The sequence below is a fragment of the Siphateles boraxobius genome, unplaced genomic scaffold (assembly GCF_051911475.1).
Source record: "Siphateles boraxobius isolate OS27281-9 unplaced genomic scaffold, OSU_SipBor_1 13, whole genome shotgun sequence".
Taxonomy (NCBI): domain Eukaryota; kingdom Metazoa; phylum Chordata; class Actinopteri; order Cypriniformes; family Leuciscidae; genus Siphateles; species Siphateles boraxobius.
Genome location: NW_027508733.1, coordinates 13211161 through 13355339, shown reverse-complemented (window position 1 = coordinate 13355339; position 144179 = coordinate 13211161). Strand labels below are relative to the sequence as shown.

At 39.7% G+C, this 144179-nt stretch overlaps 4 protein-coding genes and 1 long non-coding RNA gene across 9 annotated transcripts in view; 1 reads left to right on the top strand and 4 right to left on the bottom strand.

Moving 5' to 3' along the window:
* Positions 1–6632, bottom strand: part of LOC143735445 (uncharacterized) — a 6769-nt gene extending 137 nt beyond the window's left edge. The window contains exons 1-2 of one of the 2 annotated variants that reach the window (XM_077225606.1): positions 5389–6632; positions 1–1762 (exon numbers count right to left, since the gene is read on the bottom strand). The exon at positions 1–1762 is cut by the window's left edge and continues 137 nt beyond it. In XM_077225606.1, coding sequence (XP_077081721.1) covers positions 897–1762; positions 5389–5515 — 993 coding nt within the window. In that variant the 5' untranslated portion in view covers positions 5516–6632 and the 3' untranslated portion in view covers positions 1–896. The remainder of the gene's footprint in view (positions 1763–5388) is intronic. The other variant, XM_077225607.1, reaches the window with a different exon arrangement.
* Positions 6633–10182: 3550 nt separating this feature from the next.
* Positions 10183–14673, top strand: LOC143735501 (uncharacterized). Of its 2 annotated transcripts, none has more exons than XR_013203189.1 (6): positions 10183–10297; positions 10399–10454; positions 10938–11054; positions 11262–11317; positions 11561–11642; positions 12796–14673. It is a non-coding gene; the product is annotated as an uncharacterized LOC143735501 (long non-coding RNA). The 2 variants fall into 2 exon arrangements; XR_013203190.1 differs by lacking the exon at positions 12796–14673 and adding an exon at positions 12172–12242.
* A 2002-nt stretch (positions 14674–16675) lies between these two features.
* On the bottom strand, positions 16676–51476 carry LOC143736335 (uncharacterized). The gene is made up of 6 exons (XM_077227075.1): positions 51136–51476; positions 31776–32102; positions 29389–29442; positions 28332–28595; positions 23943–24062; positions 16676–16788 (listed from the first exon to the last, which is right to left on the bottom strand). The coding sequence occupies exons 2-6, from the start codon at positions 32059–32061 to the stop codon at positions 16676–16678; spliced, it is 837 nt and encodes a 278-aa protein (XP_077083190.1). The 5' UTR covers positions 32062–32102; positions 51136–51476.
* Positions 51477–69911: 18435 nt separating this feature from the next.
* On the bottom strand, positions 69912–141433 carry LOC143735493 (antileukoproteinase-like). 2 transcript variants are annotated; one of them, XM_077225697.1, is made up of 4 exons: positions 141215–141433; positions 140062–140138; positions 139804–139956; positions 69912–70030 (listed from the first exon to the last, which is right to left on the bottom strand). In XM_077225697.1, exons 1-4 carry the CDS (start codon positions 141292–141294, stop codon positions 69927–69929), a joined length of 414 nt encoding a protein of 137 aa, XP_077081812.1. In that variant the 5' UTR covers positions 141295–141433; the 3' UTR covers positions 69912–69926. The 2 variants fall into 2 exon arrangements, with proteins under 2 accessions (XP_077081812.1, XP_077081813.1); XM_077225698.1 differs by lacking the exon at positions 69912–70030 and adding an exon at positions 129089–129255.
* LOC143735489 (uncharacterized) lies at positions 77099–138277 on the bottom strand. 2 transcript variants are annotated; one of them, XM_077225693.1, is made up of 4 exons: positions 138156–138277; positions 108046–108360; positions 84577–84728; positions 77099–81467 (listed from the first exon to the last, which is right to left on the bottom strand). In XM_077225693.1, the coding sequence occupies exons 2-3, from the start codon at positions 108326–108328 to the stop codon at positions 84580–84582; spliced, it is 432 nt and encodes a 143-aa protein (XP_077081808.1). In that variant the 5' UTR covers positions 108329–108360; positions 138156–138277; the 3' UTR covers positions 77099–81467; positions 84577–84579. The 2 variants fall into 2 exon arrangements, with proteins under 2 accessions (XP_077081808.1, XP_077081807.1); XM_077225692.1 differs by lacking the exon at positions 138156–138277 and adding an exon at positions 119373–119429.
* Positions 141434–144179: the final 2746 nt, after the last annotated feature.

Below are 144179 nucleotides of genomic sequence, written 5' to 3'. Positions count from 1 at the left end.
AGTAACTAGATACAATGATGAATACTTTAATAAAAACTTGGAGACATGTCCCTCTTAAAAGTGTCCTCTTCTCCAGCTTCCCGGAGTACACTTGAGCACACAAACATTTTGTACATGTAAAAGAAAGTAGTTTTTTTTTTCATAAAAGAGAGTAAAAAGAAAAAGTCACACATATGCATTATAAGAAATTTGGGAAAAAAGGACAATACAAAAATCATAATGTACTGTGATAATGTTTTCAATATCAATATCATAGTTGATGATATAAAGGGAACAAAATCTTAGATATTGTTCTTCTAGGAGAAATTTAGTAAATCTTAATCTCAAACTTGAAACTGTTGGTCTTGAAAATTAAATTAGTTTACTATGAACATTTTGTGATTTTGTGGAAGATACAACTCTTACTGCTCGACATTTTGTGTTACGTTTGAACTTAAAAAATCTGGATCTGAACCGGAATTATGATTTCAGACATTATGAGAGAGTAGAGAAGCTAATTTATTTTTTCACATGAAGGGAGAATGGTTTCTCTTCAGCGTGGATGCTCTGATTTTAGGTTATCCTGAAGGACTGAATCTCTTTGTCACAGTGTGAACACTTGAAAGGTTTTTCTCCAATGTGAATTCTCTGGTAACGTTTTGTCAGTTGTAGCAAATGTCTTTCACGCTGCTTTCGCACTGGTGTGCGTTTTCTGGTGAACTTTAAAAACTTTTTTCACACGCCGGACACGTCTAAGGCTTCTCCTTTGTATCAACTTTCTTGTGCTTCTTTCTTTCTCCAGAAGGAGAACACAAACGTAATTTCAAAGCGCGAACACTTCTGGAACTCTTCCCGCACTGATCGCGTGTGTGCGGATTCTCTCCGGTGTGGGTTTTCATGTGATCCTTAAGGAGTCTTTATTGTGTGCAGCTTCTTTTCTGATGCTGCTTCAGTACAGCCTCTGTAAAATAGTTTTTTCCACAAACATAGCACACATGATTCTTCACACCGCTGTGTCTTTTCTGGTGTATTTTTAAACTCTTCACCAATGTAAATCCCTTTCCACACAAAGAACACACGTGAGGCTTCTCCTTTGAATGAACGTTCATGTGCAGCTTCAGGGAACCTGCCAAAAGAAATTTTTTACCACACTGATTACAGTTAAATGGTTTTTCTCCAGAATGAGAACGCAGATGTACTCTAAAAGAACTTGCCGATCGGAAACTCTTCCCACACTGATCACATGTGTGCGGCTTCTCTCCCGTGTGGATTGTCATGTGATATTTAAGGTTTGCTTTTAGTGTGAAACTCTTCCCACAGTGATTGCATGTGTATGTGTTCTCTCCAGTGTGGATTTTCATGTGATGCTTAAGGTATCCTTGTGAAAAACTCTTCCCACATTGATCACATGTCTTCATGTTCTCTACAGTGTGGGTTTTCAGGTGTTCATTTAAGACTCCCTTTTGTCTAAAACTCTTTCCACACTGATCACATGTGTGTGGCTTCTCTCCAGTGTGGACTGTCATGTGTCTGTTAAGGTTAGTTTTTATGGTGAAACTCTTCTCGCACTGATCACATGAGTATGGCTTCTCACCAGTATGAATTCTCATGTGAAGCTCAAGACCTTGTTTGTACTTGAAGCTTTTTCCACACTGAGGACAAGTGAAATTGTTGCTGCCATTTCTCAGTACAAATTTACTTTCAGTCTGTGAGCAACCGTTTTGATGTGGTTTCTCCTCCACTTCACTCAGTTCTTCACTCTCCTTAGTTTCTTCCATCAGGTCTAAAATGAAATTTAAAAAAAGTTTTATTCATCAAAGAAATGTGAAAGGATAAGACAACTGCTATGCAAAATTATGATTGCCTTGATGTTTTTTTTTAAAGGGGTAATAATGCTACTTTAAAAGTTCATTATTTTGTTCATTGGGTGTAATAGAACAGGTTAACATGCTTTAATGTTAAAAAATGTTCAACTTATTTTTCACATACTCAGTGTTGGACAATAATAAAGTTTTTTTTCCCTCAAATATCAGGGCCCGTATTCATAAAGATTCTAAGAATCCTCTCAGAAAACTCTTAATTTAGCTTAAAATCTTTTACGTAGGAGTCTTAGCTTAAGAGCGATTCGGGACTGATCTGAGAGCAACTCTGAGTAAGGAAAAGACAAAAACTTTTATCTTAGTGAGGAGGCGGGGCTGACCCCGTTGCTATGTATGACACAATCTTTTGAAGACTGTGATTGGTTGGTTGTCCAAGAAGGAAAAAAAGAGTGATTTTAAGTATAGGGTCTATTCTAAGCCTTCACTTTGAAATTACATGCGTAATTTTTCCTATTTGACCATTCTCATACACACACACACACACATTATATATGTGTATATAAATCCTTTTTTTTATTTACCATACTGTTAATTTCCTATAAGGTATTTGATTGGATTAGAATGATAAAAATTGTTCCACTGTCTATTTAAGTGGTGGTTTGAATGTTGGTTTTAATGTAGCAAACATGGAATAAAAAAACAAGAAGGACAAGAAAGCTCAACTGGACAGAGGAACAGTGTTTACAGTGAGCCCAGTTAGTGGATGAACACAAGGCCTTTCCTTAAAGGAAAATTCAGGCCGGGTGTCACAGTAGAAGCAGACGTGGGAGCTTATAGCGGTTAATAATAAATTATTTACGTTTCATTCCCCCTGCTTGTGCGGAAGCCTGCTATATTCATAAATGCATTTTTTTGAGCCTGCAATGTGGGAATGTCCAGTGGAAACAAAATGAACTGCTACACAATAAGAGGTTCTGAAAGTGCTGTAATTGTTTGTGATCACTCTGCTTACAGAAGGTTGTGACAGACCCAAATCATCACTGCTGCATTGATGCATTTTCCCTGCTGCCAAATATCTTAATGTACAGTAGTGATTTAATATCTGGCACTACGCCAATCTGCGCTGTGTCGGAGATGTTATTGTGTCTCTAATAAAATCGGTCACAAACATGATCCCTGCACGATCTAATCTATAGTGTCTTATTAACTCACTGTCATCCATTGTCTGCAACACATTTCTTCTCCCTCTTCGTCTTTCTGCCATTTTCTCCTCTGCTAAAGAAACTCTTAAGCCTCTTAAAAGTCCTCGTCCGTGCTCCTAACAATTTTGACCTTAAGACCTCTTTTAAGGGTTAAGATGCTTTCTGAATTACTTTTTTCTTTACTAGGATTTTTTCTTTAATTTTAAGAGTAAACGCCCACATTTCTAAGAATTTTCTTAGAATTTTGTAGGAGCTACTCTTTGCATTAAGATTCTTTATGAATACGGGCCCTGTACTTTTCTGGAGTATTTTTATTCTGAGAAACTTTTACTTTTTTTTTTATTTTTTTTTTTTTTTTTTATTTTATTTTTAATGACCACACAGCCAGGCTGGTGGAATTTGTTTTCAGTACAGCTCTTTGGTACAGGTTCCAGCATTACATTAAACAGTAAACATTAAACATATAAAGTAACATACATATACATACAGACAAACACATTAATACATAGTACATAAGGGGTCATGCTTAATCCACAGTCCTCAGCGTTCAGAGTTCAAAAGGTGTATTGCTTTTGGAATAAAACTATTTTTGAAGCGAGTTGTTCTAGAGGCGATTGTCCTATAACGCCTCCCAGAGGGCAGTAACTGGAAGGCGTAGTGAGCAGGGTGCGAGGTATCAGAAATTATCTTGTGGGCTCTGCGTAGTGTCCGTTTGTGGTAGAGTGATTCAAGGGATGGTAGGGGTGAACCAATGACTTTCGATGCTCTGTTGATGATACGCTGTAATTTCTTCCGGGAAAGTGAGTCAAGACTGCCAAACCAGACTGTGATGGAAGTGGTGAGGATGCTTTCAACGATGGCCTTGTAGAAACGGAGCAGAAGATGAGACCTTACTCTGAACTTCTTGAGCTGTCGGAGATGAAAAAGTCTTTGCTGGGCTTTTTTGTATATATGATCTGTGTTGATTTTCCATTTAAGGTTATTGCTGATGTGTGTCCCAAGAAGTTTGAATGTATCAGTAATGGAGATGGGTTCACCTTCAATGAGCACAGGAGTTTTGGGGGATGGCTGACGTCTCAGGTCGACGATGAGTTCTTTTGTTTTTGATGTGTTGAGTAGAAGATCATGGTCTGTACACCAGGTCACTGCTTGGTTGATCTGTGCACGGTATACGGTTTCTTGGTTGTTGGTGATGAGTCCTATAATGGTTGTATCGTCTGCATATTTGTATAGGCTGACAGAACTGTGGTGTGATGTGAACTGGTTTGTGTAGAGAGAAAATAGCCATGGCGAGAGAACACAGCCTTGGGGTGCGCCTGTACTGAGGTACAGAGGGGAGGATGTATTATTGTTAATCTTTACCCTCTGTTGCCTGTTCCAGAGAAAACTGTGAATCCAGTGACAGATGCATGGATCGATATTCATGTCCAGTAATATATTGATCAGTTTGACCGGGTTTATTGTATTGAATGCCGAGCTGAAATCCATGAACAGGATGCGGGCATAGGTGTTTGCAGACTCAAGACTTCACTACATTCCAAAGCACAATATCCTACTACATTTCTTAAAACTGTATAATTATTCGTTATTTTGAACTGAAGAAATTTTCACATACTCCGATACTCGTGAATAAACTGATTCTTTTCAATGATCCTGTTAAGTGTAAATGAAAATCATATTGGTTTGTGAACTAAATCTGCTCTAAAAGGGAGATATGTTTAAGCGCGCTGAAATGCTTGCATGCAGACATGCCCACATCAATATCTCTCTGGTGTGGGTTTTAGGAAACAAAACAAAAATTAATGCACATGCATCTTCCCCACTGCTGTAGCAGTTTCAAACGATATAACACTAGTCTGTTTGCATAGGATTTTTGTAAAATGTAATGCATTTAGCCCTATGTGACATTTTATTTTATATTGTTTGTCAACACACATACCATATTATGTATCTGTATCCACTAATCTTCATTACTGACTAGTGCTGGCTGTTTGATAATTCATAATAATGTTAGACCCAGCAATTCCCTCTCCTCAAGGGATTATGAGCAATGTGATTAAACTGTACATTATTGTAGCTCATGCCAAGGATTTCTACAAAGCCCCTCCTTGTTCTCTGATTGGCCAGGGTTGAAAATGTGTTCAATATTTTAGAAACAACGTTGCAAAAAGTTCTGAACCAGAAATAAAAGAAATGTAAATAAACAGCTCATATATAATTTTCCGCATAAAAGCCCATTTCATTGGTTATCTGTTGTAAACACAAAGGATAGAAAATAGATTTGACTTTGAGCCTCGATTTTGTACCTAGTTATATTATTTGCTACTGTTATTTCATGACTTTTCTTCCCACAACCACTAAACAAAGAATCAAGAATAAAAACCAACCTCTTTGTTCTTCAGTATCTTCAGATTTGATTTCGCAGGATTCTGGATCACTCGTGTTCTCACTTAGCCTGGTAATACCAGACTCTGCTACTTCACTTTGCTTCGTACACAGAGTCTGGGATAGCATAATAGAGAAGTGTTTTCTCTCTCGCTAGGGGGCGCGTATTGAAGTTTAAAATCATTGGTTACCCGTAAGCCAATCAGATAAGTTTGTTTATGACGCATGTTATGCGCCGACACAGCCGCATCGAACCACAGACATCATGCATCGAACTCAAATCTATGATCGAACTTCCACTGTAAACACTTGATGATGCGAGCGAAATACCCGAGTGAACATGGCTGTAAACGACTTTTTTGATCTGTGAGTGATGTAATAGAATGACTGCTGCGCTTGACAGGGCACAAACCAGCAGAGAGAGAGAGAGCCCCGGCCGCGCGCGCGCACTCCCACGTCTACAAACAACACGAGCGCTGTCTTGCTCTCTCTCCCTCGCGCATATTCATAAAAATCAATCGACAAGATAGTAAGAGGTCGGAAGACCGCGGTTTCACGTGGAGCATTTGGAGATTTTTAGAGATTATAGACTCTAGGAACAACATCTCAACTATAAAGGCCTGTCTCATATAAGTTAGACGCCTATCTAAAGTACAAGCCAGTGCAGTTCGACGATTTGGGCAAATAAAAGCCCGGGCTATTATTTGAAGTTTTACGTTATTTAAGACCTGGAAAAGAAAAGAGACACTGACCTGTCAAAAGCTCCCCAGTCTCTCGCTGACGATCGGTAATAGATGATAAATTAAACTTTTCCCAAAGGGAGTAGGGCCACAACATCACCTCCATTCAAAATGTTTAATACACACTCTTCGTGTTCGGGCTTCAGTTTGCTAATGCCGGGAATATTCTCCACAACAGAGCGAATTGCATCCGCGTCTCCATATCAGCGGTCGTTTTCGATTTCCCTGACCTAATCTTAAACACGGCGCTTACCGACTACTTCACGGCTTTCAGCCCGCCCTCTGTTCGTTGATTGGCCAAGCTGTTTTCAGGCCGGTGGAAAACAGAAAGATAGGCTGCTATCTCAGACTGACTACGGGAGCGAAATGAAATTAGCGGAAGTAGGAAGTCTGACGTAGTCAGGCTAGTTCTCACTGTTCTCTCTCACAAACTTTTCTCCGCTTGTAGACTGATGGGCATATTCCAGCATTTATTGGTGAATTGTTGTGGGAGGAGCTTCACTGAAGGTGGAAGGTGGAGCAGATCTGAAACAGGAAATAAATCAGAAATAAAATGGACATTTTCACTCATTCACACACATTATAAGCATTATGTACCATATTTATTTATCCATTCAGAAAAATTGAAAGTTACTGAATTTGTTTAATTAAAAAACACTCAGTGTATTTCTGTTTTAACATTGTTTTATCTTCAACATAGACATATAGACAAAGTGATATAGAAAAATATTATACATAATCACAATTAAAATAATTCACAGAAAAAGTAAGAATTAAAATGTAAGAATAAACCAATTCAGAAATAAATGTACAGATTTGTAAACAACATATACAGTAACACTTCAGTTTAACCTAGTTATTTAGCTGAGTTTTTTGTTGTTTGTTGCTTTTTGTTGCTTTTTTTTAAATAAAACATGATTTATCACAAATTATATGAGGTGATATATACAGCATAATCAATGCGGTGAAAACAGGAACTATTGAAGATTTTTAGCAGCTCTTTTAATAGTGACACTATTACAAACCTTACAGGATCATCAGCTGAGATCTGACTTTATTAAAAACAAATTGTGGTAGAAACAGATTATTTGAGTCAGGATATATGCCCAAAGACTATAAAACTGGTCTATAGCAGTGTCGTTTCTCATAGTCTTGACAAACAAATCAATAATAAATCAACCTACATACAAAGTAGTTTGGCAGTGGCCCTACTCTAGTTAAGACAGATTTATATAAAAAAGAGAGCTTTTATTGCTCAGTATGTTATGTCATATTTTGTGAAGATTTAGCAACACACTTGAAAGTGCTGGATGTAAGGGAACTAGGGTCAATACAACTCAAAGGGTGATTTAATTCGGCTACAGTGAATAAGAACCTAATTAATATGCAAATGATTCAGAATAAATGTGTAACACTTTATCAACTATTCATCCACCAGTAAATTGAGATTAGGGTATTTTATCAATTCTGGACAGAATATTATCCCGTGACCTACGGAAATAATATCACAAATATATGATCACTGATTCTGAGCAAGGTTAACAAGATCAACAGCTTAAGGCAGTAACTTGTAAGCACACAACACAAGACACATGTAAATCAACCAAGACTTTATTGAACTACTCTAATACACACAAACTAATCTAAAGAACACACACACACACACACACACACACACTATTCATTCAAACAGTGACAGAGAAAAGTGAAGCTATTAACGGAGTGTGAATGGAGTCATAATGTCTAGCATTAGGGACCAACGTTGCCTATCCCTGGTATAAAGAGCTGTTATTCCATTATTAATATATCATCAGCTTCCTGTGCTAAATTACTTATTTGTATTCAACCCAGTATTTGTTCTTGTCCTGGTATCTGATGTTAAACATGTTGTTTCCACAGTCCATTTGCTTTTGTTTTTTGTCACTGTTATGAAAGCTGCTCGTCATCTAAAATGTTATAATAAAAGTCCCAAGAACATAAAAGACAGTGACCCTCCATTATACACAAACACAAGACCATCATTCAATGTGAGAAACACTGACTCATAATAACCTGTAATATCTATTGTTGAATTTGCCGCAAATTTATGTCATTTATTAATTTTGAGCTCCTGAAGTTTTTGCATCTGAAACATCAGGGTTTTTTTTCTCCTTTTGTGTTCGTTACAGAAATCTGAAATGACGGAGGTGGTTTATACATGTTTCACCGCAGACCTATGATCAAACTCTCTGTGATTCTGTTTCTTTACAAATGATTTGTTGATCATCGTATTGACATTTGTTGGGTGTACAGTACATAGTAAATCGCTATAAAATGAAAAAAAAAAGGCATTTCAAATAAAGAGTTTTAACTCCCCTGCTGAAAAATCCAGCTAAAACCATAGGCTGGTTGGCTGGTCTTAGCTGGTTTAAGCTGGAAGTAGCTGGTTTTAGTTGGTCTCCCAGCCTGGCTTAGCTGGTCAAACTGGTCTTCCAGCCTGGTCAATTTGGTGGTCAGCTGGTCTCCCAGCCTGGTCAAGTTGGTGGTCAGCTGGTCTCCCAGCCTGACTTAGCTGGTCAAGCTGGTCTCCCAGCCTGGTCAAGTTGGTGGTCAGCTGGTCAAGCTGGTCTCCCAGCCTGATTTAGCTGGTCTCCCAGCCTGGTCAAGTTGGTGGTCAGCTGGTCAAGCTGGTCTCCCAGCCTGATTTAGCTGGTCTCCCAGCCTGGTCAAGTTGGTGGTCAGCTGGTCAAGCTGGTCTCCCAGCCTGATTTAGCTGGTCTCCCAGCCTGGCTTAGCTGGTCTCCCAGCCTGGCTTAGATGGTCAAGCTGGTCTCCCAGCCTGGTCAAGTTGGTGGTCAGGTGGTTTCAGCTGGCCTCCCAGCCTGGCCAAGCTGATGAACATCTTACCTAATTACAAATTAATCAGATTTCATATTCCATATACAGATAAGGTTTTAGCATCATAGTTAGGCTGGCTAGATGGTACATTATTATAGTTGTTAATACAACAGTATATCTGAACAGTATTAAACAAAATTATATTACAATTATTAAATTAAATTATAATAAATTAAGTATTAAAATAAATTATAGCATAAATCTGTAGCATACCCGGACTCGTTTCAGATTCAAATATCGTTTGAACAAACACATTCACCATAGTTGTCTGACCAAGTAACTCAGCTTTTTTATTTTTAATAAGTGTTTCAGTTGTGAATAGACTTGTTCACAAATTAAAAGTGAAACAATGTCTCTATACAATGACCAATTTAATGTCATATGTAATCACAAAATTAGATAAGCTGTACAATATCTTAAGACACCAAACACATGATACACATAATCTGATACAGGTTTATTTTACTTTAAGTTCCATTCACAAATTACACAAACATAAAACTGATTGTGTCATTGAAGACTGCAGTTAGGGGAGAACAACTGACAGTTAGACAGAAACACAGCAGCACTACACCAAAACATCTGCACTGTGGCACACCACCACATTCCCCCCACACCCTAGACACCCCCTCTTCCTCATCGACACCCCCTCACCCAAAACTTGTGTGTCTCCTTAATACTTTCCACCTTTAAAAAAATAGACAAATGACATTTTAAATTGTTACAATGTGATTTTCTTTATGTATGTCTGAAAAGTAGTTTGACACTTAAGTTACACTATGAATGCAATATATATATATATATATATATATATATATATATATATATATATATATATATATATATATATATATATATATATATATATATATATATATATATATATATATATATAAAATCAAAAGCAAAGTGATGGTATAAAAATATTGCAAGCACGTTTACAAATAAAATAAAGAGGTTGTGTTAAATTCTTAAACTAAGTGCCACTTTGTCCCACTTTCACCTGCTGCAGGGGTGGCATTTTGCACGTTAATGGGTCATAGAACTATACACAATGAGTTTTAAATTCAGGATTTAATAGTAATGATATTTTAAATTATGTTATATGTTTTAATTCTAGATGTTTATTTATATGCTGCGTGCCTTTGTGTTTTAATGTGTTTTAATGCGCGTGCGCGTAAACGTTCGAGTTTAAAGACTGCAGCGCGCGCGAGAGCAGATGGAAACGAGGAAACGTCATCAACTGACAAACACCAAAACTCCCGTCTCTCGCTGTTGTTTTCACTGCTTTTAGGTAAGTTTAGTAAAAACAATCACACAAATAATACATGCAAACGTTCCTGACACGTTTATTAAGTGTAACTGATACGCTTCTGTTGAATATTTACTTTATAGAAATGGTTTTGTGTCTTCGAAAAAGTCCGTTAGCATCTCAACCGTTTTCAGAAGAGGTAAGTTAAGGCTAACTCTACAGACTTAACTTAGCTCTTGTTTATATAAGTTTGGGGTTTTAACCACATCTTTGTGTAGATAACAGTTTTTGATAGTTTTGTTTTGCTGGTAATTTGTTAATGGGTGATTGGAAGTAAGCTAATTTATTTAGCTAATAGAATGCACTGTGCTGTTAATCAGTGACGTCACTTACAAATATTGATTAAAAAAATGTGATTTCAGGAGCGACAGAAAAAAAACTACAATAAAGGGTGAATTATTGTTTAATCATCATCCTAATAATTTCATATGCATTTATTTCACAATATCTATTATCTTAAGATTATATATATATATATATATATATATATATATATTCTTTCTCTTTTCTGCATTTCACCTCTGCCTAGCTTGGTTCCTTGTAATAAACCCTATGTTCTATTGTAAATCCTATTTAACATTGTTGGCTCTGTGACAAATTGCATGTTATGTAATGTTCCTAGATCATCATGTTGATGGCCTGCTGCACCCCCTGTCCAAGACAATCTCCACGGCTATGAACCATGTGATTACTAAGCAAAACCTCAAACATACAGTGCTCTACTGTTCAAAAGTTTGGGGTCTGTAAGATTTATGCTTTTGAAAGAAGTCTCACATTTTAGAAATCATTAACCCCAGGTTTTTTCAGTGAAATTGTCCTTGAGAACCCTGTAGGCTAGATAATCAGCTAATAATAAGTGACAAATTTAATGGTCATTGTTATAATAATTAATTTAACTATTATGATAATATCATGGTCATTGGTATGTTTTAGTTAATTTCTCTAGGTCTGTCTTGAATTATGTTGGCCAATGAGACAGACACCATACTGTCCAACTCAAAGGTATTTATTTATTCGTGTGTATGTTTGATTGATAAATACTGAAATTAATTTTACTTATAAATGGTGAATGTGGTTCAGGGTGTCGACAACTTTAGGCATGCAATTTTTCACAGGTATCTGGCCAGATTACTCGTGGCTCATACTCTTAGCCTTTAAAATGTTTGAATTTATATCCCCAATGCAATATCAGGGGTAAAGATATCATTAGAGTTCTTAAAGTTATGGCTATGCTCTTGTTACCAGATGAGATATAATCCCTAGTGTTTGGCCCTGTGATTCTTCAGGACAAGATCTTGATGCCATCCACACTCAGTACATGAAGAAGGTGAGTTTCACAATAGCTGCCATTATCACAAATCAAGAGACCGAACACAACAGGCTTTCATCCGTATTAACTCATCCATATGTAGGGATCGGTACCGAAACCCAGTATTAAACTGGCCCTGTGGCCAAACTAAGGAAGACCGCAGTATCGATAAGCTTGGACGTTATATGTTCTTCATACCACATGTGTTTTTCAGGCTGGTTGTTTGTAATTTTGTAAGAGTAGGGAGAGGCTGTACCTCTCATGTGTGTGTCCTGTGTACTATAACTTTACAACAGGAGCTGGTACTTGATTGAAAAGTTTAGAACTGTTTTTTTTTTCACTCTCTATTCTCATTATGTTCATTTACATGCCAACAGCTCATGAAGAACATTTTCTAGCATTTATATACTACTAATAATATTGTTGATATTAAGCAAAGTTATTTACAAGATCTTTAAAAAAATGTATAATTAAATGTCTTTATTATAATATGACTCAACTATGAAATAGTTTTACTGTTATCTGTGTCTTTCCTTTTACTTTACAGCACATCACTGACAGGCTTTCCTATGTGATTGATTCAAGTTTTCTACCATTGTTTTTATCCAAATGAGGGTTGTAAATGCATGGACATTTTATATTTGCCGTTAACTGTTAATCTTAGTTCTCTGGACTTCTCACAAAATGCCATATATTATAAGCAAATATATTTATTAAGTAGCTATAACAAAGTTATATGTTAAGTATTATATTTCACCAGATTTTATAGTGTAAAACATATTCAAGCGCGAATGAGAACCGTTTCGAGGGGGATGCCAGGTGTGCAAAAAAACCTGAATATTCGAATGTCCCATTTTCAAATCGAATACCAACCCACCGAACGAATATTTGAATATTCGGGTCCAGCCCTAATGCAGATTCACTTCTCTACAAAATCTCCAATTATTCTATAATAATTAATTCTTTTCAAATAGACCTAAATAAATATTCTGATGAAATTGTTTTTATATCGCCATATATAAAGCAGGAGAACAAAATATTTATTTAAGTTTTTCAATATCGTGCAGCCCTAATAGTGAGCATATCTTAAATTGAACCTGGAATGATAATTTGTGATACCAGATGAGATGTATGTATGATAGATTTTTAACTGTACTATTTTTTATTGCAGGTTTTCTGGGATCCCAGCGGAAGGCATCAGATGTTGGCCTGGACAGATGTACCTGTACACCACACGACCTCTGCTTTTGCATGGATGGCTGATTACTATCATGTTCTGTGAGGGTATTATTATAGTAAAACTGAGCACCTGTGGCAGTGGAGTCTGTAGGTGTAAAGTCACACATCAGTAAATTTAAAGTCACCGAGAAAGTTTTTTTTTTTTTTTTTAATAATAGAAGTTTCAAACTTTTTTCTCTCACACAAACACAGAAGTTACAGCTTTTCAAATTCTTCATTGGAGGTGCACAAATACTATTTTACAAATCACAAATTAAGAAATGTATATCCTCACATTTAAGCCACGATCACACAAGGGGTTTGAGCATATGACTTTACAACAAAAATATCATTCTTTTAAGTCAGCCAAGAGGTCACACCTTCATGTATTGATCTTCTACTGGCCACACGTTATCATGTAGAGCAAATTCACAGGTCGGAGTTCACCAGACTTGAACTGGAATGCAGTAAAATATGAAACTTTGCGAGAGCTAGCATTTCCAATCTCCCACATTCACATGTAAATGAATGGAAGTCAATGGAATGAAAAGTGAAGTGTGACCACATGAGAATAGCCAAACAGTATAGGTGATTCACAAAATTATACACAAAGAAAGGTGCATGATTGGGCAAAATTGTACTGTTCTCAACAAAAATATGACCCTGTGAGTTTGGTAATTTGTAGAATAGGATTTGTGCACCTGCAATGAAGAATTTAAAAAGGTGTAACTGATGTGTTGTGTCTGTGAGAGAGAAAGGAAAAAAACGACATGTTTGCAACTCCTAAAACATTTTCTCAAAGACTTGACATCTACTCTGTTTTGCTTCAATAATACTCGATATAATACATAATTTGAGTCGATATTCTGATCATGTTTTTTCAAGCACAATTTATCAATGCCAAACCACATCAATCTCTCTTAACTATAATTTATTTTGTATAAAATTAATATACAGTACCGGTCAAAAGTTTGGAAACATTACTATTTTTAATATTTTTTGAAAGAAGTCTCTTCTGCTCATCAAAGCTAGCATTTATTTGACAAAAAAAACAGTAATATTGTGAAATATTATTATAATGTAAAACAGCTGTTTTCTATGTGAATATATAGTAAAGTGTAATTAATTCCTGTTTATAATATATCATGTGACACTAAAGACTGAATTAATGATGATGAAAATTCAGCTTTGCATCACAGGATTAAATTATATTTTAAAGTATATTAAAGTAGGAAACCATTATTTTAAATTGTAATTATATTGCACAATATTAAAGTTTTTTTCTGTATTTTTGATCAAATAAATACAGCATTGATGAGCAGAAGAGATTTCTTTCAAAAACATTAATGCTGGTAAAGTAATGCCATCAGATCATCTTTTTTCTTTGTTCACCTGGCTGTTATAACTCATGTACAACAGCATAACAAAATCTAAAGTTAGTGATTTAAGGGCCAAGAGACAAACTAAAACAAACACTGATCACCATAATGGTGACTTAAAATTCCAGGGGGGGGGGGGGGGTCTCCTTCAGTGACTCTGCTTGTTACCATCAGGTGTCTTCAATAATACTTAATCATCACTCAAAATGATGAATCATCACAAAATTATCTCATTAACTTAAACACTGCTTTAGTGTTCATTTAACACTCTGCTCAGAGTTTATATAATTCACACTGATTTTGCTGTGCCTTTACAGTTAAGTCAGTTTTTAGGACAGTTTTTAGCATTTTAATCATTTCAATTAATAATTTTGTACATAACTGTTACCATATCACTGGTTTGTTTTAAGGGGTTGAAATATCAAATAAAAAAGCAATTTGTTTGAATGGTTGCCTGTACTCCTGAAGATTATTTAAAGTGTATTTGGAATTGTTTACTTTCTTTGTCACAACAACCAGTGGCAGGAAAAATAGAGAAGACATAGAGTCAGCCAGCCTGACCAGCTAAGACCAACACTGACCAGCAAAGACCAACACTGACCAGCTAAGACCAACACTGACAAGCTAAGACCAACACTGACCAGCTAAGACCAGCCTGACCAGCTAAGACCAACACTGACCAGCTAAGACCAGCCTGACCAGCTAAGACCAGCCAGGCTGACCAGCTAAGACCAGCCTGACCAGCTAAGACCAGCTAAGACCAGCTAAGACCAGCCTGGCCAGCTAAGCCCAGCCAGGCTGACCAGCTAAAACCAGCCAGACTGACCAGCTAAAACCAGCCAGAAAGTCCAGCTAAAAAAGTGTTCAAAACCCCTCTAAAACCAGCCTGATAAACCAACTATGACCAGGCTGGGAGACCAGCCAAAACCAGCCTGACCATCTTAGGCTGGTTTTAGCTGGATTTTTCAGCAGGGTCACTATAAATCAGTATGTGTCTGAGTCATATACTGAATTCTTTAAATCTATTATTGAACACAAACATGCAACACAGTACAAGCATTTATTTACATAAAAAAAAACTAACTGAAAAACTATTCAGACAGTAAGATCATTTCTGATCATTTCTTAGCTCTGAGCTTTTAACACTTCAGTCCTCATGAAGTCACTTTACATTTAAGATATTCACATCTTATTAGGAGACAGAGACGGACTTACTTGAGAAAAAAAAACAAATAGCACGGTGTCTATATTCTTACAAGGTTTTTAAGAAGGCAATCATTTAAAATATTTAAGCATACATTGAATAAAAAATTTACATAAAAGTAACAGTGCAAGAGCATCAATTAAAAAATAAGCCATCAAGAAAAAAGCATATATATACATCAAGTTCAGTTTGAGTATTTCTGATATAATCTGTAAAAATAATCAAGTCTTCTTACAAAGTGTAACAAACTAAATCACCATAAAGCAGTCAAGGTGACTTTTAATACAATAAAAAATATTATCAGTATAAGTGTAGAAGGCAGTGTTACATTAACTTCATAATGAACAAAATAATGTTTCTGTTTATGCCACATCAAACAAAACTCTTCATGTATTAATTTCACATCTCAAAAGCACAAGTGGTTTGACTTGGAACACTGTTAATGTGTCTATTGTTACAGTATCCACCTTATTCCTGACGAGTTTACTGCGTTTTGAATTATGGGTGGCACTTCCGGTTTGGGGAACTCCCATTCAAAAAGACTGAAACGAATCATTTCAAATCATAAGGTTGCCCTACAAATAAAGCTGATCCGTCAGTTTAACTTAATGAGCTATTAGTTTTCTTTCATGTTTTATCTAAGAATAACATCAGAATAACGTAACACTTGGTATTTTAACGTGACAGGTTATAACAAGAATATCTATAGTAAGAGCTCTGCATTCTTTTCCTCATGATTATTTTCTTTTTTTCTTTTGAATTTCGCTGTAATAGTACGATAAAGGTCAACATATACTGCACATTTGTGGTCTGTTCTCCCGATTTAATTTACGATGTAGCCTATACCAATTCACTGGAATACTCCCCAAATCCTGCACGTCTCTTTCCAGGTTTGATTTAGGTAAACCAGGTAAATTTACAATTTATTATCTGTCAAAATGATTGAAATCACTTTAAAATAGAATCACGCAATGCTGAAGTAAAACATTTATTTTTTATTTTTTATTAAGGCAACGTATGTTACATAATACAGATTACCGCCGATTTTGCTGTGGAAAGATACTTTTTCATAGATTATTCATGGTCTTTTGAAAGTACCTTGTTTATGCTTTTACACTTTTAAATGTCCTTTTAATGTTCAATGGTTGAAGGGTAAGTAGAATAATGTAAAGTCATCGTACACGGTTTAAAAATATATATTATTGCGTCCAGAGCTAGTATTTCACTGATTGTTTACAGCTTAACGGAAGTTACACCCATAATTCGCGCAAAGCGTCATGGGGCGCAGGAATACTGTGGATATCATCTCTGTTTGCAGTCTCATCGTTCAAAGGATCGTTTGTTCCGTTATTTTCCGAAACATCTGTGAGAAAACAAAGAAAGAATCACAGAAGTTAAAAAGTGAAATTAACAGTCTTACGTCTGCATATAACACCAATGCAGCATTTCAATTTACTGTATTAACAGTGTTTATTAAATTAACTTGTGAAGCCATATTATCATAAAGATTTAATGCTGAGTGTTATCAACAGAGTCAGGGCTCCTGCTGTATTAATTAAACCTTTTGTTTATACAATGAATCTTTTCATTCATTGTTAAATTTACTCGCTTAGCAGACCAGGAGTGGCACTGAAAAATTATCAATGCATTGATTAATTTTTTTATTTTTTATTTTTGTGTACATTTAATGAATACATCCAATAATAATAGATTCCTTCATTTTATTTTAAAGTGCATGTCACTCCGAGTTTATTGTGTTTCAAACAGTGAAGAATCTACTCAAAAGGGAAAATGAATCTATTAAACAAAATATTTAAATACAATAATTAAATCTGTGAAAATGAAACAAATCTTTGTTTTGAATGGAGAGTTAGTATAGAATATACAGTATGTTATATACAGAATTGAAGTTCTGTATGCATGAAATTCTGTACGCTCACATGTGCATGTTTTTTTTCCCCTTAAAATATATTACAAGCTTAATATCTAAATGAAGGTCAGTGTGTCACACAGGGAAAATTATTTGTAAGAATTCTCTGTAGTGAAGCCAAGAAAATCTGTCAAATTTGTAAAGTTAAATTAAAAAGAGATCAAGGTCATCTTTATCTTTATATTCCTATTAATGGTGTTAATGTTGTAATAATGTCTGAATGAACAAGAGGAATGAATCCAAATCACACATCTTGTGTTTATCCATCCTGAACTGTATTTTGATTCCCTTGCTGGAAACAAACACATATTTTAATATTTTGTAAAACTTTCATTTTCACTTGCATACAAGAATAAAAAGAACAATCTGACCGACATGTAAAGCAGTCGATCACAGTTCTTTTTGTCTATAGTTGTCTATAGTTGATACGTGCTCAGATTCCATATCTCAGATTTGTTGTGAGAAAATGTAGCAAATCATAATTCTATACTCAAAAGCACTTCCTGTATCAATCTGGTATCTTGTAAACAGACTTTTGGAAGGTGAATAAAGCCAGCCAATCAGATCAGATTGTATTTGATGGAGAAAGTGTTCTGCCAGTAATTTTAGTCTGTGCTGAAGTTGCTAAATAATCTTATCAGACCAACCATCTACATTATTTGCTGTGTGCTGTGTGCAGATTTGTGTTTGCAGTGTGATCTTGCAGAAGAACCATGTTGCTTTTAATTAATTATACAGTAAATGTATTATTAATTGTTATTATTCTTAGTTAAATATTTAAGCTTATTTTATGTTAAGTTGTAAGAAATACGTGAATTCTATCTCAGGATCTGTCCAGGATATGATGCACTATTTGCTCTTCAGTCTAAAGTTAAACAGTTTCTTTGTAACATGTTTAGTATATATTTAAAATGTTTAATATATTCATTATAGATTAATGAGGGCACATCATACACAGACACAACAAATGGTGCAATTGTTGCTGAGATCAAACACTATAATATTTGCAGTTACTATGTTCAGTTTGAGTTTTCTACAGACACACAGATACAGATCACAGTAGATCAGTCTCTGCCCTTCATCTGTTATTGTTTAACAGTATTCAGACTTCACTCAGGTTTATTTCGGAATTATGTGAACTGTGGGTGATACTGTCAGGATCAGGGTTACTTCTCTGCTCTTTCTCACTCTCATACCACCACACACACTCATTTACACACCCATTTCTCTCACTCTCCAGCGCACACACACTGTCATGTTTGCGCTCTGCCTTCACCTGTTGATCATCAGTATCAGCGCTCTCGCTGCTGTCCGCTCACACCTGTCTTGTCTTGTCTAATTACTCAGTCTACTTCTAGTGTTTGTTCTCTCTGTTCTGTGTCGGATTACTGTGTGAGTACGTTCTCTCATTTGTCAGTTAAAAGAGTCTTACCTATGTCTTGTCTTGTGTAGCAGTATTCGCCTTGTTGTCTCCTGTCTCCTGTGACCTGCTTCGGTGAGATTCATCCGTTGTTCTCTCTGCTCAGCTGCCGGCTTCAAGGACCATTGTCTCTGAGAGTATTTTCTGTTCTTCGTAATCTCTCCCGACAAAATATCCACTGAGAAGCTGTCTATCTGGAGAGCACCTTTTTCTGTTCTAGTTCTGAGCTGTTATTCTTTAAGCTGATTTTGTTGGACATTAAAGACTTTGCATAGAATTTCCTTTGCTTTTGGATCCTTTTGTATCAACCCTGACAGAATAATCCGACCAGGATCGATCCAGCAAAGGAGGAATCTTTTTTTTCTGCTGTAGAGATCCAAGGAGTTATGCTGTGTCGTCACGAGGAGGAATTATCTGCTGCCAGAAATGCGGTGGAATGTTTGGCCGCACAGGTTAATGATATTTCTGCACGCCTCCTTCATGCTCACCAGGAATCACCGGTTGTTCAGAGTCGTCCTTCTCTTCCCGAACCTCGTGTGAACAATCCTCCATGTTATGCAGGTGAGCCTACGGAATGTAGAGCCTTTTTGACTCAGTGTGAGGTAGCTTTTTCCCTGCAACCACAGACTTATGCGGAGGATCGTGCCCGCATCGCCTATGTGATTTCGTTATAGACTGGACGCGCTCGTGAGTGGGGCACCTCCGTTTGGGAGGCTGGGACTTCCTGCTGTCACTGTTTTGATCTCTTTAAGGAGGAGATGATTAAAGTTTTCGACCAGTCAGTTTTCGGACGCGAGGCTTCGCGTCTTCTCACCACGATTCGCCAGGGGAGGAGAACAGTGGCTGATTTCGCGATTGAATTCCGCACCCTTTCCACCACAGCTGAATGGAATGAACCTGCTCTGGTCGCGTGCTTCCTGGAGGGTTTGAATGTGGATTTAAAGGAGGAGATTTATGCTCGCGGTTCTCCGGCCCAGCTTGACCAACTGATAGAGCTGGCGATTCGCCTCGATAGATGGTTTGAGCAACGGCGACATGCCCGTGCAGCTTCCTCCACTCCTCGCGAACCTCCTTTTCCTGTCTTTGCTAGACCTGATCCTGAGGCCCATGCAGTTGGGTGGCATTCGTCTTCTGCCAGAGGAGAAACAACGTCGCATCTCCAACAGACTGTGTCTTTATTGCGGCTCGGCTGGCCACTTCGCAGCTTCGTGTCCAGTAAAAGCCAGAGCTCGCCAGTAGACAGAGGAGTACTGGCGAGCGCGACTGTTTTGTCCTCTTCATCCAGATCCTGTACCACCCTGCCCGCCGTCCTTCGTTGGGCCGGTTCCTCCGTTTCATGTCCCGCGTTGATCGACTCAGGGGCTGAGGGGAACTTTATTGATGAGAGATGGGCTCGGGAACATAACATCCCCCTGGTGGACTTAAAGGGGAACACCACCGTCTTTGCCCTGGATGGTAGTATTCTCTCTAATGTTCACCGTGTCACCAGTCCGGTGAGTCTCACCGTCTCAGGAAACCATCAAGAGACTATTTCTTTTCTCATTTTTCAGTCCCCCTATACCCCCGTTGTGTTAGGACATCCCTGGCTAGTCCAGCATAGCCCTCATATTGACTGGGTCAAGAATACCATTTTGTCTTGGAGTCTTTCATGTCATGTTAATTGTTTAGTGTCTGCTATTCCTGTGGTTTCTTCTGTGTCTGTTTTTCAGGAGGAACCTGGTGATCTGTCTGGGGTCCCGGAGGAGTACCACGATTTGCGGGCGGTTTTTCAGTCGTTCCCGGGCCGTTTCTCTACCGCCTCACCGCCCCTACGATTGTTGCATCGATCTCCTCCCTGGCACCATGCCGCCTCGCGGTAGATTGTATTCTCTCTCGGCGCCCGAACGAGAGGCTTTAGAGAAGTATCTCTCTGAATCCCTTGACGCTGGAATTATTGTTCCGTCCTCCTCGCCAGCTGGTGCTGGTTTCTTCTTTGTTAAGAAGAGGGATGGATCTTTGCGTCCTTGCATTGATTATCGGGGGTTGAACGACATAACGGTCAAGAACCGGTATCCCTTGCCCCTTATGTCGTCAGCTTTCGAGATCTTGCAGGGCGCAAAGATCTTTACTAAATGGGATTTGCGAAATGCTTACCATCTTGTTCGTATAAAGCAGGGAGATGAATGGAAGACCGCGTTTAACACCCCTATTGGTCACTTTGAGTATCGCGTTCTTCCTTTCGGGCTGGTCAACGCTCCCGCTGTTTTTCAGGCGTTGGTCAACGCGTTTTGCGTGAAATGTTAAATGTCTTTGTTTTCGTTTATCTGGACGACATCCTCATTTTCTCACCCTCACTCGAAGTACACGTTCAACACGTTCGTCGGGTTTTGCAACGTCTACTTGGGAACCGTCTCTTCGCTAAGTCTGAGAAGTGTGTGTTTCATTCTCAATCTGTCACCTTCCTTGGTTCGGTGGTCTCTGCTGAGGGAATCAGCATGGATCCCGAGAAGGTGCGGGCGGTCCTCGATTGGCCCGTTCCTAATTCTCGTGTTGCCCTCCAGCGATTTTTAGGTTTTGCTAATTTTTACAGACGATTTATTCGTAACTTCAGTCAGGTTGCCGCTCCTCTTTCTGCTCTCACCTCGACTAAGTCTCAGTTTGTTTGGTCAGAGATGGCACAGGATGCGTTCGATCGACTCAAGAGGCTGTTCACCTCCGCGCCCATTTTGGTTACCCCTGATCCTGAGAGACAATTTATAGTCGAGGTCGACGCTTCCGATGTAGGGGTTGGGGCTATTTTGTCGCAGCGTTCTTCTCTTGATGACAAGGTTCACCCGTGCGCCTTCTTTTCCCATCGTCTTTCACCGGCAGAGCGCAATTATGATGTTGGTAACCGGGAGCTTTTGGCGGTTCGGTTAGCCTTGGGGGAGTGGCGGCACTGGTTAGAGGGGACCAGTATTCCGTTTATCATTTGGACTGACCACCGTAACCTCGAATACATCCGCTCCGCCAAGAGACTTAACGCTCGTCAGGCCCGCTGGGCATTATTTTTTGGTCGTTTTGATTTTTCAATCTCTTTTAGGCCAGGTTCCAAGAACGTTAAGCCCGATGCCCTCTCGCGGCTGTTCGGCTCCTCAGAGGCAGCTTCGACCAAGGAGGTTATCTTACCCCAGCACTGCGTGGTCGGAGCTGCCGTCTGGGGAGTTGAGCAGACTGTTAAGAGGGCTCTCTCTCTCGCCGTCAGACCTCCTCGTGCCCCGACAGGGACGTTATTTGTTCCTCCCACCGTTCGTTCATCCGTCCTCCAGTGGGGCCACGCCTCAGAGTTAGTCGCCCATCCTGGTGTTAAGGGTACCTTGGCCACTATTCGTCGGAGATTTTGGTGGCCCACTAGAGAACGTGACATACGTCAGTTTGTAGCTTCTTGTCCTGTCTGTGCCCAAACTAAGTCTAGCAATACCCCGCCTGCGGGTCTCCTCAGACCACTCCCTATTCTGTCACGCCCCTGGTCGCACATTGCTTTGGATTTTGTTACCGGTCTTCCTTCGTCCGCCGGTAACACGGTGATTCTTACGGTAGTCGACCGTTTTTCTAAGACTGCTCGTTTTATCCCGCTTCCTAAGCTTCCGTCCGCCCGAGAGACCGCCCAGATCATGGTAGATAACGTTTTTAAGATTCATGGTCTTCCTTCGGACATTGTGTCTGACAGAGGGCCCCAATTCGCCTCTCAGTTCTCGAGGGAGTTCTGCCGACTGATTGGGGCGTCCCCCAGTTTGTCGTCAGGATTTCATCCTCAGACCAATGGACAAGCCGAACGGACCAATCAGATTCTCGGCCGTATGTTGCGCAGCTTGACTTCACAGAGCCCTGCATCCTGGTGCGATCAGCTTGCCTGGGCCGAATATGCCTATAATTCGCTTCCTTCGTCCGCTACTGGGTTATCTCCGTTTGAGAGTTGTCTCGGTTACCAACCCCCACTTTTTGCTTCTCAAGAGTCTGAGACTTCCGTGCCTTCTGTTCAGGCTTCCATTCTTAGGTGCAAGAGTACTTGGAGGAGAGTGAGATCTGCGTTATGTCGTACTAGGGCGCGCACTCGTAGAGCTGCTAATCGTCGTCGGGTTAGGGCCCCTCGTTACGTTTGTGGGCAGAAGGTTTGGCTTTCCACCCAGAATCTTCCTGTTCACGAGGGCTCTAAGAAACTTATGCCCCGTTTTGTTGGTCCTTTTGCTATTTTGAAGGTCCTTAGTCCGGCAGCGGTTAAGCTCAGATTGTCTCGCTAGTTACGTCGGGTGCACCCTGTTTTTCATGTGTCCTGTATCAAGCCTGTCATTCGAGCTCCCGCCCGTCCCGCCCTTCCGCCTCCGCCTCTCGACGAGGTGGATCCCATTTACAGAGTTCGCAAGCTGCTTGACGTTCGTCCTCGGGGGCGTGGCCACCAGTTCCTGGTGGACTGGGAGGGCTATGGGCCTGAGGAGAGGCAGTGGATTCCGGCCCGGGACGTCCTGGACCGCTCGCTCATCGAGGATTTCTATCGGTCTCGCCAGACCTCTTCCTTGGGAGCGCCTGGTGGCGCTCGTTGAGGGAGGGGTACTGTCAGGATCTGGGTTACTTCTCTGCTCTTTCTCACTCTCATACCACCACACACACTCATTTACACACCCATTTCTCTCACTCTCCAGCGCACACACATACTGTCATGTTTGCGCTCTGCCTTCACCTGTTGATCATCAGTATCAGCGCTCTCGCTGCTGTCCGCTCACACCTGTGTCTTGTCTTGTTTAATTACTCAGTCTACTTCTAGTGTTTGTTCTCTCTGTTCTGTGTCGGATTATTGTGTGAGTACGTTCTCTCATTTGTCAGTTAAAAGAGTCTTACCTATGTCTTGTCTTGTGTAGCAGTATTCGCCTTGTTGTCTCCTGTCTCCTGTGACCTGCTTCGGTGAGATTCATCCGTTGTTCTCTCTGCTCCGCTGCCGGCTTCAAGGACCATTGTCTCTGAGAGTATTTTCTGTTCTTCGTAATCTCTCCCGACAAAATATCCACTGAGAAGCTGTCTATCTGGAGAGCACCTTTTTCTGTTCTAGTTCTGAGCTGTTATTCTTTAAACTGATTTTGTTGGACATTAAAGACTTTGCATAGAATTTCCTTTGCTTTTGGATCCTTTTGTATCAACCCTGACAGATACTTACCCTTAGCCCTTTTTATTTTAGAGAACTTCCAGCAAAGGTAAATCACACCAGGAACTGCAGCAGCGGAAAACCCCAGCAGAACACCAACAATAATCCCTATTAGAGTATCTGAAGACAGACCTGAATATGTAATGATAAAGACAGACATTAGTGTGAATGTGTCTGATCTATAACACACACTATAAACATCAGCACTATATAACATGAGTGAAGATCTTATACTGTAATGATAAAGACAGACATTAGTGTGAATGTGTCTGATCTATAACACACTATAAACATCAGCACTATATAACCTGAGTGTAGATCTGATACTGTAATGATAAAGACAGACATTAGTGTGAATGTGTCTGATCTATAACACACACTATAAACATCAGCACTATATAACCTGAGTGTAGATCTGATACTCTAATGATAAAGACAGACATTAGTGTGAATGTGTCTGATCTATAACACACACTATAAACATCAGCGCTATATAACCTGAGTGTAGATCTGATACTGTAATGATAAAGACAGAAATTAGTGTGAATGTGTCTGATCTATAACACACACTATAAACATCAGCACTATATAACCTGAGTGTAGATCTGATACTGTAATGATAAAGACAGACATTAGTGTGAATGTGTCTGATCTATAACACACACTATAAACATCAGCACTATATAACCTGAGTGTAGATCTGATACTGTAATGATAAAGACAGTCATTAGTGTGAATATGTATGATCTATAACACACACTCATCAAACATCAGCACTATATATCCTGCTTTTAGATGATCTGATACTTTAAATCCCACTTGACAATTGTGCTGGCTACTGTATACAGGCAACCCGGGCACAATACAAACCATCAAATAATTTGCTGATTTTCTATTAGAGTTAGTACTGGCTGCAGATAAAGTCCTAATTGTTGGTGATGTAAGAAATTGTAGTCTGCCTCGATCCCCATTCCACTCCAAAGTATATTTTAGAATAAGCTCATTCCCAAAACGGCTTAATTATCATAGAGATGAAGGAAGTGAAGTTATATTGTTTCTTCACCATTTGGGTTGATCACATCATGAGCAAATGGTCATCATCAATTGTAGAATGGGAATGGGTGTGGGACACAGAGAACCTTCTCAGACAATGGGGTGTCTCAACTTCACTAACATACAGACCACAGCTGGTACAACAAGAGCAACTTCATTTACATTAAGAGTGGTAAACTGTAACAGGATAAAAGGTTTGAGATTTGGATGTTCTGGGTTCATTCTGACGCCAGTGAACCCAAGGTGCTTTGTGTACCTTGCCACTGCTATGCTGTAATAAACTTCATTTTTGAGATCTTCAACGTCCACATCATTTTTTCTTGCAGTGATTTTAATATCATTGTAGATAGGAAATGTCTCTAAATGCAAATGCCAATGCGTCTTTTTCATTAACTCTATTGGAGTTAGACAACACGTGTCAGGACCTACTCATTGTCGTAATCATACAATTGAAAATCATCATGAAAATCTAATATTATCACATGGAATCAATGTTGATGCTGTTGAAATTCTGCAGCAGAGTGATGACATAGAGTTGAGAACCCCTGATCTAGACCGTCAAAAATTATTATTAATACTGATAGCATGCCAGTTGAGATGGACTCTGTAACTGCATTGATGTATTCATTATTTAGTGTGTTACTTTCCTGAAAATGTAAATTTATTCTAGTAAAGTAGTTCACTTCACTCTTATTTGTTGTTTAGACTATTAAACAACTTAAAATTTAAAAAGAAAATATTTAAGTAAAGTTGAAGTCCCCCGTCATGTATTGCACCCTGTAGTACATCTGCTCCCTTTAAAAAGTCTACAACCCCTCCAGAAGCCTGTCCTAAGAGAGCGGCGCCTTGTGGTTCCATCACAGAGAGGCACAAAATCATTCTCCAGGACATTTTCGTTCACTGTTCCTTGCTGCTGGAAGGATCTACCCAATCCCATCCAGAAAACCGAATCCCTCAAAGAGCTGAAAACTCATCTCTATCGTGAGCACTTAAATATGCTGTAAGGCCGTCTAACTCGATCCAATGGCGGTATTCGAATTAGCGGTGAAGGACTCTGCGTGTTACTGTCTTTTCTCGCGGCAAAGTATTTTTGGTTAAATGCAATACATTTTCTCATATGTATTTACTCGTTACTTCATCTGACTCCATAAATGAAAGGTTTTAATAAACCTCACTAAAAGTGAGCGAATGTTTGACTATTCCGTTTAACTCTTCAATGAAAACAATGTCAGAGTCAGTTAAAATAATCAAATTGTCATGTTTACGAACGAGAGTGGAGACAAGAGCAGGTAAGTGAGGTTTATTTACAGTGAAGTAAATACAGCGGGGAAACAAAGTCGCAGCTTCAGACACACAGGAACGGGCAAGCGATGCAGGGACCTTGATGAACGCCGGTGAAGTGATGTGATGAAGGTGAAGCGGTGATAGCCAGTCCAGAGAGTGCTGTTGAATAGTGACGAGGAACACGAAGACATCCAGGACAGGAACGCAGGTACAAGTAACAGCCAGACAGGAACAGGAACGAACACCAGGAACACCTCACAACGATCTGACAAGGACGAGACGAAAACAGTGAGTATAAATAGGCATCGCTGATCAGGTTCATCTGGTGCTGGGATCGAATGCAGCTGGCGCCACTGATCAGCGGTACGGACGGGAGACCACGCCCACACTCACACACACAACAACAATGACACGAGACAAGAAGGATACAATGAATTCAAACACCGTGACACAAATGTAACAATTTATTATGTCAGGTAAATGTATCATGCCAATTTCATAATCAATTCAAAGATAATCGATACAAAACATCAAATGCTCTGGAATAGAGAGAAGATGCAAACCCGACTTTAAGAAATACATGAGGCTGAGAGGTCTTCCTCTCAGCCTCACGGACCGATCTGAAGTACAGAAAAGGCCCCGAGCTCTCGCTGCGTTTCATTATATACCCAGACCTCATTTCAAATCTAAATATCATCGACAGTGGAAATTTACCTGCAAGTAACCATTTGCTAGCAGTGGAAAATTAGCATTCAGTCAAATGGTCAGAAGGTGTTAACTCAAAGACACACCCTCAAGTATTGGAGGGTGTGGAAGATATTTCAAAACTTCCTAAGAACTTTATTACCTTTTGGTTTACTTCTTTGGGAATGAGACATTTGTACCAGTCGCACTGAGGCATTTCAAATAATACCAAACATGTATAAAACGATAATAAAATGATAATCATTCACATGAAACCATTTAGATTCTTGTGTGAGTTTGGGAGATCTCACCACGAGTGGGGGTCGAGGGAAGGAGATGTAAATTAGCACAAGAGTGAGTTCCAATGTTAATTTCCTTTGTTTTCTCAGAGAGTGGCCCTCTCTTAAAGTCCTTCCAGTTTTTCCAGTCTTACAATGCAATAGGTGATTCTCTACCGAAACATTTTTTGCTTCTTAAATATGGAGACGTTACAATCAAAACGTAATAACATGGTTACAATAAACATGGTTATCAGGCACATAAACATGCAATTAATCTGCATCGTAGGGATACACAAAATTACTGGAACACCATCGGAATCAGCCGAAAAAGGCTTGAACTGAAATCATTGGCCCGGTATGAAAAATTATGCCGATATGCCTTTCCAAAGAGATAAAATGTTGATTATGTGCCTACAATAACTCCCATGTGTGCTAGCAATAATATCACATGAGCAGTGTGGTCATTCTTGAAGTGAACTTTTGCCTGTATGGTGATTAGAGGGATGAACATAGGAATTCATTACATTGTAAAATGTATTCAAATAGAAAACAGTTGTCTTAGTGCGCATAAAAGACTTGTTTCATAAACATGAAATAAAAGCTTGATTATTCCCAACTTTTGACCAGTAGTGTACATTTGGGATGGTATGATTATTCTGGGTGGATATCCTTTTAATAACACCATTAAAGCAGAGGCGTTGTTATGGGGGAAGCAGAATATGCTCAGCCTGATCTCACGGGGAAATTGAACTATTTTATGAGGTGGTGATTCATATTAATTCATATGATGATTATTAGAAAAAAGTAAGTACCTGAATTTTAAGCTCACCAGTGTCACCACAAACATAGTTATAATGCTAATGTTTCCATTTAGTTAAGAAGCTTTATCTTTAAGATGAAATCTGTAGATCTTCTTTTAAATAAACAAAGATTCTAACAATTGTCCTGTAAAAAAAATGTTAATAGCCTTTACGCTTCTGAAATTTGTCCAAGTTTTTTTCTGCACAGACTTGAGAATTGTTAGCAAATATTAATGACTGATTTAATGCAATCACATTTTATAGCATGGCAAAAAATAAGACAAACAAACTCTACTCACCCCTGGCAACACAAATTAATCCTTTGAATCCACTGCCTTTTCTGATGCTGGGCAGTAGTTTATAGACGCTAGAGTCTGTGTTTGTGATATTTGTGATGTTCAGAGATCCAGTCTGATTATCCAGCTGCAGTCTGTCTCTGAATCTCTCATCAAGAACATCATCTTCATATAATGAGAACGAACTCACCGCTCTGTTGATTTCATCTATACGGGTGCTTTCAGGTCCAAACACCCACATTATCTGATCATCTCTCTGTATTTTAGGCCCCGTCCACACTACTGCGTTTTCGTTTTAAAACGGAGAATTAAAACGAAAACGATCTCCGTCCACACCAGCGTTTTAGCTGCGTATTAGAATTGATCTCCGTCCACATTAAAACGACTGAAAACTCGGATCACGTGACCATTCTCCAACACTGTGCATGCGCGTGCCGGTGTAAACAGGAAACGGATGGACTATTCCTCAGATTTGATGAGGAAGCAAGTAACGTTAGCTACCTCTGCAAAGATTAGAAAATGTCTAAGACCAGAGATTTCTTTTCATGGACCGCCGCTGCACACGGGAATTGTCATAGATCGCTCGAATAATAGTTTGCCTCCGGCGCATGTAGGCAGTTATAGCATTGTAAAATGCAGAATTTGCTTGCACAACAGCTGCTAACAAAGACATCAAAGTCAGTAACGCTTGTAATTCGTTATCCATGTTGCACTCACTAACATCAGCTACGTAGTCCAGGATGTTTTTGTTTGTTTTCTTCCGGTGACGGGACATGTGATGGGTGGCTGACGAATCAGGGAAGGATACGTCATGGGTGATGACACCCAATCATAGAGCCGAGCGTGACCTTCTACGTCATCGTTTCTAAACTCCTCCGTTTTGTACCGTCTACACTAAAACGCCCTCCGGAGATTCAAAACGAAAAACGGAGCTGCAGCGTTTCTAAACTTCTCCGTTTTGGGTCTTCGTTTTTCCCATTTTAGTGTGGACGGGAGGTGCAAACGTAGCAAAAGGTCTCCGTTTTTAAACGAAAACGCAGTAGTGTGGACAGGGCCTTAGTATCAGTCTGAAGAGTGACCGAATCTCCTTCCTTCACTGACATAATCTTCATTTCTAGAGAAAATACAGAAACAGTTTCTATGAGATTAACATTTTATAACACCAAGTAATTTCAGTGAACACATGCAACTGAGTATCCACCTTATTAGTCACTATATATATATATATATATATATATATATATATATATGTAAATAACTACAATAACGACCCAGTGCATTGAATGTTAAAAAAAAAAAAAATTCTACAAACCAGTATGTTTATAATTATGAAAATATTATAAAATAATATTAGAAATCAAGAATTATTCATTGAGCACAAATAACAGTGAATACAAATGAACAATTGTTCAGTGAGTAACATGAATGATACTGTAGCTTTGGCCAACATCTGACCCAGTTTAAAAAGTACTACAATATTTCCTTTGCACCTCAAACACACTAGCCTGGTCCTACCAGACTCTCGTACATTTCATTTGTACATAGATTCTGGCCGCTCTCCATTGACAAGCGTTAACTTCTTTGAAGGCGGGTACTGTGTTGAAGTTTAAAACTATTGGATCTGCCGTTTGGTTGTGACGTATATTTGTTTTTTAATGCTTTATTTGATTATTCAGTTTACAAAGTGAAATAACAGAATTAGAACACAACAATAATTATTAAGAATAACAAAAATATAAAAAAAGTGAAAGAAAACACTTCAACAACATCGCACAAAAAAGAAAAAACAGTTAGTCGTGACGTATGTCTACAACTTAAACTAGGGCACCTCAACGTCATCGTTCTCAGCCACTCCCTCTGTTCGCTGATTGGACCAGTAAAAATTTGTTCGGAGAAATACACAGCAAACCCAGACGTAGTACTGAAGGGAAATGAAAATTGAGCGGAAGTACGTAGGAGGGCGTAGCCAGGCTATAAACACACATGACTGTACACTAAAAACATATAATACATTTCTCACAAATATTTCAGAGTCATAAATATATACGTTTTTAAAGGGTTACTTTATTTGAAGGGGGCAGTTGTGGCCTAATGGTCGGATTTGTAACCCGAAGGTTGCGGGTTTGAGTCTCAGTACCGGCAGGAAATGTAAGTGGGGGAGTGAATGAACAGCGCTCTCTTCAACTCTCATTACCCACAACTGAGCTGCCATTGAGCAAGACACCGAACCCCCAATCACTCCCCGGGCGCCGCAGCAAAAATGGCTGTGTACTGCTCTGGGTGTGTGTTCAAGGTGTGTGTTTGTGTTCAATAGGCTACTCACTGATGTATGTGTGTGTGTGTGTAATTGGATGAGTGAAATTCAAGACCACAAATTCAGAGTATGGGATATCGTACTTGGCTACATGTCATGTCACTTTCACGACAAGATAAATGTATGTATTATTGTTTTTGTAAAAAAATAACCTTGACATTTAAAATTGTCTACAGCTTTTTTCTCTGTAATGCCATTTCCTGCCTTACGGTTTTCTTGTTACTGGTGATGGGAGAAACTCAAATCTTTTAATAAATTGAACCAATTGCTTCACAAAATGATTAACTGTTTCGAATCGGTTATCAGTAATAACCCCTTCTGATCAAAACAGTGGAAATGCAACAAACACTCAGGCCAAACATGCATAAAAAACACATTTTACAAACCCACTGCAAATGTTTTATTGAAAGTATGATCTATCAGATGCAATAAATAAATAATCATCTAATATACCATTAAGAACGGGCGCCGTTCGCACTTATTCACGCAACATTAAAACGGGGAGTTCTGAACAGTTTTTGTCTATTGACGACAACAGATCAATTAAATCATGCAAAAATCGGTTGCAAAAACACAAAAGTCCAAAAAGTGATCCGTTGAATCCGATAGAACAAATAGGCCTATCGATTAATTCTTCTTTGCTTATGTAATGTTTCTTCTGAGAGAGTGGAAATTTGTATCAATTTTCAACTAAATTGTTCACTTTAAGTGCGTTTTAGGAGGAAAACATTACTATTTTGTTAGAGTCTTACTAAAAGAATAACCCCGCCCCCATCGTTCTTTCTGCAGCACTGATTGGACACATTAAACAAAACAGACACTTAACATATACAACACTATATGCATCTTGTTTCTTCTTTTTAAAGTTGTGAAAATAACTTTAGATTCCTCTTTGCTGCAAGCATCAATGTTATAGTTCTGTCAATAGATAATATTTACTTTACACATATTTCAGTTTTTACACATTATTCTCTTAACTTACACTCATAGGTGCATTTTTTAATTTACAAAAGCAACAACAGGTTTTGAAGAATAAACCTCGTATTATTCCACATCATCTAAACTGTTCTCAGAAAATTTATCTTCAGTAGATTTTAATCCAGTTATCAGATTGTAAGACTTGAGTTACTCACCGTTGACAGTAACACTGAATATGTCATGTAGTGTCTGAAATGTGGTCCAGATCTTTAGTTTATAGAGTCCAGTATGGTCAGTTCTGGTGTTTGTGATGGTCAGAGATCCAGTCTGATGATCCAGCTTTAGGCTGCCATTGAATCCCACGTCATCACCCTCAGATGTAGAGAAGCGTCCAGCTGCTTTATTAATCTTAGCTATGATTTTATCACCAAACCAACACTCAGCTGAATCATCTTCTGGTATTTCAGTAAGAGGTTTTAGAGTGACAGAATCTCCCTCCATCACTATCAGTGTCACATCAACTTTCTCCACACCAAAAACACCTGGTGGGGGAAAAAACAAAAAGATGATCAAGCCATTTAGAATTTTTTTTCTTCAGTGCAACAAATGATACAGTGTTTTTTCAGTATTGTACTGAAGTGCTCTCTGTGTGTCTGAAACAGAGAGATCGAGAATCCAGAACTGAGTCTATATCACTGCTGTGCCTGACTCTGCTGTTATTTAGATTACTAGATATAGTTTGGAACTGGCTTTCACAGACTCTGAGCATGCTTTTTAAAGTTAATTTTTAATGTTAACCACACTTTACACTTTACATCCTCCAACTGAGCTTCATCTCAGTCTCCTAACACATCATTATTTTTGCAGCAGTCTGTTGTATTTAAGAAATCAATGCAATGAACCAAAATAAATAGTTATTCTTCCAAGGTTAAATGTCAGATAATACAAATCCACAACCAAAATTTGTATAATTCTTCAGATATAGGGAAGACCAGACAGTGTTGTAAATTGGAATGAGTTTTCACAATCATTTTAACCACTTAGAAATTCAGTACAGGAGTTTAATCACTGTCATGCGTGAGGACCAGCATCCTCAGAAGACAGTAGAATTACAAAAAGTAAAAGTAGTAGGCTACTAGAAGTCACTAAAAATATATATAAAGAATTATAAAAAACAGGTTTGAGGTAAAAGTTAAATATAAGAAACGGCTCATAATTAGATTCAGATCCACGAGAAACAGACCAGTCCACCACACAGACCCAATAGCCAGCTTCAACTCCCTTCTCACCAACGCCGGCTTGATCTTATGAAGGTTGTAGTAGAAATTTTAATAGTCATTGATCCCAAACAGGTATCATAAGAGAAAGAACCTATTCAATGTATAAAAGTATATGTGTGTACGTGCTTGTGCATGACGTTTCAGGAACATATGGGACAGGACCTCTGACCTTAGGGACGGTCAGTTTGGGCCAGTTTATTTCAGTACCAGTTTGTGTCTTTAAGTAGAAACTGAACAGCAGTAAGGACCTTATCTGGGTGGGTGAAAGGTACAGCGGGTGAGGAGGAACCTTGAAAAGAGTATAAAGGCTGTCTCATATCTTCCTGTTGTGTGTCACTCTCTTGCACAGCGTAACTTCTGTGTACTAGACTGAACCTATTCTTGCAAGAATAAATACTTATCTTTTTATTAATTTGACTCTGAGTGTCTCTTACGCAGTGATGATGTTTAACAGAATTTTTGCCACAACAAGGTAAAGGAGGAGCAAAACTGGAGAACATAGATGTGAATTTAAGAACTTGTACAATAAATATTTGTACTTGAAAACCTGTTGAATGTTGAGATTTTCACTCGCAGACAATACTCATAAACCTGTATTCTGAATTTGAAGCTGCAGACAAGTAGTAACAAGTGTGTAAAATGCCATTCAATGACAGACACAAACTTGTATTCGTTCATTCACATTCGCAGTACAACCTTAATTAGACATTTGCAACTTTTCAAATCTGCCATTGCTATTTCAAATCTTCACGCATTGACTTTGCAACTATTTTCGCAATATATTAGATGCGTAACTAACTTGTGCATTTGCAAACTGAGTGGCGGTGAGAGAAAGGCGGGGCAATTAAAAAAATTGCAATGGCAGATTTGAGAAGTTGCAAATGCCTAATAGAGGTTTTCACATTGGAGCTGTGTTAAATATTTGTAACAAAACCAATAGTTAACAATAGTTTTATTGTATAAGTACAAATATTTATTGTACAAGTTCTCAAATTCACATCTAAATTCACATCTACATGCTCTCGAGTTTTGCTACTCTTTTATCTGGTGTAATCTTTTCCAATCTTCAAGCAAAAGGAGCTGAATAAAATACTCTGAATGATATCAATCCACAATCTGATTTGTGAAGCAGCCTGGAATAACACACACCATGTTCGCTGTTTGGCTAGAGGAGAACTGTCCCCCGACTGAGCCTGGTTTGTATTTCTTCATTCTGTCACTGATGGAGTTTGGGTTCTTGCCACTGTCGCCTCTGGCTTGCTTAGTTAGGGACACTTATTCTTAATATTACTGATCGGCCTGCGTTGACACCATTATATGAGAAATGAATTGAGCTGGACGATGACATCACTGTTTTCTGCAGAGCTGCTTAATAATGAAAATGGACTCTTTTTATAATTGATATACTTTATTCAGTTATTGAACAGAACTGAATCAACACAGTTGAATTCAGCTGAACAATGACACTATTTTCTTTTTAGAGCAGCTTTACAGCCAAATTGAACTCTGTTTGCATCATTGATAATTTTCCTGTTTAACCCTGTAAAGCTGCTTTGAAACAGTCATTCCTGTATATAGGGCTATATATTTAATGGTGACTTGACATTTGCAAAAAGGAATTTATTTAGTGTTAAAGAGTGAAAGAGATTTTGTGTGTGAAAGAGAATGATGTTTTTCTTTTAATCATATACAAAAAATATAATTGACTTATTATTTTGTGGTTTAAAAATTGTGTTGTTAATAAAGTGTATGTTGTTCATTGTTATTACATGTTTATATTAAAGTGTATTTGTTAATTTTATAATAAAAACCCTTTTTAAATGGTTGAATTTGTGTTTCACTGTGTGCCAGTTCCCTTTCGTTGTCACTCCGAGTTACGTCGGATGACGGCGAATGGGGTTTCGCTTAGAAAGCCTATCAACTTCGAGTATTACAAAACGAGTCAATGGCAAAGAAATGCCATGGGTCTGTGGAATTTGCATGATGTAACTCCGCTCCACCTCGTGGGTATAAAAGGAGGAAGTCCGGCAACATGCAGATATGTTTTCGCTTCGGAGCCAAGTTTATTCTTCTCTCCACAAGCCATCTCTGAATTGTCAGCTTCACAAACGAGTACCTCGAGTGTTGGTGTGACGGCGATCTACGGCGAGAGCGTGCTTCCTGCTGATCTGTTGCAGTGGTCTGCCAGTCGGTGCGTGTCTCCCCGGGTGCTTCAACACTTGAGTTTTCTCTCACTAAAAGAGCTTACACGCGGCACGTCGTTTTAAAGATGCCTCGCCCGTGTACTTCTGGTTGCGGCAGATTGGTATCGGACTCTGATGGGCACGAGCGTTGTCTAGTATGTTTGGGCATTGATCATGCTAGAGCAGCGCTCGTGGATGAGTCATGTTCTCTCTGTGGGAACATGACCATCGCGTCATTGCGGTCGAGACTCAGTGAACTCGCAAGAGTGAGAGTCCCCTCATCCACCCCCCGTCCTGCGGCTGGTGGCCAGGGTGACCTGAGGGTTACGGTCTGGAACAAGGCGCCGACTATGTGTCCGCGACCCCAGCCTCCCTCTTCAATGGCGGTGCCCGCTAGTGAACAGCTGATTCCCGCGGGTCTACCCTCTGGTGGCCCGCGTGTTTCGAAGTCCTGGAAGACCCCCATGTCTTCTCGGGACCGCTCGCTGGTCTCATCCGCCTTTCCTCCCCTCGATGATGCAGCTGCCCGTGGGTACACAGGGCTTCCCCCGGTTGAACGCTCTGTTGCCATGCAACTATGTCCTCAGAGTGCTTCTTCTCGGGGCGAGCCTAAGCACCCATCCAAAGCCTGTAGATTTTCGTCGACCCTGTGGTCTTACAGAGCGGCGGGACAGGCAGCTGCTTCACTGCATGCTATGGCCATTCTGCAGGTCTACCAGGCCCAGATGCTCAGAGACATGCACGAGGGTAGGACAGACCCAGGGCTCTTCGATGAGCTGCGCTCCGCTACCGACCTCGCTCTACGGGCGACGAAGGTTACCGCGCGCTCCCTGGGTCTGGTGATGTCCACAGCCGTGGTCCAGGAGAGACACCTGTGGCTGAACCTGGCTGACATGCGGGACGCGGAGCGGACCCGTCTGCTTAACGCCCCCTTGTCCCAGGCCGGCCTCTTCGGCGGTGCGGTTGAAGACTTCGCCAAACAGTTTTCAACTGCCCAGAAACAGGCGGAGGCCATCAAACACATTCTGCCCCGCCGGCCCGCTGCTGCCTCCACCCAGCCAGCCGGGCAGATGCCTCGTCCTGTTTCCCGCCGAGGGCGCCCTCCTGCGGCTCCCGCCCCTCCCGCCCGGACCACGCAGCAGCCTCCACCCAGGGCCGGTCGCGGAGGAAGCCGCAAGAAGGCGCCACAGCCCTCTCCCGCCCTGCCCCCCGCTAAACGCCGGGCCAAGCGGCGCTCCTGAGACGGGCTGCTCAGGGATGATGGTCATTTCTCAGGAGATGGTAGCAGGACCACTCCTTCCCCCGGTGGAGGGCCGGGGGAGAATCTTTTGTTCTCCGCTCCCCGCTGCTCACCCACGGGTGGGCAGCACCCTGAAGTGGTTAAAGACAGAAACGACCCTCTCTTCCCTGAGCCCACAGAGTTCTCAGGCGACACAGAGCGCCGCCTACAAGCCATGCTCTCCTCGCCCCCCTCTGTCCCGGAGGTGGTTGACACGGCGTGCCGTCCACGGACCGCTTCGCCCCTGTCCCCCTCTGTCGCCAGACCCCTGGCAGAGCAGGCCCCCGCGGGACGACCAGCCTGGTCATCCCCTGGCCCCCTTTGCCAGGGCGCGGTTGCTAACTGTGCCCCCACACCGGGCCGCTATGCCGTCCACGTCTGGGCCAGTTACTCTGCTTCGCTGCCCCTCCGGGGGGGGGGGCCTGTGGTTCGCATGATCTCGCTGGTTCAGTTCCTGGGAGCCTGGTTAGAGCTTCCCCGTCTGTCCCGTTGGATCGCGCGGACCGTCAGGCTCGGCTATGCGATTCAGTTCGCACGGTCTCCTCCCCGCTTCAGGGGAGTCCGCTCCACTTTGGTCGGTGGCAATGCCCCCATCATGAGAGCAGAGATTGCCACCCTGCTGGCGAAGGGTGCAATCGAGACTGTCGCTCCAGCCGAGTTGAGGTCCGGCTTCCACAGCCCCTACTTCATTGTCCCCAAGAAAATCGGTGGGTTACGGCCAATCCAGGACTTGCGAGTGCTGAACCGCTCCCTTCACAGGCTGCCGTTCAAGATGCTCACCACCAAACGCGTTTTCGAATGCGTTCGGCCCCAGGATTGGTTTGCAGCGATCGACCTGAAGGACGCCTACTTTCATGTCTCCATTCTTGCTCGACACAGACCGTTCCTACAGTTTGCTTTCGAGGCGCAGGCATACCCTGTCTCCTCGCATCTTCACGAAGGTCGTCGAGGCTGCCTTTGTTCCCGTTCGGGAACACGGGGTTCGCATCCTGAGTTATATCGACGACTGGCTGATCCTAGCTCACTCTCGAGATCAGGTTTGCGAACACAGGGACCTAGTGCTCCGGCACCTAGCTCGTCTGGGCCTTCGGGTCAACTGGGAGAAGAGCAAACTTTGCACCGTGCAGAGGATCTCTTCTCTCGGTATGGACATCGACTCGGTCGCCATGTCCGCGCAGCTTACGAGCGAGCGCGCACAGTCACTGCTGACTTGCCTGAGACAATTCGAGGGCAAGAGTGCGGTTCCACTGAAACTTTTTCAGAGGCTCCTGGGGCATATGGCATCTGCAGCCGCTGTCACGTCGCTCGGATTGCTTCATATGAGACCGCTTCAGCTTTGGCTTTGCGACCGAGTCCCGAGGTGGGCATGGCATCAAGGCACGCTCCGAGTACCAGTTACTCCGACCTGCCGTCAGTTCTTCACCCTGTGGTCGAACCTCAGTTTTCTCAGGGCGGCTGTCCCCCTGGAACGAGCTTTCCGTTATGTTGTTGTCTCAACAGATGCCTCCACCACGGGCTGGGGCGCCATGTAAAATGGACATGCTGCTGCGGGCTCCTGGACAGGACCCCAGCGGCTATGGCATGTCAATTGCCTTGAGTTGTTGGCAGTACGCCTTGCCCTGCACCGCTTCCGGGCGTTGCTCAGGGGTCAACCCGTACTAGTCCGATCAGACAATACCGATACTGTAGCGTTCATTAACCATCAAGGTGGTCTACGCTCCCGCCGTATGTCACAACTCGCCTGCCACCTCCTCCTATGGAGTCAGAAGCATCTGAGGTCGCTTCGAGCCATTTTCATTCCCGGAGCTCTGAACTGTGCAGCCGACGAGCTCTCACGGCTTCAGCCCCTCCCTGGAGAATGGCGACTCCATCCCCAGTCGGTTCAGCTGATTTGGAACCAGTTTGGGGACGCACAGATAGATCTTTTTGCCTCTCACGACTCGACCCATTGTGCCCTGTATTTTTTCCTGTCCGAGGGCACGCTCGGCACGGATGCACTGGCGCACAGCTGGCCGCCGGGCCGCAAATATGCATTTCCCCCAGTGAGCCTCCTTGCGCAGACTTTGCGCAAGGTCAGGGAGGACGAGGAGCAGGTCATTCTGGTCGCGACATATTGGCCCAACCGGACCTGGTTCCCCGAACTTGTACTCCTCGCGACAGCACCTCCCCTGCCCATTCCTCTGAGGAAGGACCTTCTTTCTCAGGGACGGGGCACCCTGTGGCACCCTCGCCCCGATCTTTGGAGCCTCCACGTGTGGCTCCTGGACGGCTCGAGGCAGGTTTGAGTACCCTACCACCAGCGGTGGTGGCTACCATCACTTCCGCTAGAGCGTTGTCCACAAGACACGCCTATGCGTTGAAGTGGAACCTCTTCGTCGACTGGTGCTCTTCTCACCGAGAAGACCCCTGGAGATGCTCGATCAGCGTTGTGCTTTCCTTCCTTCAGCAGGGGTTGGAGCGAAGGCTGTCTCCCTCCACCCTAAAGGTCTATGTTGGCGCTATTGCCGCACACCATGACCTTGTCGAAGGTAAGTCGGTGGGGAAGCACGACCTGGTCATCAGGTTCCTGAGAGGAGCGAGGAGACTGAATCCTCCTCGTCCTCCTCTCGTTCCCTCTTGGGACCTCTCAGTGGTTCTAACTGCCCTGAAGAGTGCTCCCTTTGAGCCCCTGCAATCAGTCGTGCTTAAATTCCTGTCAATGAAGACAGCGCTCCTGGTTGCACTGGTCTTCATCAAGAGGGTAGGGGACCTGCACGCATTCTCCGTCGACGAAGCGTGCCTGGAATTCGGGCCGGCTTTCTCTCACATGATCCTGAGACCCTGGCCCAGATATGTCCCCAAGGTTCCTACACTGTAAACCCAGATTTTGTTTCTAATTAAACTTACGAGTGATCATTACTTATTCTTTTATGTTTTGTCAAAACCTGCTATCATTACTAAACAACATTAGTTGTTTGTACTATTTAGCTGAAAGATTAATTGCACTAATCATGTTTAGTAGAGATAACTTGGTATGTTTAGTTTCATAAGGAAGGGGAGGGGCTAATTCAAAAACCTGCCTGGTCACGTGAAAAGACCCGCGCGTCTAACGTGCGTCCAAGAGGCTCTACACCTGGCGGGACGAGCACAGGCCTCGGCAGCAGACGGTACCCTGACTAGGAAGCAACATTACTGCAAGTGGAATGGTTAGTATTTAAAATAACTATTGTAGCCTAGTTATATTTGTGGGAATTTTTAATACCCAAAAGCTTGCAGATAATTTGTTGACGCAACTTTTTTTTCCGTCTAATGTTACTGTTTGAACCTGTGCATGGTGTTAATACATGCTTATTGCTAACACTAGCTAACTAAGTTACTCAAAAAAGTGTCATCTGAATGTTAAAGTTAGCTTAGTGTTAACAGTCTAAGGATTGCTCACATACCGGCGAGTTTGCTCGACTGCATCATTTATATAAATGTCATTTTACGCAATAGAAAAGCGATTCAACCGCTGTTGGGGCAAATGAGTGTAAATTAGCACTCGCTGTGGTGGTGTAAATAATAATGAATAATTATCGATTTTCAAATATTGCACCTGTGCATACAGAACGGAATATTTTGTAGCCTTTTTTGCCGTCAATACTGCCGACGTTGTCTTTGCTGTAATCAAATCAGTATATATTTATGTTTAACATGAAGTGTACTACTGCTTGAGTGCAGTAAATCTATGGGAAACATCCATATGTAAAGTTACAGAGAAGGCTAGCAGCAGCAGCGCCGCCGCGTCACACTGGTGTGCAAAGACAAAACACCACGTAGCTGACACATGCTGGTTTTCTCTGTAAAACAGGCGTCATTTCGGTTCTATTACCTTATAGTATTTAACAGTGACATTGTTAAACTGAGTCGTTGAGCTAAACGTTTTCTTGTTTTCTATTTTTACAGATCCTTGTGGTGTTAGGATGCTGTGGAAGTGTAAGTACTGTGAGTTTATGTGTGAGAAAAGGGGTTACCTTTTAAAACATTATCGTTTAAAACACGGAAACTATGGTAGAACTGTCCCATTTCCCTGCTTACACCAACAATGTGTGTGCACATTCAACTCCATTAATGCACTTAAGGTCCACTTAGCAAAGATTCACCAGAAAACCCAGGGTGCACAACTGAGTGAAACTGCCCAAGTAACCTTTCACTGTCAGTCATGTGATTTTTCTGCACCATGCACAGAAGCAGTTTTTCTCACTCACCTGCGCAGTACACATTTAAAGGTAAATCACAGAGTCCAGTGCCCATATAATGGCTGTAACTTTCACACAAATGTGTATTCTACATTTAATGCACACAGAAGTAAGGAGCACAGAACACACAACTGGAGGATGTTTAGGCCAGAAATAGTCTATAGTAGTGTAACTAATGAAATGCCCCAAGAAGAACATGAGCCTCCAAATGACACCCTTGAATCAGAAGACAGTGAGGATTCTACCAATGAAGATCTTAATGATCTAGAGAAACAGCTGGAGCACAACCTAGCAGCTCTTTTTTTAAAGATGCAAACAGTCCTACACATTCCAGAAAGTACGGTACAAGAAGTCATACAACAGCTGTTACAGATGTGTGAACTATCCCAGCCACTGCTGCATAATGCACTCAAGGACATTCTGAAACAACAGACAGATGTAGATGATTCAGTTGTGGAAGAGTTAGTAAGGGCTGCCGCAAAGGGCAATGTGATCATGAAATTCTGTGGCATGGATGGCCCCTTATCAACAACAAAAAGGAGAGCAGCATATGTGAATAAAAACTTCACAGAGGTTAAACCAGTGGAGTACATTATTGAAAGAGGAAAAAAATCTAGTGCTGTATATGTTCCTTTGCATCCAATGCTACAGAAGATGTTGAATAGGGCAGATATTTTGGACAAAGCTCTTCCCGTCCAAAAAACATGTGCAACATGAGTACAGTTCATACAGAGATGGTTCGTACTGTAATGACAATGTCCTCCTTAAAGGGGAGGAATTCAAAATTGCTGTTGGACTTTATACAGATGATTTTGAAGTGTCCAATCCTTTAGGAACATCGAGAAAGAAACACAAAATGAGTGCAGTTTATTGGGTGATAGCTAATGTGCCATCAAAATACAGATCCACACTCCACTCCATTCAGCTTGCTGTTTTGTGTAAATCCTCTCATGTAAAAGAATTTGGCTACGCTAAAATTCTCCGCCCTCTCATTCATGATCTGGCTTCTTTGGAGCAACATGGTGTATATGTTGAGAAGTTGGGAGAATCTGTCAAAGGTACAGTTTTATATGTGGCTGCAGATAACCTGGCTGCTCATTCTCTGGCAGGATTCTTCGAAAGCTTTATGGTGGACAGATTCTGCAGGTTCTGTATGGCGACGAGAGGCGAGATGCAAGGCAAGGAGGTAAATTCAGGTGCTTTTGAACACCGCACTATAGACACTCACAACCAGCAGGTGCAGGAGGTAAAGCATGATCCCACTGTGGCAAAACAGTATGGTGTGAAAGGAGGGTGTGTATTGACTGATGGCCTGGAGCACTTTCATGTTGTCCGTGGGTACCCCCCTGACATCCTCCATGACCTTTTGGAAGGCATTGTTCCTGTTGAGTTATCCCTCTGCATTTCAGACATGATTTCTAAGAAATATTTCACCATAGAAACACTGAACCATGCCATGAAAACCTTTGAATATGCTTTTCATGACAAAACTGACCAGCCTCAGCCAATTGCCCATGGCTTCTCTACCAAAGGTACCATAGGTGGCAATGGCCATGAGAACTGGGCCCTAATCAGGCTGCTCCCACTTATCATTGGTCATAAAGTCCCTGAAGGAGACAATGCATGGAACATTCTGCTGCTCCTAAAAGACATTGTTGAGTTGGCTGTCGCAACAAAGCACACTGAAGAGTCAGTGCATTTCCTTGACTGCAAAGTGTCAGAACATAGAGACTTGTTGCAAACAACTTTCCCAAATTTTAGATTACGGCCAAAACACCACTATATTGAGCATTACCCTGAGATGATCAAAGCATTTGGTCCCCTTTCAGATGTTTGGACAATGCGGTTTGAGGGAAAACACAAATTCTTCAAACGGGTCATTCGTAATGCCCACAACTTCAAAAATGTAGCTCTTACATTGGCTGTTAAGCATCAGAAAATGATGGCTTACTATTTGGACACAAGTTCATTTTTCAAGCCTTCAATTGAAATGGACAAGGTCACTACAGCATCGATCACATCTTATCCTGAGAATGTCCAACAGGTTTTCTGCCAGAGAGTTCCTCAGCTTACATCAGTTCTTGTTGCATCATCAGTCTATGTAGATGGAATTAGATATTGTGCTGACATGATAGTCTCTGTTGGTTCATGTGCTGGCCTCCCTTCATTTAGACAGATCAAACATATAGTGGCACTTAACACTGAGATCCTGTTTGTTTGCAATGAGATGACTGCATGGTACCATGAGCATTTGAGATCTTTCGAACTCATCTGTGACAGCAGTAACCCCTCTCTGTGTGTGGTGCAGCTGAAAGAGCTGAATGATGTTTTCCCTCTTTCAGCGTACAGATATGGCGATAATTTGGTAGTGACCCTCAGGCGTTATATTCTTTGTTAAGAAGCCACAGTGTGATCTCTGCAATAAATCTAGGCTGTAATGGAACATTTTGTAGCTTATTTTAGAGCTCATGTTGAAATGTATAATGATACAGTCTTTGAGAAGTTTTTCTTTTTCCCTAAATTTGTGACTTTTTTGTAAATGTTTTTCTTATACATTTAAGTGGGGATTTCTTGTGAATTATAAGTTTTTTTTTAATGGATTTACCACTTTAATCTAAAGGGACAGTCACTATTTTCTATGCTCAGCAATTGAATGGCCTTTTGGATATTTATATTTCTAATGACCTAATTATTGTTTCTATTCCCAAGATGACTGCAAACCAGAAGATGACCTTGAGGGTCATTCTAACAGAGGCGGATATAAGAAAAGTCATCCTAACCACAAGGCCCTCTACAGTCGAAGATTTGATAAGCAAGCTTAAAGAATCACTGGGACTTCATTATAACTTCAGTCTCCAATACCAAGACCCTGAATTCAATAATGAACTATGCAATCTGACAGATACTGAAGAACTTCCAGAAAAACCAACAGTTAAAGTCATGCCTGTCCTTGAGCTGTTACCTGTCTCATCTGATGAAGTCTTCAGTGACACACCCAGTACAGCAGATACAGACATACTCTCACACTCATCTCAGGAGCGACAGAAACAGTAGCCAGAATTTTTTGATATCCCTACCATGTCTGTGGATGTAGAGTATAGACTTAGGCAAGCAGATCTGCTGTTTATGAGTGAGGGTACATACCTTAAAGTATCAAAAGAACTAAAACACGAGATACTTGAAAGATTGGCAGAGAGCATGTATAGCTACACAGCATACCCAACTGCTGCTCAGTTCGAAAGTGTTGCAGCAGCACTGATAAACAAGCACCCTTGTCTCCAGGAGCGAGGCTCAACCACTCGCTATTGTGGTTGGAAAAATAGCCTTAAGCATAAAATGGGTAATTATCGAACAAAGCGTAGGCAATCAGGATGCCTTGATGTTTCAGTAAATTCAGGTAAGCGGGGAAGGCATTCAGCAGGACAACCAGCTAACAAGCGCATCAAGAAGGCAAACAAAGGTGAAATCAACTACTTGCCCAACTTTCCAGATGGATTTGATCAGGCAGCATTGGAGGGGGCCTGTAAAGACTTGGTTGATGAAATGCAGAAGAGAACACCAAATGGACCTCTTGTGAAACAGAAGATGGATCAGACCTTTTCTCTGAGAAGAAAAGAGGTAGTGGAGTCGGAACCCGCCATAAGCACGATGGTGAAACGCTGGCCTGCCCTTTTCACTGAAGATCAAGTATGTTTAAGAAAGAGAAAATAACAAATAACTATCTTTCTATTATTATATATTGTGTCTAGATGTATATTTCTCTTGTCCTCTTTAAGGAAAACATTGGTATTTTTAATTTGGGGCATGATGTTTTTCATCAACATTGCAAATCATATAAAAAGAACATTCATGATGTTTTTCAGCACTACTTTGCAGATGGCTTAGCTGCCTTGTATAGTTCAGTTCATCTAAGTTCATTTTTTTTGTTCTCTGTATTTTTCAGGTGTTCATGGAGTTCAACAGGATTGTGGGCAAGAACCTCAAACAGGAGTTCTATGAGAACATCGACCGGCACAGTCCTCGTCTCCTCGAGTTATTTCATTCCAAGAGAGGGAATGTTGGACAGTTGTTGACACAGATTTCACACCAGACCAATGTAAGTCCATACACATTCTGTACTTGGCGTTGTTTTTCTCAGGTTTTGTATAAACATCATATCACAATGCTACTCTACTAGTTGTATAATTCAATTCTCAGGTTTTGTATAAACATCATATCACAATGCTACTCTACTAGTTGTATAATTCAATCAAAACATTGCTTGTTTTTTTAAGCTTTCTTATAGATCATTATTTGTTTTTTATTTTAGCTAGCTAACTTGTTGTACTGTGTTTAATTCTCAAAAGACTACAGAGCCAACTGCGATCCGGACACAAGTGCTCAGAGGGCTTCCTATCATTCTTGGGGACAACCCCACAAACTTCTTCAAAGCAGGCTTTGTAAGTAAGCTCTTGCTTTCTTATAATTTTTACCATTATTTATTTTTCACCATGACACTCTTATATTGATTAAAGTTGTTTTTCAAATGAGAAATATAATGTAATGATTGTGCTCTTCTGTTATTCTTTATTTAGGAATCTGATGATGATGATTATTTTCGTGACCTTGACGTTGGGATACTTCTTATTGAGCGTGAAGGTGCTGTGCTCACGTCTTCCCAGCATCTCAGTCCAGCCTCGTTGAAAATCATCATTGAGGGAGAAGTTGTAATGGAGAACATTCAAGATCTGCCAAAAGCAATGTGCATTCTGTTTGGACTCATGTATGCACTCCATCTTAACTACCCCAAGACCATGAAGCTCACATTTCAGTTCATCCAACAGGTATTGCTATTGTTAGGCCACACTGACCTAAAGCCAAAGATACAGACTTTGAAAAATCAGCTCGCAATGTAAAAAGAGAGGTCAAGTCTACTGTAAGAAGCTGTTGACAACATTTTTCTTTTTGCCACACTTGTAAAATACTTTCTTACCTGTGGGGTAAACCTTTTTATTTTCTGTAATACTAGCGGACGAACAGAAACACGTAAAATGCAGACACACACGTACAACACCCACACACACAAACAACACTGACACACACTTAAATGCTGTAGGAATCATGCTGAAGGATGTGACTTGTGTGAAAATTAAAACTGAGAGGAGTTGTAGCAGAAAGACATAGGCCTAAGACATTATTTTTCCAGTTCTTCACCAGTCTATGTAGATTGTTCTGATATGATAGTCTGTTGGTTCATGCTCTGTCCTCCCTTCATTTAGGCTGATGAAACGGATCCTGTTTGTTTGGGTTTTCTTGTACATTTGAGTGGGTGTTTCTGGTAAATTTTATTTTGTTTATGGATTTACCACTCAGGGGACATCTATGGTTTTATCTTGTAAATTTGTGACGCATACAACACCCACACACGGACAACACCCACACACACGGCAACACAGACACGGGCAACACACACGGACCAAACCCACACACACGGCAACACAGACACGGGCAACACACACGGGCAACACACACGGGCAACACACACGGGCAACACACACGGGCAACACACACGGACAACACACACGGGCAACACACACGGGCAACACACACGGACAACACACACGGACAACACACACGGACAACACCCACACACACGGCAACACAGACACGGGCAACACACACGGACAACACCCACACACACGGCAACACAGACACGGGCAACACACACGGACAACACCCACACGGACAAACACACAAACAACACCCACACACACACAAGGCAACAGACACGGACAACACACACGGACAACACCCACACACACACGGCAACACAGACACGGGCAACACACACGGACAACACCCACACACACTGCAACACACACGGCAACACAGACACGGGCAACACACACGGACAACACCCACACACGGGCAACACACACGGACAACACCCACACACGGGCAACACACACGGGCAACACACACGGACAACACACACGTACAAGACACACGGACAACACCCACACACACGGCAACACAGACACGGGCAACACACACGGACAACACCCACACACACGGCAACACAGACACGGGCAACACACACGGACAACACCCACACACACAAACAACACGGAAAAACACACAAACAACACCCACACACACACAAGGCAACAGACACGGACAACACACACGGCAACACAGACACGGGCAACACACACGGACAACACCCACACACACTGCAACACACACGGACAACACCCACACACACGGCAACACAGACACGGGCAACACACACGGACAACACCCACACACACTGCAACACACACGGGCAACACACACGGGCAACACACACGGACAACACCCACACACACGGCAACACAGACACGGGCAACACACACGGACAACACCCACACACACTGCAACACACACGGACAACACCCACACACACGGCAACACGGACACGGGCAACACACACGGACAACACCCACACACACTGCAACACACACGGGCAACACACACGGGCAACACACACGGGCAACACACACGGGCAACACACACGGGCAACACACACGGGCAACACACACGGACAACACACACGGACAACACCCACACACATGGCAACACAGACACGGGCAACACACACGGACAACACCCACACACACTGCAACACAGACACGGGCAACACACACGGACAACACCCACACACACGGCAACACAGACACGGGCAACACACACGGACAACACCCACACACACAAACAACACGGACAAACACACAAACAACACCCACACACACACAAGGCAACAGACACGGACAACACACACGGACAACACCCACACACACACGGCAACACAGACACGGGCAACACACACGGACAACACCCACACACACGGCAACACAGACACGGGCAACACACACGGACAACACCCACACACGGGCAACACACACGGACAACACACACGGGCAACACACACGGGCAACACACACGGGCAACACACACGGACAACACACACGGACAACACACACGGACAACACCCACACACACGGCAACACAGACACGGGCAACACACACGGACAACACCCACACAAACTGCAACACACACGGACAACACCCACACACACGGCAACACAGACACGGGCAACACACACGGACAACACCCACACACACAAACAACACGGACAAACACACAAACAACACCCACACACACACAAGGCAACAGACACGGACAACACACACGGCAACACAGACACGGGCAACACACACGGACAACACCCACACACACTGCAACACACACGGGCAACACACACGGACAACACACACGGACAACACACACGGACAACACCCACACACACGGCAACACAGACACGGGCAACACACACGGACAACACCCACACACACTGCAACACAGACACGGGCAACACACACGGACAACACCCACACACACGGCAACACGGACACGGGCAACACACACGGACAACACCCACACACACTGCAACACAGACACGGGCAACACACACGGACAACACCCACACACACGGCAACACAGACACGGGCAACGCACACGGACAACACCAACACACACGGCAACACAGACACGGGCAACACCCACACACACGGCAACACAGACACGGGCAACACACACGGACAACACCCACACACACAAACAACACGGACAAACACACAAACAACACCCACACACACACAAGGCAACAGACACGGACAACACACACGGCAACACAGACACGGGCAACACACACGGACAACACCCACACACACTGCAACACACACGGGCAACACACACGGACAACACACACGGACAACACCCACACACACGGCAACACAGACACGGGCAACACACACGGACAACACCCACACACACTGCAACACAGACACGGGCAACACACACGGACAACACCCACACACACGGCAACACGGACACGGGCAACACACACGGACAACACCCACACACACTGCAACACAGACACGGGCAACACACACGGACAACACCCACACACACGGCAACACAGACACGGGCAACGCACACGGACAACACCAACACACACGGCAACACAGACACGGGCAACACCCACACACACGGCAACACAGACACGGGCAACACACACGGACAACACCCACACACACTGCAACACAGACACGGGCAACACACACGGACAACACCCACACACACGGCAACACAGACACGGGCAACACACACGGACAACACCCACACACACAAACAACACCCACACACACACAAGGCAACAGACACGGACAACACCCACACACACAAACAACACAGACACGGACAACACCCACACACACACAAACACATACAACACCCACACACAATTGTTTCAATGATCTGAAATGACCTTTTTAAGATTCATCATTTTAGATTGGATAATTGATGTTTTGATTGTTGATGTTTGGCTGTGTTTTGCCATTTAAAAATAAAATAAAATGCATGGAAGCATTAAGAGGTGTTTCTTTTTTTCCATCCATCCAATTTAATTGAAAATGTTTTATAACATATTTTTGTTTTAAAAATCAAAAGCTAATTAAATTAGTGGAAAATACAGTAATTGTGTTAAATGATGAGTAGCAATAACCAGTCATAATAGCTAGTTTTATCTAATGATTTTGAGAACACACTACTAATAAATATAAATACTAAACTTAAGGTTCCATGTTAATACAACTCAACATGTTTAGTTTCAGCTTGTGTAAAAAGTTAGGGTTCCATGTTAATACAACTCAACATGTTTAGTTTCAGCTTGTGTAAAAAGTTAGGGTTCCATGTTAATACAACTCAACATGTTTAGTTTCAGCTTGTGTAAAAACTAAAGGTTCCATGTTAATACAACTCAACATGTTTAGTTTCAGCTTGTGTAAAAACTAAAGGTTCCATGTTAATACAACTCAACATGTTTAGTTTCAGCTTGTGTAAAAACTAAGGGTTCCATGTTAATACAACTCATACCACTTTAGTTTTTACACAAGCTGAAACTAAACATGTTAAGGCAACGGGTTTCCACGCGATTTGCGAGTAAAGTCAACTAATTCGGGTTAAGAGTGTACCACTCCCTTTCGGGACCAGGTGGTGAACCTGCAAGCGCTGCCCCCGGAGGAGGCAGACCCAGCCTTGGCTCTCCGCGCCTATGTAGACAGGACGCAGTGTTTTAGGACCTCAGACCAGCTCTTTGTCTGTTATGGTGGGAAGCTGAAGGGAAAGGCTCTCTCCAAGCAAAGGCTGTCTCACTGGATAGTGGACGCCATTGCTTTGGCATACCAGCAGCAAGGTCGACCGTGCCCCCTTGGTGTGACGGCCCACTCCACCCGGAGTGTGGCATCCTCTTGGGCTCTAGCGCATGGCGCCTCGCTAACAGACATCTGCAGAGCTGCAGGCTGGGCGACACCTAACACATTCGCCAGATTCTATAATCTCCGAGTGGAGCCTGTGTCCTCTCATGTACTCGCTTCAACCAGCTAGTACCGGACCCGCTCAGGTGTCTTCGCTTGCTCGCCATTCCACTCCACGGACTGGATACGTGCGATTTTCTCCTCAGGTGAGTTTTCCCGAAAGCCCTGAGCTCCTCCAGCACTCCTGACGTCGGCGCCAGTGTCTATTGCCTGCGTGTCGGCTAGGTGCCTCCCGTGTGCATGGTCCCTCCTCTGAGCGACCCCCACATGTGTATTTCCACTGTAAGCCTCTCTGAGCATGTGTCTTTCCCTTGGCAAGCCACCTTGCCACCCCTGGGGTTGAAATATTCCACCTGCGGCTGGACACCCCAGTGTTCTCCATATGCATCCTTCGGGTCAACTCGGAGTGACAACGAAAGGGAACGTCTATGGTTACATATGTAACCCTCGTTCCCTGAGTAGGGAACGGAGACGTTATGTCTGCCTGCCACTTTCCGCTGTACCGCGGGGATCGCCTGAGCTCAGTCTTGGCTCCTCAGCGAAGAAACATATCTGCATGTTGCCGGACTTCCTCCTTTTATACCCACGATGTGGGGCGGAGTTACGTCATGCAAATTTCGCAGACCCATGGCATTTCTTTGCCATTGGCTCGTTTTGTAATACTCAAAGTTGATAGGCTTTCTAAGCGAAACCCCATTCGTCGTCATCCGACGTAACGTCTCCGTTCCCTACCCAGGGAACGAGGGTTACATACGTAACCATAGACGTTTCTGGGCCACATCTGGGCTGGGGACCCACCCGACTCTCAGCCAGATCTTTCTTACAGTGCCTGGGCCATATCAATAAATAAGAGTCATTTTACAGGGTGTGGGCCACATCTAGGCCAGAGGAAGTTGTTTGAGTCCGTTGTCAGTATGTTGGACCATTTTGGGCCGAGGACCAAGCCAGAACTGGGCCAGAATTGAAGCAAGGATGAGGCCCAGAGGTGAGCCAGACAAATTTTGCTATCTGGGCGCGTCGCAGCTTGTGTCGAGAAAAAATGGGTGTGCCAGATGGAGCCGCGATTCGAGACTTGTGTTGTTAACGTGAAAATCACGTGACTAATGACAAACGAGGCCTCGGTTTGTGTGAAAACGTCATCGGTTCGGTCTGAGTGTCGCTTCCGGATAAACTCGTGTTCAAGAGTAATAGATGCAGTTGTAGTAGTGTCAGAGAGTTACCCCGGATTTCCACCAATTGCAGAACGGCTGCGGATCGGCTCCACTGCGTGTCGGATCCGTGTTCCGCCGTCCTTCAATACCTACCAGATCCGGATTTGTTGCGGCTGCGGCCATGACTGACAGCTGAAGTCACGAGGACACACGATATCTCGCGAATGTACGTATGGTCGCACGATATAACAGGATGTAGTTTTTAAACAGAACCACAAAACCAGCAACAGGCTTGTTTGAGATGCGCCTTGCCTCGCCTGAAATGTAGTCGAGAGTAGGCGGCTGCAGTGAGGGGAGGAGTGAAAAAAGTGCAGGCAAGATGGACGATCTCTCTTCTCGCAATGGATCTGACACCTGTGAGATCAAAGATGGATATCAGAGGATTCACGCCCGTGCACAGTGTTGCTAATAAACTGGATGTAATTTAAGTTATGTTTCATTTTATATGAAAACAAATATAATGATCAAGACACCCAAAGTACTTGTTATTTAATTCCATTCGTGTTTATCAATCATTTTTTCTTTAATACAGATGTTTTTTATAATAGTTAAAAAAATAATTACATTGCATAACCCATAGAGATCGCGCTGTCAGAGAGTTTGGGAATATTCGCACATAACATACGTATACACATAAAACATGATATCAGAGTTTTAAAATTAAACATTTTAAAAGAGAACAATACATCACGGTTGTTTAAACCAATCAGCATTAAGCTGTGTTGTCAGCAAGTAGTTTCCCATCATGCTTTTGATCAGCGCAGTCGGTGGAGAGCAACTGCGCGCGACTGCAGAATCCGACACGTCCGCCTTGCGGTCGCGAGTTTTTTGACATACGTCAGCATGAAATCAGAGCAAGGCGGACAGCACTCGGACACATTTCTAACCGGCATGCATCTTGCGGTGATCACCGTTGATCGGTTCTGCCCAGATTTTGCTCATCTCAAACAAGCCTTTTGTTTCCATCCAGAGGAGTGGAGGGGAAACGACCCTGTGCTGACCTGCTGAGCTGTTTTGTGGAGACTATTGTGATTCTACCATGGGTAAGTACAATATTTATAATTATATAATCAACTTATAAAATGCTATGTTTATTTTGGGTTCCTTTTTGAATGTATTGGGAAAGTAGTAGGCTGTGTAAATAAAGTTAACTATTGTTCTTGTTGGAAAAGGAAAAAGTATATAAAACAAAATTGGTCTGGTTTAAATTTTACTTATGAGTGACAATAATGTTTTATTTTGTTTCTGTGCTCGACTCCCTGCGGTGCTCTCCGGCATCCGGCAAAAATAGAAACTCGGCGTATCTGCTCGGAGGGCTGCGGTCGCCGGAGCTGGGAAATACACACATTGACTTTAATGGAAACCTGACTCCGCCGCCGTTCCGGAGCGGATCCGCAGCCGTTCCGCAGTTGGTGGAAATTGGGGGTCAGAGAACTCTCATTGGCATTGTCGTTATTGTGTCATATATGTGTTAGGGCTGTATATTATTACATTATATCAGGTTAGAATAATTATAGTATATTGTTATTAATAATTATAGTCACTATATTATAGTCTTGTTATATTAATTAGATTACATTATTTGGATTGCTTTGGATATTTGGATCTGGACTGGACTGCTTTAGTTCTGGATTGCCCTTTTGGATTTGTTTGCTTTTTGCGACTCTTCCTTTTTCCTGGTAATGGAGCCAGCAAGAAAGAGGAGATCCTCCCCGTCTGGCCTCAACAGAAGCATCAGTAACCTCATTTACCAGCTGGCACTTGCATTTTTATGTTCCCCTGCATCCTCTGTTCCTTGTGAAATGATCTTTTCCAAGGCTGGAGAGGTTTTGTCCAAAAAGAGGAATCGTCTAAACCCCAACACACTTGAAACATTTTTTGTTTCTCAATAAAAATCTATTGTAATCCTTCCTTAACCCACCTCAAACTGCAGTGTTTCAGTTTGCTCCTCTATATGCCCAGTCCCGTAAGCACAACACTGGACTAAAACTAGTAACAGTTCACTGCACAAAACCCCCAGAAACAATTCTTAACTTTTCCCACCCCAGACTATTCTGTGCAGTTCACTTTATTACACTCCCTCCACCATAAGCACTGCACTCCTCAACGCAGTGTCATACTGTCACTATCCAAACAATTTATGGATAATTAATTAACTGTGTGTGTGACAGTTGTCTCTGCACAGGTAAATTCAGACAGAGAAAGATACATATTTTATTTTATACCCAGGCAATGGACAAATGTCTGCTCAGGTCTTTTTATTATTGCAAATGAAAGGTTACAGACATTAACAATGAGAAGAAAATAAATAAATAAAACAGAAAAGCATCAGGGTTTTTTTTTTTTTTTGCAGAAAAGTATCAGTTTGTTAACAAACAATAGACCTACAAGCAAATTAGACGAAAACAAATGCGCAGTTTCTTTTTTCTGGTATAGGCTAGCCTATATTTGAAACGGAAAGTGCTGAATTAATGAAAATGAATGTGACTCACCATCCACGAGCAATAAAGCCCCAAGAAAGAAGGAAATGTTTCTCATACTGATGTCGCTTCAGACCAAATCCAAACCGAAAGAAATAAGTGATGCAGGTCAGGATAAGGATGGGCTCGAATAAAAAGGTGTGTTCGACATCGGCTGCGGCTGGATGTAACCGATCAGTAGTAGTGGGAAGTTCGGATTATTTTACTGACTCGTATCTTTGAGTCTCGTTCAGCAAAATGAACGAATCTTTTTTCGAGTAATTTCGTTCATTTCGTTAATTTCAGCATAATATAATTAAAATGGCATGTTAAATATCCCAACACATCTAGTAGGCTACTTACGAAAATGTTGATTACATTTGTAAAAAGAATAAAAATAAACTATGTAGTAATGTAGCCAAAGCCAAATTATAAGAAACCGAAAAGTTTTATTAATTGATTAGTTGTTGGGTCTTAAGTTCAGGCTATTGCAGTATGATTCTGTCGGTTCACCTCACCTCCTGATCCGAGACGTTCTTTCCTTTGCAACTTCATGTTTATCAGGTTAGTTCTCCTCTCGTGTCTCGAGACGTTAGTTGTCGACTTGCCAGTGTCTGACTCGGATCTGTCTGCTGGGCCGACCGTGCCGTGTGTGATACAGCAGGGCCGGTGTTGTGCCGAATTTTGACCCCCGCCAAATTACTAGCCCCCTAGCATTGATAGGTTTAGGATTAGTTGTGGGGGAGGGGTTAGGATTAGGGGTGGGGTTAGGATTAAGCAATCAGGTACTGACTTCAACGAGGGGGGTAATAATTTGGCAGGGGGTCGAAATTCGGCACAACACCGGAAAGAGAAATGATTAGTTCATCTTTCGAATCTCGAGTTCGGGTTCGGCCGGGTCCGAGTCTTTCGTTCTTCAGTCCATATAGGCTATGCTGTCAGTACCGGAAAGAGAAATGATTAGTTCATTTTCTTCGAGTCTCGAGTTCGGGTTTTAAATCCTTCGTTCTTTTGTCACGTGACCGCTGGTATCTCGCATCAAATACAACATTAGATTCCTATTATTGACTGCGTCTGAATGTATATTGTTTTATATTTAGGAATTAAAATACAAAATATGTGCAATAAACATTATCTGAAAAAAAAAGTTCCATCTTATTAGCCTATTGTCCCTGTCCGTCTCTTTTCTAAATGTTTCTTGTGCATCTGTGGTGTGTTTTATTATATATTATACAGTAATTAACTACTTTTATATTATACATTAACTACGTGCTTGTTTGTAAAAATGTTGTGAATTAGTAAGCTATTCAATACGTTTACAAGTCACGTGACAAAAGAACGAAGGACTCAAACCCGAAGACTCGAAAAAATGAACTATCATTTCTCTTTCCGGTACTGACAGCATAGCCTCTATTGGACTGCAGGAAGAACGAAAGACTCGGACCCGGCCGAACCCGAAGACTCGAGAGAGATTTTTATTTATTTATTTATTTTTTATTATTAAACATTACAAATCATTAAAGCAACACATACAAACATGGAAAAATAAAACAAAAATGACAATAATATAAACAGACACAAATAAGTTGCCAGGGTAACATAAAAACAAGAATGCAGTGCATTCACCTTAAGAGGACATAAAGGATGAATATATAGATACAGTTTTCATTGCTTTGGGATTAACAGAGCTTTGGATAGTTTCCATGTATGTGTCTAGATCATCTTTGAATAGAGAAAAGAGAGGTTTAGAGCCAGTACATTTTTGCTTATGTATGTGAAATTTAGCTAGAAGGAAACACAAATTAATTATATAGTATTGTCCTGTTTTCCTTTTGAGTATTCAAACAAACCAAAGAAAACATCTTTAAAACAGAAAGAAAAGTCACTTAACAAATAGGTTTGGATAAAAATTAACAAATCTGACCAAAATTTCTCTGTGTGGGGACATTGCCAAAACAAGTGAATGACTTCTTCCTCAGAAGAGAGACAGAAACAGCAGTCCACTTCAATGTCGGACTTATATCTCCTAAGAAAGGCTTTGGTTGGGTAACATTTGTGAATTAATTTAAAAGTTATTTCTTTAACTTTATTGGTAAGCAGATACTTATGAGACAAAGACCATACTTTTTCCCAAGGTAAATTCTCAACAATATTATTCCAGTATGGTATTACATAAGGAATTGTTATTATCTCTTTCTGGAAGAGAGATCTGATTTTATAATTTTTTTTTGTTGCTCAACAGAAAAGCACACATTTCCGATCATTGTGTCAGATGGGTTCAAAGAGTGAATACATGGCCATGGAAATGTAGAAGCTTGCAACAGAGAAGACACTCCAGAGGGAATTGCATTGAAAACAGTGGGATATTCATTAGCAGTTATAGGGATGTTATATGTCTGTATAAAATCTAAATAGTTGTAAAGTCTGCCCTGTGAATTAAAAAGCTGTCCAACTAAAAGAAAATCGTTTTTGAACCAGTTGTCAAAAAAAAGTGATTTATTCTTGTAGAGAATATCCTTATTTTTCCATAAGTAATATCTGTGTGGGGAAAAGTTGTGTTTGTATATTAGGGCCCAAGCCAAGAGCATCTGCTTATGAAAGTTAGAGAGTTTGACAGGGATCTTTGTAACATTATAGTTACAAAGTAAGAGAAAATTCAGGCCACCTACTTTTGAAAAAATATAACTGGGGATAATATTCCAAAGTGAAGAGGGATTATTGAGGAAATTTTTAAGCCAATTAATTTTAAAAGTGTTGTTTAAGGTAGTAAAATCTAAAAAAATCCAATCCCCCCTTTTTTAATGAATTCATCAGCACTGATTTTCTAATGAAGTGGGTTTTATTTTTCCAAACAAAATTATTTAACATGCTATCAACCTTTTTTAATGTTCCTTTATCAACATCCAGCGAGAGAGCGGCATACGTTAGTCTGGATCCCTCAGCTTTAGAGAGCAGGACTCTTCCTCGTATCAGACTCGAGAGAGATGAACTAATCATTTCTGTTTCCAGTACAGATTCAGAACACATATGTTGCGCAATGCGCATGCGCGGTCAACACAAAATAAACGAATCACTCTCTGAGACAACTCGGTAGTCCCGAGTCATATTAAAGATTCAAAATTATTCAAAGATCATATTCTTTGAATCATATTCAAAGATTCAAAATTAACGAATCGTTCATGAACGACACATCACTACCGATCAGCGAGAGTTGCAAGCATAGACATCATATAGATAGACGCCCTATCGACCGCTACTGCCTATTGGCGCGGACGAGCCGTGGGGCCGCCATGTTAAACCGGTCACCCGCTCCGCTCAGTGTAATCTGTTTGGCTGGTGCAATGAGCTGCCAGCGTATTTAATTAATCATATCTCACTGAAAACCGAACTGATTTTCACGCGGGTTTTTTTGCTGCAAAGGTCATACACGTAGCTACGATACAGGACACATTGAATATTTTGTTCACAAAATACAACTAATAGTACGGTAATGTTAAATGTTAAATCTTACTTGTGTAAAGTGATCCCCGAGTGATGGTCCGCCGATTTGAGCAAGAATATGCTGAACAGTGCTCTGAAATCTACTGCTGCTATGCAACGCAAATAGGAGTATGACCTGCTTAATATGGCGGCCGCATTTCTTGCGCCACAGCGGCCAATAGGGCATCTAGTCTCTATATGATATCTATGGTTGCAAGTACAGCTCGCTGCTCCTGCAAACGGAGTATGAAGCCGGACACGTTGTTGCAATTACGTCAGTCATGGCATATAACGTGGTGTTTGCTTGCTTTATCGCAGACGAGCTGGAAGCGATAGAAATTCCATAATTTTTGCATGACATTGAGCACAATGAGCAACGAAGGTGAGTAAAGTTTAAGTCTCTTTTTAAACAAATTATAGACCCATTATCAATTTAGTTTTAAAGTTACTATACCTAGAATCTGAAAGTTATATGTTAAATAAAAATACTGTATCGAAAGTCTAAAGTCTTTGCAATGTATTACTGATGTAATGGGTGGCTTTTGTAATCAATAGCTACCGTTGCTTGCCTTTTAATAATAATTAATTTTATTTTGGTTTAAATAGAGAATTACTCATTCTGACAAAGAAATAATGGAGTTTTACTCCAATTTCAACACTTCTGTATACACTAATTATTTGATTAAAATACCAATTCAGCATAAAAAAATGAATAAATGTTTGACTACATGTGTGTTCAGTTAGGCTACATGTAGTGAGTACAATTCCTCTTGTTCTTATTTAGAATGGTTCCAAAAATAGACAATTTTGTGGAGGATGTTATCCCTCTCTACAGTCCCTCAGAATTTAGAAGTGGAGGTTTGTGCTGGTTAATATACAATTCATTGAACTATTACAAGTGTTAGCATGTTGTCTTGATAACCTATTTTTCTACCTTTGCAGGATGTCATTACTACCCTTGGTCCTGTTTATATGAATTTACAACAGATCAAACTTCCACTCACAAACTGTGTTCTTGCCTGCCTTTGGACATTGGCGAATCAGAAGTCATATTGTGGGGTGGCAGATAGATTCAACATGTCAAAATCCACTCTTGCCAAGCATCTCCATGAGTTTTGTTGCAATGTGAACATATACATGGCCCACCACATTTCCTGGCCCAGAGGTCAAAGGCTGGAGATGTCAAAGTTAGGCCTGATTACACGTTTTTTTTTTTTTTGTCTGTTACGATAGTCACTGTGTCAGATTACGCGATTTTGACTCCTAAAATCTTGTCGTGTTGCTTGTCTCTCGCTCTCTCTGTCAAACACGGTTTGGAGCTTGCGAGCTCTAGATGCTGGGAGATTTGAACTAATTTGCGGCCATCAGGGAGCGTCAATATAAGGGAGACATATAAGGGAGACATACGTAACATCACTAGTACAGTGGGCCTAGCTGTAGTATTGGGGCACTGGCTGGTTGATGGTGGAGGTGGTATAGGGGGCCTAGCTGTAGTATTGGGGCACTGGCTGCTTGATGGTGGAGGTGGTATAGGGGGCCTAGCTGTAGTATTGGGGCACTGGCTGGTTGATTGTGGAGGTGGTATAGGGGGCCTAGTTGTAGTATTGGGGCACTGGCTGGTTGATGGTGGAGGTGGTACAGGGGGCCTAGTTGTAGTATTGGGGCACTGGCTGGTTGATGGTGGAGGTGGTACAGGGGGCCTAGTTGTAGTATTGGGGCACTGGCTGGTTGATGGTGGTTTCACAAAACTGAGGTTTAGGGGTACCGGCGACCTAGTGGAGGTAGTGAGACATGGAATAGGAGGTTGGAGGAGCTTTGCAGCACAAGCTGGGCCACTGAGGAGAGCTGTTTGGAGAGAAGATTGTAGATGTGGTCAGTGTCACTCAAGAAATATTTCCAGTATATTCTTGTTCATTAAGTAAATGTGTACCTTTTGTTTCAACAGCTGATACTTTCTCCATGACAGAAGAAAGGAACATTTGATCTGGGGGAATAAATGATAAATAAAACACATGCACAAATCATTGGTGACTTGTAATTATTTCACAGTTATGCGGTTTACTTACCATTTTCCATCCTTTCAGCGATGTCATTGGAAACCGTTAGAATGACAACATTACCTTTGCAGTCTAACACATTAATGGTTACGTTGTCCATTTTGTTGTGTGTTACACAGGCTAATCCAGGTTCTTTATATATCCTAAGGAACCATGGGACCATAGCCAACAACTGTTCCATTCATTATTACTAATAGTTCATATACAGAAAATCACATGTAAGGAACTCAGCTTTTTGGAAATATTAATAATCAATAATAACTTGTTATTATTAATTATGAATATTTGGGTCAGTTAATTGGATTAACTTGATGTGGCTGAATTAATATTAGAATCAATTAATCAGTTCGTCCAACGAACTTTTGATTATTAATTTATTCTAAGAAAAGGGCATCTTCCATGGCCACAGAAGAATAATTATTTCTTAGCATGTACAGCACTTTGAGCAAGTAGCAAAACCTGCGATCGTAAAAGTGACTTTGTATTGCAAACAAAACAGAACCAAAAACATATTATGTACAAGTTTTATTAACTAAATATAGATATTTATATGAATATAAATAAACTAAACAACATACACACATGAATACATAAATAGGTGAGTGATAGAACGAAACCGAAAACGGAACTATTGAGAAGTTCCATGTAACTATATGAGAAGAACATCAGCATTTCATTTTCAAAGCATCAAATCAAAAGTATACTTGCATGCCTGGGTAGCGTACACTATTATCAAAGTTGTTGAAAACTGAAGTTGTTGATGATTCTGCGAGTGTCAGATGTTGAAGTCTATCACCCGAAACAGTGTTTGCGGCAGGATGAAAACTACCAAGAGAGGGCGGTCACTGTTGCCTGCCTCTGATATAGCCTGAGAAAGAACCAACCCCTAAGGTTTGAATGTACCAATGAGTAAGGTGACATGTCCGAGAGGGGAACCGGCTCTTAGTTGATTTATGGTCTTTGTCCCCAGCGTGCTTAGACTGTTCATTCAAGCTCAAATAGACAAAACAAATTCACATTGCATTCTAAGAGAAGGTGATGTACATCAAAGTGTGTGTCATTAAATGAGGATTAATTAGGTAGGAAGCATGATACAGGTGAGGTAATATTGACCGTTGGGTGGTTTTGCAACCACATACACCCCAATCAAACATACCATGTTGTTATACCTAATAGTACACGAGACAGTAAATCATCACAGTTTCTGTGAGGCATGTTCCTTCATAGATCAGAGTAATACCGCAAAGTTTATTTAATTAAAGATTGTCTCTAATTAAAGAGTTAAGCATTTGGCCACATTCCTTTGAGGTCGTAAAAGTCTGTTATCAGTCTTAAAGTGTTCTGTAACCGGACACCCGGCTGTCAAAGTAACTTCATTTGTGAGGTTAGTTTTGGGGGAGAGTTTCATAGACCTTTATATTCATTAAATATAATGAATATGAATACTTAGTGTGTGTCTGATTGGTCCAGACCCTACACACAAGTCTGTTGGATTTATATTGTGATTTAGACCAACTCTTTGAAAGTGAACAGAATGTTGTCCTGTTGTTAAGTTGAAGATATAGCAAGTTGTTAGCAATTTGTTAACCACATGCAGGTGAAGTATGAACATAGCAAAATAAATGTAGAGAATATGAAGAAACCATATGAACAAATGGAGGAACAATGTATTATTAATTTTTTGTATAGGAGCATACATTTATGGCCACATTAGATTGTATGTTTTTAAGATTAACATTTGAGTTATTAAAAATGCTAATTTCAATAGGTTATGCAGCTGAATACTGTAAAAGGTCTGTATGAAAAAAGAAAGTCATGCAAAATAAACATACAGAAACCCTTTATTAACAATAAAGTAAATACAGTAAAACAATATCTAATAAATATGATTTATAAGATAAAGACGACATAAAAACGTATTGAACTGTTTTAAAAGTCCATATATGAGAATTTCTGGAACGTCGCAATAAACTTGAAACGCATGTCATCGGTGTTGTGAGTGAATCCGGCCAATCGTGGATCAGTTGTGTCGTCATCAGAGCTCATGTAGCTGCTCTTGAGAAGCTGCGCTGGATGAGTTCTCCGGCTGCTCTCGAATCGCTCTCGCGGTACTTTGATGGAATACGTCACAGTCATGTGGCGTCGGCGCTGTATCAAGTCGGACAAAATTTCTAACCGGCATGCACTGCTTCAAGTCAGCCACCGATCGATCTGCGCAGCGCTGCATGAAGTTGAACAAGCCTAAATTGTCGAGGTCACGTGATTTCTGCGAAAGTGTTACGCCATACTATTTCAAAATGGTAAAAAATGAAAATTTTTTTAAAAAAAATGAAAAAAAAAGACGATCCAAAGTTAAGACCATTCACGCAGTCGCAGAGAGACTTGCACAATAGGCTGTAAAATGTTTTTCGGTGTTCTGATTGGTCGTCTCCGCTTATTTTGGAGGTCAACTCCGTCATGACCCAGGTGAAAATGAAATGTATTTAAATGGTACTTTTTTGGATATTCTTAGTATTTAAGTTATACTATATTAAGTATGTATTCAATGTGTTATTTTGAAACAAGTAGGCTATATTAAATGTATTTCAAGATGCTTAAGATCAATTTTAAGCTATTTGCAATCTATTTTAATGTATTAAATTGTGCTAAAATAGAACCACTTCAAGTAAATCTAGTGCATTTAAGTGTATTCATTTACAGGTCACTAAAATGCTATTAGTCTGAATCTCGCGAGAATTAGTAGAGTTGAGCATTTCTCAAAATGTAGCTTTCTACGTAAGATGAGAAACGAATTTACAAATGTCAGGTGAAAAACGCTGAGTGGATCCCTTTGGCTATTATTCTTTCACCAAACATTAATGTTTATTAGCTATTTTATTGTTATTAATGTTATTAATTATCAATATTGTTATTGTAATTAAAAGTCATATTAAGCTGCTTGGGTTTGGTAGAACAAGTTCTTGCATGGCCGAATGCAGGGATAGGCAACTCCGGTCCTGGAGGGCCACTGTCCTGCAGAGTTTAGCTTCAGCCCTGATAAAAACTCACCTGCCTGTATCTATCTAGTAATCCTGAAAACCTTGATTGCCTTGTTTAGGTGTGTTTAATTAGGGTTGGAGCTAAACTCTGCAGGAAAGTGGCCCTCTAGAACCGGAGTTGCCTATCCCTGGCCTAATGGTTAAAGAGTCAGAACCAGAAGGGTAGCTCAAGAGTATTGATCCGGGAAGTTCGAATAGCCGATGTGAATATATTGCCAACTTCACTGAACTCCTTGAGTGAAGCACTGACCGCATTTCTTTATATTTGAGTCCAAGTTCAAACACTATGAAACGCTCCATTAACGTACGGAGCTCTGAAACACTGCCAGCGGGACATTAAACAGGAAGTATGTGTCCGAGCTCATAACAGGTTTTGCGTGGGAACGCAAATATCTTTGCGTGGGAACGCAAATATCTTTGCGAGGGGACGCAAAACTTTTGCGTGGGAACACTAATATCTTTGCGAGGGAACGCAAAAGTTTTGTGAGGGAACGCAAAGTTTCTCGGGGGAACGCAAAAGTTTTGCGTGGGAACGCAAAAGATTTGTAAAAAAAACATTCTCCCATCCTATTTTTTTTTTTTTCCACCACCACGTCCCTTTAGGGGCTCCGTACTTTAGGGGCTCCGTACTTTAGGGGCTCTGTACCAAACAATACTCCACGATAAAATGAACAATAAAAAAAAAAATCATGAAATCACATTTTCTTTTGTATTCTATTAATTTTAAAAAGAGCTTTATTATTCAGTTTGATCACATGCGTCTCAATTTTCCCTTTTGATCTAGTAGCCAAGCATGAGGTGAAAAAAAAAAAACATTAAGCATGATTTGTCAAAAATATATACATTAAAAAATATATATATACTGTACCAGAAACACTAGACAAGTTAAAGATGTCTTTTAACTATGGAAGCTTGTTTCTACCATGGAATAAAAAATAAAAAAGGTAATTCAAACGTTATTCTTACTTGTTAGTGGAGCGTTTTATAAACGTTACTAAATTAAAATATATGAGTATTTACAAATTAGTCATACAGCTTTTTTCTTCTGCAAAACTTAAGAAACATAATTTACAGACAATTTTACACAATGCACTGAAAAACTTTGTTTTGTTAAAATATGAGTTTAAGCGCAGAAAAAAAAATCCCAGGTAATAATTATGTATGCAACAGAAAATAATTAAAAAACTAGTCATTTATAAATGTGGTTTTACCTTAAAAAAAAAAAAACACACAACTAGCCTATAGTATAATTAATTGTGCAATACTTAAAAAGTAGAAAATGCTATAGGAAAATAAACTTAGGTGCTTTAAAAATATATTAAAAATAGCGTTTTTAATAACTTTTGCAATACCAGTAAAGGAGAAAACACGGAATGTGTTTTTTATCTGATCATTCCTCACATCTGTTTAGCGTGATAGGATGGGCGTGGTTTTGCAGTGCACGGCCCGTCAATCAAACACAGCAACAGGTGTTACGTTGTGGTGAAGTGTTGCGTCCCACTGAAGTGTTGAGTCCCAGCTAAGGACTCCCATTAGTATGTCAGATCTGAATATGTTCTCGCGATAACTTGTAGCTAACGTGAGCTGTTTAAAGTTCGCCCATTTAAGACATGAAGTTGTATGCAATCCTTACCAGCACTATAGTGTATACACACTGACCACTCTGTTGTCACCCCCCTGGTCCGAGTTCTGACCGCTGGAAGATTTTGAATGAAGTAATCCCGGCTACTTTCCGGGGCCACAAAACTGTGCGTTTTTACGTGAAAAAAAGATTTGCGTTTCAAAGCTTGATTAATTTAACACACAAAAAAAAAAAAAACACGCCGGGCAAAATTCATACCTCAGTTTTAATGCGGCACTATTTTCCTTCCGTTTCTATCAATCCGCGCTGCTGTCAATGTCAACAGTGCGCACGTGACGATTAGCTGTTGATAGCGCGACTCGCCGACAACATGTCCGACTACGAAACTTCAGATGATGAAACTAATTTTAGCACAGTGTCAGACGGATCAGATGAAGACAGTAATTTTAACTCAACGACAAAGGGATATCTTTATGAACCGGAGTATACCGATGCCGAACTTGAGCAGATGGACAAAGAACGGGAAGAGAGAGAGCGAGAGGACAGAGAAGTTGTCCAATCTGATGCTGGGCCCACCACAGCTGTAGCAAGAGGCAGGATGAATGACAAATGGTGGTGCACTTGTTCCAATTGTGAAGTTATGCCAACAGAGGTTGAAAGCTATTGCTGCCACGAATGGGAACTCATCATGCCACAGATGCAAAACCTTTCAATTGACGAGGACGCCAACGCACCGTCTGTCTGCATTACATCCAATGACGTGTTCCCTGCGATGCTAAATGCAGGTGTCCTGGAGACGTTCTTCTACATCCCTAAAATAAATTGGAAAAAGCGACCCAAACCAGCTGGACTTGACGGTCAGATGTCGGCAGAGTAAGTGTGATCGCTCATCTTGCTTTGTAGTTTTTTATTTATTAATTTAACGTTGTCTTGACTAGTGTTGGCTATATAATAGTCTATCTGACTGCATTATTATTATACTGAGTGGACAATAATACAATCATTAATAAATTAATAATTATATGGAGTTGACACCACGAAAATCCTTTATTCGAGATAATTTAGCTCCCGCTGAGTAGCCGATGGCAACCAGCCAAAGCTGTCTCATATTCATATTTGATACAGGAAAACGATGACATTTGAACTTTGATCCCGGCACATCCTTGTTGTCACAGCCTGGGAATTTACAAGTTCGCACCATTGTTAATTTAATATTTTTTACCTTGTTGTCGATCGATTGTGTAAACACTATGGAAGAGCTGATCGTCACGTGCGCACTGTTGACATTGACAGCAGCGCGGATTGATAGAAACGGAAGGAAAATAGTGCCGCATTAAAACTGAGGTATGAATTTTGCCCGGCGTGTTTTTTGTGTGTTAAATTAATCAAGCTTGAAACGCAAATCTTTTTTTCACGTAAAAACGCACAGTTTTGTGGCCCCGGAAAGTAGCCGGGATTACTTCATTCAAAAACTTCCAGCGGTCAGAACTCGGACCAGGGGGGTGACAACAGAGTGGGTCAGTGTGTATACACCATAGTGCTGGTAAGGATTGCATACAACTTCATGTCTTAAATGGGCGAACTAACCCTTTAAGCGTTATGTGGTAGCTTTATGTAGGCCTAGAATGCTAAATCCCGCTGATATGAAGGCCTAAAGCTAAATCCCACTGCTATCTGCCAGATAAGATAAAAATTAAAATAAAAGATAACAGCAGTTTGTTGCCATCAAGTAATACGTTTATTTGTATAGCGCTTTTCATAGTAGGTTGCATCAATAGCAGAGGAGAAAGTCCGCGAAATTTAAAAATATTAATTGTCACCAAATGTAGTTAAGAGTTTTTCAGTCGTGAATGTAGTTGTTTAAAGCTCAAACCTGTGGTTTATTTATAAAGATAGCGCCTATTTCCGAGTCGATCACCGGGCGCCCAGCGCTCATCTAACCCGCCTGGAACAGCCTTAACTTGGCTAGTCATTCTGACGTTTACATTCTGTGTCTAGTGGTTAAACATGAGATATAAATCGGCTTTTGTATCTAACAGGCGATCTTTGGTCTCATTAATCTATGATTTGTTCCCTGGCAAATCGTTTTTGCTGAGGGCAGAGTGAAGTTTCATAACTTTATATATTTAGGCTATTTAACTTTAACGTTGTAGCCTGCTGACTTATGTTTGACTGAATCTTTTAACTTGCTTTATTTCTTGACTTGTATAGCTTCTTATACCTTTTAGGCTACTTATACTTTAATAATGGCTATTGATCAATAAAACAGAAATTTAAGAGACAGGGTTGTGTTCTGGTGACTGGCGTGTTTATTGAACCAATCAGATAAGAGTAACTTGAGTGTCAGCGAGAAGCTCCTTTGATTGGCTACATGCAGTGTTGTGCAAGTTACTTCCAAACTGTAATACATTATATATTACTTGTTACTGTTATTTAAAAGTAATTCATTACATTACAATATTACTGTCTCAGAATTGTAATGCGTTACATTACTCCTGTATTACTTTTGAGTTACTTTCACCAAAATAACTATACAGAAGTAGAACTTAACATTCTAAAATGACCAGGGCTGTAACGATATGCGATATGAAACCGAAATCGCGACACTCAGATCCATGAACCTGCAGAATCGCAACACACCCCTTCCAACTCACAGCGTTATCCATACCGTCCAGATCCAATGCTACCACATCTTTAAATTACTATTAGTATTATTTGAAGTTAACTTAACATTATAAAATATGTAGACCTACACCACAAAACTAGTTGAGGATAAATTATTTAAAATTTGGGAATTCCAGCGTTATGGACATGACATTTGCAGACTTGCAGTCAAAACTTATATAATTATATAAATTCTCAGAAAATGCATTAATACCAAAATATTGAAACGTCTGTTTATCCATAGGCTCCTCCCAGAAAGGAATCCAGACATTAGAAAAATATCAGTCTACACATGCGTTTTATATTTAGTATTAGGGAAATCGACAGTCATGTGACAAAAAAAAATCTTTAACTTTTAGGAGGCAACGATTTTTGTTGTTGTAATTCTGTGAATTACACTGCTCAAATCTAATGAAGAAGGGTTGGCTCTCCACAGAACATAAAATATTCATTTTATTTTATTTTTCGTGTTCGCATTTATGAGGAAAAAACAATGTTACAGACGTGACAGTTCTCCGTTACGGACGTGACCGCTCTGAAGCGGCACTAAAAGACTGCTTTAAAACTTTCACAGACACCTTACACAGAAGACACGAAGCCTTTCTTTAAAGTGAATTTCGTTTTGTATTAATTTTACGGACCTGAAAAATATATCTATATTGAAATGTCTACTTGTAAACAGAACAATTCAAAACGAAAGAAAACAGACTGCTCTCTGCTTATGAAATGAAATGTGCATTTCTCTCTGGTGCATTCACTAGCCTACTGCGAAGATCGCGAGGCAGCATCGTCAACTTCATCTTGACTTTATTAATAAACAATCAACATGTCTCCTTGCTATATTTGACATATGCATAATCATTGCTTTTGCCGGTTCTTTGTGACAGCTTTTAGGTGCTTTATCGGCAGCGCCCTTACAGCCCTTACATGAACGCGTCACCACCGCATCAAAAACATGATTGCGTGATGAAAACATGAAAAATACCACATAAACATAGGCTAACTGTTTAGAAAGAAAACACAGAACGAATAGCCTAATGCTCATACGTCCATCTCGCGAATGTAGTCTTCTTCATGCCATCTTCACCATTAGCCGCTTTTCCACTGGCCAGCGCGAGCACAGATGCCGAAATCATACCTCACGGCACTCCTGTAAAAAATAAATCGCTATACAAATATATCAGACGCTGCCATTTAGTCTTTAATTACAGACTTGGACACCACACGCGGCTATTGACTGACCACGAACAGGTAATTTAGCCTACTTGCATCTTTAATTCGTTAATGTCTGGCGGTCTTGCTGTTTTTTTTTGTTTGTTTGTTTTACAATTAAAACTAAAAGTCTGTTGTAACGCAAGCCTTACCGAACATGTACAGAGTAAAATATTACTGAAAATTGATTAGTAATGCCTTACACTACTGCGTTACAGCAAAACGTAATATGTTACTGTAATGCATTACTTTTGTAACGCGTTACTCCCAACACTGGCTACATGAAGGTGGACCCGCCCTCCTCTTCACGCTTGCAAAACTCAGTGACTGAGATAATCGTGCCAAAACTGGAAGCGCAGTTAAAAGACGTAACTTCTCTGTTGGCCTCGAGTGAGTTGACGTAGAGTAACTGCGCAGCGCTTCTGGGTTGTACGTCACACGTAGGCTCTCTATTGGCCAATGCTGGTCATGTGTGTGATGCGCGTGATGTACAACCTAGAAGCGCTGGGCAGTTACACTACGAGAACGATCTCGAGGCCCACAGAGAAGGAAATGAATAGTTGAATAAAGTCGTTATTTTTGTTTGTTTTTTGCACACAAAAAGTATTCTCGTCGTTTGATAAACTTAAGATTGAGCCACTGTGGTCACTTGGACTATTTTAACGATGTCTTTAATAACTTTTCTGGGCCGGCCAGTTTCAGTCCCTTAGAAGCCTATGGAGGAGTGATCCAGCTCTCAGATTTAATCAAAAATATCTTAATTTGTGTTCTGCAGATGAACGAAAGTCATACGCGGTTGGAACAACATGAGGGTGAAAAATTACTGACAGAATTTTCATTTGGGGGTGAACTAACACTTTAAGTACACTTTTGCTGCCAAGCTCCTGTCGATTTTTTATTTTTTTAATTTTTTTTACAAAAAAATAAATAAAAGAAAGAAAGTTTTACTAAACAGATTTATTTGGTGAAAAGTAAAAGTCCTCAAGTATGGTATGCAAAAAACAATCTCAGAGGACTCTTTCCGATGGTTAAATCATCAGCACTGTTAACTGCAAGCATGGCCACAGGTGGTTGGGCAACACTTCTGTCTGGCAGGACATTGGCCATCATGGATCCAGTGGGCACATAAAAGGTGCATAACATTTACCAGGTGTCACTGCATGGATACAAATATTCAGCTTTAGTCTGTGCATTTAGCGTCATTCAATTTCAGAAACACAGCACAAAACTCAAAGCATGAACAGGTTTTATTTGGAGCAAGTTGTATTCCAAGTATTAGGAATCTATTTCATAAAGCACAATCTTGAATTGGTGGTATGGGCTAATTTCAGATACTTTGATAAATGTTTGTCTTAACTATTTTATCACTCAATGCCAATGTAATGTAGAAACAAGTGCAGAAATCAAGCATTAGTATTCTGCCTATCAGATCTTATGAATGATAATATACGTTGATAAATGTGGCGGCTAAAAACAAATCATCATTTAAATATAACGGCCCTAAAAATTCATGGTTTTGAAGCCTCATCTCTAGAGTTTATGCCACGGAAAAATGTAACATGACCAAGAAGAGGAAGTTATCAAAAGAGAAATTGATCTTACTCCAAAAAAAATCTGTTAACCTCATAATTGGAAACATTTAACTTAATTTATATGTATATTAAATACCGATAAATAAAACTAAACATTTACAAACATTATAAACACTATAGCATAGGTCATTTACCCCTCACTCCACAACAAATCCTTTAAATTCAACGGTATTCAGTAGAAGAAAAATAAGAAGCTATAAATTATATATTAAACTAGGCTATAAAATAAAACACAAATTAGGCTATGGTGGCATTAATTAATTATTATTATTTTTTTAAATACCACATTGTTGTCCACATCCAGTCCTGCAGCATTTGTCATTGTCCGGACAGTCACTGTCATAGGAACATGGCTTGGTACACCCAGCCATAACAATTGGGTTTGGACACACTCCTGGCTTTGGTTTATCCGTGTTTGCATAACATTATATCAATGAACGCCTTGATGCATTTAAAAGAAAGAAAAGCTGACCCACACACTAACATAAATACCTATGTATGGAGCCCTACACTGATGTCCACATCCATTGCTGCAGCATTTCTCAGTGTTCGGACAGTCACTGCCATCAACACACAAATCCTTACACACTCCTCTAAGGGTTTTGACTGGACACACTCCTGGCTTTGCTATTTAAAAACAAAAACAAAAAAAACAGGGAAACCAGATGACTGATTGCTGAATGTCTCATGCAATGCATGTTCTACTGATGCCCGGGTCAGTTCTCATCTTTCGGACAATCACTGTCATGGGAACACGACTCAAAACATATTCTTTCTACTCCAGGGTTTTTGTTTGGACACACTCCAGGCTTTGGTTTTGCTGTCATATCAGTGAATGTTGAATTACACACTGCACATACATATATCTTCAGAGGCCCTTTACTAAAGGGGCAAGGTGGTAGAAAAATATGGGATGGCAGAAAAAAAGAAAAAAAAATCTTTGCATTCTCTCGCAATTTGTTGTGAGTTCGGACAAACAGGGTTTCAGACAGATCCATACGTCAACAGTGAAGGGTTCCATTGTTCAGTAAAGTTGGCAATATATTTACAATTCAAACTTTCTGAATCAAATTCATGAGCTAAACGTTAAAACACATGAGACTTTCCACTTCAACCCAATTCCTCAAAATGAGCCTTATTACTGTATCTCTAGGAGTTGGCGACTGAGAGACAAATCCGAAGGGACTGAGTTTTCAGGTTACGCACTTTTAAGACGGTCCTTTCCGACTAGTCTCTGAGCTGCCTGCTCATAGAGAACAATTTATTATAAAGCTCGTTTTGAGGAATATTAGGTTGTAGCTCGTTTTTCTACGTTACTATGATTGGAACGAGGTGTCATTTGAGTTAACATTTAGCTCATGAGTTATTGATCTGGGAAGTTTGAATCTGTGAATACATTGCCAATTTTACTGAACAATGGAACCGCTTCACTATTAATGTGCGGAGCCGTCTGAAAGATTGCCAGCAGGGACGTTAAACAGGTCTTTCGAGCGAAAGCAAAGGTTTTGGAAAATACCCCCCCATCCCCCATTTTTCAAGCCACCATATCCCTTTAGGGGCTCTGTATAAAGATGACCCACACACTAATAGAATACAATATAAATACCTATATATGGAGCCATACACTGATGTCCATATCGATTGCTGCAGCATTTCTCATCACTCGGACAGTCACTGTCATGGGAACACGACGCCTTACACAGTCCTCCTCCAAAGGGTTTTATTTGGACACACTCCTGGCTTTGGTTTATCTGTCAAGTGTTTGTATAACAACATGTCAAGTGAATGTTGAATGACTTCCTGCATTTTTTAAAAAAAAGCTGATAACTAATAAAATAAAAATACCTGTATATTGTTACGGTTGTGACGTAATGCAGCTATGTTGTTTCTGCTGTTGTTGCTGCTGTCTCCTTCTCCTTTAGGATTGGTCCTGGATCTAATGCAACGCTATGGGTGGTTGGATCAGAGAAGAGGCTTGGACTATAAATTCCCTGGAATTCCTGTAGAGGGTGCTCTCTGCCACTTTGATTGCCCCGGTGTTGTACTGTGTGTTTGTCAGCCGGTGAAAATGTAGCCCGATTGTGTGATTATGTGCTCTTAGCTTGTGTTAGCAGAGTATTGTGTAACTACTTTGATACTGTGTGATCTGTACCCAGCACATCAGTGCCCGTGATCGTATCTGTATGTTTATAATTAATTTGAGAAGCCGTAGGGGGTGAGTGCCTTGTTTTCTTTGTAGGCCGAAAGGCCGTTATTTTTCTCCTGGTTATTGTGCTAGTTAAGGAGATAGGGTATTTCATTGTATGTTTTGTTTCTTTTTCTTGATTCACAGGGAAGGTAGTTTTCGTGGGAAAGTTAGTTCTGTTTGGTTTATTGTTTTGGCATTAGCTCACCCCTGAAGATCTTGCTTCCAATCTTTTCCCCTGCTTGTTTGATTGTTTAATTCTGTATTTTCAAGATATTGTTTTATGAATGTCAACACAATGCAGCCCTGAAAAGAACTCAGAGGGCAAGAAAATAGCAATAAACTCAAGCTAACTAAAGGAATTGGTTTTGTTGTTTATGTTACACCCTGACCTAGACCAGGGATCGTAACAATATAGAGCTGTACACTGATGTCCACATCCATTACTGCAGCATTTCTCAGTGTTCGGACAGTCACTGTCATGGGAACACGACTCGACACACACTCCAAGGGGTTTTTTTGGACACACTCCTGGCTTTGGTTTCTCTGTCATTTGTTTGTATAACAGCATATGAAGGATTCGTTGAATTTATAAAAAAAAGCTGAAGAGCCACTAGAAGAATGGGACCTGGTTAGCATGCCAAGTTAACTAACATAAGTAAACAAATACAGGCAAGGTCAACTTCAAATATCTCAGAAACTGTAGTGAAAATCAAAAATCCATTCAGACATTTTTTGCGGCTTGGTCTAAAGATCATCACAGCCAATTTTGAACAAAACTGGGCAAAATGTGTAAGAGGCGTAATGAAAAAACTGTTATTAAATGTACTTCAATATGGCAGACAGTTACATTTAAGGAAAATTACATCTGAATCAGCCAGGGAACAAAACGACTAGTTATAAGCGTTTTTACAACAACAACAACAACAACAACAACAACAACAACAACAACAACAAATCTCTGGAACACTAGGTGGCGCTGTGGTCAAACTTTTCAGGTACCTTCAGGACCATGCTGTCGATGATCCCATCCAAATTGTGACGAGGTGTTAAATTGTTTATAAGATATTGCAATTTATGTAAAAAGTCAAAATGGCATCCAATCCTGTGAAACTCGGTATCCACGAATTCGGCATGACAAAGAATCCAAAGACATTTTCTGACAAACTGTTCTAAAGTTATTGCAATAGCCATTTTTCAGATCGCGTGACCTGTAGGTGGCACTGTTCCCAAATTTGGCATGGATCACATCATGGTTCCAATATAGCGCACAAATTTCCGTATCTTGATCAAAGTTTGGCCGAAATACAGAGGTTGACCTAATTATTTTCTTACATCAACTTCTGAACAAAGATGAATAAAAAAAATCTGTTCGGTCGTTTCTGTGCAGCTCAGTCCAAAGATCATCTGAGCCAATTTGTGAAGCAATCAAAATCTAAGTAATATTTGAAGGAGTAGCAAAAAATAGAAATACTGTACTTTTCACAATGGCCATAATGGGTGGAGGGCCACGATAAAACAGCAACTCAAAGTTTAACTTTCAGTGTACGTGTATTACTTATAAACCAATGTTCCAAGATGTGCCTAAAGTCAGATTTTGATAAAGGTACTTGTTCACATATTTTCTTCGCGCCAAGTAGGCTAATGAAGTTAAAAGATCTCACCGGCGGTGACTAGATCAGGGTCTTCTAAGCTCCAGCATACGGGACACAATAAAACAACAACCAACGAGAAATACAGTCGAGCTGTCATCCTGAGACCTGCAATCTCACAATGGACTCTGCTGAACAATGCACTAAGTTAGAGAGTTGCGCTTTTTGAAAAAGTGTTTTTAAACATACAACTTATTAGGTTTGGAGCGACTCCAACCTGGCTGCAGCTTTTGTAGTCTAATCTTAAAGACCCTGATTAGCTTGTTCAGGTGTGTTTGATCAAGGACTCTGCGTTCACACCATGTCGTATGCTTGTTTGAGGTGTGCAAAATCTGCACAGAACCGATCACCGGTGATCAGCGCGAGATAGATACAGTCGGCAACGCGTCAAAGTTGGGGGGGCGTGGTCGGCGTGGGGGAAAACACCGCGAACATCATGTGTATTTGGATGACAAAATGTCGTATTTCATGTCATTGACGCCTGCCGACCGGGAACGGTACATTGCAAAATTAACTGCAATACATTATGATTGCCCTTATTTAATTCAAAACTGTATCAATGACACAACCAAATGGCCGGAGGTGTCGTTTGCAGACATATTTTGCTATCAGGTTGAATCTCCAGGTACATCGCGGCAGCTGTAGAGGTAACATTAGCCTATAACTCAATAAACTTTCGTAGTATATGTTGCATACTATAACTCCATAAAACCTTGTCACTTACCAATTGTACGTATGCTTCACTCCAAACTATTAATCCTTTTATAAAACATTGATCAGTACGAAGTTGCCGAGGGACTGTGCTGACAGTGATCCCTAACTCACAGACTGCAGTCTGTATTGAGTGTAGACTAGAGGCTGACATTTTTTCGGGAATCCCACGGGTCACGGGATTCCCGTGGGATTCCTGCAGGATGGGAGTCATCTTTGCTATCAATCACGGGATTTGGACGGTACAGGATAAATGGTTAACGGGAGCAGACGGGAGCGGGAATCAACCAATAGCAAAGACGACAAAAAAAGAAAAAAGTAAATGCATCATTTTGTAGTTTCCTTTTAATACGCCTACAATGTAACGCAATTAAAAAATAACTACACGACCCAGCCGTCCCAGAAGCCATCAGTGCTTTTTGTCACGGCTTACCGCCGAAATTCAAAGATCAGTGATGGAGGGAGCTAACAGCCGCGGAGAAGTCGATGTGGCAAAAAATGATTTACAGCGCAAAGTCAGAAGTAATGACATGTCTATTAAGTTCACAGAACTGGTCGGAAAGTCTGAAATATTAATTAAGTTTATGAGAGTAGAATGTGACGGTGATAGCACAATGTACGCTGCTTGTAAGACATGCTTAGTCTTAGTCAAGTACGCAAGTGATTCAGGGACGAGCGGTCTGAAGAAGCACACTTGCAAGGCAAATGCGGGAAAGAATCAGGCAAGCATCGCTTCGTTCATCAAGCGAAAATTGCCGTATATGGGAGCGGTACAGGAGCGGGAGTCAGTTTAAACAGGAGCGGGATGGGATTGGGAGTCAATTTACCAGGAGCGGGATGGGATGGGATTATTTTTTAAACTTTGGTCTGGGAGTGGGACGGGACAAGATTTCTTTCTATGGGAGTGGGACGGGACAGGAGTGAAAATCCACTCCCGTGTCATCCTCTAGTGTAGACCGTAGCGATTGGCCTATCAAGCGAGCCTTCAGTTGATAACGCTAATGTGAATGAGACATCCCTTATGAAAAACAACTATAGGAATCATGTAGTATTTTAGGACAAAATATTATAGTAATCCTATAGGAGTACTATAGTATTTGGGACATACTATATCTATAGAGGTATTACAAAACATCACAGAAGTATTACACTACCAGGGCTGCCAACTCTCACGCATTGAGCGTGAGACACACGCAATTGACCCAATTCTCACGCTCTCACGCCACACCCCCGATTTCTCACGCTTAAGTGTCAACCCGGTAGGTAAAATGCCTGAAAGATGAGTTTATCTATATATCTACCTGTTGAGCCACTCGCGATCGACTAGTTATACCGCAAATTAGTTAAATATCCCGTAATCTAGAGTAAAGATATTGTGCTCCAAACCGCGCGCACGGCAGAGGTAAGCGAGCGAGAGACCTTGCGTGTGCAGACCCCCCCCCCCGTTGGAGTAGTCTCACGCCAAGCTAAACTCAAAAGTTGGCAGCCCTGCACTACTATTTATTGCTTGTAGGCATTTTGTCCTCCTTTCCGGTTCTGTGTGTTTATTAGGAAGGATGTAGAACTTCAATTCATAAATTGTTTGTTTATTGGCGGTACAGGAAACGACACAGCACCTCTTCGGCATGATTGTCGCGTGTATTTCAATGAGCGCCAAGGCAATGTTTTCCCCCACGGGCTAAATTCACATCACGTGACGGGGCGTTCCCAGACCAACCGACTGTATCTACGCATGCCGGTTAGAAATAGAGCATCACAGTCCCGCCCACAGCCCGAGAGAGCTTTGGTGCCGGAAGTAAATTTCCCATTCATTTCTCCCATTGACATTTTGGAAAATCCGTATCTAAAGAGTTTTAGAGCATCTCTGAGGATAACCAGCTACGGCTGAACTCATAAGCATACAACATATTTTTTAGGGTGAAAAAATGAAGAGAAAATCCCAAAAAAGTCAAAGGTACAAGACTGTGTACATATTTTCATTTCTGAGCGAAGGAACTCCTCATCCCATAAACCACCGCGCCTCACTGAAGTCAACTGAAGCCACTACCGCGAAAGAGCCTTTTGAGCGACTTCCAAATCTGACGACAGCCACGTGAACTTTTTCCTCCAGTGAATTTTATATAGTGAATGTGCAGGGAAACTCCTTTTCCTCGATTTACTGAAGCTTATATGTAAAACGCATTTGCAGCTGCACAGCTAACCCATTGAGCATCTGGCTCGCTCATAGGCTGTGTTGCGGCAACTGCACATCCAATGGCGCGGGCGCCTCTGACGTGCAACCAATGAACTAGCCCTACATCGTTACACGATCTTCAGTCTTCACGGACCTTCGCGGGGTTTAACCAGACGGTTACACGACTTCCACCAATCAGATGCATCACTGTGGGATTGTTCAGGATTGTGGGTAACGAAGTACTTATCCAAGACATCGCGAATAAAAGGCATTTGTCTTAAAACAAGGTTAGTGCACCATGAACTTTTGGCGTTTATATGAGCATATACAATCGCTTAGTACAGCCGTAGCTGGTTTTAAGTCTACCATGTATGGTTACGTTTTTATGGCTTATACCCCAACTGTCAATGGAGAAATTGTATTGAATTTTTACTTCCGGCACCGGCTGTGGGCGGGACTGCGATGCTCTATGTGCCCGAGTGCGGTCCGCCTTGCTCTGATGTCATGCTGACGTATTTCAAAAAAATCGCGAGCGCAAGGCGTGTGCCGGATTCTGCAGTCGCGCACAGTTGCTCTCCACTGACTGCGCTGATCAAAAGCATGATGGGAAACGACTTGCTGATGACACAGCTTAATGCCAATTGTTTTAAAAAAACGTGATGTATTGTTCTCTTTTTAAAATGTTTGATTTTAAAACTCTGATATCATGTTTTATGTGTATACGTTTGTTATGTGTGAATAAACTCTCTGACAGTGCGAACACTTCTGAAAAGGTAAAAGGATTTACTTTCTACAACGGCAGAAGGAAGAGAAGATGATCCAACCTCTCGTTGGTTTTAAAATCCCAATACTTTACTGGAAAGACGTTACTCGCCTGTGTTGCTCGGAGGGATCTCGGAGGGTTGTCACCAACTGTAATGTCCGGCTGGATCGGCCCAAAGGTGGCATCCGATCGGCGGGTGAAGGTCTCTGCGCATTACCGTCTTTCCGCGTGGTAAAGTAATTTGATTAAATGAAATACATTTATCATATGTATTTACTCGTTATTTCATCTGACTCCATAAATAAAAAAGGTTTTAATGATATCTCTACATCATTAAGTGTGTGCGAATGTTTGACTATTCTTTTTAACTCTTTACTGAAAATAATGTAAATTAGAGTCAATTAGAATAAAATCAGATGTTTACACTTCATTATGTCAGGTAAATGTATCACGCCAGTTGCATAATCAGTTCAAAGATAATAGATACAAACATCAAATGCTCTAGAATAAAGAGAGAAGATGTAATACATTGACATTATTAAAAATCTACATGATGCGAAGTGTTTTGCATACACTTCGCATCACGGGCTAATCCGAGTTATAGAAAACACCCTGACCTCTAGTTTTATTTCATTATATATATACAGACCAAGGCAGAAAAACTCTTTTCAAATGTAAACATGACTTCACAGTGGGAATTCACAGTAAACACCATCAAAGACTTACTAGGGGCAGAAGTTGATTTACATGTAACCATTTACTAACAATGGGAAATTGATTGAGACTATTTGCCTGGAAGACACACTCTCCTGTATGTGAATTATTTCTAAACTCCTAAAATACTTATTACCTTTTGGTTTACTTCTTTGAGAATGAGATCTTTGTTCCAGTCGCACTGAGACATTTCAAATGATATCAAACATGTGTGATACTGTTAGCCTGGGTTTCCCCCTACTGTCTTTGCGCAGCGCGATTTTATTCACGCTGCTAGGCAGTCTGGACACCATGGACCAAATTTTCGCCTCATCTAGGGAACCAATCACAGAACGGGGAGGGAGCAGCAAGACGATGACGACGTCTATGCGACACACCGAAGCAGTTTGTTTATACCTATGGATCAGACATGGCAGCAGACGCGAAGTGACCTTTCGATGCAGCCTTGGATCATAGCTGTCAATATTTGGTTTTCAAAGACGAATAGTTTTATTCTCACACACACAGAGTGAGTGCATTACCGCCCGCACTCACACTCGGCCATCAAATCTAGTCCCGCGCCACACTCTATTTGAGTTAAGCTTTCCGCGACTGCGCAACTGGGTTATATAGGTTGCCAGGTTGAGATGACCAACGGGTTGAAATTGTATATGGTGTGTGGATTGTGTGAATATAATGCATTTAATGCATTGGGGGCAGTCATGGCCTAATGGTAACAGAGTTGGACTGGTGACCCAAAGGTTGCTGGTTCGATTCCAGTACTGGCAGAAATATGACTGAGGTGTCCTTGAGCAAGGCACCTAACCCCCAATCGCTCCCCGGGCGCCACTCAAGGCTGCCCGCTGCTCCGGGTGTGTGTATCCACGTTTGCAGTGTGTGTGTGTTCACTGCTCACTACTCTGCTCCTAATGTGTGTGCACTTACTTGAATGGGTTAAATGCACTTTCACTTTCACTTTCAAGACCTGGCAACTGGTCAACATTAGACAAACATATAGGTCCGATTATTCATAAAGGAGTTTGGGCCATGCAAGTTACAGGAGTTTGCCGGGAGAAATAACAAAACGGGAGGGGTCCGAGAGATAGAGCTATAAAACGGGAGAAACCCGGGAAAAACGGGAGTGTTGACAGGTATGCCTTGGATATTGTTTTAAGTAGTTAAGAACGCAAATAAATCTCTGACCCATCGTCTTCTTCCTCGTCTAATTTCTTCCTCGTCTAATTTCGCTCTACATACGTCATCTGGTATAATTGAAACGATTTGCTATGAGCTACATACAGGCGCATTTGATAGACATTCGTAGCATCCAATAAACGGCTCTGGGCATTCGTAGACCACGCCTCAAATACGAGAAAATGAACATGTGGTTCCCAGACCATGTTTCAATGTCAATGAGACGTGGTCTGACATTAGCCAGGTTATGATACTGTATGATAACTATTCACATTATAGATGTTGTGTTTACAGACGCCCCACTCATGTACCTATCGGATGTTTTTTGCAATGACTTCAGCGACCACTGTTTCATTGCTTGTGTTAGAAAACACCTTTCTTTCAGCAAACATGCCCCAAGCAAAAAGATACGCACAAAAAAAATGCAACAGACCATGGATTAATCGTGATCTAGCTGTTCTGCTTCAGCAAAAAAATACAGCCTGGCGCAGTCACATTCTGCCAAAGACAACCTTTTATTTTGTCAAATCAGGAACAAGGACACACAAGCGGTGAGGGAGGCTAAAGCTGGCTTCTTTAAAGAACAGTTCACACTTTGTGGTGTGAATCCAAAAGCATTTTGGAATACGATAAAAAAACTTGAAAACAAACCCCGGACCATACCATTGTCCCTAAAAGTGGATGACATTGTTGTTACTAATAAAAACTCCATGGCTGAAGCATTTAATCACCACTTCATAAATTCTGGCTTTGTTTCCAAAGCGATAAACCCTGTTGCTACAGCCCCTGCAGTCTCTAATACCTGCAGCCTTTTAGCACCTCCTCAGTTTTTCAATCCGGTCTGTTTTAGTGGGGGAAGTCCTGAAGGAATTGACCGCTCAGGACCCCAATAAAGCGGCTGGATCGGATGATCTTGCCGCTTTTTTCATTAAAATTGCTGCCCCGGTTATTGCAGCTGCTCTAACAGCACTCATTAATCTATCCTTCCATACAGCCGAGATTCCACCTGCTTGGAAAGAAGTGGTTGTGCTTCCTCTGTATAAGGGCGGTGATCAGGCTGACCTAAACAATTACAGGCCAATCTCCATCCTGCCTTGTGTGTCTAAAATTATGGAAAAAACTTGTTAATAAACAACTAAACAATCATCTTAATGTGAACGGTATCATCTCCGGGGCACAGTCTGGCTTCCGATCAGGGTATGGTTGTGTTACAGCTACCACTAAAGTGCTCAATGACATTACATCCACGTTAGATATCAAACAACACTGCGCTTATATATTTATTGACCTTGCAAAAGCTTTTGACTCCGTGGATCACAACACACTCATCCACAGACTTAGCAGCATTGGTGTCACTGATCACTTACTAGTTTGGTTCTCAAATTATCTTTCTTACTGGGTTGAACGTGTAAGATTTGAAAACCTTTTTTCCCATTCTCTCCCGGTCACCAGGGGTGTCCCCCAAGGCTCCATCCTTGGCCCTACACTTTTCTCAATTTATATTAATAACATTCCCCAGGGAGTTGGTAGTTCACTTATTCACTTATATGCTGATGATACAATCCTTTATGCCACGGGTTCCTCCCCTGATGCTGTTCAAGCTACCTTGCTTTTTCCAACTACAGCAATCCTTTACACAACTCAAACTCACTCTTGATACCTTCAAGACAAAAATCATATGGTTTTACCGTAAGGTTACTACGCCTCCTCCAGCCCTTAAAATCCCCACTTGCAAGGTGGCTATTCTAGAACAAGTCACTGCATATAAATACTTGGGCATCTGGTTGGACACTTCACTTTCTTTCTCCATCCACATATCAAAGCTGCAATCTAAGGTCAAGGCCAAGCTTGATTTCCTTTAAAGCAACCGCTCTTCCTTCACCACTTCTGCCAAACTTACTCTTATTCAAATGACCATTCTACCCATGTTAGACTATGGAGAAACTATATACAGGGTTGCTTGCAAGTCCACTCTATCCAATCTTGACATTTTTTCCCATTCTGCTATCAGGTTTGCCACAAATGCTCCTTTCAATACACACCACTGCACTTTATATTCATCTGTCAACTGGCCCTCCCTTCACAATCGTTGCAAAATTCACTGGTTCACCTTAATTTACGAGACCCTTCTCGGCCGCTCACCTCCTTACTTAGGTCACCTGCTGCAGCCAAAGCCTGTCACATACAACACCCGGTCCTCGCTTCGTCTTCAATTATGTATTCCCAAAACCAACTATGCTTTTGGTCTTGCTTCTTTTTAATCTGCTTCCGCTCACGACTGGAACTCTTTGCAAAATATTCTCAAACTGGATACACTAATTTCAATTTCATCTTTTAAAACTATTATATCATCCTTGTTCACGGACACATGCAGTTTCTTCTCTACATAATCATTTTGTGTTGTCTACTGTATTGTGTTTTAAATTGTATTTTATGTAATTGCTTATTTCTAATGTACTGTTTTTATTTTAGCCCTATTTCCTTTTCCCTAAGTGGTTATTCCACTTGTCAGGCCGCCATTGTAAATAATAACTTGTTCTTAATGACTTGCCTGTAAAAGGGAAAAAGATGTAGATTAGGATTGCTTAGGTGAGACTTGCGTCTCGAATGGTGCACAAGAGAGAAATTCAAATGCTAATTTGCCCTCTCTTCTAGTTCTTCCAGTTTTTCCAGCCTTACAACATCAACTTTACAATGAACAAAAGCATCTTTCTGTTTATGTCACATCAAACAAAAGTCTTCACTTATTAGTTTCCCATCTCAAAAGCACAAATGGGTTGACTTCAAACACTGTTAATGTGTATTTCTGGTGTCAGATTCCTTATTCAATTTGTCTTCCATTCACCAGCAGGATCACCTGTCTCTTGTTGCACGGATCATGTGTATCTGTGAGAGAAAAGAAGTTAAAATGAGAAAAATAAACTTAAATCGGCATATAACATTGATGCAGCATTGTTTCTAAAATTACTGGATTAATGGTGTTTAATACATTTATTTATAAAGCCTTAGTAACATAAACATTAAATACTGAGTGTTATCAGCACATCACCAGGTTCCTGCTGTAACAATTACAAAGTTTTAGTAAACTTAATTTACTTTAATTTATTTGACTAAATTTACCCTCTTATTTGACAGGAATAACTCTCTATAATGTCACTCCTGGTCCTCCATAGTGTTACAAATCCATTCAAAAAGGAAAGTTAATATATAGTGCTATATATTAAAATACATTAATTAAATGAATTTTAATATATAGTGCTATATATTAAAATACATTAATTAAATGAATTATCTGTTATGTGTTTTTCTTTTAAAAATCAGTTATGTATGTATTAGGGATCAGACAAAGATTTGCTCACTTGCAACATTATTTTCCATAGCAACATAAGCATAAGCATGAAAAAATAATATTATAAGGTTAATATCTGAATGAAGGCTAGTGTGTCACAGAGGATAGTATTTGTTAGGCTTCGAAGACAGAAAAAACAGACATATATATTAGAGATCAAGACAAGTTTACTCTGTCTTTCTATTTGTATTAATGCTGTTTTTGAGATTGGGATAATAATGTAATGTTGTCCGAATGACCTAGAGGAATGAATCCATATCTCACACATCATACAGTTTTGTCCAGCAGCTTTTTCGCCGTGGTGGAAGCAAGCAGATTTTCTTTTATTGTAAATCTTTCTTTATCACAGGCAGACAAGAACCAACTTAAACAAGAAGAGCCACCTGACTGACAGGTAAAGTGTCCAATAACAGTTTTTGTTTTGTTTTATGTGCCATATAGAGGCAATTTTATACGTTTTATACAACAATAAAGTAGAAAATTCAGTTGCATGTGTATATTTAGTCTTCAATGTGCTTTAAACAGAACTCAGATTTGATTTGAAACTAAATAAAACGTTTTCCTTTGAAAATAAAATTCAATAATTATTCCCTACTAGTGCTGCATGATTAATTATATCGCAATCGCAATGTCAAGCCTATGCGATTATATGACGCAAAATGCTGCGATTTTATATGAAATAAACAAATTAGGGATGTTAACTCAATTAATGCGGCATCTGTTATTTTTTGCCATCCTTTGGCTAGTGTTACATAATCCCGCTTTTATTCAAGCGAATGCGAACTCAAAAGAGAGCGCGCTGCCTGTGAATGTCCTGACTATGAAAGACTCGCAGAAAGACGTACGCCAGTATCATGCGCATGCAAAAAACGCGCGCCAGAATACAGTTCTCTTTCGCGCTTGAACAAACAATAACACACACAATTATGCCAAAATGTCATTTGTCGAGTATCTTCATAACATAAGAGCAGTCTTATGATGGACCTAAAGAGTTGTGAGAGAATGAGGCGCGTGTGAGATCCGCGTCTCTGTCAGCAGCGGCTGCGCTTAAAGGGCAAGCAGCCAATAAAACTTTCTGTCAGTAAAGTTAATCAAATAACAAAGGGAACAGAGAAAATTACTCACTGCTCTTGACTAAAGAACTTGTGTTTAATAAGGATTAGTCTATATATAATTTATAATTTGTGTAGCGCAGACTGTTTGATAACTTTATTCAATTTCTGTATATGTCCTACCAGTTAGACAGGAAGGGAACAGGTAAATATGACATTTATTATGGGTTTATGTGAGGATTGTTTTAAGTACACTTAAATGAAAAGCTGTAATATTTTTTGAAGCCTAATAAATGTTTAAAAAAATTGATAGCTTTCAATTTTAATGACGGAATCACTGTAATGTTGAGTGGCTATAATTAATGTTTAAAATGGGGGAGAGGGGGTCATTTTTATCCAGACATCAATGGCTTATTGATCATTATAGGTGTTATCAATCATTTAGTTGCTGTTGCTTTGAGTTGAGAAATACACATTTTAGAATTATCACTAATCTGTGTGTGCATTTTGCTTTACAATCAAGCAAGTTGACTCATGAAACCATTTGTTTATTATATTGCAATCACATATCGCAATCGCAATAATGACCTCAATAATCGCAATATGAAATTTTCCCCAAATCGTGCAGCTCTATTTCCTACTCAAGTGTATCCTACATCATGTTGGTACCACAGATAAAAACGACTGTCTGTGCAGGTACAATTAGAAGGAGAACTTTAAGAACAGTTTTTTTTAAATGTACTTTTCTTGAAATGTTTTAGATTAATAATCAATGATTTACCCCCCTTATACATCTTAATATGATTTTTTTATTGTGTTAGTTCTGATGGAATGTATGTGACTGTTCTACATGAACATGAATCACATTCACAGAGACCATGTTAAAGTCATTGTCATGACACAGCATGGGTCTTGTTTTCTGTTGACGTGCACTATAATCAATAGACAACTTCATACTATATTTGCATTATAAATATGCCTATAGATAAATAGTTAAATCTGGTATGTTAGTGTGTCACAAGCACCAGGCAAATGGAGAGCAGCAGCATTCAGGTCTCACTGATCTGCATTCACTGGGGACAGCTAGGTAATGATCGTTTTTACCCATAAGCATCAGAGTTGTTTGTCACTGTTGTCAAATTAAACAATGATTAAAATATCTACATAGAGCCAACCTATCTTAGACCATCCCTTAAGCTTAAAAACAAGCAAGCGATCTAGCGCTGGTGTAAAATGGCATTGTGCAGGGTCGGAAATGCCACCGAAATGAATAAAAATGGCCACAAATTACATGTATATCTAATGGTGTTTCTTTGGAATGGTGTTTGATGTCTGAATAAATTCACATTACACAGATAAACAACCAAACACTGATATTGAGCTTAGATATAAGAGATGGGAATAAAATAGCAGAATGTTCCTCAGCTAAAGGTATTTCAGTGATATCTATTACTTTCCCAATTAGTCTGGAGTATTTTTACATTGAGAATAAAAAAGTATTATTGCAATAGTCACACTACATGAAACCATTAGTGTAGTTTTAAAATAAACTTTCATGCTCGAATTACACTCCTTTAAAACTCATGTTACTTACTGTTCATGCAGGGTTAGGCTCCTTTAAACATCTCATCTTGCCCCCGATAATCGCGATCAGGATCCCAATCAGGATCCCGATCCCGATCATGATCCCGATTCCGATTCCAATCCCGGTCCCGACCGACGAAGAAGCTACACTCCCGTTGATCTCTGTAAGAGTTAAAGAGATACATTCATTTTGTAGCTGGTTTTTCCATTCTGACATTAATGAAGACATTATGTGTTGATTGACAGCCTGATTGACCTTTCAATTAATTGCTGGTGAAGGATTACAAATTTATTAAAAGGTTTAATTTAACTTCCAATATAGATAGTATTTTTAACTGAGAAAGTGCACACAGTTTTCTCCATTTTAAGACATATGATGACATTAACCTTTTGGTCACTTCTGAGTACAGCCAGGGCCTTTTGTCTCTATGATAGTGTTAATGTTTGAGTGATCTAATCAGGCTGATTGGATCACCATCAATGCCTGACACTGTCATCCTGATGAACTCAGGTAACCAGCTGAATCATTTACATGCATTGTTCAGTGACTCCTCCTTCGGGTATTCCCGCCCTCTTTGAAAAGTATAAACTAAGAATGTAAAATTATCTTAGTCAGACGATGTTGGAATGACTGCAGCTACCGAAAAGCAATAAAGAACTTCTGCTTGGAAAACTTCCACCGTCTCCTGGTCTGAGCTTCTAACTTTTCTACAAAGAAAAAGATCACAACAGATGGTGCCGTGAACCGGATGGAGAAACTGAAACTCAACAAAGAATGAACTTTTGAAACTTCAAAGCTCAAAGATCTCAACAAAGCTGACTGAGTCTCCAGACTGAATTTTGAAACATCCAACTAAACAAAGATTGCCAGACTGAATCTTTCCAGCTTCCTCCAGATTGAAAACGTTAAGCTGAACCAAGATTTCCAGGCGGAATCTTTCTATACAACAAAAATTTGGTGAGTTTCACTCCATTCAAAGAACCGCTGAAGACCAGAACGAATTTTGTGCCTCTGCGCCGTCAGAGAAAGAGTTATCAGACAGCTGTAGTGTTTGATTACCTAAAGTTATCCTTTAAAAGTTGTCTTTTAAAGATGAAAATATATCCTCTGTTCAGGCAGGGACGTTTTTAACATCACATGTTAAAAAGATATCCTCTGTGTCAGGCAGGGAAGATTAGTATTATTTTGCTAATTATTTGTTTTGTTGTTTGTTACCTTGTGGTGTTACCCTCTAAAAAAATTATTTTAGAGAAGAGAGTTTGATCCTCTGAATAGTCAGGGAAGTTGTTGGTATCCTCTGTGCAGACAGGGAAGATTTTAGCATTCAAGTTAAAATATTGTTAGCCTCTGTGCAAGCAGAGAAGAGGTAGTCTTACAGGCTATTTATTTTGGTTACCCTTTTAAAATTTTTTCTTTTAGAGAGGAAAGTTTGATCCTCTGTTTCAGGCAGGGAAGAGTTAGCATTACATGCTAGTAATTTTGTTTTATCCTCTAAAAGTTAGGAAGGTGAAAGATCCTTTCCGTTTCTTTCAGGGAAGATTAGCGTAACGTGCTAATATTTTGTGTTTCATCCTCTGTTTCAGGCAGGGAAGTTAAATGTGATGTGTTGGTAACAAGGAAGGTTTATCAACAGTTTGATCTGTGACATAAGTGTAGACTCTTTTGATCAGAGAAGTTTTAGTGTTTTTGATTGTGTGATAAAGAAATCCACAAAATGGTTAGAACGAATGCTAAGCTGGTTCCAACAACTGAAAAATTTGGTCTTGCGACTCCTTTGTGGTCAGATAGTGAATTTAAAACACTGTTAGGAGAACAAATGAACCTAATAGTCACTGAGAAAGTTAGAAAAGAACTAACGCAGAAATATAAGATTCATCCAGACAAAACTTGCTCGGTAGATGAGTGTAAAAAAGTACTAGGAGCAAGTATTCGCAAGAACAATGTGAAAGGCATATGTTGCCATAGAGAATTTGGTTTAGCACTAGCTACAGAACAGTCTAAACGCAAGTCAGAGCTAGAGAAACAGATCAATGAGCTCCGGGCTAAAGTTTCCTCTTTAACCAAGAAATTGAACCGCAACAAAGATGCAGAAAAAAACTGATGTGGAAGAAGTTATCAGCCTGATAACATTTACCCTGATTTACGAACGTTCTTTGAAACAGATGTAGCCGTCCAATCAGTCACTGATAAGCCTGTAAATTCAGTTTATGTGTGTGGAGCTAGAAAAAGATCACAGGGAATTGAGGAAAATGAAAGTGTTTCTACCCACCCTTCTGTAGTCCGAATACAAACTGTCTCAAAAGCCCTTGGACCTAAGGATATAGAACGACTCTCTGAGAGTTTACCCTCACCACGTAAACAGTTTTCTGAATTTAGAAGGGCATTGATCAGAAAAATTCGTCTATATGACATGTCGTTAACAGAAGTCACACAGTTAATGTCACAAATTTTAACTGATTCTGAATTCAACAATTTTGAATCTGCAGTGACTTCTGAACTACAAAATGCCAGTAGAGGCGATATGAGAGAAGGTGTTTTGAAAATCCTAAAGACTATCTTAGGACCCAAAATAGACTGGTCTAGAGTTACTAGCTGTGTACAAAAGAAAGAAGAAACGGTAAATGAGTATACTGAACGGTTTTGTCAGTCAGCCATAACTTACAGTGGAATAGTGGATGATTCTGAAAGTGTGCTCGATGACAAAGGACCACTAATTCGTATCTGGTCAGATGGCCTTGTAGCCGAATACAGAAGAGCTTTGCCATTCCTAGATCTAACTTGGTCTAACAGAACTCTCAGAAGTAACGTTGACAGGTTAGCTGCATGGGAAAGAGATGCTGATGTTAAACCCAAAGTGAGAGTAGCAGCAGCAGCTACATTTAGCACAGCAAAACAAGAAAACAGGTGGTCTAAAAAAGAAGGCAGCTGCCACTATTGTGGAAGATTAGGACATTGGGAGAAAGAGTGTAGGAAGAAATTGCTAGATACAAAAAGAAATGCTATGCATAATTCTGGTCCTTCTCAGCCTGCTTACAACCCGGAAGCAGTTCCGCAAGTGTCCACTGAAATTTTAGGACAGCTTGTTCAGGCTCTTTTAAGAGCACAAAAAGACCAGGAAAAAAACTAATTGTTGGGGCTGTGAGTAGCTACCTTACCCCTGTAATCCATCATAATGACACAAGAATTTTTGTGAAAGGTAGCATACAAGAGAAAGAAATTGATTTTTTGCTTGATACAGGTGCAGAAATTACCATAATTCCTACAAAATTGGCTAAAGGTTTAGACATTCCGTACAAGAAAACCAAATTTTCTTTAACTGGCGTAATAGGTGAAGATTCTGATTTGTATGAAACCCCGCCCATAGATGTACAATTTGGCCTGTGGTGGCAATTTTAATGATATTCATTGATCTTTAGTAAAATATAGATGATTCAAATAATGTCACATGTGTGTCTCTCACTTGTAGTGAGAGAAGATTCTGTTTATGTACCTGGGGAGGCAGAAGGGGGAGACACTCCAGAGAACAGACGAACAAGGACCTCTGACCTAGATGTCAGAAGGCCATTTGGTGCAGGGGAGCTTAGTGGGCCAACTAGTGATGTCTATGGAAAACTACTGGGAGGAAGGCTCTGGGGGGAAGAAGGCCTTGAAACTAAGATAAAAGCTAGTTCAGTCTGTCTGGGGGTGTGTCACTCTTCTGCACAGGGTAACAACTGTGTATTAGACTGCTCCTATTCTTGCAAGAATAAATACTTCTATTTTATATAATTTGACTCTGAGTGTCTCTTACGCAGTGATGTTTGTTTAAGATGAATTTTTGCCACAACAATTTTGGTGTCAGAGTGGGATTCCTTGGAAGTGCCTTCTGGACCTGAGAGCGGACGGTGTTTGGCCACCTGGACTGAGCAGTTCCAGCTCTACCTCGTAAGCTTGAGAGAGAGGGGCCGACCGCTGTCGGGTCCGGGAGGGGCTCCACTGGAATCAAAAGAAAGCGAACCCGTGGCAACCAACATATCTCTGGTAAGAGACGTCTAAAATATTTTCTTTTGGGGAAAAGTATTTTGTTTCGGGTATGAAATGTGAGTGAACCATATTGGCTGAAGGCTGTTTCTGTGGTACGTAATCTGAGATTAATTGAGATCTATATAGATCAAGAAATTTCAAACAGATACGAGGGAAAATGATCTGAGATTAATTGAGGTCTGTAACAGAACAAGAAATTTCAAGCAGATAAATAATCTGGGATTAAGTGAGAACTGTAACAGATCAAGAGATTTCAAACAGATAGGTACCCTGAAAATTAGTTGTTCCACGACGGAGCAAATTATTTTTAGGTACTGAGGCTAATTAGGGGGAACCAGAACAGTTTTTGGTAAACCTTAATTAGGAGGGCACTAATAGTGCAACCCGACCGATTTGGGTTAAAAGAAAAAATCGGGTCTGTTGGGGACGCCTAACAGATCAGGAAAACGCGCGTTGAAGAGAAATCCACAGAGAACAGAGAAGCAGCCAATATGGGGAAGTCTCAAGGTAAGCATGCAAAATTTGATACACCGGTTTTTCTATCAAATGAGAAAATTATGGGGGAAAATTTATGTTTTAGATATTGAAAAAACTGAGAAAATACCATTATTTCCCAAGGGAGGGAACACTGAGCACAACTAGACTGAAAGTAGTGCGAGAATCAGTTGAACAGGGCAGTGAGAAACAAAAAGGTTGTTATGGCTGCATTCAACATGTGTGATTAGGCAGATAAAAAAGTCGAACTGCCAGGAGAAATAAAGTTTTTACTTCTTCATCCAGTAAATGGATGCATGACATTAGATGTCTGAGAACTTAAATTTACATGATAAGGATTGAAGTAGCAAGCAGCAATAAGGCTGTCTGTGTGAAATAGAGGGAACTGTAAGTGAGAGACTTGATGGAAGAGGGAAGTGAAAAACAAAAAGGTTGGTGTGTGAGATATGTGTGTGGGGATTGTTAGCAAACAATCATGTACTGGTTAGATAATGAAGGAACTGGCATGTAGAGAAAAGAAAGAATTAGCATGTAGAACAGAGGATGCAGAAGGAACTGACATGTAGGGAAAGATTGAGAAGGAATATAGTAGAAAACTATATGTGATGAAAATAGACATGGTCTGACAGAATTTATGGAAGTCAAATTAACTGTTTAAATGATATGAAAAGTTTTAGAATAAAATAAGGCATTGTATGATTGACAGGGATTAACATGATATGAAGAATGTTTTAAGCAGAATGGGGAACAATTCTAGATTTTGATAAAATAATGATTGAAATGATGATATATCTGCTTTATTTTATTAATGTTAAGAAAATAAGGGTATTGAAGCAAGTAGCAAAATAATGGTTGTCTGTGTAATTTACGGACTGAGTAATATAATCTGTTTTGGAGAAACAGTAGAGATAAGACTGAGACAATAATGATAATATTAAGTTGAATCTGCAGACTAACCATGTGATGGAAGGGAAAAGGCTTCAAACCAGTTGTAATGAAAATAATGATGTACAAATTGTTACACTTTATGAAGAGTAACTGAACAGTATGGGAAAATAAATAAATAAATAAATAGTGAGACAGAAGAGAGCAAATGCTGTAAACAGCTCTGCTCTGAAGATCTCATTTTGAAGAGATTTGCAGATGATGTTTTGTAAAAGATAAGCTGGGATAACAGCAACAGTACTTGTAATTAGTGTTGTTGATGATAATACCAAATTAGTAAGGTAAAGACAGAAAACAAATTCGAATATTTTGAGCATTCTCTGTGCTGCTCATGAAATTATGTTCTGCCAATAATAATGATGAAGAGTATGAGTTGGCTATTGTGATTGAATCCGCCATTGGTGGATGGTCAAAGGAATACAGAGAACTGCTTATCAGTGGGTCTGTTTACATTCCTGAATGGGACACACACTGCTTCAAGGGTGTGCAGTTAAATTGAAGCCCTTTGGAAGCTCACAGTGATCAAACTGCAAGGTGTCTGATGCTGTAGTTGAGGCTGACACACGAACCAACCAGATGACAGAGAGTGTCTTGATTGTGGTCAGCAGGACCATTTAACACGTGACACATTTCTGATAATAATGTGGGGTTGAAAATAGATCAGTGTTTATATAACGATATTAAAGTTTTCGTCTGAGAAAGAGTAAGAGATAAAAACAAGGTCAAAAGATTGAAGTCTTAAAGTGAATCCTTTTGAAGAAAAGATCTATAATAGTAATTTTTATAAGTGAACTGATGAATACAGGGTGAGGTAAAATTACAGATAATGACTCCAACAAATGTGATACAATATATAAAAGTAACTAAAAGGATGATTGTGTGTTAACTAAACATTTTAAAAAAGAGTTTAGGTTATATAGAGAGACTAATCTCATGGAAAATGATAACTGCAAAAGATGTATGTGTATCAAAATGTATCATAAGCAGAGTGTGATAGCCTCGTAAAGGTTAGTGTGAATCCCGATTGGAGATTGATAAACTCCTAGGAAAATTTAAGTCAAATATTAAACTATGGTAATTGAGATTGAGAAATGTGAAACGTTATTGAGAACTAGAATAATTATTTTTATGTAAGAACAAATAAGCAGAAGTAGTAGGCTACTGAATTAACAGTTGCTAAATGTAAAATGTGTTGAAAGGCATCTGATTAAACAAACAGCTTGAAAAGTTGACCATGAAAGAACTAGAAGCTGATGTTTTGCTTCCAAAAGATAAGTCTGCTATTGGCTGTAATGAAACAGTTCGCTTATCTAAATCTGATGTGTGCTGTGCCTGAAACTGCCAGTGCGACAGAGACTCAATCTGAGTGGAAATTTGTAATGTCTAAATTCCCTGAGGTGGGCAAAAGACAAATATAAATAATATGTTTATTTGAAACACATGTAATTTCTGGCAAAGATGCCTTAAGCTGGGCTAGAGTTAAAATATGGTAGATAAAGTCTGATGTTAAAAGTTTTATGAAAATGCAGTGTACCAGTCCTGAATGCCTCAGAGTCTCTCTCTGATTCAATGTCAGCTAAAAGCTGTTATCTGAGCCTGTGTCATAAGTAAAGCACAGTGTTTAAGTTGAAAATCATAGACATGGAGAGGTTAAAAGAAATCATTGCCGTTCAGAGGGCAATTTGTATTTGTAAATGGATTTAAGTAAAACTGAATGACTTTAAAGAAGTCTTTAAAATAATAATACAGACCTTAAACGATAGAGGTGACATTTTGATTAGCGTATTTTAGGACCAGTAACAACTTTGTCTCATTTAGTCTCCACCATTCAGGACCGATGGCTCCGGCTACAGATGAAGTACACTGAATGTACGGTTGTGATCTAAATTCACTGAGTATAATCTAAGCAGCTAGGTTTCTGCTTTTAAGATAGTTAATGGATTTAAGTGATTAAATACTGTTGTTATTGACCTGTCTCCCTGTGTGAACACTATTAGGCAATCCGAATGGCCCTGGTGACTCTTGAACGTGCCTTTCCTAAGCTCCAGAAAACAGCTGAGGTCTGTTGAAGAGAACTGATTGTGTGATTGGAAAGAGCGGTCACCAGTGGGCACGAGTGACCATCTCGATGACGGGTAAGACCTTCTTTGGCCAGACAGGGGGCAACCTAAGCCAGAGTGGATCACGTAAAGTCATTGGGCATCTCCTGAATGGAGGTGTGTTATGTGAGACAGGTATGAGGGTTGAGCAGGAGCTGTGAGGCCAGCAGCGTCCTTATGCCGTTAAGGGGAGATGACGCGGTGACGAGTCACGGCATGTCTGCCCAATAAAGCAAAGCTCCTCTATATATATCACTCACCGGAAGAAACCGCATTAGTTGTATGGCTTGTTTTTTTTATTGTGACAAGCGTCTGCAAATATGCCAGGGGAAAACACCCTGATGGAGATTATAGATAAAGGGCTAACAGGAGTGGGCTTTCAAGAGCCAGCTGAGGCCATGAAGTGATTCCCATTAGTTGTTATGGAGACAGTAGCAAAACTTTTTATGTACTGGTTTGCCTTATGGGCAAGGAAAATCATAGTGTTGATTTTGAACTAATAGGTCTATGACATAGTTTTAACTCTTGAAGGTCGTTAGACATGGTGGTGGCTAAAGATGAAGACAGATTTTGATTTAAGGAAAGTCTGGATGACAAAGGTGAATGGTCAAAGGTTATTGTAATGAATACAAATTTTGTCTAAGTTACAGCCTTAGGAGGCTGGTGGAAAAATTATTTGTTATAGTGAGAGAGACTGCCTGAGTTGGAGGAAGGGATGGTAACTGTGTCTGTCTTTCTGTTATCTGCCTGCTAGAGCAAGCTGAAGCAAAATAATGATAATGAAACAAAACAACCCAGCTGACTTTTCTAAGATGAAATGAATAATGAACAGACATGCTTTGTAACTGGTTAAGAGACCATGTAAAATTAGGTAAAAGCTACAGTAAAATGTGAAGTTTAAAATCTTACTTAAAATTTAAATCTTTTTAGAGATGATATAATGAAAAGCGAACATTAAAAATTAACAGTTAAAATATGTGTCTAATATGAGTGTGTGTGATGGTGACTGCACTCTATGTCTTGTATGTGTTAGTTTGGGGTACGAATATTCCGCCTGAATGGTGTGTATATTGCGTCATTAACCTCTGGAATGAGTTTATCATTACAGATGGGTTAAGGCAAATGACAAATTTTAAAGAAGCTGATAATTCTGATGAGGAGACAATACAGAACATGGGACAAGCTTTAAGTTGATTGGCCATCAAGCTCTGTCTGGTAGTAATATTTTTGTCATACATAATGTAGATTTGAAGATCAGTAAATTGGAATTGTGTAGTTGTAGATCACCATCTGGCATGGGCTGAGATAAATGAAAATGTTGTAGATTTGAGGGAAACAAGAAAGTGACATATTGGCTAAGTCAACATGAAATTATCAAGAGAGCCCCTCACATTTATGATTATTGTGAACAAAGGGGGAGAAATGATTGACTGACATTGACCAAGTCTGCACAGCACGACCGAACCTGATAGGGAAAATTGATGACTTTGGAAATGTTTGTAGATGACTGACTTGAGAGACCAAACAACAGGCCTGAAAAGCAGAATACGCTGTGAGACTGAGGGCCGTTGCCTTTCAAATACTTCGATAAGAAGATGAGATTGTGGCTTTAAGTTAAGAATGTAATATTTTTGTTTCAGAGGCAGAGAAAGATGTCTGGAGGAAATTTGTCTGAAGGACAACGTTTGGGTTAGTGTTGATGGCAAACTTTATAAAAAACACTATGTTAAATGTTATGTTAAATTGATGCTCGAGCTGTGTCGTGCATCAAGAGGGAGATGGTATAACAATTGCCAAATATGGTTTATTAAGGGGTTCACATTTGCTGAATAAATGTTGGGAGAACACTAGGGGTAATTTGATAAAAGCCCTGAAAGAAGCCATTTTTTCTGCCTAACAAAATGGATGTCTGTGAGTGTGCCGCACACACCAATAACAAAGATTGTTTCAACAGGAAACGCCAGGGCATCGAAGGCCACGGGAGAACAGTAGACAAAAGAAACTACGTACTTTACTATCTGACAATAACCTCGAAATCTGTTTCTCTTTACAGAGAGCATGCAGGATTGGGAGACAGGGCAAAATGTGCCCACTAAAATAATGGTTATGGATGAATTTGGCTAACTGTCCTGGCCTGGGTTATTAGAGTGGCAGAAAGGTGCTACACCTGCGCAGCGCATAACTTAAAATTTTCCTTTTACAGAATGTCAGGAAGGATTGGATCAAACAGAACTAATTCTGTTCCAAATGTATAAATATTGTGTGGACATGAGGACAGGGGTTGAGTGTTTTTCAGGGTAAAAGGACCCCGAGTGCTATTAAGTGAGCAAGAAATTATCCGGAGATAATGTTTCAGGTTGTTGATTCCACAGGTCACATCCAAAGGGGAGCGGTCAAGCGGTCACTAACAAAATACTTAAGGTCTCCATTCACAGGTGACAGTTCACTCCAGTGGGGGTGCGGTCGTGATTTAAGGGAAAACCTTATAAGGATCAGAAAATGGTTGGAGAGTGTGACACCTGGGTCCAAGCCTCTCACCTACACCAACAGGCCACAACCATCCCATAGTCCATGGGGCGAACGAGATAATCAACACGCCTGGAGGAGGATGTGAACCAACTAATGGTTTAAGAATGTGGTTTTGTGATTATTTTGAGGATTTGATTCGATTAAATCAAAATAGGGCTTAGTATTGATATACACTAGATCAAAAGATTTGATTGGTTACTTATTCATTAGGAAATATTTAAGGAAAATGTTTTCGGGAAGAGAAGATCTATTAATTAATGTAAATTATAGGGATAATTGTTGAAGCTTATTAAGTAGAACCACAGCATGTTTGAATTAAAAGTTAAAGGTAAAAGAACACGTAACGTCCGTGGGGCGAACGAGATGATCAACACAACTGATGGTTGAAGTTTAACAGAAGAATCTGTTTTTGTGATGATTTTGTTTGATTGAATCAAACTAGGTATTGATTTGATTGTAAATGTAGAAAATATATTGATTGTGTCCGTAATGGAAATATTAGAGTTAATTTTGAACAACTACATTGGTTAAAAGAATGGATAAAAAAAATATAAAACCTTTTCTGGATAGATTTTATTAAATATGGTGTTAAATAGAGCTTACTAAGTAAAACCATTGGCTGAATCGAGTTAAAAGTTAAGAAAATATGGTTAGGAAAATGGAGGCGATGTATGGAAATGGGCGTGGACTGATGGTAAATGGATAAGATTGGTTAATCTTTGGGGGGTTGGGGGTACTGTACTACCAATTTCAGCGATAGGATTATCAATATTGTTATGTTTACCATGCATTATAGTGTGTTTCCAGCTCAGTACAGAGACTGGTTAAAGCTGGGAGTCTGTTCAATTGGATGAACAAAATATGATGATACAAGTAGTGGGAGCTACTGTGACATGTGTTAAATTGATGTGTTTCCTACTTAAACTATACACTATTTCTTGTTTATACTGAGGTGACTGAGGGTCCGACCTAGGTCGGGAGTGCAATAACAGTGCTTATTCATTCAGCCCGGCCGCAGATAAAGTCTTTACTTGCTTGCTAATACTTAAGGGACTATCCCCACAAAAACAGCCTAAGCTTTTTACTTTTCCAAATGTTATTTCACAAATGTTTAAGAGAGTGGTCAGTGAAAACCAGAGATGAAGAGTATAAGTGTGATGATATGACTTAAAATTTGTCTTATTGTTTATTATTGTGATTATGGGTAATCATAATGATAAAAAGTGAGGAGTTGTGGTGGCAATTTTAATGATATTCATTGATCTTTAGTAAAATATAGATGATTCAAATAATGTCACATGTGTGTCTCTCACTTGTAGTGAGAGAAGATTCTGTTTATGTACCTGGGGAGGCAGAAGGGGGAGACACTCCAGAGAACAGACGAACAAGGACCTCTGACCTAGATGTCAGAAGGCCATTTGGTGCAGGGGAGCTTAGTGGGCCAACTAGTGATGTCTATGGAAAACTACTGGGAGGAAGGCTCTGGGGGGAAGAAGGCCTTGAAACTAAGATAAAAGCTAGTTCAGTCTGTCTGGGGGTGTGTCACTCTTCTGCACAGGGTAACAACTGTGTATTAGACTGCTCCTATTCTTGCAAGAATAAATACTTCTATTTTATATAATTTGACTCTGAGTGTCTCTTACGCAGTGATGTTTGTTTAAGATGAATTTTTGCCACAACAGGCCCAAAAACTCTGACTACAAAATTGTTATGTGCTCCATTAAATACAGGTGCAATTTTAGGCATGGATCTCCTGAGACAAATACATCTAACTTTAGACGTGTCCTCAGAATATGCTAGCATTAAAATTTCCTCAGCACAAGCTTCTACCAATAATGTGATCCCTCCTGAGTATGCTCTCTTACAGAATCATCCAATTTGGGCTAAAGACAAGGATGATTGTGGTTTGTTGACAGGTGTAGAACCAATTAAATTGACGGGGACTCCACCCCCGGTCACCAAACAATATCCGATCAATAAGGAAGCTATACAGGGGATCAAACCTATTGTAGAAAAGTTGCTGATGCAGGGAGTGCTAGTTAAAACCAATAGTCCCTGTAACTCGCCCATATGGCCCATCAAGAAATCCAATGGGACATGGAGACTTACAATAGACTACAGAGTAGCCAATAAATATATTGATAAAATCACCCCTCTAGTGGCAGATCCTTCCACAATTTGTAATGGCATACCATTAGAGAGTAAGATTTTTTAAGTAATTGATATGTCTAATGGATTCTTTTCTGTACCGTTGCACTCTGACAGCCAGCCATGGTTAGCTTTCACAGTTGACTATGAGCAATACCAGTGGACACGTTTGCCACAGGGATTTCAAAACTCCCCAACAATATACCATCAGGCTGTCAGACGTGATTTGTGTGACCCAGAATGTCCGGTAAAACAGTCCACTATGATCCAATATGTCGATGATATTTTGATTGCCTCAACAGATCACGAGGTACATCAAACTGAATTGGCATCATTGTTGGACTATTTGCATAAGAAAGGACACAAATGCAGCTTTCACAAAGCTCAAATTGCTAAAAAGCAAGTCACATTTCTGGGTCAAACAATTGGTGCAGGAAATAGATCCATTACACAGGATCGAGCGGCTTCAGTCAAAGCCATACCTCCGCCTACTACCATTAAAACACTCCGATCATTTTTAGGAACAGCAGGTTACTGTAGACCTTGGATTGAAGATTATGCCTCAATTGCACAGCCGCTCTATGACTTGTTGAAAGGCCATGGTAAAGATTCTGATACTGTTTGTATGGAAGAATGTCACCTCAAAGCGTTCAATGATTTGAAGAGAGCACTATGTCAAGCACCAGCATTAGGAATTGCCCAAACTGATAGACCATTTGTGCTTTATGTCCATGAACATTTAAGCTTCATGACTGCATGTCTAATGCAAGATCATGGGGGCAGTTTACGCCCAATTCATTACTATTCTGGTAAACTTGACATAGTAGCTCAAGGTATGGGCCCATGCCTCAGAGCAGTACAGGCAGTGCATCTAGCGCTTCAGGCTTCATCAGGAATGGTGTTAGGACAGTCTGTAAACGTAAGATGTCCGCACGCAGTGTCCGCATTAATGAATCAAGCAAAAGTCACTTCTGTCACTTCCTCTCGCTGGGGAAATTGGTTAGCAACTCTCACAGCCCCGAATATTGTCTTACAACGTGCACCAGTCACGAACCCATCCTCATATATGATGTCTGCAATGACTGAGAATTTGTTAGAGGATGAAGGAGAAATGACTCACGATTGTGTTACGCTTACATATACACCTACGAGTGAAGTAAAAGAAACTCCCATAGCGAATTCAGAATTTGAGTTGTTTGTTGACGGTTCAGCTCAAGTAATTGAAGGTAACAGACGAGCAGGTTATGCAGTAACGTCCACCACGGAAGTGTTAGCTTCAGGACGTCTTCCAGATCATTTTTCAGCTCAAGCTGCAGAACTAGTAGCCCTAACAAGAGCATGCACGCTAGCTTCAGGATCAGTTGCTAATATCTACACAGATTCCAGATATGCTTTTGGGGTAATTCATGATTTTGGTGTCATTTGGCAAACCAGACAGTTTCTAACTTCTGCTGGATCCCCCATTAAGCATGCTGAATTAGTGAAAGATCTAATGTTTTCCATGAAACTTCCAAAGACATTAGCAGTGATCAAAGTGAAAGCACATCTCACAACTAATACTACGGAAGCTAAAGGTAATGCTCTTGCTGATATAGCGGCTAAACAAGCTTGTTTTTATGCAACTGTACACGTGTGTTCAGGTAGTGCAGCACAGAAGACAATTATGCCTCCTGAATCAATAATTGATCTGTACAAAGACGTTCCTCTGTATGAAGCCACAGAAACAGCCAAGAGGTGTGTTACATGTCAGAAAAATAATGATGTACCAGCAGCCACTACACCAGCAGCACACACATCAGCCCCACCAGGACCATTGCGACACCTGCAAGTTGATTACATATCATTGCCTAGTTGTAAGGGAAAAACTGATGTTTCACACTGTAAAGTTGTTCCCCCACCTTCAGGGATAGGTTAGGACACGGAACCAGTGAGGAGCCCCGGGAAGAACCGAAAGCAACAGGCGTCGAGGGTTAACCCTGGGGTGAAGTGGCGCAGTGGATAAGACACATGCCTTTGGTGTGAGAGACCCGGGTTCGAATCCACTGTGAGACACCAATGTGTCCCTGAGCAAGACACTTAACCCCTAGTTGCTCCAGAGGTGTGCGACCTCTGACATATATAGCAATTGTAAGTCGCTTTGGATAAAAGCGTCAGCTAAATGAATAAATGTAAATGTGAAGACTCCCATCATTACCTCACTGTTCCTTAGGTGTCAAAGGGTTTAAGAAATAGGGAAAGATGGAACAACAATAGCAGACTCAGAAAAAGTTTACAACCATAGTGTTTGAACAAATACTGCTCTACTGTCTAGCAGACTCAGAAAAGTTTACAACCCTAGTGTTTGAACAAATACTGCTCTCCTGTCTTTTGTTTTCTCTCTTCCTCTGTGCAGGTAACACTTGCTGACACGAGACCCATATGCACCGACCTCCTCGTCTGCGTATGAAGACATAACCTCCATAAACAACTAGACCCACTTCCGAGCCAACTATCACAAAAGGATTAAGAAAAGAAAAAAAATACACAACACAGAGACTACGAAACCTTCAGTCATCCATCGACATGATCAAGATTGTCCTACTACTACACATCGTGAAGATCGCACAAAGTCCGGACTCCAGAAACAACATATTCTTAGAGCTGATGAATATGTCAAAAACGCCTTGTTTGCTGTGTCTTCACATCCGAAGATGGCTGCATTCCAGGACTCACTTGTGCCCAAACATGGTGGTCCAACAAGACATTCTTGATCTTTCAGCAAAATTACACCAAGATGACTGAAGATTATTCTTCATGGTTCAGAAACTTGATTGATCTCGAGAAAATCACAGTTCCAACCAGAAAAGACTCACGGACCCTAATTGCATGTTTTGTTTCTGTGTCAACATGCAATTACAGAAAAACAAACACAGAACATGCATTATGTGCCTGTAACTATCACAAGTTGCAAGAATGAACTTTTAAGTGTTTAAATTTATATATAGTGTGGGAGTTATTTAGAACTCCCAAAGGGGGAATTGAAGGATTACAAATTTATTAAAAGGTTTAATTTAACTTCCAATATAGATAGTATTTTTAACTGAGAAAGTGCACACAGTTTTCTCCATTTTAAGACATATGATGACATTAACCTTTTGGTCACTTCTGAGTACAGCCAGGGCCTTTTGTCTCTATGATAGTGTTAATGTTTGAGTGATCTAATCAGGCTGATTGGATCACCATCAATGCCTGACACTGTCATCCTGATGAACTCAGGTAACCAGCTGAATCATTTACATGCATTGTTCAGTGACTCCTCCTTCAGGTATTCCCGCCCTCTTTGAAAAGTATAAACTAAGAATGTAAAATTATCTTAGTCAGACGATGTTGGTATGACTGCAGCGATAAGCAATAAAAGAACTTCTGCTTGGAAAACTTCCCCCGTCTCCTGGTCTGAGCTTCTAACTTTTCTACAAGGAAAAAGTTCACTACACTGGCCTTAATACATATTGCATTATTGTATTAAAATGGTATTTTAAAGAAAAAAGAAATTTCAAATGGTTCTTATTAAAACATTGTTTTCTTGTTATATTTTATAATCAATAAATATTTTATATATATATTGGTTGAATTAATCAAATGGATAGGTCAGTAGTTGAACTGCACCAGTAAAGAAAAGCAAATTGAATTGTTAAATAAATTAAACGTCACTGTATGCTTCTTTGTTATGTTTTTTTCTTTCTCTTTCGTTATTACAATAAGCTCAAATTAATGTGCAGAGTTTTAACAACAGCAAAATCCTTTGTAAGGATTGTAAAAAAAAAAAGTAAAAAAAAAAGACTTTATAATGCCACAGATCAAGGGTTTACAGAAGCATAGTGCATTTGAAGGTGCAGATTGTTTGATTTGCTGTATGTTACTCTTGTCAAACCTTGTCAAGAGGATTGAGGATTGGTTCAAACAGAGAGCTTCTGATGCAGGGCAAAGCATCTTGAGAGCAAAGCTTCCATCAGCTGAACCCTATAATGTTTGTTTCAGGCCCTTCAAAGCAACCATTTATAAGCACTTCAGTTTGGAACAACCCCACAACATGGCGGCCATGATTGTTCTCCCTTCAGAATGCCTCAGCAGACGTTATACCATTTAGAATGAATCCACTGACTTTGATTTGGCAGACAAATCTATTGAAAACTATTTGAAAATCACATCACTGCTTGATTTTAAAAACAAATAATAACATTTTATGCCAGACTACTTTTGCATTTTAAGAATTTTATAATTTGATATATATATAATAATGAGACTTCTTTTACTGCTCTTTTACCAAAAAAAAGTATTAATTTGGCAGACACTTTTACTCATATTACAAAGACACTTTCTTTAGAGAAAACTGGGGTCATGTGTCCCTCTCAAGGGTACAATGAGAGTTTGTAGGATTACTAATTTTATTAAATGTTACAATAGTATATAAACTGAGAAAGTTTAGTAGACTGAATTTAGCATTTGAAGTATAAATGATGATATCAGAATTATCAGTAAGAGATTCATTGCCAGTCCTGATCTCTCTGTTGTAAGTCAAGCAATTCAGGTGTCGGACATTAGCTTTTGTCTGTATGCACTTCCTGGCCATTAAGATGGGTGATACAGTCGGGCAGATTACCGAAACTCTCACCTTTTGTTCTAATGGCTCTCGGAGCCACTGTACCAGTCGGTGAAGAGTCTGGGTGATTGTATTAGGATATTTACATTTGAATCACACTGTTATGCTGACGAGATCAGGGCTGTGGAATTTACGGTAAAGTGCTGATTCATGTACTTCACATTTACATGCTTTGTTCAGATTGTTTTTGGAAGGATAAAACACTGTGTTTTTAGATATTGAGTTAGACTTGGGTAAGATTTTGGACTTGGTGACTACAGCATCGCAACAGCAAAGTCTTCAATAAAGAGTAACTTCTGCATTGAAAGATATCCCAAGTCTCCTGGTCTTCGCTTCTGAGTTTTTCTACACTTAAGAAGAACAAGGTTCACAACAAGTTCATGACTCTATTAATGAAGTTTAATAGCGCAATACGCTCTATTTAATATATCATGAGGACTCACGAGTTGCCATTAGCGCTAAATCCACGCATATTTGGCTTACACGAACTTCCCCAGCAAAGTGAGTAAACATAGAAACACGCCAAATTGGCTCGTGATATGACAGCGTTACCCGCCAAAGTTCATTTTTATCCGAATTTGGCGGGTGTTAATTTCAATCCTTGAATGTTGCACTCCTGTTTGTCATTGTGCACTAAACTTCACGCCAATAAATCATCAGAAATATTGCTGACTTGTGCGCCTCTCAAGCGCCCTCTGTACGTTCATCCTTATGCCTGTTAGTTGTCCGTGGATTTGCCAATATTTGGTGTTGAAAATGGAAACGTCTTTAGACATGGAAAAATCGATTTTACAATCGATTCAATGAACACATATGTCTCAAAAATCGAACAGGATTGTTTCACAAAAGTGACAGCCCTAGTTTAAACCAATAAACCTGCAAATACTTACACTGAGATTTAGCTACTGCACCACACTCCGCTGGAAGAAATGAAGTGATTAAAAAAAAAACTATTTTTACACTGTAAGGGCCACCCACTGGCACAACAATGGTGTCCAGTGGAGTGGCTGAAGGTTTCCTGCCTTTCTGTCTTTTCTGTGCTTAACCGTGAACTCTAAATTGCTTCAAATTAAGTTAATTCCAATTAAATTACTATCGGAATACAACTTATAAAGACATCGAATTTAAGGTGAAAAGCAAATTATGTTTCAATTTATCTCAATGTTAGATTATCTTAGTTAATTCAGTCGGATTCCAATGTCCCTTAGAGTCATACTGCACATCCGAACCGTGTACGTGGATCTCACAGTCACAAACTTGCCAGTCTTGGTCATTTAACAGGAATAATATTCAGAGTTTTTTACAGTTGGATTAGGCCTTTAGGTCAAACGGTCGAGTTTAATAGACTTATTGGGATAATTTAATCTCTATAATTAAAAAGTACTAAATGTGTATGTTAGAAAGTCTTGTATGACAGTCTCAGCATGCAGTATATAACAGAGAAGGATTTCTTTGTCCTGTAGGAAGGCACTGGCAACATCTTTTCTTCATTATGTGGACCTCTGTGTTCGAATGGCGGAAGGGTCTTCTACTCTCTCTATTCTAAAGCAGTAAAGGGCCCTTCTGGATCCAAACGTATATGTGGTGACCTACCCAGAAACTGTCCATATATGGACTTGGTATTCAATGTATCATATTCCTATGTGATGTAAGGTATACACTAGGGGTGGAGCCGAACCCGAATACGGTATTCGGAAAGGCACAAATAACGTGTTTTTTACGAATACTTATTTCGAACAAATACTTTAGAAAATATTTGTATTCGGTAACAAGAAAAACTTTATATCAAAAAGCTGCGTTTCCTCACGAGACCGCAGTGCGCGAGTGAGTGAGTGACGTTCAGGAAGAGGTGACTGACACAGGCGGCTCCACACAGCGAGAGGGCTCGGCTGCGCGAAAAAACACTTAACTGCATTACTATTTTTGTTGAATAGATTTTTGTACCTTAACTGGGTTCCGGAGGCAGTTTATAACTTTCGGGAAGTGGAGTTTGATCGGGAGATTATTTCATTACGCTGCATTATTGACGTCTGCAGCCGGGTGGTCTCATGTTCGCTCTGTTTACGTAGCTCTGTTAGCTCCGTAATTATTTGTTTTTATTACATGGCTTGGTTGAATTCTAATGTAGAATGCGGTCTGTTATTTCCATGGTTATTTCTTAATAACAGACCGCTGCTAAGTATAACACACCGTTGCCACGAAAAACAGAGCGTTGCCATGGATTCTAAACGTAGAGACGGAACGGACTATTTTTTTTAGCGGAAGCAATACAATCGTTTTTAAATCAATAAACTCCTTTTTAAATCAATATTTTGAGTCAAATTATTGATTTATTTGGTAGGTAGCCATGTAGTAAGCGGGATAATGTATGCGAGGTGGTTGTTATAGCGAATACAAACCCTTCAGGCTGATTCAAGACCCCTCCGCTTCGCGTCAGGCTCATAATCAACCGCCTCGCTATACATTATCCCTTACTTATTCTGTCTGTTCAGCGTCCTCCAACAAGGACGGGGGGTGGTGGGATTCATAATGTTCACAATGGTATTTTATTAGTTGTTGGTTTAACCATGGATGAGGTAATGGCTGTTATGTTATTTTCTTTTCAATGACGTTCCTTGGTACATGTTCATTGCTGGATTTATATAATTAAAGAATACTTACACTATAACGTAAATTAGAAGTGTAACGCAAAAAAACTAGATTTTTACGCCTATTTTGGATTTTACTCGAATACAAATACAAATACTTTCCCCCCCTCAACAAATACAAATACAGATACAAATACCGGCTGCTTTGCACATCCCTAGTATACACTATCTTATTGGTTGACTCTGTGATACTCCCCTTTCTCCTCCTTACAGTCAACTGTTTTTTTTTTTTTTTTTTTTTTTGCAGTACTATAATGACCGTTAAAGCAAGACTATGTAAACAAAAAAACACAGCCACTGGCCATCATGTTCTATAAGATCATCATGTTTGTAGCATGATCCAGGGGACTAAAACGTACAAAATATATTTCAGGCCTAGTGGAGTTGGTAACTAACAATAGTAAATGTGTAAAGTTGCATAAAATGGAAATACTCAATAAAGCAAGAAAAAACTACCTCAAATGTGTATTTAATGATAGGATTAACTGTTATCTGTGCTGTTGTCCAGTAACTCCAGTTGGAATTTTCACCCCAAAATGGCGGCCGCGCTACTGAAGCGCCACCTAGTGGCTGTTACCAAAAAAGCATCAGAGTTTCGCCTCTTGTTCTTCTATAATCTTTGCTATAGTGCAGGTGCCTGGTGCCCCTGAGGATTGCAGTAATTTTTTTCCCTTTTTCTTCTATAATTCAGGTGAGTGGTTGGTTGTATTCACATTACAAATGAACGAATTTGATTCATGTTTGAATCATTTGATTCATTTGTTTTGTAGGGATTGTATTCCGACGCTTAGCGTACAAATGTGGTGAGTAATTTTTTGCTCTATTATTAACATCAGTTTAAAGGAGGTTTATTTGTTTACCCGCTGATCTCCTGTTTGCAGCTGAGGGGACTCTGTCACCTGATTTGATCCGTGCGTTCGCGCAAAGATAGGTGCTTTCTTCAGTCACTTTTAGACTCCTGAAGAAAAGTCAACACAGTAAGAGTTTGTCGCGGCTATTTCTCATTTCCACAGTATTGTGGAAGGTTTATCCATTGGTAAACACATGTTGGTTACTCAATTCCTCAAAGGGGCACGTCACCTCTATCTAGAAAAAAGGCTGAGATCACCATCCTGGGATCTTCCTGTGGTTCTACAATCATTGACTAGAGCCCCGTTTGAACCATTGGCCCAAGTGGACCTTAAATCACTAACATGGAAAACAGTTTTCCTTCTTGCTATCTGTTCAGTAAAAAGAGACTTACCACCGTTCTCCAACGTTGGCCTTGACCACTGCGGTCCTTTTAAGGTAAGAAGGGGAAGAAACACAATGAAGAGATATGGCGTCATCTGTACCTGCATGACCAGCCGAGCAGTACATCTAGAGGTAGCCTGTTCTTTAAGTACAGACTCATGCATCAAGATTTCTGCCATTAGAAGGTTTCTGTGTCAAAGAGGGCAGGTACAACACCTAAGATCAGATAATGGCACTAACCTTGTAGGTGCAGAAAGAGAACTAAGAGAAGCACTCAGAACTTGAGATCAAAGGAAGATCCTCCAAACTCTGATGAAGGAAGGAGTTCAGTGGAGCTTTAAACCCCCTACAGCCTCTCACCATGGTGGGTTCTGGGAACGCCTCATTAGAATGGTAAGGCATGTCTTATGCTCAGTCTTAAACCAACAAACCTTAGACAATAGCCGCGTTTCCACTGTCGGGCCAGGGCCGGGCCAGGGCTGGGCCAGGGCTAACAGCGAGCCAAGCCGAGCCAGTGGCCTCAGGCCTTAAGCACCGGGCTTGCGTTTCCACTGCCGGGCCAATAGCGCCGCAACGCTGCCTTAAACCCCACCCCTAACACGCCTTTCTGGATCAAACGTCATATAACCCAACCCATTTCAGCGGGTATTATGAATTTATTTATTTTTTAAGTTAGGAAGATAGCATGTATATTAACTCACCGGCCGTGGCTGCAATAGTGTCCCGACTTGTCTCGCGAGTCACCACTAACAGAGGGACGGTGACCCAGGACACAGTCCATCAAGTCGAACCATGGAAAGTTTCTTCTCTGAGCTCCGCTTTGTCCATTGTGCGTTTTAATCGCCTTGTACAATACTGCGCCCACAACATTTTTATTTTTTCCCGAACTTGAAGCGATGCTCGCTGAATGCTTAGCTTAGACAATTCAGCAACGATGTATTTTATAACATCCTCGTTTCTTCACACGCCGTCAAATTGACGTTGTACCCTTTCTTCTTCCCAAATGCTCAGAAGAGCTTTGGTATCTTCGACAGACCAGTACAGGCGATTGTCCATTTCGAGCAGCGATTATTTTGCGCGATATAAAAAAGTTAAATGTGCATCTTGCCGGCTTTGCCGCATACCATAACTTTCCCTAACACCGATAAACTCCGCCTTTTACCTTGCCCACGCCTCTAGCCCGAGCTGGCCCGCTTTGGCCCAAGGTATTCGAAGGGCCAGAAATCCTGGCCGTTGGCCTTGAGTAAGCCCCGATCAAGCCCCGGAAGTGACAGTGGAAACGCGACTGGCCCTGGCACGCACTAGCACGGCTCGGCCCTAGCCCGGCAGTGGAAACGCTGCTAGTGAAGGGCTACACACTGTTTTCTGTGAAGTTGAGGCAATTCTTAACAGCCGTCCCATTACAAAGGTATCTGGTGACCCACAAGATCTAGAGGCCCTAACACCGAATCATATTCTGTCACTCAGAACTAACCCAATTCTGCCCCCTGGAGTCTTTTCAAGGTCGGAACTATACCACAGAAGATGCTGGAGACAGGTCCAGTATATGGCCGAGCTGTTTTGGAAGAGATGGCTTCTGGAATACCTCCCTCTTCTTCAAGAAATGGTCAAGAGCAAGAAGAAATTTCATCCCAGGGGACATCGTCTTGATCGCAGACAATACCGCTCCTTGCAGTTCGTGGCTACTGGGAAGAATTGTTGAGGCCAAACCTGACACCAGAGGTCATGTCCGGGTCGTGAAGCTGAAAACAAAAACGAGTGTACTAGAGAAGCCAGTGTCCAAAATCTGCTTGCAAAATCAAGAGGGTGATGAAGGTTCTGCAAAGAAGTCCTGAGCATTCAAGAACATTGAAGATAAGTTGACTCATTCAATTTTGAATTTTACTATAAGATGTAATTTTTTTTTTTTTTTTTTGAAAAGTTAAACTTTAAGTAGAAATGGCTCCTTTATCATTTAAAAAAAGTAATTGTTTTTCCCTCTACAAACACAATTAGGGGCCAGTATGTAGAAGCCAAATTGAGCTTTGAGCTGATTTCATGTTACTTTTTTGTGAATAGTGGTGTGTGTCTGTGGATGAATGAATGAGTAAGTGATTATATATGACCACAGGTCTGTTTACTGCCACCTAAAGGATGGTTGGGAGGCTGAAGGTGGAGCCCAAGGGGAAAGGCCTTAAAGACAGGAAGCCACAGTATCTGGGTGTGATAGAGGGCAAACAGGCTTTTGACCATGTGGTGGTGTGCCATATGGTTCCATGACGTGACAAGCCATTTGTTACCATATAAGAGACTACTATAGCTTAATTGTTTGTTTATTTACATCAAGTTTTGTGTAACATTCTGTCTACACCAATAACAATAAATGGTCATTGGACAAACTGGATCAACTTCCACTCCTCATCTATACAACTGTACACGTCAAGCTATATCCAGCTCAGCCAACAGTAGTAGCAAATAGGGAACAAAGGTACGAAAAGGAAAAGTCTACTACAATCACCTTATTTCTTCAATGAAAATTACATGAAACCATTATTCTTTTTTTATATATTTCACTTTTTACACATTATTCTCTTAACTTGCACTCATAGCTGCTTTTTTTAATTTACAAAAACAACCGGTTTTGAAGAGTAAACCTCTGATTATTCCACATCATCTAAACTGTTCTCAGACAATTATTCTAGATTTGAAATCAGTCATAAGATTGTAAGACTTGACTCACCATGGACAGTAACATTGAATATTTTGGATGCCTCAGTTGAGCTCCTGATCTGTAGTTTATAGAGTCCATCATGGTCAGTTGTGATGTTTGTGATGGTCAGAGATCCAGTCTGCTTGTCCAGACTCAGTTTGCCTTTGAATCCCACCTTATCACCCTCAGATGTAGAGAAAAGTCCAGCTGCTTTATTCATCTTAGCTATATTATCATCACCAAACCACCACTCAACTGGCCCATCTTCTAGTATTACAGCAGGGGGTTTTAGAGTGACAGAATCTCCCTCCATCACTGACACTGTCACATCAACACCAAACACACCTGGTGGGGGAAAACATAATTAAAAGATGTAAATTCTTGATCAGTCTAGACATTTTTTTTCAGTGAAATGTTAGAGTGAATTTACCCTGATATAAAGAGTTTTGTCATTATTGTACTGAAGTGCTCTCTATGGCTGAAACAGAGAGATGGAGAATCCAGAACTGAGTCTGTCACTGCTGTGCCATGACTCTGCTGTTATTTAGTTTTCTAAATATAGTTTAAAGGGGTGGTAAAACACATTTTTTCGAAGGCTTGATTGTGTTTGTGGGGTGCACTGTAACATGTGTTCATGCTTTGTTTTTTAAAAATTGCATTATTTTTCATATATTTTACCTTTATTCTACACTGCTTTGCCCCTCCTTGTAAAATCGGTCTGATGGTTTCCTGGTTCTGTGAAGCCAGTCCCTCAAAACTACGCAATGGGCTCAGATTGTTTAGCTGGCCCATTGTGTTGTGATTCGCTAACCGTCTAGTGCACGTTTTCCCGAAATGTCACGCCCCGTACCTTTACAGGTACTTTGTGCTTTGGTGTATTATAAACAATGGCGTCAATAAAAATAAGCTTCATAAACAAGAATTTCATATAATCGTTCTAACAAATTATACTACAGTCCTCAAAGGGATTTTTTTGAGTAAAGACTGCGAATCTATAGTGATCGTTTCTGACTGTATGCCACCGTTACTTTTGTATTTTTAGAACGATTGCCAAATATCTGTCGACAGAACTATTAACCCAAAACGAACACTAAACATTGGCTGCCAAATCAAACACAGAACCATGTTTAGCATGCCTGTAGATAAACAAGCATGTAGATAAACATAAAAGCTCTAATCAAAGAATAATTTACATTAATTCCAAGTTCGCTGTTGAGATTAAAAAAAAGTTTGTAGCGTTAGGTGTTTGTCGGATAACGTTTAGTATGAATGAGCATTTAACAAACCAGCAGAGCCAAACAGCGTTGTCATTTGTTTACTTCCTTGCTACAACGTACAATTAACAATACGAACTATTACAGGAAAACACATCGACGAAAAATAAATCATACTTACAGGTTGTGGCCCGTAAACAACAGTTTCTGTTTTTAAAGTAGGAACTGCTCCATCTTTCAGCACAAGCCGATGTGCGAATCTTGCATTGAGCTCACGAAGATTGTGAAAACTTTCCTCCGTAACATGTGCAGCACAGAGAGCGAGATTTGGGTCATAATTACGAGGGACCGAGTTAGAAATAAATTTTAACCATTGATCCCTAACTCCCTTGTCCCTGGGAAGGCTGAACAAAGTGGACCTGCAATCCGGATGAAAATAACTGCAGCGTCTCGACGACATTGCGACAACTGATCTCCAAAACAGCAATATAAAATGGCCTCGCCCCGCTTATTAAGTTTTCTCCGAGGAGGGGTTTATGTAAATAATGGGATTTGCTGACGTCACCAAACCCGGAGGAATGTCCTGTAGTCCAAAACCGGCTGTTTGCTGTAGTCCTTAGAAATTGAATTTTTTAAAAGCAAATATCTCCCTTTGCTTTGAACTTTGAGCGCTGTAACTTTGCAGATGTTGTTTATGCTCAAACAGCAACATAACACACTAGCTAAAGTTAGAAAAGTGAAATCGTGTTTTACCACCCCTTTAAAACGGACTTTTGCCGACTCTGAAAAGTTAATTTCCCCAATACCTTCAAATATATATTTACCATAAAACCACACTTTACATTTTATACACTAGTGACTAGCCTCATGTGAGCATATTGTTTTAAATGTAGCCTACATCCATTTCACTCTTACATCAGTGTCTCCTGAAAATTACACATGAGTGACTTGTGATTTCAACATAAAACACAAATTGTAAAAAGTATGAGGCCATATGTGGAAGATCACATGCAACACTCAAACAAAACACACACTGTAAAAAAAAAAAGTTAATTTACAGGTAACACCCTGTATTTTTTTTTACAGAATTTTGCCGTTTTTTCATTATACAGTGAAAACATGTTAATTTACAGATTTTTGCTGTAATTTAAAGGTCCACTATTATATTTACAGGTAATTGTTTGTATTTTGGTTTTAGATCAATTTTACTATTTTTTTAAAGGAAATTGTCTGTATTTTTACAGGGTTATGTGTAATTTTACATTAAATATTCAGTAATATTTTACAGATTATTTCTGTGAAATTAGAAAACAAAGAAAAGAAGGTATAACTGCAGAAATCAGCAGTCATTTAACATGTTGTCCTTGAAGATCATTAAGCATGTGGGTGTCAAAGTGAGTTTTAAGGTTAAATAATTGTATTTGTATACAGTAGGTATACAAACAGTATTTTTGTCTTTTTGACAAATTTTGTCTTGCAAATATAAAATCTTTATAGTCGTATAGCAATAAAGTCTAGCAAATCTTTCCGACCTTATTTTAATCTTGTCTTGCAAATGTACTCATTTTGATAATCATTTGTATTATTTTCCCCTAATTTCATGTTATGTGTTTTATGAATATTTTTCCAAATCTGCGTTGCTGCAGGCAAGAGTCTCATACTATTATATGTAGACGATATTTTATATTACATTTGTGTTAATTGACAGTTTCCAGGGGAACGTTAGCATTCATAAATGTTCAGTCATAACTGTTGACGAGAGCTGGAGGGCAAAACACTGCAGCATGCCTTTCAATTTTCCATCTGTTTTAAGAAAGATCAGTTGAACATCTCTAAAGACCTAAAACAAGCTTTAGTAGACTTGTTATGCGTATCAAAGTCCGTCCAATTTTGTATAAAATCTTCGCTATGATAGTCAGTCAATCAATCTCTTAAACAGCGGGACATTTTGAAACACTGTCTGGAAGCTGAAACTCTTGTCTTAAAAAACGTCCTTGATTTTATTATAGTAAAATTGTAGTAACCACGGTTTTGGCAGATTTATTACCAATTTAATAACCACATTTTTACTAAAAATGGACCAACCTTTTTTGTTTGTTTGTTTTCTTAGTAACGTTAGTTAAACCATGGCTATTTTTAAAAAGGTTAACGTGACTAAGTTAACTCTATCAAGAATGTTAAGAAATCGAATTCAGTTCTGTAACGTTACTTGTTAATAATACAGCGAAGACTAGAGTATGAATATAACATAATGAACCCCTATGTGTAACTGATGCAGCTAGGTCACGGTAAATCATATTCATTTTTAATTTATATGTAGCTAAAATTAGCTCAAAACATACTGGTAACCTTTCCTGCTCAGCTTCCAGATCATAGTCAGTTGAGTTTTTGCACTGTCCCAATGCAACACATTCTGACATGTGTAAATGTAATACTGAGTTTTAAAATAACTTATTTTTTTGTGATTTCAGGTCCTGTGGAAAGCAGATGATCATGGCAAACAAGGTATGGGAAGAATTAACTTTAAAAAAATAGTAATGACGAGTCTTCTGATTTCATGTGATTGCACTAAGAGTGTGCACAAGGTTTGATTTTGCTACAGTAAGACCACGATTGTGTTAGATTCCACCCATCTATTGTTTTTTTGTTTAGTTTTTTTGTAACTATAGGTAGGGGTGTGACGATAACCGCATCACCGCAATATCGCGTGAATGAGATGCCTACCGCGGTGTGAGGTCATCACCGCACTTTTTTTTTTCTGCTGAAAGTTTTCTGTACCTCTTTGTTACGTTGGGCGACGTTCCTCTCGTTACTTTATTTTAATGCAATACATGTTTATTCCAAGCGCGCTGTATCTTTTTTATGGGCAGGAGCGATGCTCAATTCACAAATGAATCACTCTTTTGAGTCGATTCTGTTTAAAGACTTCATCAAACAAGTTGGCTGATCAGTCTAAATCGGTTCGCGAATCAGTTTAAATGATCTGTTCAGTTTCCTGCACGCACTGAATCACTGAAGCGCTTTCAATTCACACTCGACTCGGAGTCGTAACAGGAAGATTTAAAAACATCAAGAGCGTTGGATGAAGTGGCCGTGGACTTACAGTCTAGTGAAAGCAAATCTGCAAATGCATCATATTTTTGCCAACGATGAAGATCTTTATTAGTTGAACATCTTCGTAAGCTGTCTGTGAATGAATGATTCCACAGGACGAGACAATCGATTTCATTTCATTGATTCAGGTAATACATTTTACAACCAAACAGATTATTACGCGACGATAGCGCTACTACAAAGTAAAACATTATCTGTTTTTTTTACATATGCATTAATTTATAGGCTACATTAAATAAGCTTGTCCACAGTTTATGAAATTAACCCCACCCGCGGTAATGTGTGTGTATATAGAGATTGCTAATGTGACGTCATCGTGATGTATTACCAGTGGTGAACGCAAAACATTTTGGGAATCCGCGGCACAAACAGAAGGCGCCAGCAGTGTTGCCAACTTAGCGACTTTGTCGCTCAATTTAGCGAGTATTTAGACCCCTCTAGCGACACATTTTCAAAAAAGCGACTAGCGACAAATCTAACGACTTTTTCTGGTGTTATTGGAGACTTTTGGAGACTCTCTGACGTGAAAGCACATATCGTTCTTCCTCTTCTCAACGAGCAGCGGGTGCTGCCGTGGGTCCCAACCCCGTCCCAAAGCACTCACAGGCGGCCCAGTCCTCGCGCAGCAGCCCCTCCCAGCTGCAGTTAGAGCACCCCTCCGCGTCCAGACTGCAAAAGAATCGCGCAAATGAGTCGCTATTTTTAGCGACTTTTCAAATGTCACTCACTCTAGCTACGTCTACCCTGTTCAGTAAATGGCTGAGAGGAGCAGCAGCACATTCATCTGTTGAGCGCACGGCCGCTGAGAGACGTGAATGAGCAGTGTTTTTCCACGGATTTATCACTCATCTGCTTTTTTTTTTAATTTTAATTAAATAATTTAGTTTCCTTCCTTTTCTTGTGCTTACAGTATTACTTGTAATACTCACTATCAAATTTTGTTCATACGGCTCCCAAACTCTCTCTATTCAGATAATTTTCCACATTGGCCTATAAAAAAAATTTAGTCATTCACTAGGCCTATATCATAGCTACTTGTTCTATTGTCTGACAAAACATATATAAGAAATGAGAACAGCTTTATTTTACATTCGGCTATATTATATTATAATATATTAAATACAGTATGTGAGCTGAGCATTAATTTATAGAGAAAACACATTAGACAAGCAGAACGCAAGTATGACGCAATGACGTCACGAATATTCTAATTGACGTATGACGTCATCTAGCGACATTAAGCGACTAGGGACCAAGGGGGTAATCCATCAGCCGGAAGTTGAAGCTGCCTCCGGGGGCCGCCATTGTAGTTGGCTATCACCTGCTGTTAGCATCCCATTGACTCCCATTCATTTTGGCTTCACTTTGACAGCGAATAACTTTACATCTGAGGTGTCCAAAGACTCCATTTGTCCATTATTTATTTCTAAAGAAACACGACAATGTATAAAAGGCTCCATTACTTTGTATCTTACGTTATGGCCCCGTAGAAGCCATTCTTGTAAAAAATAGGCTAAAAATTGCGTCATAACCACGCGACTTTATGTCGCACAATAGAGACATTACCGTATAGACAGGAGGAGAAGCTCGCACAGTCTCGCAGGCAGTCTTTTACTGTCTAAAGTCAGCCCATGGCATAGATAGAGTCCATAAAAGCAACGCGACAAAATATTTAAACAACGTTTTTGAGGAATTGGAAATAATTCGATATGTGGCAAGTGAATACATATGAAGTAACATTTATCCACGAACTTTAAATTATTTATCTACTACTACACCTACGGGGGATGGGGAAATTAATTATCAGGAAATTATACAGGCAATGGAAGAAGAAAAAAAACATCTCAATGTCTATCGCGGTTAACGTTGTTCCTTTATTTATTTACACATCTACGCTTGAAGATGAATGTGATCCCGTTCGGAAGCCATATGTACAAAATGCCTACATAACGTGAAATAAAGAAAAACGGTTTTGTTCAAGTGTTTGTGACCGTGATTTATTAGCCAAAACTACATGATTTTACACCTAGCTCACAATTCTTTATATATTGGAATATTATATGGTCATGTAATATTGAATGGATACGAAAATGACTCGAGGCGACATTATTATATGGTTCCTGGGCTCATACTAAGAAGTATTTTTTGGATGGGTTATTATTCTGTTTGATGTAGAAGGAAACGAAAAAGAAGGAAAAAATTATTTGCATATGTGCCTATATTTGAATCATTTTTAATAATTTTGGAAGATTGTGCTGTAGCCTACATGCATTTATTTATCTGTTATGTTTGATTGTATTATGTGTGTGTGTGTGTACTAGCCAAATATTTAAATCTAATGGATAAATACATAAACATGTTCAAAATAAACTAAACTAACTAACTAAAATTACTAGAACTGCAGATAGGCTACTCAAACGATTACAATCCTAAAGTAGGCTATTTTAAAGTCGATTTTAGCCACTTCTTTTATCATGTCATATTGTAATTATATAGCGTAATATCTTATATTAAATTAATTATTATAACCACGTCCATGGGGCTGCTTTGACAGGGTCAACCACACACACCCACACTACTCTTAAAATGTTACTGTTATTAAACTGCACATATCTGTCTATATTGTTCATACTGCATACCCATGTGTTCTGCTCATAATGCTACTGTTAATACACTTCACATTTCCTTGGCACAGCTACTAGAAGATTTACAACTGTCAGTCAGGTTGCTCACGTGACATCTACGTCATCAAGCTCAGTTTGAGCCTGCGCAGAACGCTTGGCTATCAGGAAGTGAGTGCCCATGTTTGGCTTCAACTCTCTCCGTTGAAATCAACGGGGTCGCTGTGTCCATTTCTTTTACTGTCTATGCTAGGGAAGGAGTTAGGTACTTTCCTTTGAAAATAGTTGGCAACACTGGGCACCAGACTTGATTGCATGGAGGGAAGAACGCATTGTTCAAGATGCCGTCTACCTGCTGTGTTATAAATTGCAATAGTCCTTCTTGCACAGTTTTGAAAACGAACCTTAAGGGTTGTTTTAAGGACATGTTTGTGTATGCTCGTAGACAGCCACTCTGAAGCGGTCAAAGGCGATTCTAAAAGAGTCAAAAAGTCGAGACAGGACCTATCGTCAAAATTCTACCCACCACTCTAACTTAGTTCATTAACAAACTAGAAAATAGACTCAAAGTGCTAAATACCTGAATTATTCTTTAAGAACGGATCAATATATTTGTTTTCCTTAATTTTAATTAACCCTAACTTTATTCTCATCTGAATGGTAAATAATTGATTTCGTATAAAATAATAGGCTACTACAATTAAAAACACATTTGATTTTCTTTTTTAATCTATGTAGAATATGTAACTGCTCTGAAGACAAGAAATGAAAACCAATGCGATATGATTAATGTCCAAAAGATGTAACCCACAGACTGTTTTGAAATGGGGTTGGATGTTGCTTTTAAAACTGTGTGTTTGGTTGGGTGACAGTTGTAGGTTATAGCTTGACAAGAGTTTAGAATGTGACAAAAGCACAATGTTGTGTTTTATTGCGAGTGTAAGTTACACGAATATAAGTAAAAACTTTGCAGTTTGAATGATAACCTCTATGAACCAAATGACGGAGAGTATGTTTTTATGTTTCCAGTGTTCGATCGCGCCTCTCTATCTCTCTCATTCTCACACACACATAGTTCGATCGCACCCGCGCCTCTCTCTCTCGCGGGCGCAAACACACACACACACACACACACACACACACACACACACACAACCACACACACAACCACACACACACACACTCCAGCATTGCAATCTTGACATGAATTGCGATTGCATGCAGATAGATGAGAGAGAGCGAGGAGTGTGGTGCTTAAAACATTAGCATACTTTTGAACGGACGACAGTTTTCTGGTATGGTCCGACAATGTTTTCTTTAGCCCGCTGCATTTTGTAGGATTATATTCTGTTTTTCACGCTATTTTTTTTTCTATTCTATTTTTTTTCATGCCAGAACACTAGCCTGCTATGCCAGCCCATGTAAACGGGCCAAACATACCCATAATTCTTTGCGTTCTGATGACGTTGCCGCCCAGTTGGTCACATGTCTTAGAGATCTCTATTGCGCAGTGGCGTGCAAACTCGACTTGAAAAATGCCTTTGCCTGCCTTAGACACTGTCAGTTAACCAGTTTAAACATGCTTGCAGAAATATCGCAAATATGGGTTGGTTAACCGCCAAACCGCAAGATTTGTTGCTTCTTCACCGCGGTAAGAAAAAATCCCATACCGTCACAGCCCTAACTATAGGCTCTGTAGTTTAGATTTAGAAACATGGCTTTTCCTATCACTGCTATCTTAATGGCACACATCTCTACCTTTCATTCCAGCCAGATGATCTGACGGTTGCTGCTCGCATCTCGGCTAGCTGATGGAACATTCTTGCTGGATGAATGACCTTCACCTTCAACTCAACCTTGCCAAGACAGAACTGCTTATGGTTTCAGTCAAACCATACTTGCTGTGATCCTGCTGATTTGCCTTAACCCATTAGGAGGATCAGGTCTTTCCTATCGGAGCTACACAACTCCTGGTCTAAGCTTTTGCTCTATCCAGACTGGATATTGTAATTCTCTCTGGACAGGCCTTCCAGTATCAGTCAAACCTCTGCAACTGATCCAGATGCTACAGCAAGAGTGCTCTTTAAAGGTTGCCCTATACATAAACTTTAGATCTATGTGTCCTCCAGAAGCTTGTGTTCTGCAAATGAACGGCGCCTTGTGGTGCCGTCATCCCAAAGAGACACAAAAACACTTTCTTCAATGACCATTACCTGGACTGTTTCCAGCTGATGGAATGACTGGCGCAACTCAAGAAACTGCTAAAGATCCAGCTTTTTCATAAACACTTGCCCCAATAATACTATATTTTTGTTTAAAAAAAAAAAAACTTGCTATGTGTACTGTGCTAGACTAACTGGGACTTGTCTCTGCACTTGTTGCTTCTATCGTTATCTTAATTGGTAAATCACTTTGGATTAAATGTAATTGTAAATGTTTAAAAAAAGTTATATTAGACTATAAAGGTATACACCAATTAATGTGGATAATTTTACATGTTCTAAATTATATATTCATAAATTATATATTAAGCTTCTATTTCCAATTAATCACTTATCTTAATGTTCAGTGTTTGTTCAGTTACTAATACTGTAAATGTGCAGGTATTCTGTACTCATACATTTAGTTAATTAACAGAAAGTGACTGTAAATTTGCTATTATTAAGTACTTAAATAGAGATTGGTCAAAGTTGTGAAATTGGATCTGTACAAATAAAAAATAAAACTAAATTTACAAACATTTGTATTTTAATTTATACATTTTTATACATAATTTCATTGTTATTTAACACAGAAAAACTATATATTAAAAGATAATTACTGTCGATAGACAGCATTATTATATAAAATAACTTTATAAAACCCTAAATTTACAGTTTAACCTGAAAGTTAAATGTCTTTTTAATGTAATTTGACATCATTTATCCCTTTTTCCACGGTTTAATAAGCCATTATCAACAGTAATATACTGTAATTTAATCAATCTTGACTGTAAAGTAAATTCTGTATTTTTACGGTTTTTCCATGTAATTTTGTGAAACGGTTATTTGCTGTAATTTAACGGAAACCGTCTGGAAACTTTGCTGCCAGAGATTTTTTTTACAGTAAATAAATGCAGCCTGGAAGCACTGGATAAAAAAAAATGCAATGAACCAAAATAAATTGTTATTGTTAAAATATTAAATGTTTCTACAGGAATAGCATTATTCAGATAATATATATCCATAAAGAATGTTTTAAAGTTCTTCACAGATAGGGGAGACCAGAGAGTGTTGTAATTTGGAGTGAGTTCAAACACCATCAGTTTAACTTAGAAATGAAGAACAGAGTTAAATCACAGTCATGCATGAGCACCACCATCCTCAGATGACAGTAGAAGATGTGAGTCACAAAAAATATATCTTAAAGAATTTACAGAATAAAAAAACAGGTTTGAGGTAAAAGTAAAATTTCAGGAATTGCTCAAAAATAGATCTGCAAATGTTTTGCTAGTGAAAAAAAAAATAGCATAACATTTAGGCTAATTTTATCTCCCATCTCATATTTGTTTCCATCGCAGTCTATTTGTTATATATTTGTTACAAATTGTAGTGTTCTGAATTCAAAATTTTACCATTTGTTTAATTTTTTTTAAATCAAAAAATTGTATAGGCCTATGACATAAAGGTGGAGTTTGTATTGCATAATATTTAGAAAGGAAAACTTGACAATCATTTAAACTAACCCCAGCGGTTACAGGGGCTGAAACAACAGATCGTTCTACTTTTGAGGCAAATAGTGATAATTATTAATTTGATGAAGAAATGCAACTAGTTTTCTATTTCTGGTGTAGACTATAGTGCCACAGAATAACTAAAATTGATAACGAAAACATTTTTAAGTAATCCATTTTAATATAGGTTTCATGGACATCTGACTAGATAAATGATAAGAAATTATTAATGTGCAGCTGCTGTCGGTCGATTATGAGCCACACCCATAACCGACCGACAGAAAAGAGACACAGACACTTTTATGCCGATTTACTTGTGATTTTAATTTTGTATTCCGCTAAAAAAGTAGCCAATATTCATGAGCTTGTTGTTGTTGTTGTTATTATTCACACACAAAAAGTGTACATAAAATGTAAAGTGTTTTGCAGAATATTACAGGTCGTCGGCGCCCTCTTGTGTTCACTACCAAATAAAAAAAACACGCACGAACAAACTTACCCCCAAAAATACCCTTATAATGGCGTTGTCACTTTTACACTATGATTTATCACAACGTCTACTTGTTGAAAAGTTATAACAGTTTTTTTTAAGAAACAACAGTGATAGGCTACAAGCAAATTAGATGACAAGAGCAAATGCGCATTTTCTGTTTTATAAGTGTTGAATTAATAAAAAAATAAATGTGACTCACTCACCGTCCACGAGCAATAAAGCCCAAAAAAATAAGGAAAGGTTCCTCATACTGATGTTGCTTCTGACTGCATCCAGAAGGGATACAGAAAGGGATACAGGATATTGATGACTCGTGGCAAATCGACCAGGTCACGCGATTTATGCGAAAGAATGAGTCACACTATTTCAAAGCAGTCTAAACAGTCTATTGTCCAAAGAAAAAGAAAGAAAGCGGTCGCCTCTGCTTTGGTCAGCGTTACTGCAGTTGAGTCAATATCACTATAAGTGCCTTTGGTGTCCTCATCAGAATTGCTCAGTCATCATGAACATAATGAAAAATAATGAAATTCTGATGTTGTATTATAAATGGCCAAACATTTACACACATACAAGTACAATGATAAGTCTCTTGAAATGTGTTTTTCTGATTTTATACTATTTTCCTTGATTGGATGTATGTGATTTTGGCATGTCCCACACGCTGCTCAGCTAAGTCAAGTGAGCGTAAAAAGCGGTTAAATTACATAAAATTAAAATACTTTTTGGATGTACTTATTGTCCTCAACAAGTTATTTAATAAAACAAGTCAATTAGATTATTTATATTTTATTTTCATAATAATAAGCATTTTGCATGTGTCCCTGAAATTGCTGTCCACCCTGTCATTATGGGGTTAAACGCCCCTTTAAGAAACCAACTGATGTACTCAGTGACATCCCCTCCCCCATTGGTCTTTCTTCAGTGGAGGGTAAAACATCTGCTGCACACAATAAGTATCTACACTTATATTTCCTAATTTTCATCATATTGTGTTTGTAGTTGTGTGTTGTAAAGCTTAACATGTCCACCCTATCATTGTGAAATATTAATTAAAATAAAAACTTTTCAAAAATTAAACGTATATATTTTAAATAGTGCACAGTCAGCTTCAAGAGTGAATCACTTTGCTTACTGCAGATACACCATGTGTTCATTAAATGCTAACTTTAGCCAAACATGTCCACCCTGTCATTGTCCACCCTGTCACCAAGTCTTCCATGACAGGGTGGACATGGTTCATGACAAGGAGGACATGTGCAATTTTTGCCACATTTAGATTTTTTTTTTTACATATTATATATTATAACACATATATTATAACATTCTATAAGATTCTATACATGAGTGGACGTGAACTTTTTTGGCAATATCGCTATCAGCAGGTGTTTTGATGATGATGGTAGTTTGATGACAGTTTACAAACCTTTTTTCATGTAATAAAAGATTGACATGGATTTCATTGACTGTTTGAAAAAGTACAGCCCTAACAATGTAAATGAATAAGACTAGGCAAGCCTAGTTTAACTGGACCAATTAAAGGGAAATTTGAGGAGGATGGCCTCTTTCAAAATTGGAGCCTCTCCCACCGTCAGGTCTTTTCAGAAGATGCTGGGCCTCGTGGCCTCTGCATCTCCAGTACTTCAGCTAGGTCTGCTGCACATGCGGCCCCTTTAGTACTGGATGAAACCTCGAGTGCCAGCCCATGCCAGGCCTGCGTGTCAGCCCTGGACCCTTAAAAGAATCCTCGTTGGTTCCAGTCTGGCGTGACGCTAGAGATGGTTACCAGAAGGAAGGTGGTCTTGAAAGATGCGGCAGCATGACAGTGGTATCTTACACAAATCGCCAGGGCAGGCTCACCTCAAAACTTCAGTTCAAGCTGGTGAAACACCTCCTGGTATGGGCACACCACAACCTTCACTCTCTGAGAGTAGCGGACGTGCCGGGCAAACTGAACCAAGGGGTAGACATGCTATCTCGAAGCAACGTCCACTCGGAGGAGTGGATGCTTCACCCCCACACGGTTCACCAAATATGAGAGATCTTCAGAAAGGCAGAGGTCGACCTCTTTGCCACAGAAGACAACTCTCACTGCACACTTATTTCTCAAAAAGCAGGAATGCACTGGCCCACGACTGCCCCAGCCTTCTCCTATACGCTTTTCCCCCTATCACACAGATCCCTCAGGTCATCAGACGAATCAGGGAATAGAAACATTTAGTCCTCTTCCTGGCCCCTCTCTGGAGGAACCGACCATGTTTCTCAGAGCTGACGCAGCTGCTCACAGGAGCCCCGTGGCCCATCCCTCTGATATTGTCTTTGCTGCAGGAGCTGCTGGATAAGGGACGCACTCCCTCCACACTCAAGGTTTATGTGGCAGCCTTGTGATTTGTTCCATGAGGCTGAAACCGCCTCGCCCCCTCACCGAGAGCTGCATTTACTCTGTCCTGTCAGGGCTTTGAGAATATACATAGGGCGTTCCGCCTCTTTTAGACACACGGAACAGTTTTCGTATGCTTCGGAGGCCGCACCAAAAGGCATCCGGTCACGAAACAGAGGATATCCAGATGGATAGTGGATGCAATTTCAGTAGCCCACTCTTCGACGGGCCTACAATGCCCCATCAGATATAAGATCTCATTCCACTAGAGGCATGGCCTGGGCCTGGTCCAGTGGTGTCTCCATTCGAGATATACATGCGGCGGCCGGCTGGTCCCCGCCGTCCACATTTATCAGGTTCTCCAATCTAGAAGTCCTTTCTGTCTAGTGGATTTGGCCTCAGCCGAGCCCAAACCACTATGAACTTTCCCCCCTACTATATGGGGTAACTCTGTGGCTATCGCCTATTGCTATAATACCTTTGTGGCTCCGATCAAGGTCTGGGCCACTGGTAACAGGCTATTGCCTTCTCTTACCCAACCAGCTCTCGCCCCTTCTAGTGCCTAGGCACTACAGGTTTTCTTGGAACGATTGTCTAGGGCAGGATCGACCTCTATGAGTGTTTCCTGGTTTAATTTCCTAGGCGGCTCCGACTTACATCTGAGCCCCTAGCGAAATGAGTATTCCCTATTATGTCTTGGTTCCTCTAGGCTCTGCTGAGGCCTTAAGCCCAAGTATATCATTAGTCGTTCCGCAGCCATAGCACGGCGTGATTGTATTGGTTCCCCATAACAGTACGAGTAAAGTATCGAAAGGGAACATAACGTAACCTCGGTTCCCTGAGATATGAGAACGAGGACTGTTTCAGGCCATGCTATATTGCTGCACGACTCTCAGTTCGTCGCTTCAGTCTAATTTAATCTGAGTATACTATCCCAGATCGCCTGCTTTATAGCCAGATGCCACGCCCAAATTGGTGCTCTCTGGCTGGCATAGCTCCGCTGCCTTGCCACTGGTTCATTTTATTAGTCTGTACGAACCAATGGTCGTGCAGTTTCACTGCGTGATTAAAAAGACTTCAGAATTCGGAGTAAAATGAGTTTATGCTCTGATGACCACATGCTCTGAACAAGCGCTCCCTACAGATTGATCCGTCTGTTTGGAAGTATGTGGAAGATCTAAGAGGATTAAAGTGATGCAGAAAATGAATTCCTGAAATCCTTCTTTATGTTGCTTTAGGGTTTCTTGTTGTTCCTATTGTTTATCTAATGTTCCTGTTTTCTTCTAGTTCACCCATTAAAGCATTTGTCCACCCTGTCATGCCAAGTTCCACCCTGTCATCTTGTTGTCCACCCTGTCATCTTTAACATTTTATATGTACATTTTATAATCACTATGCAATGAAAATGTATTTATTCTACTTTAGATTTGTCCATGACAGGGTGGACATATTGTATGGTTTGCTCGTATATTGTCATCTTGCAGTTAATTTATAAAAAGTACTGGAGCTTGACCAATATGCATTTCTAACAGCCTAAGGTCTCCTTAATACAACACATATGAAGTTAAATGGAAAATCTCAGATTTTTATTTTGGAAATTGTGAAGTTTCAAAGGCGCTTTATGGTGATTTTGACACAACTGTTATAAGCATGAGCCCCGTCTGATCGGTCGTGGCGGCGGTGTTGCAACAATCTACAGAGATATTCTTAATGTTACTCAGAAAACAGGTGACAAGTTTTATTCATTTGAAGTACTTGTACTAAATGTTACGCTCTCGGATGTAAGAAAAAAATCCCTATTATAGCCTTGGCTACCGTATATAGACCGCGAGGGCCTTACGGTGATTTCCTAAAATAGTTAGCAGATTTTCTCTCAGATCTATTGGTCAACGTCGATAAAGCATTAATTGTTGGAGATTTTAACATACACGTAGACAGGGGCGTCACTAGGATTTTCATTTTAGGGGGGCTAGGCCCCCAATGAGGGTATGTTTTTTTTTTTTAAATAATAAAAAAAGTTAACACTTTAGTTTAGGATCTAATGCTCACTATTAATTTCATTACCATGCAAAAGCAGGGTTTTATAAAAACAGTGGTCCCAAATGTGAGGTAGGGCATATAGGGGAATTTTGATTTCTCTGAACTACATATGTGCATTTTAAGATGTTTTGAAGGCCAAAAAAAATTGGATAACAGCTTTAAAACCATGTCAGTGGGCAGCTGATTATTTTCTCTCCTCATCAGCATCACACTCTTCTTCTCTTTGTTTTTATCTTGCCCTGTCTCTTCCCCTCCTAAAGCTGAGCTTTGACTGATATAGGCTTTTCATTTTTGTCTGTCAGTGAAGAAAGTAAACATGGGTCAACTGACAGGTTGCATTCACAATATGTAGGCTACGCATTCATTATTGATCTTATGCCTAATACAGGGCTTTATAATCAAAGAGGTCCTAAATTTGAGGTCTGTAGGGGGTTAAAAAAAATTATTTCTCTGATATGTGCATTTCAAGACGTTTTTAAGACCAAAAAAAAAGGATAAGAAACAGCCTTAAAACCATGTCAGTGGGCAGTAGATTATTTGTCAGTACCTGCTCTCTCCTCATCTCCATCACTCGTTCTTTTTTTCTCAGTCTCTTCATCCCTTTCTATTCCCCTCCTAAAGCTCAAGCTTTTTTAATTTACTAAAGGCTAGCAGTGGTGGACGAAGTACACATACCATGTACTTGAGTTAAAGTAAAGATACTCAAGGTAAAATATTACTCAAGTAAAAGTAGAAGTGCTGCCTTTAAACATTCACTTGAGTAAAAGTACACAAGTATTTGCCTTCAAATGTACTTAAGTATCCAAGTACTATGATTTTTTTAATGGCTATAATGTCCTATTATAATTTGTCACAAGACTCTCTATGTGAAGACTAATGTCACTCGTGGCACACCAATCTATTAACAAAATGACATTAGTCAGTCATACATATATACATCTTTTGTTTCATTTTCTGTGACAGCTCCCGCTCTCCGACGCACAGTGTAAACATCAGCGTCCCAAATTCACTCACTTCATTTTGTTCACTTCCCTTCCCCTCTCTATTAATGTGCTTGGACACAGAGCTCTGTGAACAGCCAGCCTCTTTAGCAATGACCTTTTGTGTCTTTCCCTCCTTGTGCAAGATGTCAATGGTCGTCTTTTGGACAGCTGTCAAGTCAGCAGTCTTCCCCATGATTGTGTAGCGGTAGCCTACAGAACTAGACTGAGAGACCATCTAAAGGCCTTTGCAGGTGTTTTGAGTTAATTAGCTGATTAGACTGTGGCACAGGTGTCTTTAATATTGAACCTTTTCACAATATTCTAATTTTCTGAGATACTGATTTGGGGGTTTTCATTAGTTGTCAGTTATAATCATCAAAATGAAAAGGAATGAACACTTGAAATATATCAGTCTGTGTGTAATGAATGAATATAATATCCAAATTTCACTTTTTTAATGGAATTACTGAAATCAACTTTTTGATGATATTCTCATTATATGACCAGCACCTGTATATCAGAGACAATTGAAAGGTTCACAGTTCTGCTGTATGACAGAACCAGAACATGTGAGAGCGTGAACACGGCTAGGAAAAAGCTTTTTTCAAAAAGGCACAGTGTTCGCCAAATTCCACCGACAAGTGCAGCTCTTGAACAGCATGTGATGTCACTGTGATGTCTAATTTTGATCACAATCACATAACATGAATTTACAGATAATTCATTAACCCATGTATAGTAACTATTACAGGAGGAAATTTTAAAACATATCTTTTATTTTAAAGTTTAAAGACCTTCTTTGTGAAAGTGTGCTCATATTTACATGTATTTATGGTGAAATATGTTATTGCATTTATGTTTCTGGCAGCTTTTAATCCATTTTCCCATTATGAAATCCATATTTGACATATGGACTGTAGGCACACAAAGGGGGTCTGATCAGATTTAGGACTGTAGGCACTTGAAATTTGACCCCTGGGGGTCATGGCGGCCATTTTTGCCGCCATTCAAGTGCCTACAGTCCTAAATCTGATCAGACCCCCTTTGTGAGCCTTCATACCAAATTTGATGCTTTTATCACAAAGTGATCGATTTTTGCGCTTAACTGCCCCACTACTCCTTGCAGATATAGTGCACTCAAATGCCATACACTATATAGGGATTAGATAATTCAAATGATGCGTTAGGGGCTGCGTTTACAGATTTATTAAACTCCTTTGGGGTCAAGCAAAACTCATCGTCTTAATCATACAATCGATTTAATTATATCATATGGAACCGATCCAACCGATATAGATATAATTCCAGAAAGTGATGATGTCACTGACCATTACATGGTAACTTGCATATTACGTAATGCTGTATTATGTCATGCTGCGCCGCATTATCGACCAGGCAGAACAATCCTTCCATCCACCATAGATAATTTCTCAAATTGCTTATCTGATCTGTCTCAGCTACTGCCTGAACCCAAACAAACAGATGAACTAGAGGAACTAACTAGCACTATGAGCACCATTCTCTCTAGAACATTGGATATTGTTGCACCCATTAGATTAAAAAAGCTCAGAGAGAAAAGTAAAGCACCATGGTACAACAATACTACGCATGTTCTAAAGAGAGAAACCCGTAATTTAGAGCGTAAATGGAAACAAACAAATTTAGAGGTCTTTAGAATCGCGTGGAAAGACAGTATGTCACGTTACAAAAAGGCCCTAAACGCGACCAGGGCTGAGCACCTCCGCAAACTAATAGAAAACAACCAAAACAATCCAAGGTTTTTATTTAACACCGTGGCTAGACTAACAAATAAACAGATGTCACCTGAACAAAATATCCCGTTACAATTTAGTAGTAATGATTTCATGAACTTCTTCACTGAGAAAATAGAAAGCATCAGAACCACAATTGTAAACGTTCAATCTTCAATCGCACTTTATAATTCAGCCTCAATTATCACCCCGCAAGAACAATTACAGTGCTTTACAACTATAGAACAAAAAGAGTTAAATAAACTTATCACTTCATCTAAAACAACAACATGTTTATTAGATCCTATACCAACTAAACTACTGAAAGAGGGGTTGGTGATGGCGCAGTGGATAAGACACATGCCTTTGGTGTGAGAGACCCGGGTTCGAATCCACTGTGAGACACCAATGTGTCCCTGAGCAAGACACTTAACCCCTAATTGCTCCAGAGGCGTGCGACCTCTGACATATACAACAATTGTAAGTCGCTTTGGATAAAAGTGTCAGCTAAATATGTAAATGTAAAGAAGTGTTACCTATTGGAAGAGCCTCTCCTCAATATTATTAACTCATCTTTATCTTTAGGTCATGTTCCAAGAACATTTAAACTGGCAGTTATAAAACCACTCATTAAGAAACCACAATTTGACCCACATAATCTAGCATGTCTAAAATATTAGAAAAAGTTGTGTCCGCTCAACTGGGCTCTTTCTTGCAAGAAAATGACATCTATCAAAAGTTTCAGTCTGGATTCAGGCAGCATCATTGCACTGAAACTGCGCTCGTTAAAATCACAAATGATTTACTTTTAGCTTCTGACCAAGGCTGTATCTCGATACTAGTTTTACTTGATCTTAGTGCTGCGTTTGATACTATAGATCAAACAATTTAAGTTATTTATTAGATTGACTACAAAATTACACTCGTGTTCAAGGACAAGCATTATGCTGGTTCAGATCATACTTATCTGACCGCTACCATTTTGTCTATTTAAATGGAGAAAATCGATCATAACTTCAGTAAACTATGGAGTGTTAAAAATTATCCAAAGTGACAGAGTGTGTTAAAGATATAAAAGATTGGATGACGCGTAATTTTTTTTTATTAAATCCAAACAAGACAGAGGTTCTGCTTATCAGTTCAAAAAAACGCCCACAAAACCTCTCACAATACAACTTTAACATTGTAGGATGTCCTGTTACTTTATCCACTACAGTAAAAGACCTCGGTGTTATACTAGACTGCAATCTATCTTTTGAAAATCCTATTTCATATGTTACAAAAACAGCCTTTTTCCACCTTAGAAACATTGCTAAGCTATGAAATATGCTATCAGTTTCTGATGCAGAAAAGTTAGTTCATGCATTCATGACCTCGAGACTAGATTACTGTAATGCTTTATTAGCTGGCTGTCCAGCATCCTCAATAAACAAGCTACAGTTAGTGCAAAATGCAGCCGCTAGAGTTCTTACTAGATCAAGAAAATATGATCATAACACCGATTTTATCATCACTAGATTGGTTACCTATAAAGTTCCGTACCAATTACAAGGTATTGCTACTGACTTATAAAGCCCTAAATGGCTTATAGCTCCAGTCTATTTAACGGATCTTCTATCACCCTATAATCCATCGAGCTCTTTAAGATCACTAAATTTGAGGCTTTTGGTCATACCTAGGATATCCAGATCCACCAAAGGTCTGGAATAACTTTCCTGATACTATTCGTTGCTCAGACTCGCTCTCCCAGTTTAAAACTAGATTAAAGACGCATCTCTTCAGCCAGGCATTCATATAATATTTTTAATCTTACAGTTAAATCCGGCCTTTAGTTCCTTTAGTTCATAAACGCCAGAGGAGAACTGGCCCCCGACTGATCCTGGGTTCTCCGAAGTTTTTTTTTTTTTCTCCATTAGGTCACCTGATGGAGTTTTAGGTCACCATTAGGTCACTTGGAGTTTTTTGGTTCCTTGCCACTGTTGCCTTTGGCTTGCTCAGTTGGGGATATTTAATTTAATCAATCAATAATACTATTGATCAGCCTTACAAAACGTGGAGGTTTTCTTTCCACTAGAAACAACCCTTATTGTGCTATTTTGATTTACTACTGTGAAGCTGCTTTGATACAATCTGTATTGTAAAAAGCACTATACAAATATACTTGACTTAAACGTAAATTGCGGTAAGGCCATCATACTGTAAAACACATTTACAGGTAAGCTACTGTAAAGGGGAACTTACAGAAACTTACTGGCAATAGTGCTGCCAGTAAGTTACCACAAAAATACGATAAAATGTCTAAAAGTGTAGTTGTCTGTCATCTTTGCTGGTGGCCCTAAACGATCATGAATGACAATGACCCTGACGACAGAGCAAGGGCTAGCGTCCGCTTCACCGTTTTTTGCCATTCACCTGTACACAAGGACTCTCACTCCCTCTTTTTGCTTTTAAGAATTTTTCCAACCCCGTCTGAATACATAGATCCAGCCCCGGTGTTAATCACTTCATCGGTCACATTAGTCAGACATCGGGAGTCCAAAAATAAATACATGGAACCTTTAGACAAATTTAGACACGCTAAATACTAAAGTCTTTCAAAACGGTTTAACACATACTACTTTTCTTGCATCAGTGTTAACCTGCATTTTTCGTTTCATTGCTGGTTCTTTGACAAAAAACAAACAAACAAAAAAAAGCCTTTAACTTAAGTACACTTTTGCTGCCAAGCTCCTGTAGAAAAAGGTTTTTTTTTACAAAAAACACAGAAGAAAGTTTTACTAATCAGATTTATTTGGTGTAAAATAAAAGTCAAGTATGGTATGCAAAAATCAATCTCAGAGGACTCTTTTCGATGGTTAAACCAGCACTGTTAACTGCAATGGCCACAGGTGGTTGGGCAACTCTTCTGCCTGGCAGGACACTGGCCATCATGGATCTGGTTGTCGGCACAAAAAGGGTGCATAACATTTATCAGGAGTGCATACAAATATTTAGCTTTAGTCAGTGCATTTAACATCATTCAATTTCAGAAATACAGTACACAAATCAAAGCATGAACAGGTTTTACTTGGAACAAGTTGTATTCTAAGTATTATGAATTTTTATTTTGTAAAGATCAATCTTGAAATGGTGATATAGGCTAAATGCAGGTACTTTGCACTGCACATACATCTTCAGAGCCCCTAGGGCAAGGTGGTGAAAAATATGGGATGGCCCCAAAAAAAACACACAAAAAAACACCTTTTGCATTCTCACGTTTGTTGCCAGTTCGGACAAACAGGGGTTCAGACCGCTCCAAACATTAACAGTGAAGGGTTCCATTGTTCAGTAAGTTGGCAATATATTTAGTTCAAACTTTCTGAATCAATACATTCGTGAGCTAAATGTTAAAACACGACACCTTTTCAATCATACTAGTTACATAGACAACGAGCTTCAACCCAATTCCTCAAAATGAGCCTTATAAATATCTCTATGAGCAGGCGGCAGAGACTAATCTGATGGACGGTCCCTTCCGACTGGTCTCTCAGCTCAGATCAATTGATTATAAAGCTCATTTAAGGAAAGTTAGGGTTGTAGCTCGTTTTTCCATGTTGCTATGATTGGAACGAGGTGTCATTTGAGTTAACGTTTAGCTCACAAGTTATTGATCTGGGAAGTTCAAATCTGTAAATATATTGCCAATTTTACTGAACAATGGAACCGCTTCACTATTAGCATACAGATCTGTCTGAAAGATTGCCAGCGGGACATTAAACAGGAAGTGTTTGTCAACTCACGACAGGTCTTGCAAGAGAAAACAAAGGTTATGGAAAATAATTTTTACCCCATCCCATATTTTTCAAACCACCATGTCCCTTTAGGGGCTCTGTATAAAGCAGACCCACACACAAATATAATAAAATATAAATATCTATATAAGGACCCGCACACTGGGACAGTCACTGTCATGGGAACACGACTCGACACGCACTCCTTCCACTTCAAGTTTTTTTTTTGGACCCAATCCTGGCTTTGGTTTCTCTGTCATGCGTTTGTATAACCGCATATGAAGGATTTGTTGAATTTATAAAAAAATTAAAAAAATGCTAACCCACATATGAATAATAAAATGAGGGGCGTCAACACAATCTTTATCCTACACGTCAACTATTCAGTTAACAATATTATTTGTCGCCAACTAGTGGAATCTTTAATAAAATAAACTATCTGAGTGGATTGAAAATGCATTTACTGGTCAAAAACCCTTGTCAAACTCCATTTGAGCTTGAATTTTGGTAAAATGTTAATTAACACACAAATCATCGCTGTCGGATGGAAGCCTTGTATGTCCAAAACTGTTACTTTTCAGGAAACGAAAGAAAACCTGTTTTAAGTTGATTCCTGCACCTCTCAAACCCTTAAGTTAAATCTATTAAAAAGTCTGCATGCGATAAAGTTGATTGAAACATGTGCCCCCCCTGAGAGATTTTGCAGGAGCCGCCACTGATACTGAACATCAATTTAAGGAAAAAAATTAACTTGGATAATGGCATTTCAATTGTACATTTTAATAGCAGGAGTCTATGTGCAAACTTTGATAAGATCAGAGACTATTTGCAACATAATACTATGCAATTTAATATAGTTGCTATTTCTGAGAGTTGGCTCAGTCATGATAAAGGAATTCAACTTGAACTAGAAGGTTATCAATTACATTATGATAAACATAGTAAACAAAAGAGGTGGGGGAGTTGCAATGTTTGTGGATAATAGGTTAAAGCATATGATTGTTGAAAGTATGACGACTGTTATTGATGATATTTGTGAGTATTTAACGGTGGAAATCGATATGGGTAAAATGAAGAATGTTGTCGTTAGTTGTGTTTATAGAGCACCCAACTATGGTATTGAAAGCTTTAAAGAAGTGTTTGAGGCCTTGGTTTTGAATGCCAAGCAGAAGGTTGCTTATTTCTGTGGGGATTATAATATAGATTTTTTAAACCAGAGTAAATCATCTGCAATAGAAGAGTTTATTGATGTAAAGTACAGTACAGGCCTATATCCATGTATAAACAAACCGAGCAGAATTACCACCCACTCAGCAACAATAATAGATAATATTTTTACAAATAATATGAGTAGTAATTTAGAAAGCGGATTGTTAATAAATGATATCACTGACCATCTGCCAATATTGATACTCCATGAATGTAAACCCTATAATTTGGATACCAGCTAAATAAATATACAGAGGAGATTAAGAACAGATCACACCATGAATAAATTAAAAAATGACTTGTTAGTTCAAGATTGGAAGAGTGCGTATGAAGAAGGGGATGTTGACTTAGCCTACAACTCATTTCTAAATACCTTTTTGACTTTGTATTATAAAAATTGACCAATCCAGCAATCAGAGATAACATCTAAACGTCCATATAAACCCTGGGTTACAAGGGGTCTGATGAACGCTTGCAAAAAAAAAATAATACTCTATATAAAGACTTTAAGCATAGAACTGAAGAGAAAGAATTTAAATATAAGACATATAAAAATAAATTAACAGCTATCTTAAGAAAATATAAAAAAGACTATTATAGTAGATTGCTGGAAACTAATAAAAACAATGTAAAGGGTACGTGGAACATTTTAAATTCAATTATTAGAAGGAAAAAAACAAGTGCTGGTTTTCCAAAATAATTTATGGATAATGGTAAAATAATTAAAAACATGGATGAAGTCGTGGCTGGCTTCAATGGATTCTTTCTGAACGTAGGCCCTAATTTGGCCGATGAGATAATACCTCCACAAGAGGGCGATGTCCCACAATATTTTGAAGAAAGAAATCCAGCAACTATTTTTTTGAGAGATACTGATAAAACCGAAGTACTTGATATTGTTAATAACTTTAAGAATAAAACATCAAGAGACTGTAATGATATTGATATGCTTTTAATTAAACTAATTGCAGTAATAGTAGATCCCATAGTATATATTTCCAATCTCTCTCTGAAATTAGGTTCTTTACCCACAAACATGAAAATAGCTAAAGTGGTCCCTATCTTTAAAGCTGGTGAACAGAATCGTTATACTAACTATAGGCCAATCTCACTGCTTCCCCAATTCTCTAAAATTCTGGAGAAGATATTCTCCATCAGATTGGATAGTTTTATTGATAAATATGGGATCTTAACTGATAGTCAATATGGTTGTAGAACAAACCGTTCTACATCTCTGGCTTTAATAGACCTGGAAGAATTAACAACCAGTATTGATGACGAAGTTTGCTATAGGTGTATTTATAGACCTTAAAAAGGCCTTTGATACAATAGATCATCATATTTTGCTTCAAAAATTGGAAATTTATGGAATTAGGGGAATAGGGCTAAACTGGATAAAAAGCTATTTAGAACAGACAACAATATGTGCAGATGGGGGAGGAATGGTCGAAGCTCCAAAATACAATATATGATGTACCACAAGGTTCAATTCTAGGACCAAAATTATTTATATTATACATAAATGATATTGTTAAAACTTCTGATTTGTTGAAATTTGTAATTATTGCAGATGATACAAATAAATTCTGTGAAGGAGAGAATCTCCAACATTTGTTGAAGACTGTCTCTAAAGAGTTGGTTAAGCTTAAATTGTGGTTTGATTTAAACAAATTATCTCTCAATACAGGTCCTTCTCAAAAAATTAGCATATTGTGATAAAGTTCATTATTTTCCATAATGTAATGATAAAAATTAAACTTTCATATATTTTAGATTCATTGCACACCAACTAAAATATTTCAGGTCATTTATTGTTTTAATACTGATGATTTTGGCATACAGCTCATGAAAACCCAAAATTCCTATCTCAAAAAATTAGCATATCATGAAAAGGTTCTCTAAACGAGCTATTAACCTAATCATCTGAATCAACTAATTAACTCTAAACACCTGCAAAAGATTCCTAAGGCTTTTAAAAACTCCCAGCCTGTTTCATTACTCAAAACCGCAATCATGGATAAGACTGCCGACCTGACTGCTGTCCAGAAGGCCATCATTGACACACTCAAGCAAGAGGGTAAGACACAGAAAGAAATTGCGGCGTGGTATGGAGGCAATAAGCCTGTGGCACTGATGAGGTGTTAAGGAGGCCCAGGATGCTTCGATAGCGGCCTTAAGCTCATCCAGAGTGTTGGGTTTTGCGTCTCTCAACTTTCTCATCACAATATCCCACAGATTCTCTATGGGGTTCAGGTCAGGAGAGTTGGCAGGCCAATTGAGTACAGTAATACCATGGTCAGTAAACCATTTACCACTGGTTTTGGCACTGTGAGCAGGTGCCAGGTCGTGCTGAAAAATGAAATCAGATGGAAGCATGAAGTGCTCCAAAATCTCCTGATAGCTAGCTGCATTGACCCTGCCCTTGATAAAACACAGTGGACCAACACCAGCAGCTGACATGGCACCCCAGACCATCACTGACTGTGGGTACTCCAGTGCTGCTTATCTGTAGCCCAGGTCAGAGGCTTCTGCCACTGTTTCTGGTTCAAAAGTGGCTTGACCTGGGGAATGCGGCACCTGTAGCCCATTTCCTGCACACGCCTGTGCACGGTGGCTCTGGATGTTTCTACTCCAGACTCAGTCCACTGCTTCCGCACGTCCCCCAAGGTCTGGAATCGGTCCTTCTCAACAATCTTCCTCAGGGTCCGGTCACCTCTTCTCGTTGTGCAGCGTTTTTTGCCACACTTTTTCCTTCCCACAGACTTCCCACTGAGGTGCCTTGATACAGCACTCTGGGAACAGCCTATTTGTTCAGAAATTTCTTTCTGTCTTACCCTCTTGCTTGAGGATGTCAATGATGGCCTTCTGGACAGCAGTCAGGTCGGCAGTCTTACCCATGATTGCGGTTTTGAGTAATGAAACAGGCTGGGTTTTTAAAAGCCTCAGGAATCTTTTGCAGGTGTTTAGAGTTAATTAGTTGATTCAGATGATTAGGTTAATAGCTCGTTTAGAGACCCTTTTCATGATATGCTAATTTTTTGAGAAGGACCTGTATAAAGAAAACTAAATTTATGATCTTTGGGAAACGTAGAATTCCCGAAGATTTAACTATTGAAGTACTGTGTGATAATTCCAGATTAGAAAGAGTCTATGAAAACTCCTTTTTAGGAGTAATAATTGATCATAAACTAAGCGGGAAACCTCAAGTCAACTATATTAGTTCTAAATTGGCAAAGATAAATGGTATATTTTGTAAAGTGAGACACATATTGAACCGTGATACAATGTATATTTTAAACTGCGCGCTTTTTCGTACATACAAATGATTTATTTTTAACATAGCAAACATTTAAATTTAAAGACATAGTGGATCTTAAGACTGTACAAAGCTAAAAACAAAGTACTTCCTAGTAATATTCAAAAATGGTTTAAGGAAAGAGATAGTAGATACAATTTAAGAAGGAGAGGAAATCTCTCAATCAATGGCCCGCACCACACTCAAAAGCATGTGCATATCTGTCAATGGGGTGAGGCTGTGGAATAATTTACCTGTAATAATTAAGGAAAGCAATCATATTGTGCAATTTAAAAGAAGGTTTAAAATGTCTATATTAGAAAAGTATATGAATTAAGGTTGACTTGGGACATATGTCTCATTTCTTCTTCAAGAGGTTGATTTGAATTAACATACAGTCTGTTTCTTGCCATTTCATTAATATTTATTTTATTGTTAGTATTACATTGTGTTTTATTATTTTTGTTTTTCTCTCTCATTTTATAATTGTATGGTTTGATTTATTTTTAGATAAATGTACTGCAAATGATTAAGTTTCTTTTTTTTTTTTCAAAAAGGATAAATTAAGATATTTTGTAAAGAGAAAACAGTAGCCGTTTCAAAGCTAGATGTGTAAAAGGGGAAGGCATATACAGTTTTAAGTTAGTTTCCTTTTTTTCTATATTTTTTCTTTTGAACATGCAGAGATTTTGTTCTTATTATTTTTTGTTAAAATATGTTCTGTTACTAATGATCATGTTCTGAAGAGGAAAAAGAAAAGAAAATAAATAAATTATTCAAATATCCACCCTGTGTTCATCTCTGCCTTTTCTTTATTATTATTATTGTTTTTATAAATGTAATTCCTCCCCCTATACTAGGTGCATTTGTTTTCATTCTCTGTATAAATGTGTATGATATAATTAAGTTTTGAAGAATTGTCAATATTGTGAAAATGGACTAACATTTTAAAACCCAATGCCATACTGTATTGTATGTTTTGCTGTGGTTCTAAATAAAAATATAAGTTATAAGTTAAAAAAAGTGCAGTGAACCAAAGACAGTCTAAAATACACGTTTTTTTTTAATCATTTAAAGCTGCAGTCCGTAGATTTCTCTGTCGCCATCTCTGTTCGAAATCTGCAATTGCAGTTATTTGTGGAATTATCAACTTTACGTGCGTTGTGCCTCGGCATGGCAGAGTGCGGATTGAGGAGAATGTGCAGCTGTCAGTCACAGTGCCGGTGTGGATACAGAAAATGTTGTCTGCACAAGTAACATCCACTTTTGTGGGATGAAGAATGCTGTGCTTGTTCAATTTAATAAAATGAATATAAAAAAATAAATTTAATTTTAAATATTAAGTGGTCAATTTTTGTAATAGTATTTATATAGGCTATAATATATCTAGCACCCCTCAGCAGCGTTAAAAAAAATCCCTGGCGCCGTCCCTAGTTATAACGGCCCACGTATTAAAAAATGGTCAGGTTTAAATCAGGCTCGGGCTCATAATTACAGTTAATGTGCCGGACACAACGTGCACAGGCTCGGGTAAGGTCGGGCTTGATTTTTTTGGGCCTGATCTAAGCTCTAACAGACGGTAGCTATAAGCAAAGCAGCTTGTTTTCATTTAAATTCAGCAAGAAACGCATCGGTATGCTTGAACCAGAACTCTTGTCTTCAGTAATTTATATTCAGAGATGTATAAAGTACTAGAGATGCAGACTTGTGATCTATTAAAAAGTGACTTGAGTAGAAGTTGAAGTGCTCTTTAAGCACCATACTTAAGTGGAAGTACTAAAGTATTCAAAAAAGATTTTACTTAAGTATTGCAAGTAGTTTTCTTTTTAATTTACTACTCAAGTACTGAAAGTAAAAGTATTGTATTATGTAGTAAAGCATCTCACCCTTCTCTTCCCTGCTTGTGCCTTTTTTCTCCACAGCTTATTGGGTATTTATCTGCATGTTACAGTGATATCTGAAAGCTTTGTTTATGTCAGGGAGTTCCTGTAATGTCACATGATATGGCTCTTCTTCATGTGTTCCATATATGGACTAAATGTGCACAGGGCGCCCTCAGGCTGCCAGTATGGATTGAAAACACAGTACATCAGAGTATCCAACGCTCATAATGATTACATCGGCCCATTTTGGGTATAAATTCAATAAATATTTTTCCTCTCTATAGAAATCTGACGTAAACCTATGAAAATCTATCAATATTTGTCAAAAACTGCACAAGCTAAAAGCCTGAGGGACGTTGTTTGGTCAAGCACTTTCATGCAGTGGCGTATCCAGGACATTTTTTGGGGGGTGGCCAAGATGGGACACAAAGCTAGTGTGGGGTGGCCATGGCATAGCAAAGTTAATGCGTATATGTACGCAGCCGACCATGGTTCGAATCCCGGTCCTTTGCTGCATGTCACATCCTCTCTCTCTCCCATGATTTCCTGTCTCATAACTGTCAAATAAAGGTGACTATCCTGTTAAAAACAGTCCTAACCACCTATCACAGTCCCCAAGTATCTCTGGTTATTTTAACATGTCTATTTTTAATCAGTAATTATGGTCAGGATAGGGTAAACATTTTCTAAGAGCTATTTTCTTGTAGTGGATTAACTTGTCTCTTCATAAGTTAGATTAGAGTAGCAAAATAAACTGCTCTTAACATCCTATATAGAATAACATGCATCAGTCATCAACTCATCATCTGTGTCACCTGTATTGTTACCTGAGTTTGCTTTACTAATTGAGGTGCCATCTTGTGGTTACATAAACACAGAAATCCAACAGGACAAACCAAAATGCTTAAAGATAGGACCTTACCTGTAAAAGCAAAAGAAAATCTAAGCTTCTAAGAAAAAAAACAAATATTTGTTGTTCTTTACATGCTTAGTATATGTTATTATTTAGCTTAGAATATAATTTGTTAGAGATACTGGAATTTGAATTTCTTAATTTGTTCTTTGCCAGGTGTGTTTTTATTTAACCACAAGAGGGGACTTAAACTAGTAAAGCAAATATGATGACTGAATAATATCATTAGGATGCCTTGTGATGTATGAAAATGTGCAAAAAGTGGTTTTCAACTAAGACAGGATTCATATCCAAGGCCCCGATGAAGGTATAAATTTAAACATTGGCTTTGATTCAGCATACATTAATAAGTTAATTTAAGTGAAGATGAGCTAACTGATACAAACAAAAACAGCCCTTAAATAACAGAGCAAATAAATAAGCCACAGCTTGTTCTTGTGTTATAACTTAAAATCTAGACTGTCACACTATATTTCACACACGGGTTGGCCAAAAATATAACATTAGCTCTATTGAACACACACATCTGCAAAAAACACCCTCAAGTCTTCAGTCCAGAAAATAGCATTCCATGGCGGTGTAACGAGTGGAAATAAGGTGTGGCCCCTTTAAGAGCTGCGCGCGCCCTCTTCAACTGTCTGCACTCTGCACTCTTAACTTGGTTTGCAGGCTGCTAAGCTAGCTAGTACAGTGTAGTTCTTTTTTTTCAGTTTTCCTACACATTCAGAGGGAACTACGATATAACTAAACATTAAATTACCATACCTCTCAATCTACAGATTCCAGCGTTTTTATCATTGTTGCTGTTGTAACTGTGACCGACCGTCCTCCTGTTTCACGGAGCAGCAGCAGCAGCCAGCGCGCTCATCTCATAGGTCACCTGACCTGCATGGCCAAACGTCCGCTGAGCAGAAATCAGCTCTAACAGCCTCAGTACAACCATTACGGTGTTAGTTAAAAATGTAAAACTGGCCCTAAATCAGTTGATCAGCTGTCATCATTGATTGACAGCATTTCTCTTGTTTCTTGTGTTGACGAACTTGACAAACTACCTATCAGATCTGGGGTGGCCAATGAGCTTTCAGGGGTGGCCCTGGCCACCCCCTAGAATCGCCACTGCTTTCATGACGACCTCACAGGAGTTTTTTTTTTTTTTTTTTTAAATGGGAGCGGCTGACGCTCATAATTCATATAAAGATATCGACTCATTTGGTCATTACATAACACCTGACACAAATTAAGAAATAACTGTCACTATAAGTTTCTCAGAATAAAATAGTGGTCAAATACTGAAACTTGAGTCTTATATTTTTTTAATGATGTATTGTCAAGATATTAACATTAAATCTAATAGTAACTATTAAAAACAAAGAACGATTCAGTGTGTCGGCGTCCTCGCACATTCTATATGAATTGTCTTTCACCCTGACAAATGCACTCTAATGGGTCTCCTTCCTCACCGCCACGATCACTCAAAGTTGAATGGTGTTTCTGGTTCTTCCATCTCGAAACAAACTAACAAATGTCAGGTGTTCTCAATGGAGGCAGGCAACAGAGCGAGGCGCAGAACGGGAGCACGCGCGGTCTTCATAATGATTAGCTCAATGATTAGCCAGCTTCATCAAACCTGGTGACAGAGCCATCTACCGCTCTGGCAGTGATTATGTGGGTTTGGAATGATTCGTAACATTTTTATAATTGTAACGAGTAACGATGCAGCACATAAAAAATGATATTGGTTTTTAAAATATCTTCATTGTTTTGTCAGATATCTTGATTTCGTCTGAAGATATGCAGAGTGTTTGTGTGTGTTGTTGTTGCTGTTAATAAACTAAAAATAATAAGCCCATAATTTGATTTTTTTTTCTTTCTTATTTTAACTAGCCCATCCATTTTTCTGGAGGCCCACCTACAATCAAAATCCTGGTGCCGCTAGTAATCACAAGTGGTGATAAATGTTTTTAAAGTCTAAAAACTGTAACCATTTTAAACACAAATGGAGACATGAGTTCTGCTATGAGCCTCTAGTTTGTTTGTGCTGTTCGGTCTCTGTGTTGTTTACAGTAAATATCGTCTTGGATGCTGCAGGCTGATAAGTGCTATAATGAAATCAGTACATTATATTTAAAATATGTTTTGATATACATTACAGGCTCGACGTTTACGCTTGTCCGGGACAAGTGAATGACTGACAAAGTGAATTAAATGAATCCCTATTAATTTACAACTGCCTCATCCCTGAATGAATCAGCCGTTTGAATGAATCGTTTGAATAAATGACTATAATAACTTTGTCTAATTGGTTTTATATGTCAGTAGTACTTATGCAGAATAAAAATAAAATGAATTATAGTTACTGTAAAAAAAAAAACACTTGAAGTCTAATAGTGCACTTATAATAAAATATAAATACCTGTATATGGAGCTGAACACTGATGTCCACATCCATTGCTGCAGCATTTCTCATCGTTTGGACAATCACTGTCATGGGAACACGACTCAACACACGCTCCTACCATTCCCACTTCAAGGGTTTTATTTGGACACACTCCAGGCTTTGGTTCCACTGGTTCATGTGTTTGAATAACAGCATATCAGTGAATGCTGAATGACTCCCTGAATGTTGATTTAAAACAAAAAGGCACACACTTATATAATAAAATTGAAATACCTGTATATGGAGCTGTACACTGAGGTCCACATCCATTACTGCAGCATTTCTTATCCTCTGGTTCATTTCTAAGCCAACTAACAGAAGGCAACAAATACAGACAAGGTCAACTTTGGAGACAAATCTCTCAGGAACTGTAGTAAATATCAAAAATGCATTCAGACATTTATGTGCAGCTCAGTCCAAAGAACATCGGAGAAAAATGTGTAGGAGGCGTAATAAATAAACTGATTAATTTACCTCAATATGGCGGACAATTAGCCTGGGGTTCCCCATGCTACCTTGCCGCAGCGCGATTTTATTCACGCTGCATAGTCTCAATGAGACTTGGGTCTGACGTTAGCCAGGCTAGCGGACAATCACATTAAGGAAAATGACACTGTCTGAATCAGCTAGGGAACAAACGACTAGTTATACGATTTTTTGTGAAAAATAAAAATAAAAAGTATATCTCTGGAAAACTCGGTGGCTCTGTTCAAACTTTCCAGGTACCTTCAGGACATGCTGTAAATGATCCCTTCTAAATTGTGACGAGGTTTTCAATTGTTTTAAAAGATATTGGAATTTATGTCAAGAGTCAAAGTGGCAGACATGTGGTTCATCCAGTCCTTTGAAACTCTGTATCCAAGGCATGATACAATGAATCCAAAGACATTAAATGTCAAAAAAATTCTGGCAACCTGTTCAAAAGTTACCAATAGCCATTTTCCAGATCTCATGACCTGTAGGTGGCGCTGTTCCCAAATTTGGCATGGACCACCACTACATGGTCCAATAAAGCAAACAAATTTCCATATAGATTTATCAAAGTTTGGCCGAGATACCGCCTCAGATACAGAGGTCGACCTCATTTAGTTTGACATAACTTTTGAAAAAAAAAATCTGTTCAGTCATTTCTGTGCAGCTCCGTCCAAAGATCATCTGAGCCAATTTGTGAAACAATCAAAATCTGAAGGAGTAGCAAAATATCTAAATACTGTACTTTCCCTAATGGCCACAGGGACACGATAAGACAACACAAAGTTTAATTTTCACTGGAGATAGACAACTTATAAACCAATGTTCCAAGAGGTGCCTTAAGTAAAATTGATATAGGTACTTCTTCACATATTTTCTTTGCGCCAAATAGGCTAATGATGTTAAAAGATCTCACCCTCTGACTAGAGCAGCGCCACCTAAACTCCAACACACAGAGCAAACAGCAATCAACAAGAAATACAGGCTAGCCGCCATCCTGAGACCTGCGATCTCACAATGGACTCTGCTGGATAATGCACTAGGTAGAAGTTTTGTAAGAGAGTTTTTTTTTTTTTTAATGTTTTTTGAAAACGCGTTTTTATAGGCACAACTTACTAGGTTTGGCACAACTCCAACCTAGCTGCAGCTTTTGTAATGTAATCTTAAAGACCCTGATTAGCTTGTTCAGGTGTGTTTGATTAAGGACTCTGTGTTCACCCATTTGTCGTAATAATCACCGTAATTACGAGATGACATTTAGGCTTGTTTAAGATGCTCCTCGCCTGAGATGTCGAGACGAGAGTAGCTAGGCGGCTGCAGTGCAGTGTTGCCAACTATTTTCAAAGGAAAGTAGCTAACGCCTTCCCTAAAAGTCGCTAAATGTCGCTAGATGACGTCATACGTCAATTAGCATATTCGTGACGTCATTGCGTCGTACTTGCGTTCTGCTTGTCTAATGTGTTTTCTCTATAAATTAATGCTCAGCTCACATACTGTATTTAATATATTATAATATATTATAGCCGAATGTAAAATAAAGCTGTTCTCATTTCCTATATATGTTTTGTCAGACAATAGAACCAGTAGTTATGATATAGGCCTAGTGAATGACTACATTTTTTTATAGGCCAATGTGGAAAATTATCTGAATTGAGAGAGTTCGGGAGCCGGATGAACAAAAGCTTTGTGATAGTGAGTATTACAAGTAATACCGTAAGCACAAGAAAAGGAAGGAAACTAAATTATTTAATTAAAATAAAAAAGAAAAGCAGATAAGTGATAAATCCGTGGAAAAACACTGCTCATTCACGTCTCTCAGCGGCCGTGCGCTCAACAGATGAATGTGCTGCTGCTACTCTCAGCCATTTACTGAACAGGGTAGACGTAGCTAGAGTGAGTGACGTTTGAAAAGTCGCTAAAAATAGCCACTTATTTGCGCGATTCTTTTGCAGTCTGGACGCGGAGGGGTGCTCTAACTGCAGCTGGGGGGGGGGGCTGCTGCGCGAGGACTGGGCCGCCTGTGAGTGCTTTGGGACGGGGGTGGGACCAACGGCAGCACCCGCTGCTCGTTGAGAAGAGTAAGAACGATATGTGCTTTCACGTCAGAGAGTCTCCAAAAGTCTCCAATAACACCAGAAAAAGTCGTTAGATTTGTCGCTAGTCGCTTTTTTGAAAATGTGTCGCTAGAGGGGTCTAAATACTCACTAAATATAGCAACAAAGTCGCTAAGTTGGCAACACTGCTGCAGTGAAAGAAGGAGTGAAAGTGCAGGCAAGACAACAGTTTTATCTTCTCGCAGTGGATTATACACCTACGAAATCAAAGACGGATATCGCGGGGTTCACAATATTCACGCTTGTGCACGGTGTTACTAATAAACTGGATGTAATGGACTACTTGCACAACTACTTCCGCGTTCTACTTGGTTAGCCCATAGACATCAGGCTTGTTCGACTTGAACCGGCGCTGCGCAGACCGATCAGTTGATGACATCAAAGTACCGCGAGAGCGATTCAAAAGCATAAGGAGCCGTCTGCTCTCTAATCGCTCTCGCGGTACTTTGATGTCATCAACCGATCGGTCTGTGCAGCGCCGGTTCAAGTCGAACAAGCCTATTATATAGATAGACGCCCTATCGACCTCTAATGCCTATTGGCGCGGACGAGCCGTGGGGCCGCCATCTTAAACCGGTCACCCGCTCCGCTCAGTGTAATCTGTTTGGCAGGTGCAATGAGCTGCCAGCGCATTTAATTAATCATATCTTACTGAATACCGAACTGATTTTCACGCGGGTTTTTTTGCTGCAAAGGTCATACACGTAGCTACGATACAGGACACATTGAATATTTTGTTCACAAAATACAACCAATAGTACGGTAATGTTAAATGTTAAATCTTACTTGTGATAAGTAATCCCCGAGTGATGGTCCGCCGATTTGAGCAGGAATATGCTGCACAGTGCTCTGGCATCTACTGCTGCTATGCAACGCAAATAGGAGGAGTATGCCCGGTTTAAGATGGCGGCCGCATTTCTTGCGCCACAGCGGCCAACAGGGCATTTAGTCTATATGATGTCTATGGGTTAGCCTACTTATCGGGAATTTCCGGTTAGAGCGTTCAGCGCACCTATGAGAATGCAGATAATCACTACGTTTTATGGCTGCCAAGTTATTAAAATAAATAAGAATGATCTCTATATGAATAATCTTGAGCCTGCTGAAATGTTGCAATACATATTTTCTGTCTAATTGTGCATATTGAATATTATATTAATCCACTAACCTGCTGAAATTCAATGCTCCTTTTCTCATTAACAATGTTTTTGACTGTGTCCTGTAAACAGCACATTAAGCACTTTTCAGAGATAGCAAATGTTTGGAGGTTTCACCTTCAAAACAACTTCTCCTTGGTCTTTAAACATGTCTGACATTAGTGATGAAATGAAGCATTCTTGTGGAAATATGATAATTGTAATTATAATTTAAATTGAACCACTTTTCAAATTATATTTCATAAAACAACATTTCAGGAAATTGTTAAGGGGTTTCAAATAAAAAAACGACTTTCTGTTACAGAACAGGGCGTTGATTTCATACGTGTCCACTGTAGAGGACATCAGGCCTGATAAATCATGTTTATCAGGCATTCTGGGAGACACAACCAGTGAATATGGAAATAAATTATACATCAATAAAATATTATTATTATATTATTATATATTATATTATTAAAATGTTGCCAATTATTACTCCAATTATTACACTTCTTTTTTCATTAAATGTTGCTCCAAGAACACATTAATGTGCAAATTAGATACAGTGTATAGATACATTGCATTGAATGAGAATATTAATTTATGGCCATTTTACCCACATATTGCA

Excerpts from the sequence above, each read along its gene's own strand:
- LOC143736335 (XM_077227075.1), bottom strand. The coding sequence starts at position 32,061 with ATGGAGGGAGATTCTGTCACTCTAAAACCTCTTACTGAAATACCAGAA. Across the intron at positions 29,443-31,775 it reads ATTCAGTGTTACTGTCAACG|AAATGAAGATTATGTCAGTG; the intron begins GTGAGTAACTCA and ends TATTTTCTCTAG. Across the intron at positions 16,789-23,942 it reads TAAAATAAAAAGGGCTAAGG|ATGTTTCGGAAAATAACGGA; the intron begins GTAAGTATCTGT and ends GTTTTCTCACAG.
- LOC143735489 (XM_077225692.1), bottom strand. The coding sequence starts at position 119,418 with ATGAGGAACCTTTCCTTATTTTTTTGGGCTTTATTGCTCGTGGACG. Across the intron at positions 108,361-119,372 it reads GGCTTTATTGCTCGTGGACG|GTGTGTTTGGTGTTGATGTG; the intron begins GTGAGTGAGTCA and ends TTCCCCCACCAG. Across the intron at positions 84,729-108,045 it reads ATTCAATGTTACTGTCCATG|AGATCAACGGGAGTGTAGCT; the intron begins GTGAGTCAAGTC and ends TAACTCTTACAG.
- LOC143735493 (XM_077225697.1), bottom strand. The coding sequence starts at position 141,294 with ATGGCGGCTAGCCTGTATTTCTTGTTGATTGCTGTTTGCTCTGTGTGT. Across the intron at positions 139,957-140,061 it reads GTGTACAGCTCCATATACAG|TGGAACCAAAGCCTGGAGTG; the intron begins GTATTTCAATTT and ends CACATGAACCAG. Across the intron at positions 70,031-139,803 it reads GTGTTCAGCTCCATATACAG|CAAAACCAAAGCCTGGAGTG; the intron begins GTATTTATATTT and ends CTGATATGACAG.